Consider the following 129,159-nt stretch of genomic DNA (forward strand, 5'->3'; position numbering starts at 1 on the left):
AGCTGGCCACTGACCTCGCAATTCTTGATATTGGCAATTCCTGAAATTTAAGTTCCTGAGTACATTATACACCCATCACTATCATCACTTCTCTATGCAAATACTCGTTGGATACAGTTGGAAGATAGGCTCACTATTTCCACCAAAGTGAAATCTAAGTCCTAATATATTCATCACAACTTTTACAGCCCCAATCCATTGAATGTTACGGGCTACACGATGACTTGAGGGTGGAACTGATCAGCCAGGTCAATTTACCAGTTAGGCTGGTTAATTCAAATTCCTGAATAAAATCTGTTCTTTGCTAATGCTATATTTTCTAGTTTATTCCTTTGATTGTCTAATGCAGTCCACTTATAGCACACTTATATTTAAGAGAACAACTGACAACGGCCAGTGGAACAGAATGCATTTAGAATGAGAAATAGAAAGTTACGCAATAATCTAATTTTCTTCAAACTCATTTAAAGGAGCCAACACAACATTTCCATTTATAGACACTTTATATGAATCAAGTAAATTCAGTTCTGTAATTAAATTGGTAGGGAATTTTAAGTATCATGGAATTGCCCAGAATAATTTCAGCATTAAAGGTAAATTCCACAAATCAGCACAGAGAAAGACTAAGAATAAAGGAGAACAGGAATAACAAGCATGAGTCCAGTCAAACAAGATTGATGAAAACATACCCAAGATTACATACTCTTCATAATAGTTACAAATTCTTGTAGATCATCTAATTTCACATTTGAGAGCCCTGCAAAAAGGAATGATCAACTTAGAAATATGGAGTTCAACCCACTTAAGTTAATGCAAGTTGCAGTGCAATGAATGATATTTTGGTTACCTTTGGCAGGATTTATAGCAGATAGATCCGTTTCAGGGCTGTAAGTCCTATTTGTTTTCATTTGTTCAGCCTCTTCAATCATTCTGGTTTTTAGGTTTCCCATCTTCATTCCAAGTTCTGAGGCGGTTGTCACAATCTCTATAGGAAACAATAATATATTTAAAGATCTGTCAACTTAGAAACTTCAATATATAATGTCCGCTAACACTTTGACAATAATTTAAACCAGAGAATAAAAATTTATTCCATCCTACTTTCATTAAAAAAATAATGCAGGACACCCGGAAAGTAATGTTGGCGTTATTTGATTAATGTCTCCCTTAAGATTCATGGACTTAACATTTTGACCCATGACACTTAATGGTGGCCCCTAAATGTTTGATGTGGTTATAAGAAACTATAAGAAGTTGCACCTTTGCCTACAAAGGCTTATCTTCTACATGTAAAACTCCACTATGCAAGACATGTGATACTACACCAAAGGGAAGGGTGACTCAACAACATTGGGGAATATTTCAAATAACAGCACTTACGTAAAGGGTGCAATTCTGTTAGAAGGGAGAAAATAATTATTGCTAAGGTGGCAAGGTGGTTACAAGAGTTTGTTAAACAGAGCTAGAGGCATGTGGAGAGGTAGGAATTGGACAAGGCTTGTCCGCTTGGGCTGGGAAACCAGAATTGGGAGAGACCTCAGGAGCAACTGCTCCAGAAACCTATATATTATTTCTTGTATTTTTCCCAGTTTTTACAACATAAGTTGTACTGCTGCTGCTGAATTACCAGCCTTGATCAATACGCACGCTTCAGTTTTTCTTCCATTTCTTACTTCTACATTCTGGTTCCTATCAAAATGATAAAAAGTATAGAAAACAGAGGATAAAAAACAAAAAATAAACGTCGAGATACTAGTTACTTATTTGACTGGTTATGTAAATGGAAAACTAAAAACTAAAAATAAAAATAAAAAGGAAAAAGAAAAAGAAATGCCCTTTCTGAATTTTTACTTTGAAAAGAATTTCCAAATAAATTACATCAAATGCTAAGTAAACTGTTAGTATCCTAAGAATTTAATGTTCTTTTGCATCATCAAACTTCATAAGAAAAGCAATATACAGGTGTTAGTACATAGTACATACAGATACAGGTATAAAAATGGAGTATCCTCTGCTTAATTAAAATGGAAAGCATACATTCTGTAAGAGAATTAGTCTTCAGTAGTACAGGGGTACTTGCTAAAGGTCAAAACATGAATATAAAGATGACGGGAAGTTCTTTAATTACCCTGAAACAACTCATGCAAAGAGTTCTGCTCATATAATTGTACTGCCTCATTGATATACCCAGCACTGAGAGTAGACTGCCTTTCTAATGTGTGAATTTCATGATTCAGCATTTCAGACTCCTTCCCCACCTGACAGCATAATTAGTATCATGATAAACCAAGTGAGAAACCAAAGAAGTAAAAATTCTGCAAAAGAAAAAATTTAGCAATCAGCAATTCAGCATTATTATCACCTCAGTTAGTTTTTCTCTCAAGGAATCCAACTGAGCATCTATATCTGGATCAAAAGGAGCATCTAGATTGAGGCCATTCTCACATGATTTCTCCTGGAAATACATTTTCTTCCAAGGTTAAAATTAAACCAAAAACTAAAATCTATGCTAAGGAAGCAATATTTCTCAACTAGTACATATACTTGAGGTATTAAAATACATATTCATAGCAGGAGAAAAAAATTAATAAACTGTTGCAAAGGTCGCATGAAATAATACAGAACAAGCTTCGTTGGAGGCATTTGTTTCAAGGTATATGATCACCTTAACAGGAATTAATGGACAGCCTGGTGATATAATGTTCCCGCTATGCACAGCATCCACAAAAAGGTCAAAATCATTGTGTGTCTATATTAGGCAGTCTTACCCTGCATTTGAAAGATGATGATTACATGATTCGAACCTATGACCTCTGAAAAACATGGTAACAATATCAACCGTTGTACGAAGATTCCCCTCCCACCTTCCTAGGAATTGCATTCCCAATAACACTATGACCATGAAAAAGATTGAAGCGTTTTTACAGTGGCCTGTGCCTAAATCTGTTAATTCTTTCCGTCAGTATTTTGGGCTTGAAAGGTTACCATAGTCATTTTGTCAGGGATTATGTTAAGCTTAAGTGACCTTTCTCTGATTTGCCCAACAAGGGGAATTTTGTGTAGTGCTATGAGGCTGAACAAGCCTATAGTAAGCTGCAGCAGTGCATAACCACAGCAACAGTTCTCTCCCCTAGGTAGCTAGATTTTCCACCTTTTCCGTCAGATGGCCACTCTAAGCCTCTATAATTTGTCCCATAAAATGTTCAACTATAGGTTCACTGCGTCAAGTTATGTTGCAGCATATTAAGAGAAAAGTACTGACATAAACTGTTAATAAGTAAAACCTTCAAACAAATCAGTACATATTTCGAATTAGCAACAGTGACATGTAGGGTAAAGCAGATGAATTATCAACATAACACGCCAAAACCATAGTTAAGAACCAATTCAAGCAAGTAAGAGAGAACGTACAGAGTTTGGCATACGAAAACCTTGCGGAACAGCAAAACAGTGATGAAGGCAGTACTTTTCCCAAACAACCAGCTGTTTGTCCAAAACAGATTGAACCCTCTGGCGAACGCAATCAACGCCCTTTCACAAACAACCAATTATATAGAGCAGTTAACACAAATTATCAACTTCAATTATTACAAGTAATCGCTCTAACCCTAATTATTTAGTTGAGAAAAGTTGTGTTGAGTACAAAAAAAAAAGAAAAAGAGATTAACCTTTCTTAGATCTAGGGACCTTTGTGTGCCTTCCGAGTTCACCTTGGTCGATGCTTCCCTGCAAAACACGAACACTAAGTTATAGGATTTGAAAAGATGAAGAAGAAGAAGAAGAAGCGAAAGGTAGTGTTAGTGTTACTGGTAGAAGAAATCGAAAGCTTCGTTGACAACATCATCGACGGTGTTGAGAACTTCGTTAAGGAAGAGTTGCGGATTCAGATTATGCGAATCGAAAACTGCTTCACTCTCACTCCCTTTCATTCCCGCCAAATTCCACTCTGCATTCGCCTTTCAACTCTTTTCAAAAAACACCAAAAAGCGCTTTATTATGGTGTGAATGTGACACTGACGTGCCTTACCACTAGAAAAAATAAATAAATAACCGAGAAATTCTTGCATAGCAACACAAAGTTAATGAGTTTTATATACATCACAAAAATAAATAAATAAATTAATAACACATTAACAATTTAATCATGGTTTCATCCTTGGCTTTCACGGCCGTATAGATAAAAGCAAAACACAACCTCATGTTTATTGTTTAAGCCCAAATTATCATCTTACTACATAATAAAGGAAAAAAAATACAGAATTGGTTGAACTGAATAGCTATTATCGGTGTACATTGCTTTATAAAAACTCCATGCTTGTATAAAACTCACACAACAATATGTCTATCCATATGTACTTGAAGTTTAATAGAGAAGACAATCATATTTGGACTTTGAACCTTCTTTATATAGTGATGACATGACCTACTTATGCTGCCTTAGTATGGCGATATTTGATTCTGAGTGGATTTGAGTAACTTCAACAATCTATCTCGTGTACGGAATGTCTATTTATGGCCTATGCTCTATAGGTTTAAATCATGTGTTTGTGCTTAAACTATTAGTTGTTGAGGAGGTTTAGAAACTCTGAGATATTATGTCATAGTTGTATGTATGCAGGATGATGTATACGCGAAATGAACACGTTTCCTTATTCTTTAATTCTTTTTTTATTGAGCCTTTTAGGCAACAAATGAGTTGGACCCTTTATCTTGTTTAATATATATCGAGATCAATTAATAAGGATGCTAAATCTCAATATCTATTCTCTACCGACACTTTCTGAAGCACAACATAAGAGCCATTTTTTGAGTTAATTCTCAAAACTTTATCATGGAAGGAAAATTGAGCGTTCATTTGAAAACAAGATCATTTTGAAAAATGCTTTAGTTTATAAATTTATATTTAGAATTTATTTGTAAGTGGTTGTCAATAATTGGATGACTTAATCTGTGAGAAGATAAGTAATATAATAGAATAGACTTCAGATGATTACAATTGAATTACAAACTCATTGACGGGGTTATGAAATTTTATTCCCTCAATGCACTACTTTGATCAAATATAATAAAAAAAAGGCCAACCAAAATTAAGTACAGAAAACAATAAAATTTATACAAACAAGGAGCTTGCTAACTATATGACAAACTAATCCGTGATTATAGAATGGCATTCAGCTAGAAACCGAAGTAACAAAAAGCATGTAGCCTATAATAAATGGCAACAAACACCATAGCTTTCTCAGAGGTTGTCGATCTGAAAATTATATCCAGCTTCAGCAAAATGAGATTTCACCAGTGCAAGAGATTTGGAGCGGTGTGAAATTTTGTTCTTTTTCTTCTTTGGGCATCTCTGCATAACTACAATGAGAGCAAATGAAATAAATAGCTTTTGCAAATTACAAATAAATACGAAACACTTCAATAGAACATGACATGAAAGAAGGGGTGAAAATACGTTTGCTCATAGCCATCAGGTTGAAAACACTTCAATATATGGACTTCAAGCCTTTTTTGTATAGTGTTTACGTGACCTATTTATACTACCTTAGTATAAGGATATTTAATCTTATGAGTGGATTGGAGTGATTTCAACAATTTATCTCGTGTGCAGAATGTCTATTTTATGGCCTATGTTCTACAAGTCTAAATCATGTGTATGTCCTTCAACCATTAATTGTTGAGGAGATTTAAGAACTCTGAGATGTTATTGTTATAATTGTATGTATGCAAGATGATGTATATGCAAAATGAACACGTTTCCTTATTCTTTAAATCTTTTTTATTGGGCCTTTTAGGCCACAAATGAGTTAGACCCTTTATCCCGTTTAATATGGGTGCAGATCAATTAATAAGGAAACTGATGAATAGAAAATCTCAATATCTATTCTTCTTGGCCCCACCATTCTCTGGATCATTCTCTACCAACACTTTCTGAAGCATAACATATGAGCCATTTTTTGAGTTAATTGTCAAAACTTTATCATGGAAGGAAAATTGGATGTTCATTTGAAAACAAGATCATTTTGGACAATGCTTTACTTTATAAATTTATATTTAGAATTTATTTGTAAGTGGTTGTCATTAAATGACTTAATTTATGAGAAGATAAATAATATAATAGAATAGACTTCGGATGATTACAATTGAATTACAAACTCATTGACGGGGTTATGAAATTTTATTCCATCAATGCGTTACTTTTATCAAATATAATAACAAAAAGGCCAACCAAAATTAAGTACAGAAAACAATAAAATTTATACAAAAAAGGAGCTTGTTAACTATATCACAAACTAATCAGTGATTATAGAACATGTAACCATTTATTTATTTAATCTTATTTTGGCTAATCACAACTTGGTAAACAACAACTTCTATAAACTTTTAAGGTTAGCCTCTTTTTTTATTAGAGGGGGAGTGTGTTTATATCTGCCTATATGTTTTATATGACTTCTACATTGCTAAAAACAGTTTCCTTTTAAGTTCAGAGAATATTAAATCTACCACCAAACAAGTCGATAAACAGATAAAAGATTGTTCTAACTTAACTAATAGTTTCAAGTTCGAATCCCTCATAACACAAATGCATTGAAACTTGATAAGGAAAGTTTTATCACCTATATGATCCTATTCAGCTCAAATCAAACTAATCGAATAGTTGACGAACCAATGAATAATATAAAAAAGAACGGATAATATAAAAAAGAGAATGTTAAATCTTCTATTTTCAAATCAAACCTTTTCAATTTGGAAGACTACGAAACAAAATAAAAAAGAGAATGTTAAATCTTCTATTTTCAAATCAAATATTTTCCATTTGGAAGACTGAAACAATGGCATTCAGCCAGAAACCGAAGTAACAAAAAGCATGTAGCCTATAACAAATGGCAACAAACACCAGCTTTCTCAGAGGTTGTCGATCTGAAAAGTATATCCAACTTCAGCAAAATGAGATTTCACCAGTGCAAGAGATTTGGAGCGGTGTGAAATTTTGTTCTTTTCTTCTTTGGGCATCTCTGCATAACTACAATGAGAGTAAATGAAATAAATATTTTTTGCAAATTACAAATAACTATTAAACACTTGAGTAGAACATGTCATGAAAGGAGGGGTGAAAATACGTTTGCTCATAGCCATCAGGTTGAAAAATCGGATCCCATCCAAAATCATTGGGTCCTCTTGGAGGAACAATCTTTCCCTAACATAGAAAATGTGTTAGTCATACACATTAACTGCTTTCTATTACATCAAGTGCATATTAGGTGTGTGAATTGATCAAAACACTTCAAATTTTCAACATATTATAAACACGTTTTTATAAGTGGAACCACATAATTATTATATTATTATAGACAATCTCTTAAAATTTACTCATGTATGTAACTTCATGAAATATGGAGATTCATATAATTTCACACTCAATTTCAATAGGCAATTCAAAGAACATATATGCACACATAATTATGTTTGGCAAACAGCATACAGGGGTTTAAAGAGATACCAGTGTTTTTCCAGAAAATGTGATAGGTTCACTATCCGCACCAAGTGCAAAGGAAAATACACATAAGGCATACGCTGATTTATCATCATATGCCATCAATAAATTGTTGAGACCTGGAAAATGAATCAGAGGAATGAGTAAATGAAATTCTGAGAGATATCCTGAAACCATAGTACTAAAAAAATTCAAAAGTAATCCAAAATTATGCAGTTAAGGTACAACCTTCATGACCAATCTTCTGTAGAAACCATTTGCTGCATGATTTATCAAAACAATTAGACAATTAACATCAGGAGTACGTACAAAATCATGTTGCACCCTAATACTAATAAGGAATTTAAAAAAATCTCACGTGCTGATGCATCAGAAACTAGTATTTGTATTAACATATATGCATTTAGCTAGAAAGAATTCAGATGGAGATGAAAAATATACTGATAACTGAAAAAAAAAAAAAAAAAAAAAAGGAGAGAATATATCATGTCTAGCTCATAAAAAATAAGATATTTATAAGAATTTAATTTATAATAATTGTAGAAACTTCAGAATACCGTGAGGAACATAAATAAAAAGGGATCATGAAACAAACTAATTTTTAAGCTTGTATAAATTATGATATTGTAGAAACAAAAAATTGTGATAAATCTTTCCCAGAAAACTATGATTAAAATAGTAAATATCCTACTACATTGAAAAATTACTTCGAAGAAATCTCAAACCCAAAATAAAGGCCTAAAATAATTGAAGAAAACTGCAAACCACAGTGATTATATAACTAAAACCAGCTGGTTTGGAAATAAACTTAGAAGTGGATGATTCAAAGCCATGCTACAAGCCTCTCTTTGTACGCTTGTTACTGCTTTTGCATGAAATAAAACCTCCTGCATGCAGCAATTAATACCTTGTGATACAGGCCCTCCCACGAAGGTGTATGATAAGACCCAGATCGACACGGGGAAAATAATACAGAAACGGGTATTAATCTTCTCCAAAACAGTAATATCCAAATCTAATTACATGTTGAAGGATACAGATGAAAGAGGAATACACTGGACAGATTACAGAATTACAGACTTAGACTCGACTAAAAGTAACAACACAAAGGAAATGACTACAACTCTGATTATTTCTCGGGACAATTCGAGAAGTCCTGATTTTTCCCAAATTCCCAATCTATTTCATAGTTCCAACCCCCTAATCTTGCTTTCCTCCTCTTTATTTATATGACTTTGCTATTGACATCACGCTTTTGGTCATTCCCCCAAACAGATTTCTCTTACCGTTTTGCAGCTGAGTCAGCATTGGTGATTTGTCCAACTTAACCCTAAACTTCTTTCGAGAATAAACTTTAAGGGGTGGAGATGTATCAATGCTTCTGGTCCATATTTGTGAAGAAATGGCAGCCATGAGAGGAATCAGCAATTCAAAGCTCAATGAAATGTTGATAAAATTAGTGAAGGTTTTAGATGAGGCAATCAAGAAGATGGAGACATCGAGATTTGAAATCAAGAAGCACAATGCTAATAATCAGTCAAAGAAGAATCAAGAAGAGGCAGAGGCAGGGATGAGATTAAAAATCCTGAAGAAGATGAAGAAGGTATTCGGTCAAAAAAACAAATTGAAGAAGAAAAAAAGGAAACAAAGAAAAAGAAACAGAAAGAAGTGCAGAAGACGAAGGAGAAGGAGGAAGAAACAAGGAAGAAGCAGAAGAAATTGGAGAAGAAGAAAAAAGAAGGAAAAGTGCAAGAAGAAGGAGAAGACAACGATGACGAAGAAGGAGCAGAAGAAATTGAAGAAGAAGAAGATAGGTGATCAAAAGTCCAAGGTGAAACGGGGTAGCCACATGCTACCATGTGCCACCACAAAAACAAAGACGATGTGGCTGTGAACGCTGGGTCTTAGACAAAAAGGACCGTTGTGGGGAGGCGATTCGAACAGTGGGAGTATCGATCGAAAAGTTGCCAAAAAATTCTCCGGCACAGTGGTCAAAAGCGAACAGCAGCAGTGACTCACCGGAGACGTGGCTGAAGATGATCTTGGACGGTTGCCGAAGGTTGGGACGGTGTCCGGGGACAAAGACTAGTGTCGGAGGGACATCCCAGACAGAGATATTGTAAACTGAAAGGATGACATGGTTTCCAAAAAAAAAAGTTGTCATTGATAGGTAGTGGGCCACCGAGTAAGCACAAATTAGGGTTGTTTCTCGTCAGGCTCTTGATACCATGTTAAGACAGACGAAAACGAAGACATATAATGTAATCCGCGTAATAAAGATACATAGCGATGACACTAATATATAAGGGTTTTATTAGTCTCATTTAACATAAGATATATATCTTATGTTGTAGAGAGAAAGTAGGTGGGTCCCACCATTACAAGAAAAAAGAAAAAGGTGGGATACGGAAATCGAAGTGAGAGAAAATAAGAGATGATATCTCATGTGAAAGGTGAGTAATATTTCCCAATATATAAGTGAATAAAGAGTTATAGTTTTCTCATGTAGTAGGAGATAACTATTATCTCCTACAGACTCATTTATGCAGGTGGGGTCCACTTTCAGAGGGAGAGAAAAAAAAAGTAGAGTGGAACCCATCTTGAATTTGTGTGTGTTGGAGATAAATTCTTTCTTATGTAACATAAGAATAATAAATCCCTTGAATAAAAGAGGTTACATAGGAATAATACGTGATGTGGGACTTCATCCTTCACACTAAACTATTTTATTACAACACTTTCAACAGTTTATAATTGCACATACACTTCGCATATGTTTCACAATACAAAGAGACGATGTCCACTTAAATGAATTCATATTTTGGATCTTTAGACCCAACTTTGCACCTTTGTGTTGTTACCAAAGAGACGATGTCCACTTAAAATTGTCCAAATCCTTCCAAACAATATGCACTTGAATCACTACAACCACTAAACTTTTTCATTCTCCATTCTCTCTCTTCTATATGTTTTACGAACATGACCTTTCCTTCTCTCTATATTATTGTATTTACTCAAAATCTATTAGATGCAAACAATATCTTTCATCCTCCACTTTGTCGTTTGTTCATTTTACTGTGAGAAATCCTTACAAGTCAAGCCAAGCAAATATTCTTGGACCTAGAGGGAACTGATCATAACAAACCAAGATGCTAGGCCTAAAGGCAACTAGTGAATGGTTAACCAGATATATGAATTGATGGAGGAGCAAGCATACCAGTATGGATAATATATTAAAAAGGTTGGAGTGCTGGCTCCAATTGAGGGAAAACTGATGGAAAATTGCTTAAGGTGGTTTGGGAATATAAATTGATGGCTTATATGTGTCTTGGAAATAAGTAGGATTACAGCCAATATCCCTTTAGAGTACAGGGTAGAGGTAAATCCACAAAAAAAAGGTGGGAAGCTACTAAGAAGGATTTAGAGTGCATGGGGTTCCATGAATCTATAATTAAGGATCAGGCACAACGGCAATCTAGAATCCATGTAGTGAACCTACTTATTGGAAACAAGGATTTGGTTTTGAAATTATGTTCTTGTACATAGCCCTTATTTGTATTTATTTTTTTTTTATATTCCCAATTTTCTACAACACAAATAAAAAAAGAGCATAGTATGAATTGTTTTTAACTCTTCAAGTTCAATGTCAGATAAAAAATATTCAATAGCTCCATTGAAAGACACTATCGAACACATGAGAAAGACCACTTAGAATCAGAAGGAAGAAGACAATTGAAAGAAAACTGAGTTAGAAAGGGAAAAGGGATCAGGAGAAACAAGATTAGTCCTACCAAACAACAATCACACAAATATTGTACTACTGTAAATAAGAAGATTTCAAATAATGCCAAAGGAAAAATTCAACTTGCCAATACGTTCAGCCATTTTTGAGTTTGTTCGTAAAAACCACTTCCTCAACATTGAATTTAGACCTGTCTTGAGGACTAAAGTTCTAAGGGCCAGACGTATCATTTCCTAAGTTCCTAACTATCAAGAGGATCTATAAGGTCATGATCAAATCAGAATAAATGAGTCCTACACTACCAAGAGATATAAAGATGAATGAGCCAAACATCAATCTGTAATGTACAAAGATTTCCCTCACCTTGACAAAGCATTGGTATGACCAAGACACAAATTTGTTATTATTAAATATTAAAAAAATTAGTCAAATTTTTTACATGAACAGAGCTAGATTTCCCAGTCTGCATCATTTCTGATGGAGAGAAAACCCCATCAAAAAGTTATTAATTGACCTACTTCTACCCTCTGTTAGAGAAAAACGAGATGAATACAAATAGGAATGACTAACACAACGTTGTTACTTGTTAGTCTCCGTGTATATATTTATACTGAAAAATAAGAACCGCTACAAGAAAGATGGGAACAGCCTAATAATTCAAAATAAGCTATTAAATACATATATAAGTAACTATTCTCTAACACCATCAATTTCCTACCATATTTTCAACCAGTTTTGAGAAATCATATGTTTCTTGTTCTTTTCTTTACCATAGTATTATGCTCATAAACTACAATATAAAATGAATAACACTTTCATGAGGCCTTAAACTATTATGATAAAACGGGAAATGAATTCATAAAGTTCACCTGAGTCCGATGATTAAGGGTGAAAGAGAACTTACATATAAGGCCCTGTAAAATTTTGAAACATTCAATCAAAACCAGTGTCAAAGCTTTATAATGGCATCTTTCCTGGCATGAACAATAAGAAAATTATATCTACCCGGAAGACCCTTCAAGGCATTGAAACAGAGGCAAGTGTCTTCAACCAACACAGGTCCATGAACCTTGCCAAACATAAAAAGTATCATAAAGGTTAAAAAAGAGAAAAACAGTAAACCAACCTAATATCATACAAGCCTAGGCATATATGAGAAAAAGAGAGTAATTAAGTACCTGAGCAGCAGCCAACCGAGCCTTCTCTTTGGAGATATCTTCAGGCTCTCCTTGCAACTCTGGCACTGCAAAAAAAAATAAAAAATAAAAAGGAAGAATGAGGCAAGTAATAATTTCCAAAAATTGAAATTCTTGATCAATGGAGGACCAATATCACCATTTTTGTTCAATAACGAAGTAAATGATTGACTCATTCCATACTATCAAAAGAATCGCACCAAGTCTCTTAATAACACGAATTCCTATTTCTCAATTATATCCCACGACCAAGACAATTGGTCGAATCCAGTGAAACCATTTCATAGAAGTTCATTAATATCATCTTTTTATAAAAGCAAATCGATATCACTCCTGCTTCTATTATAACAAAAGATTACCTTTTATGTGGAAAAGGCATGTATCAATACTTATGAATTTACAAATGGACAATTCCTTGATATCGTGTTAACTATTCAAGTGGAAGAAAACATACAAAAAGTAAACAAATTAAAAAAAAAAAAAAAAAGATGGAAGGAAAAGGTGATATTACAGTCAAGTTTGAGGGACTGAAAAGGGATAGAGTGGCCCAAAATGGCACGAACTTCTTCAAGCTTTTTGGCATTGCCAGTGACAAAAGTAACTGGACGTGACAGTACCAACCCTGAAGCAGTGACTCTTGCACCAGCCATTTACCAATTCTTCTTTGGTTTTTCTGAAGTAAATAAAACCTATCAGTGACAAAATCAGAGACCCATTAAAAATAAATAAATATTTTTATTTTTATTTCTAGGCATGTCAAACATGAACTTGAATTCAACCCTATCAGTGGATACAAACACAATATAATCACTCACACACACACACAAGAAAAAAACATTGGAGAAAATCAACTTGCACAACAACACATAGGTACCCTTTAGAGAACAAAGGAGTGAATAGAGAACCACATACGATAAAACCCAATGAAACGAGCGCTTACTTCTATGGCGGCAGTGCTGCGTGTGATGTGAACAACTAAAGAACGCTCTCACTACAGTCTCAAATTTCTCATTAAATTTCTCTTTCTATGGCGGCAGTGCTGCGTGTGATGTGGTTTTTGTGTTGAGCAGAGCTTGTTTCGTGATACGCGCTGTAAAGTTGGAACCTTTACCTTGTCCCTAACCACCTGTATTCATGGTCACTCTCCTTCATGCCTCCATAACATGTTTTAATATTAAATAATATATAATATATATTTTATTTAATATTTAATAATTTTAATAAAAATAAACTAAACTAGTAATGGCAAAAAAAATTAATTTATTACTTTTTTAATAAAAAATTACGAAAATGTAGTTATTTTAAAATTATTTACAAAAATATAGTACTCAAACACGTCCACATGGGGCGTGTTATAATGGAGAGAGACACGCTCATGTGGGGCGTGATCTACAAAGCAAACACGCTCTAGATGAGCGTGACCAGGAGAGAGACATGCCCAACAGGGGCGTGACCTCCGTGGTCTATATATACTCCATTTTTCACATTTTCCTCGTTTCATCCCTCACTTCCTCTTTCTAAATCACTCCTTCAACTTCTCTCTCCATTTCTTCTGGAGCGTTTTGCGCAGCGAAGCTCTATCTCGTAAGTCCTTATTTATTGTTTTTATTTTTTATTATTTCAATAAATATATGATAGTTATTAATGACTTAAATAATTGTTAGTACCTTAGAAAAATATTAGTTACCTATGTAAGATAATGATTAGTGACTTAGGAATTAGACAGGGACTTAGAAATTAGTTAGTTACTTATAATTTGGTATATGCTGGTAATAGGAATTAGTTACAGACTTAGAAATTAGTTAGAGACTTACAGATTAGTTAGAGACAATTAATAATTTTATAGGAATGACAAGTATGAAGATATTGACCTTTGAAATAACTACATTGTAATTAAAGTTTGTAAAAAAATAATAGAGTACGCAATATTAATTTAAATTGATTTTAAATTATTTAATGTATTTAAATATAATTTAGAATAATGTAATGTTCTTTAATTTAGTTTTATTGACGTTATTTTAATTGAAATTAATTCTATTCTATTCTATTTAATAAAGTGCAATTAAATTTCATTTAGTGTAATTTAATATAATATCAGTAGTAATTTGTGTTTAATTTTGTCATATGTACTAGTATTCTATTATGGCCCATTCGTCTTCGTCAGAGTCGCCGCGCTCTGGATCCGATGGTGATGCCGAGCCTTCCGATCCTTGTACGCATGTACTTCCTAGACCGTGTAGATAGGAGATACTTCGTAAGAGGACACAGCGCACTCACGTTTCACAGCTTGTGTGAACGAGGATAAGGTAAGGGGGTTAAAGACTCGACGCGGGAAACTACAGGATGGACCCCGTCATGATGATGTTCCAAACATCGTGTCTGACTATCTGACACAGGCTGGTTTCATACATGTGGCACGTATGAGTCATATTCAGGTATGTTATTTATAAATTACTTAATGAAATTACCATTAATAGACTTTCTATAATTGTTGTTTGTCTTTCAGATCGATATCGCCCTGATCAGTGCTTTGGTTGAGCGGTGGAGACCAGAGACACATACGTTTCACATGACGCAGGGAAAGATGACAATCACATTACAGGATGTGGCTGGTATACTTGGTTTGCCTACTGACGAGCAGGCAGTTACGGACCTACAACGTTGGATTGGACCGCAGTGTGTCAGCATGTTTTTGGGACTGCACCTGTTGCAGGCACAGACATTCACGGTGGCGATTTACGTATTTCATACGTAGATAAATTATATCCTGATTGGGGCCTAGTTGCACACGATCCTGATGAGGTGAGGCGTTACACCCGGGCACACATTTTTCGGCATTAGGCTCATGGCTACTGTGTGACAGATCGGGTGGAAGCAAAATTGCGTGTCGTTACGTTCCACTGCTAGGAGGGGACTTTCAGGACATTGGCAGATACAATTGGGGGTTTGCGGTTCTCGCCCATCTGTTTAGACAGTTATGCATGTCCACAAACCCGCAGATTAGTACTATAGGCGGTTGCCACGTATTACTCCAGATATGGGCTTGGATTAGATTCCCCCTCATTGCTCCACCTCTTCCGCAGCCTACCCACCCCGACTGGCATTTCGGTCACAGGTATATCTTCTTTGTAATTGTTAAATTTGCTTTCACCGATATATGATTCATTACATGTTCATTTGCTGCATGAGTAACGAAATTTCTTAAATTTTTCTTACAGGTTTAATTCTCTAGCTCCCTTCCGGCCACATGAGCAGTCTTGGTATCGGGCAAACCTTGACATGCTTTATAGAGACGAGGTTTGTTAAATATTTAGTAATGGCAAATTATATTGTTACATCTTTTAGTTTTTACTAATTGTGTACCTGTTTATCTTTTTTTTGTATGTAGGTTGTGTGGCAGCCATACGGAGAGTACCATACAACATTGTCAGTGTCTGATCATGAGCTGTACTTATGGTTGGCCATTATTCCTATTATTTGCTTCCACACAGTTGAGTACTGTCAGCCAGATAGATGTATGCGACAGTTTGGTTTCGATCAGCCCATACCACGCAGACCAAGAAAGCTGAAGGGTGTTCATGATACAACTCTTCGAGGAAAGAAATATGATAATTGGGAACGTAAATTGCTGCCCTTCATACATCGATGGACGATCAGGGATACCTCCATACGTGTTCCCCTTGTATTGGTCGGGTTGATGTCCTCAAACCATGAGTACCTCCACTAGTACAGGCAGCGAGGGAAACGGTTCATCGCGAGGAGGGCTGCGAGGGTTAGATGAGCAGTAAGTATTTAAACGCAAATTTTGAATGTTATTATCATTGCTAAATTACTCACTAACAAATGTCGTATTGTGACTTTTTAGATCGATGGGTTGGAGATGCTTTATTTTGCGACTACTGTGGATCAGTTTCCCAGCTTCGGCTTACAGTGGGTCCATGAGGAGATTGGACGCATTATTTCCATCTTCAGAGAGTCAACACGTGTAGAGGAGCGAGGTCCAGAGGCTCCACCTACGCAGACCGTTGAGGAGCCGATGTTGACCATTGAGGTCCCTAGTGGCAGGCAGGAAGGACGCGGTTTAGGACGACAACGGGAACCTGTGCGAGCTATACCCGAGCCTATTATTGCTCCTAGACCGTGCACAGATATGCAGAGATGGTTTAGACCGCCAGTGTTGAGCCAAGCAGGTGGCCCGCAGCCTATATACCATGATCTTCCTTCGCATCAGTATTATACTAGCCAGCCAGGTACATCGTATGCATCGAGCTACACACAGAGTGAGCATGTCTATCAGGCTAGCCCCATGGCATGCGCATCAGGTGGGGTCCCGGTCACTCATCCATCGACCAGCAGTACAGAGTACCAGGAGTGGACCGACGCAGACGTAGAGGCATGGTGCCGGGAGATTGATTTGAGCACAGATGGTTGTGGCAATTGGCCTGCACACATGTCTGAGGCTCCTCCACCTTCACACCATGTTTCTGATGCCCCTGTGTCATCGACTTCGTTTCACATGCAGCTAGTTACTGCACAACATGATTTTATACCATCCTCGAGCAGTGACTTTATTCAGTCAGGCCCTGGCATGTCTTACACTACTCCACCAGCTCATGTTCCCGAGGTGGTTGATGACCCAGACCCCGCTCCAGACGGATTTGCACAAGCTGTAGAGGCTCGGAGTAGACGTCGATTACCCCCACGTCAGGCACGTGATAGGCCATGGCCTCGATGGTCGTAGTTACTTTGACACATGTTTTTTTGGGTTTCACTGTTTATGGACTATTTTTTTTTTGGACTTTTGTATTATGGACTGTATTTTGGGACTATTGTATTATGGACTGTATTTTGGGTTTATCGTATTATGTACTGTATTTTTTGGACTGTCCATTATTATGGCCAGTTATTGTTAGTACTATCTTTATGTCCAGTTAGTATGTCGTTTGCATTCTGATTGTGATGTTAGTGCAAGAATACATAACAAGTTACAATTACGCTTAGGTTAAAAAACACGAATGAAACATTTTAATTCGCATAGTAATAGATCATAAGTGATAAAGACATACATTGTGTATCACGCATTATTTCCACGATTAGGACACGACCTACGATTAGAGGTGGCAAAGTGGGTAGCCCGCCCCGCCCCGCTTTTGAAAGTGGGCTGAAAAACTCAGCCTGCCCCGCCCCGTTTGGCGGGTTGGCCCGCCAACCCGAGCCTATTTTACACTGACCCGCCTATGCCCGCCATCAACCCGCCAAAAAATGAGCCCCCCCCGCTTTTGAGATGGGTTGAAAAACTCAGCCCGCCCCGTTTGGCGGGTTGGCCCGCCGAGCCGAGCCCGTTTTTCCGGCTCTACCTACGATTGTGCCCATTTTGCTTACAAAGACCACATAACCTGCATGATGGAATCGTTTCAACCTCATCCATCTCGTTCCGTATTATTGTAGACTTTGGACAGCCTTTTGCACGTAACATATTTGTATCTGGTATGACCACAGGAACTGCATTGGGTGGAATTGCTTGCTCATTGCCAATTGGCTCCCATGGAAATGAGTACGCGCTGACCAATTTTGAAGTCTTGAAAACATCATATATATATATATATATATATATATATATATATATATTGCCGGGACGAATGTATAAAGTTGTAGCAACGACGTGACTATATGGATATTTAAATGCTTTAAATTGTCCACATTGGCATGTCCGAGTAGTAAGGTTATCAGAATACGACTTTTCCCACCCTGCATCAACCTCAAATACAGTTTCATCAACATTATATGTACGCACATTATGCATTGTTTCCACGGATTCATTATGTGTCAATGATTCAATCACATTTTTGCAATAAGTATGACCAGATAAAACTTGTCTAGAAGCCGATTGACCTCTTTCCACGCAATATTGGACCAATCTACTATATGTAAATTTTACTAGTCCAGTAATGGGCATGTTTCTTGCCCCCTTTAACACCCTGTTTATGGATTCTGATAGGTTTGTTGTCATATGCCCATATCTTCGTCCCTCAATGTCATGTGCGCGCGACCACTTTTCCTTTGGGATGACATCAATCCAATCCACAACCTGAGTGCTTGTGTCACGAAATCGTGCAAGCGCTCTCTCAAAATCCACCATGCAAGGAGTATATCCTGCCAACAATAAAACCAATAACACAATTGTCGATTAACCGAAAAATACATGTCGAAAATGATGAATCTGGTTGTGCAACATACCTATATTCATCAGGGCCGCCTTCAGCTTTTCATTTCTAAACCGTTGATTAAAATTTGATGCAATATGTCGAATGCAATACACATGAAACACATGCGGAGGCAGCCAAGCAGGATTATTCTCTACAGCCGATAATATGCTAGCATGCCTATATGAAAGTAGACATATATTTTGCGCTTGTGTAACGTGCAGACGAAGATTGGCAAGGGAGTATGACCAAGCCTCCAATGTCTCACCCTCGACAATGGCAAATGCAAGTGGCAGACATTCATTATTACCATCCTGAGCCATGACAATCAACAACTTTCCCTTGTATTTTTTGTATAGATGAGTGCCATCAATTTGTATCATTGGTTTGCAAAAATTAAATGCCTCACAACATTGTCTGAAAGTCCAGAAACAACAAAGAAATACACGTCTTCCCGGGACCATGTTGCCCCCCAACAAAACAATCCTTTGTTTGAATATTATAAAAGGAACCTAGTGAAAAACGAAGCATATATTCACACCACCTGGGTAAATATGCATATGATTCCTCCCAATCACCATACAACATTGTCATTGCTTTCTGCTTCGCATACCATGCCTTTCTATATGAAACTTTGAAACCATAAGAATGAGTTATCCTCTCCTGGACCAACGCAATTGACACTGATGGTTCCTTTTTTATCATCTCTGACAAACAAAAGCCAGATATATACATTAACAGAACTACAGGTATGTCAAACAATTTTTAAATATAGCATAATACTTTGAAATAACGTACCTACTACAAGTGATGCAATCACGTCAGAATCAAGTTGTCTATGATCTTGAGAAATATGGTCATTCAAGCAATTGTGATCCCCACCCCATTTCGTTACCTTCCAATTTTCAACATACGTTGGTTTAATTACCCTGATCCTCCATGGGCAACCTTGGACATGCGCACAACATTTCATGCTTAACTTTGTGGGCGTGCTCTCAACCACAATTGCTTCTTGATGCTCCTTCATGAGGTTGCGCTTGATTGCCATCTGAGCCTCTTTTTTGGATGTAAATTGCTGGTTAACAAACAACTTTTCCCCCAATTGCCATGGACCTTGGATTGAACCCGAACTCTGCGTACATGATTGTGCCTCACTCGGATGATCCCAATCAATATATGTGTAATGTGGAATTTCAGACCAAAAGGAGCAATAGGTACATCGCCTGCATGTACTACGTAATAATAATAATAAATTGGAATTAATTACATCAACAAAATCGCACCACACAAACATGAATAGTTTTTACATAGCATACCTTCAGGATGTTCTGGTACTTGACTCGATGTTGAGTTATGATGTACAACGATACGAGACTCCCCCAAATCATGCCATGGCTGAATTTGAGTACCCGACCTGCCACATTCTTCGTCATTGTCCGATGCACTCGCATCCTCTGCAAGAAGACAATCCTCCATTTCGATATTTTCCTCATCATCATCCTCATAGTCCTCATCCATAACCCAGGTAGGGTCATGTTCATCTTCCTCAGACATGTTAACAGTTGGAGCAGCAGATGAGGATGCATTAAAAGGAGAATTAGAAGTAACTGACCTCATTGGTATCACAACATCCTCTGCGGTGCAGTATCCACATACAACTCTAAGAAATCCTTTCTAGACTGGTTCAAGAACTCTTCCATTACCATATCGATGTCTTCGTCATCGACCACTTGCAAACTAATGTATTGTTCACATTGTCATAATCTTGTCGTGACTAGAGTGATCGATTGGTTGTCTTTAAGACATAATTCTTGGCGTATTTTCTGATGCAGCTCCGCAACCGTTGAGTTCCGCTTAATACGTGATGACCTTTTCTCCCCTACAAAAACAACACCACGACGACCTTCCTCTTTCCTACCGTTATAATATAGAACAACACGAATAGATTCAGAATTCGAACTCATTCTTAAAAATAAAAAAGAATAACATAAAATGAAATATGAGTAAACAAGTGCAAAATATGAATAGACACGAGCAAATGAATGTGGGAGTTTAAGAATAATGAGAGAGAAGAGTTGTGAAGAGTGTATAGAGGGTGGGTGTATAAATAGGCTGCAGTTGGGTCACTCACGCCCTGATTGGGCATAAGCTTATGCTGGAACACGCCCAATGTAGGCGTGTCTCCCTCATAGGTCACGCCCTACATGGGCGTGTCTCTCTCCTCTTGGTCATGCCCAACATAGGCGTGTTTGCCCTGTAGGTCACGCCCCACATGGGCGTGTCTCTCTCCATTGGAACACGCCCCATGTGGGCGTGTTTGAGTGTTATATTTGCGTAAATAATTTCAAAACGACTATATTTTCGTAATTTTTTATTAAAAAAAGCAATAAATTAATTTTTTTGCCAACTAGTAATACCTATCAAGTGTTTTGAAAAAAAAAATTTATTATTGTATGGTCAGTCACCAGACAAATCCAATTCCGAAAATTATAATAATAATGAAAATGAAGTAAATTCCAATTGCTAAATATTGATGAGAAAGTATAAAGCTGTAACCTTTGACACGCTTAAGCACTTTTGTGATAGAATTCTCCTGCTAACCCTTTTGCCAAGGTGGTACAATAATACAATTAATCCAAGTGCAGCTGTAAATCAAGTTTCTATATTTAAAAATGTCTTTCACAATTGAATTTTTTGATTGATGTTGTTGGCAGGTGACTAAGAGAGTGGAAACAGCTGAAACCGAGTGGAAGGGTTGGAATTGGAGATCAGAGGGAGATTTATGAATGAAACATCAGGTGCTGGAGCTTCAGCAAGATATGCCAGAGCCTCTAGCTTAGGAGCTAAATCTTCTTCCATGGTTGGTTCCATGACTTGTAAAGCATAGCATAGCATATGATCAATGAAACAACCATCTTTTTTCTTCTTTTTGTGTTTGATTTTCAGTTTTACCATATTATAGTAGCATCTAAGTATCATATCCATTGGTTTCCTCACACATCACCATCATGCATTCTTGACAAGTGTACATTAATTACACATGTCAATATGTTATATGTTACCCATTTTCCCATCCACATTGTGTGTTATTTTTGTTGGTCAACCTCAGTTGCTCGACTGCTCCAGCTGAAACAAAACAATACCATTGTAGGAGCAGGTGCTTGTTTTCATTTCTCTTCTTTGGTCCTTTCCAGCTCATTTCATCAACCTTACCCACCAATTCTCATATATATTTTTCCCAATGTCAAATCATGTCTCCTTACGTACTGTTCAGTCTTTCGCAGTTTTATAGGATTTGAATGAGCTGAGATATATATTTATAAATTTTCTCTTACTTCACTTTTGCTATTTTTTTACTCTTTGTTTTGTTGAGTTAATTATACAAGCAAAAGCATGATTGTCAAAGTTGAGTTATGGAAACACTTTATCAATAGCAGTGGTATTCCTTTTTAACTTTCTCACCTTTCAGCCTTTTTCTTTGTCAATGGACGTAATCTTTGCTTTTAATCTTTTGTTATGCAATTATGGTTGTATATCATTAAACATATCTGCCAGTGTTCGTTTCTCTACCAACATGTGTGATTACTCCGTCATTCTCTTCCCTTTTAAAAAAAATGATGTAGTGCTAACCAGTGATTAATTTGAGATTTCCCCGGCTTTTATTTGATCATGGTTGAAAATTATGGACAAGACGTGATGATTTCAAGTATCTTTTTGCAGTAACATTTGTATCCGAACTTTTCAAAACTGCACTTCACAAAAGCGTGTCCTCTAAAGGGCATGCCTGTGTAACAATTAAAGTCTCCAAGGTTACGGGTCTCCAAGAAAGTAGTATTAATTGGCAAGGTACCCTCTAAAGGGCATGCTTTTGTAACAATTAAGGTGAATCTTTTAAAGGTCGAGCGTTTTTATAATAAGATTACAAGAAAGTAGAACTAATGAACATTGAACAACTCGTAAAAATATTTTAACTCGTGATCCCATCTTAATATTCGCACAAGTCAATTTCATCTACTAACAACCATCGACCTTTCTTCACAGTCCACCCCTGCATTTGCTCTTCCATTGGCATAAAGGCATTTGATTGGGACCAGCTTTCTATTATTTATCGACATATATATTCTATCAATTGTTTCACCTTGTTCCTGCTTCTTACAATATATTTGGACTAAATTTCTCAAAAAAAGCATATACTCAAGTCCTTCTTTTCTCAATTCATCATCTTGGGAGCATAAAATAAGATCATACCATACACATATTTTGCTTACTTGTGACCCTTTTCATGAGCAGCAATCTTTAGGCTTCCAAGACCACTCTCATTGGCATAACTAAAATATTCTTGCAATCCTTCTGTATATAAGCTCTCCACGTTTTCACATTCCCTGCAGTGTCTCAAGAAAGACAATGCTTTCTCATTAGGACGCCACTGGATTATAACGGAAACTTGTCCAAAGTAACTCGATTCCAAACATAGTTATCTTCTGCAGCATCAAGAAAATGTCTACAACACATTTTCATATTATGAAGTTCGGTGAAAGAAAATGAGATGCTACACTTGCAACCACCTCTATTAACAAGTCTTTGGGAAGTGATTTTATGGATACAGTAGAAGAGGATCACTTTTGTTGCTTGCTCTCTTCATTATAAACCCATCACCTTTTCTACTGCATCCATAACATCACTTCCCAAAGACTTGTTAATAGAGGTGGTTGCAAGGGTAGCGTCTCATTCTTTTACCGACCTTCACAACATGAAAATGTGTTGTAGAGATTTTCTTGATGCTGCATAAGATAACTACTTTTGGAAACAAAGTTTCTTTGGACGTGCTTACGTTAATCCAATGGCGTCCTAATGGGAAAGCATTGTCCTTTTTGAAGGGCTGCAGGGAATGTGAAAATATAGAGCAGGATTGCAAGAATATTTTAGTTTGCTAATGGATCAAATGGTTTTGGAAGCTTAAAGATTGCTGCTCAAAAAGGTTATAAGGAAGCAAGATATGTGTACGGTATGAGCGTATTTTACTCCTAAGACTGATGAGTGAGAAAAGAATGACTCGGGCATATGTTATAAATAAGGGTTATATTTATATTGTAGGAAAATAGTTGTCTCATTATAAAAATGCAATATAAGATAAATACAACCCTATAAATAATATGTCCAAAGGCACATAGTATTTAATAAACCGTGATTTTAATAAATAGTGTATATTTAATATTGATAACACACGTCTGTATTAATTCAATAAATAATAAATTAGAAAATAAGCAAAAAAAATTAATGCTTGATATTTATTTTAAAAATTCTTTCTTAGCACATAAATAAAAAAAGTATTTATTTCAAGAAATAACGTGAAAGAATACAATTATTATCATGCACATCCTAATCTCTCGTCTAGCACCTTTTCTTCCTCTATGTTCACACCATTCCTGAAACCATATTGATCTACTACGTGAATATTCTATTGACAAGGGATGCCGTGGTGTTCATCAACCGAATCAAACCGATTCAAACCGCAATAACCGAATCGAAAAACCGATAACCGAATAACTCGAAAACCGAAAAATTGAAAATCGAAAAAAAACCGTAAATTTTAATTGGATTGGATCATTTTTCGGATTGAGTGATGAAAACCGATCCAATCCAAACTGATCCAATATATTAATTCTCCTCTACCTACTTGGGCCTTTCCATATCCTACAAATTTTTAAACTCAAGACCCATTAACCCATCAACTGAATCCAAGAAAAAATCTAGTCACATCTTATCAACAAAGTTTTATCTGTGTAGAGCTTCATATCTCATTGCCGAAAAAATTATATATATATATATATTATTGTTTACTAATGCTTTTATATTTCAAAAGAAAAAAAATTACAAAGTCAATATATACAAAAGATGTTATTTGCACAATAATTATGAAACAAATTTAGGAATTTCAAAAAACCGAAAACCGATCCAATCCAAACCAAAAAAAATTGGATTGGATCGGATCGGATTTGAAAAAAAATAAAACTGAATCGATGATTACATGATCAAACCGAAGGGATTGGATCGGATGATTTTTGCTCCCAAAACCGATCCAATCCAGATCGCGAACACCCCTATGCCGTATTGCAATTTCTCAAGTTGAACCGAATTTTTATAGGTATGTAATTAAAATGAAATATTTCAGAATAAAATCAATTATTATTTTATAAATTTCTAAATAAAAAGTTTTATTTAAGAATTAACTTAGTACTGATTTTATAATATTTTAAATGAAAAATTTACTTAATAATCAAAATAATTACAATTTTATAATTTTCAGACAAATAATTTTATTTATAAAATTTACTTAATAATCAAAATAATTACAATTTTATAATTTTCAGACAAATAATTTTATTTATAAAATTTACTTAATAATCAAAATAATTACAATTTTATAATTTTCAGACAAATAATTTTATTTATAAAATTTACTTAATAATCAAAATAATTACAATTTTATAATTTTCAGACAAATAATTTTATTTATAAATTAAATCAATATTTTGTTCTAAACATAGTAGATAGATTCTGCTACGTGCTTTCATGCAAGCGCATGGAACGAAGCAGAGTTTGTGTCAAGACACGAGAGAAAGCTAGTTGAGGAGCAAGTTTCAAACATGTACGGTTCTGCAATAAAACTGCCAAAGCGACTATCTACATCCTATAATTATAGCAACATCACATTTTCATTATGCAGGTTGCACAATTGTTCATTGTTCATATATATCAATCCAAAATTGTAACAAACTATGAACGTTTCTGACTGGTGGGTCTTGCTTAGCTGTGTGCTCTTTTCACGAGTTTGTTGGCCCCATAAACTTCCCCTGGCTCTCTCACGTTTCCACCTAGTAAACGAGGAAACCGAGTGAGCATAGGAGATTCCAAAAAAGAAAAAATGTTGCATTGCAATTTGCATGTCATCTCATGTCTATAAATATTACTTAGTTCTAAGGCTTTGTGTGCCTTACATCGAATTCGAACGTTAATATTGGCAATCATGTTGAAAATTACTATGTCGACGATGGCTATCTTTGCATTAACTCTTATGTTCCTCTTGTGTTCCCCATCAGTAGCTATATTACTCAGCAGGTTACAGCTACCGTCACCACTTACAGGCCCTGAGTCCCTAGCATTTGACCGAAACGGTGGAGGGCCTTATGTAGGTGCTTCTGATGGAAGAATTTTTAAATATGTAGGTCCCGATGAAGGTTTCAAGGAATATGCTTATACTTCGCCAAACAGGTAAATGAAGAGAATGATCTATGTTTATCTATTTGTGTTTAGTCAATAAGGTGAGAAACACACATGAAAGAATCTATTCATTCTCGTGCCAGACAGGTTTATCTATTTGTGTTTAGTCTCACACACACACACTCAAAATTTTAAACCAATTACTGAGCCTTAGTTATTCGTTGGTCCAGGAACAACACAACCTGTGATGGCCTTGCTGACTTCTCAACACTCCAAGCAACATGTGGGAGGCCTTTAGGATTGGGTTTCAATCATCAGACAGGGGAACTGTATGTAGCTGATGCTTATTTTGGGCTCGTTAAGGTTGGTTCCAATGGAGGGCCTCCAACCCAAGTTGGAGTTACACAAGACAACCCTTTTCATTTTGTTGCTGGGTTGGATGTAGACCCTGACACCGGAATCGTTTATTTCACGGAAGCTAGCGCTAATTATCAGATCAAGTAATTTGTTCCTTCTTTCTTACATTGTTTTTTTCCACGTAAATGTTAGCTCTTGTAAAAACTAAAAAGATTTGCTTTCTAATGATTTCACGAGGAAAGATAAGTGTAATGTGGTACTTAATTTTTGTAGAGATATCCAGACACTGCTAAGCAGCAGAGATAGTTCAGGAAGCCTTTTCAAATATGATCCAAGCACAAACCAAACCACAGTGTTACTCAGGGGTCTTGCTCTACCATCTGGGGTGGCAGTAAGCAGAGATGGCTCATTTGTCCTTGTTAGTGAATTCTTGGCAAACAGAATTCAGAGATTCTGGGTCAAAGGGCCGAGAGCAAATTCATCAGAATTGTTCTTGCTACTTGCGGGAAGACCAGATAACATCAAGAGGAATTCCTTAGGTCAGTTTTGGGTAGCTGTGAACAGTTACTTAGGACCATCTCCACCTCCAAGACCTTCTATTTTACCTGTAGGAGTCAGAGTCAATGAGTATGGTTTGGTTTTACAGGTTGTGTCTCTGACTGAGGAGTATGGTACTGACGCAGCCAGTGAAGTTCAAGAGTTTAATGGGACACTCTACTCTGGGTCCCTGCATGCTTCCTATGCTAGCGTTTTTACGCCCTAGTTTTTCCCTCACTGCTGCCTTTGTATGGCTATGAAAAATATGAGGGGAACTCCTAAATAAATAAAGAAATTATTGATCTATACTTGGAAAACAATACTCGTGTCTATGATTGGATAGTTTCAAGAAGATAGCATAAAGCTATTTTTTTTTTTTGAACAAATGCGACCCAATTTAAAATTGAAATCCTTATGCTCTGTTCTTGTGTTTCACTAATTAAAATTATCTTTTAGATTATGTCATCAGTCAAGTGGGCAAAAGAGCCAAGTCAGGTTGCATTATTCATTGGGATTAATCTAGCAAATATGATTTATCTACTTTTTAGTGGATAGCAAATATGATTTTAGCCATGCTGCAACAAGAAATAATATAATTACGTTCTCAATTAATGGAGTAAAGACGAATTAAAGAATTAATTCCCCCGCCCCCCTAATTAGTAATGCTCACATATCCAAATATTTTACTGCAAACGTTAGACGATGACTCTGAATGATGGAACTGATCAGCAGGGTCAATTTATCAGTTAGGCAGGTTAATTCAAATTCATGAATAAAAATCCGCTCCTTAGTAATGTTATATGATAAAACTGGTGTTAAAGGAGAAATGGAAATAATAGCACACTAGTCTTTTTGCTCTGAAGCAATGGATTTTTACCAACAAGATGAAGAAGTAGTACAAACTAAAAAGGAACAACTAACTTGGCAGAAATCTAATGACAGGGACTTGTACTCTACTGACAAAAGAGAAAATTGCTCAGAGAAAACTAAAGTGCTCAGTACTATTTCGATTCCTACTGATTTCTCTCTCAATATTCAATCTCAATTCCAGCCTACGTCTATCCCACGCCAATTCAAGTGGGGTGTTTCGTTAAAGTTTTTGGAGAGGATTACTGGTAATCCTTCTTTGGTAAATGTAATTACCACATTTGGTAGAAGGAATAAATTACGATTCCCGGATATCCAAGGATTACCGGTAATTTGATTTATAAAGAAAAGTCACTATTCAGATTATCAAAAATAATATGGTAATTCGGAATACCAATCAGAATACCAAGTAAAGGGAATGCACAACAATAAATTTTGAGACAAAAATACTCCAATACACATAAAAATCTAGACCCAATCTATCAACTACAAAAGTAAAAATAGTTTGGGGTTATTTTTGTAAAATAACCTCATATTCCAAGTCATATTTCATTCTAAACCAAATATGGAATCAGTAATTTTTACCCAATATTTCCGGTAATATTTTGGCGAACCAAACACATCTTTCGTAAGATTCCAAGTAAACTCAATTTCTACTGAATTCCCATTAATCATGATTCCCGGTCACCAAAAAATTTCTCCTGTACCAAACACACCCTGTATGACTTTCAACTGACTCCCCTAGCCACCTCAGCCTGAGTTTGTCTCTCAAAAATTCCACATTATGTGTAACGGACCCAAGTGCTATAATAAGCCCAATGAAGACATCAAAGTTAAAAGGGGAAAGGGCCCGTAAGCAGCCCAAGTATCTATAGGAACTCTCAGACTAATTAAGAGCTATAATAGAACAAATGTTTTTATTATTCAGTATAGTTTGTAATGGATTAATAGGCCCAATATGTTTCGGGCATACATAGTGGTTAGGGAGAAGGAATAGATTAAGTAGAAATTGAATCATCTTCTTTCTAACTTCTTCTTCTCTCTTTACCTCTCTCCATTCTCTCACTTCTAATCCTTTTATTTATGAGATTATGGAATTTACTGCTACATTTTAGTTTTCTCGTTGCTTATTCTACCTCCCTTGCCATGGCGGAAAATATCGGTATGAGAGATGTCACCCAGCGCTTGGAGACTCTGGAACATCAAACCCAACGCCCGGATCTACTGGAGCAAAAATTACGCTCCGCTGAACTTGTTCGCGAACAACAGTTTTTGGGACTCTAAGAGTCTAATGCTCAGCTCCAAGAGTCACATGCTCAAATTCAGCAAGCCATTCAACGTCTAGTAGACGAGCACATCCACAGTGGTCACTCCCGCTTCGGTATCTTAGGTTCTGGACCAGGTTCCGCTTCAAAGTCAAATACCTCTAACCTAGACCTAGGTAAATCTCATTCCATTAAACTCCTCTTTCCACGATTTGCTACTGGTGACCCAACTTCTTGGTAATTTGCTGTAAACAAATACTATCAATATTATAACATTGGAAATGAAGACCGTTTACTTATTGTCTCCTTCCATTTGGATGACCCCGCAACTTGTTGGTTTAGGGGTCTTAGTGATGATGGTTTGCTTCCAACCTGGTCTATTTTTGTCACTATAGTACACAGAAGGTTTGGACCCTCTGAATTTGATGATCCAATTGGAGCATTGGCTAAGTTACAACAGCATGGTTCTGTAGCTGATTATCAATCCACCTTTGAGGTTGCTGCCAGCAAGGTCCCTGGGTTGTTAGCCACTATGAAACATAGTTTCGCAGACGTTGTTCAGAACTAACTCAACTCCCTACTGACTGGCATGAAGCTTTGGCTTTAGCTAAAGTCTTTGAAGATCAACATTCCGAGGAAAAACCCATACGTCTTTGGCTTGTCAAACCAGCTTTTTCCCCCAACACCGCCCCCTAACACCAGTTTGCATCACCACTTAAACCTCCCAATCCCTTAGCCCTCACTACCACCCCTCATAACAAACCAATTCCAGCTATTCCCATTCGTCGTTTATCTTAGGCTGAAATACAGGTAAAACGGGACAAAGGACTTTGTTTCAACTGTGATGAAAAGTTCACTTATGGCCACAAATGCAAAGCATGAGCTTCCCTTCTGTACTTAAAGGGCTTAGACGAGGATGTGCCTCCTGATGCCATGGATCAGCCAGTTAAACATGAGGAAACACCAGAGATAAAATTCAACGCTTTATTTGATACTTATTCCTCCAAATCATTCCCTTTAATGGGAACTATCTTGGGTCGATCCGTACAAATCCTAATTGATAGGGGGTACTCATAATTTCATTACTCGCATTTAACCTTGTTAGTTATTTCCTCGTTTAAGGTGCAAGTAGGGAAATTTGATTCCCTCACTTGCTCGGTTGTATGTCAATTCGTTCCATTAGACATTCAATGTCACAGTTTCACTATGGCTTTGTTTGTGTTGGAGTTACAAGGAGCTGATATGGTGCTAGGGGTATAATGGTTGGCCACTTTACGGCTGATTTAAACGAATTATGACAAAATGACAATAAGACTTCGACATCAAGGGGAGAAAATGTTGTTTTAAATGGTAATCAATATATTGCAACACAATCTCCTTCACAGTTTTTAGTCAACATGCCTCTTCCTCCAGCTGTCCAAAACTTACTCGATCAGTATCCAGATGTATTTGCAATCCTATACTCCTTGCCACCTGATAGACCCACAAATAAATGCCTCCTATTGTTCCCTGATACAAAGCATGTGCAAGTTCACCCATACAGGTACCCTCATTTATAGAAAAATAAAATTGAAAATTTATTTTCTAAGATGTTACATAACGGGTTGATTCAACCGAGCTTGTCATCTTTCAGTTCCCCTGTATTATTAGTAAAGAAGAAGAATGAGACATGGAATTTCTGCGTCAATTACCGCACTATAAATGCGGTCATGGTGCGAGATAAAATCCCAATTCTAACAATAGATGAATTGATGGATGAGTTACACGGTGCTACCATTTTTTTCAAGTTGGACCTCCGATCTGTTTCTTCACCCATACTGACGTTAAAAACTCACTGTTTCTTCACCAAGTTATCCAAATGCCTATTTTCCCAACCATCGATTTAGTTCTTGGGCCACACTATTTCTGGCGAAATCCCAACAAGACACATGCTATTTTGGAAAGGCCCATCCCAACATCAGCAACCCATGTCCGTGACTTCTTGGGCCTCTCAAGCTATTATTGCCCCTTCATATGCCATTATGCTTCTATTGCATCCCCTCAAACAGATCTACTGACAAAAGATGGGTTTGTGTGGTCTTTCACAGCAGAAGATGCCTTCCTCAATCTCAAGTCATCCTTGACAGAGGCCCCTATCTTAGCATCATCGAACTTCAAAGAACTCTTTGTTATACAAATTGACACTTCTGGCATTGGGGAGAGGGCGGTCTTAATGTAAAACAACCATCCCATTGTATTTTATAGTAGGAAATTTCACCTACTATGCGCACAAAATCCACATACATATGCGAAATATTCGCGATTATAGTTGCAGTGGCCAAATGGAGACAGTACCTCTTGGGGGTACCTTCACCATTAACACGGATAACAAGATTTTGCACAACCTCATGAATCAAGTTGTCCAAACCTATGAGAAACAAACCTTCTAATCGAAGCTACTGGCTTCGATTACACCATTACATACAAATCCGATAAAGCCAATGCGGTGGCTGATACCTTATCCATGAATCCAAAAGGGGTTTCCGAGTTTATGAAACCTCCATTTTTGCAGTTCTTAGCGGTCTGATTAGTGATTACAATTCCATACTACTACAAGAATTACAACAAGACATATCATATGCTACCATTTTACAAGATTTAGCCAATGAACCAGCACAGTGGCCTAAGTGGAAATGTATAGAAGGGTTGTTGTTCTTTCGCAACTGAATTGTCCTTCTCGTTGCTTCTTCAATCATCCCGCACTTGTTACACGATCTCCACACTTCAGTGCAAGGGGGTCATTATGGCTTTCAAGGTACTCTGCACTGAATTTCCCTTAACTTCACTAGAAGGGAATTAGAAAAATCGTTCATGAATACGTGGCCAAATGTGAAATTTGTCAAAAGATCAAACGCCCAAACCATTCCTCTTTCAGATTATTAACCCTAATTAAACCACCAGATGAGACATGGACAGATCTGAGTATGGATTTCATTACTCACCTGCCACCTTCACATGGCTTCACAGAAATTCTTGTTATTGTGGACCGCTTTTCCAAAGAACCTCATTTTGTGTCGTTACCTCCTCGTTATACAGCAACAAGGATAATCGAAGTGTTTTGGGACTCAATGGGAAAATTGCACGGCCCTTGGTCCATCATATCTGATCGTGACCCTCTGTTTCTGAGTAACTTTTTGACAACCCTCTTCCACCAGCAAGGCAGAACACTTCGTTATAGTTCGACCTATAACCCTTAGTCTGATGGCCAGCAAGGCACAACAAGGATAATAGGTGCATGGAACAATTTCTGAGAGCTTTTACCTGTCATCACCATTCCACTTGGTCTTGGTATCTAACTTGGGCAGAGTATCACCAAAACACCTCATTCAATAGTTCCACAGGTTTGACTCCATATCATATCACCTTCGGCAGACCACCCCTAAACCTCTTATCATACACCCTGGGTTCTTCAACCAACAATATCGTAGATGATGCTCTCTCAGATGAAGAATCAAGCTGATAAGAAAAGAAAAGACAAGAGCTTTACAGTCGGGGAGCACGTTCTACTCAGACTACAGCCTTACCGTCAGCTTCTGTTGCATCGCATATCTTCTCAAAAACTTGCCTTGTGATTCTTTGGACCGTTTGAAATCATGGAACGCATTGGTCTAATAGCATATAGTTTAAAGTTGCCACCTTTGGCTCGCATCCATCCAGTTTTCCACGTCTCGCTCTTGCATCCATTCAAATCAGATCGTAATTACCAGATCCATGATCTGCCAGAGCACCTCACGATAACCCAATGGCACATACCCCTGCAGCCATCATGGGAAAACGTGACATCTGGCGGAAGGGAACACGAGTCATCTAAGTTCTAGTTCAATGGAGTGGGTTGCCACCAAAGGATAATACTTGGGAGGATGAAGATTTAACTTTTACAGAAGGAGAGGGTTGTGACATGCAAGCAACCCAAGAAATCAGTACACAGCTCCCAAAAAATAAGGAGACGAACAACTAACTCTCTGGGCAGAAAGAAGGACTCATCAGAGACAAGGGGCTTACCAGTGATTCCAACCTCAACTTCTCCTCTTGGAAGATAGAAAATAGAGGTATATCAACAGGAAAAAAGGAATGAAAAAGAAAACTTTCAAAATGCTTCAGTTTAAGGGACTTCATTCATTGTGCCACCTAACACGTATTGGGATACTGCTGTTATAAAGGATTTGCTACCCCAAACCTCTATGCGCGTCCCAATACGCACCCCACCAGCTGGAATCCACTCCCTCTAATCTCATTGGACCGCTCCTCCAATCCTTGCATCTGATTAGACCGCCACAAAATCTTATCCTTGAGGACGAGGATCCTTTTGAAGTGGAAGGGGATGTAACAAAACCAAGTGCTACAATTAGCCCAATAGAGACATCGGAGTTAAGAGGGAAAATGGCCCGTAAGCAGCCCAAGTATCTACAGGACTATGAGACTAGTAAATAGCTATAGTAGAACAAATGCTTTTATTATTCAGTACAGTTTGTAATGGATTAATAGTCCCAATATGTTTAGGGCATACATAGTGGCTAGGGAGAAGGAATATGTTAAGCAGAAATTGAATCATTTTCTCTCTATTTTCTGCTTCTCTCTACCTTTCTTCATTATCTCACTTCTAATCCTTCTATTTCTTAGATTCTGAAATTTACTAATACATCATGCCTATGCAAATCGGGTTGAGCTTTCATTCAATTCCGGACCACTGTCAAGTGATGTTGCAAGTCACGTAAAATGGAGTCTCTTTCTTGGGGCAGTTGTGTCACCTCATCAATTAGGGAAGCAGAAAAATGACAAGTGTCCAAGACACTATGTTTTTATTATTAAAAATAGTTCAAATAATAATTAAAATAATTAAAAATATAGTGTTAATTAATAAAATATTAAAAGATAGTAAATTGCCAACAAATAGATAAGATCCTAATCCTTTTTATTGTTTCAGGTTGTTTCATACTAGGAATAACAAATTACTAACAGGATAAGGATAAGAAGGCAGTTGGCATCGGCTGAATATCAAGGAAAAGTACAAAATTAAATAAATATAAAAATATTCGGTCAAGCTCGCTCCACTGCTCGCTTCAGCGTGAAAGTGAGCGAGAAGTATAAGTGAGCTCGCTTTGTTGCTCGCTCCAGCGAGCACAACAGCGAGGAGGAGAAAATTGCTCGCTGAGCAGCTCACTTCAGCGAGCTGGTCTAGAATCATAGGCCCAAATTTTACTCTTTAAATACAACGCGGGTTAAGCCGAGAATTCAATTCTGGAGACGCGAAGAAAAAGCGGCAGAGGAACGCATACAGAAAGCAGAGGAGCGGAGGAACGGTCAAAGCTTCACCGTGGAGACCGGGTTTTATTTCCATTGTTATGAATTTTAGTTTCTTTTCATCTATTGTTCCTGTTTCCTGACTATGTCAGGCTAATTTTCTTTAAGTAGTTAGGGCAAGACAGAATCAATGAGTTCTTAAATGATATTTGCTTCTCTTATGATTTATATTCTTGATTTAAGTTATGCAATTAATCAGTTTAAAATTCCTAGTCTTGTTTATGATCTGGGCAATCTTGAATGAGTATTAGAGTCGTGCATGACAATAGGGATGTTGGTGTACCGATTCCGATTGATTGATTGCTGGAATTTGTATGATCTAGTGATAGACTTATGAATTCTATAATCGTAGGTTCTTTGTTAATGCTTCTCTTATGAAAAAGTACTAAGGGATTAGGCTTTGGAGTGAAATAAGGGATTAGATTACCAAGGGATTGTGATTTGATCAAATATAGAAAGAACTGTTAATAACTTGATCTTGAATATAATCATAAGAATAGGTAGATTTGTTAGGAAACCATTGGCAAAGTCGAGTCCTAGCTACGTCTTTTTATTAAAAACTTAAAACCAATTTCTAGCTTTATTAATTCTGAATTTATTTTCTAAATTATTGAAAACTAAAAATAAGTTTAAAAATTCTGTTTTAATTTAATTAAAATATTCTCAAGAAATCCTTTCACGATCAATCCAACTTTAGTTAAATAGATATATTATTGCTTGGTCATCAGTCCTCGTGGGATCGACAACTTATCTTATCACTTTATTACTTGTACGACCAGTGCACTTGCCGAAGTTCGCAACAAAAAACCAAAGCAAAATAAAAACAGGTGGATCACGAAAATGGAAAAAAAAAATGACATGGTCATGTGGAAAGATCACAATCATACAAAAGTAAATTAACGGTTATGATTTTGTAACTACCTATTTCATCCGTAAATCAAAGGTAAGATCACATATCCTACACCTATGCAAAGCCTTAAAAAGGGTAGTACTAGTGGAACTTTTGTATGATGTATTGTACAAAACTCAGCCCAATGCAATCAAGAGGTGTTGTGCTTTTCCTCCTCAATGTTGCACAAGGCCCAATGTTACTTTTGTGAAAAATCCTAGTTTTCACTATATTCTAGAATTTTCCCTCTTTCCCTATATATATACTTGTGGTGTATGAAGGTGAGGAGGTTGGACTTTTTAATGATTTTGAGAAAAGCTTAGAGTTTTGTATTAGAGAGCACTTCTATAGGAAGTTTTAGTGAGACCTCTCTAGGGAAGTTTGAATACCACTATTGTAGGTGAGTTTTGAGTGTACCACCATTATTAGTGAAGGTTGATATCTTGTACCTATTATTTATAGTGGAAGTTTGATTATGAACTAGTATTTCGTGAGTTTTTACTTCTTCTTATTGGAGAAAGTTTTCTCACGTTAAATATCGACATTGTTCTTCTCTGTCTCTCTCCTGTGCATTTTTTTGTTTCTGCTGCGCATTGGCTGACCTAGTGATTTAGGCCAACTTCTGCTTTTGACTGCCAAGCTTCGAGCTTGACGTTTAACTCTCGATATGCTTCGGCGCCGACCTTGAGGGAAACGAGTTCCCAACGAGAGGACCAAGTTTTGGGTTTTGGGCTGCAAAAACATGTATGATAGTTTCCCAAACACTTATTCACAACTTTTGTCAACCATTACGTTGTGAATGATATATGGTGTTATAACACAATTTATTACCACTACACTTGAACAATTCTGACCATAGTTATATACGATATTCACAAGCTCAGTGATACGTATCGAGGGGTGTATTGAAAAATGGGTTGTATCGGATGATATGATACTGTATTATATACTATACGATACAAAAATAAATAAAAATTTATAATTTTTAATATAAAAAAGGAAATAAAGATTTAGTTTGATATTTAAATCAAAATTGTTCACTCCCGAAATTGCATAATTTTTAAAATCTGCATGATCATTTAAAACAATATCATTAAATCCAAATTTAATATGATTTCTTTAATGTTTCTTATTATTATTTATTTATGAGATTTATTTTTCTCCTATGCTTTATTTAAAAAAAATAAAATAAAGAATAACAAAATTTTCAAAACAGGAAACTAGTACTATTGAGTTGTTGATATCTTTATAAAATCTTACTAATTTTTTTTATCTATTACAAAAATTCGATTAAATTTTTTCAAATAAGATATTTACTAATAACATCACAAATTTATTACAATTAACATGCATGTGTTAAAATATAACAATATCTATTTATATATGAAATATATATATATATATATTCTGATGGACCAAGCATGAGAAAACATGGACATGGTGGTTTTCAAGGTAAGCATTATGTTTTGATCCAATGGAGAATTAGCAGCTACGTGACTTTGCCAACGAAGCACAACAGCGACCAAGCATATGCTAAAAACATCTATCTTAAACCCTGCCTAGTGAATTTTTTTTCTCTCGGTGAAAGCCTAGTGAAAACTTTTACATCTACTTATAAACCGTCAATATCAACATTAATTTAAAAATTAGTTTCAGAAATTAGAGATTAACCTGGACAATATCCTAATAATAACATGAGTGCAAATACTGTACAGAAAAGAAAATTGTACGGATAACCATCAATTTCATACACAAAAAGAGAAAGCTCTATCTTAAGGATGCTAAACAACATAAGATATCATGTTCCCATTTAAACCATTATTTCGTTGACTGAAAAAAAAATCATATATCCACCCTCAAATTTAAAGAAATTAACTAGAACTAATGAATATTGAACAAATCATAGAAGAACCGCAACTCAAGATCCCATCTACAATATTCACATAACTCAATATCATCATCTTCATCATCTAGTAATTGCCATCGACCTTTCTTCACAGCCCAACCCTTGCATGTGCTCTTCCATTGGCATAGAGGGTTGCGATTGCGCGCTGACATTCTATTATTTTTCCACATAGTTTTTATTAATCGTTTCACATTCTTCCTGCATCTTATAATGCATTTGGACTTTCTTAGAAAACGCATGTGCTCGATTCCTTCTTTTCTCAACTCATCATCTTTGGAACATAATAAGATCATACCATACACATACTTTGCTTCCTTGTGACCCTTTTGAGCAGCATTCTTCAAGCTTCCAAGACCATCTCCATTCGAACAACTAAAGTATTCTCGTAACCCTTCTCTATACAAGCTCTCCATATTTTCACTTTCCCTGCAGCGCTTCAAGAATGACAATTCTTTTTCTTTAGGATTCCACTGAATTAGTGGAAACTTATCCAAAGAAACATGTTTACAAACATATTTATCTTCTGCAGCATCAAGAAAACCTCTGCAACACAATTTCATGTTGTGAAGATCGATGAAAGAATGAGAAGCCACGCTCGCAACCACCTCTACTAACAAGTCTTTGGGAAGTGATGCTATGGACGATCTGTGTCGTCTCTTGTTGCATGCCCTCTTCATTGGTAATCTTGAAAGATTCATAGTTGGACAGTATGGAGTTGGAGATTTCAAAAAAAAAAAAACTCAGGATTCAGAACTGTGTAGAGGAAAGGGTTTGATGTGTTAATATATAGAAATTTTACAATGATCTATATCTAGGATAGATTTATAGTGATCTAAATCTAAATGACTCTTACATAATTAAATCTTGTCATTGCATAATTATATCTTATAAATAAATTACCGTTAGATTTGAAATTTCTATTACATACATCATATTAATACTTCATTAATACATGTCAAGAATAATGTAATATATATTTTAAAAATATATAAATTTAGTATAATTTGTTATATAATTATTTTTATTCACGAAACTCTTACAATATTTGACATAAATACTTAAAAGTACTGAATATTTATAGTTTAATAATTTAATTAAAAAAACTATCTATAAAATTCTTAGGTGATATATAATTATGTGAATCGTTCCCTCTCCTTCATGTAAACATAAACAAGGCTGGGAGATGGTTTTTGGAGGGGAAGGGAGGGTTTTAGAAAGCTCTTCCCTTATTTGTGAGTTAAAAAAAAAATGAGGGAAAGGAGTTGGAGGTTTTTGCTAAACCCTCCAAAATCCTCATTCTTCTTAAAATTTAAGTTCCCCCAATTTCGGGAGTTTGAGGGGAATTTTTTAAAAAAATTACTTATCTACCCTTAGCATTAAAATGTAAAAACTACATAATGTGAATCATTTTTAAATATGACATTATTAGAAAAATCTTAAATACAGACAGAATTTATCGACGAAAAATATTTCGTCAAAAATAGTGATGAAAATTTTGATGAAAATCATATACGTCAAAAAACTTCCCTCAAATCTAAAGACAAAATTAGAGACGGAACAAATTTTCCCATAATTACTGACATAAAATTTTTACGAAAAAAAATTCAACCAAAATTATAAATAAAATCTAAATTCCGTCAAATCTTTCCACGAAAATATTTTCGTCCAAAATTTTGAAGAAACACATTTCCATCGAAAAGTTTCGACGTAAAACAATTACGTCAAGATATTTTACAATAAACATTTCCATCAAAATTTGAGACTAAAAACATTTTTGAAAAACAATTTGACACAAATTTTTTTTTGTCAGAATTCTTTACCGAATCTAAATTTCGTTAAAACATTTCCCACAACATTTTTCACAAAAACACATATTCATCGACCATCAAAATTTTCAATGGAACACATTTCTATCGAAATTTTTTGATAGAAAAAAATTTCATCAAAATTCTTTACAGAATTTAAATTCCGTCGAAAGTTTTGGACGGAAATATTTTTGTTAAACTCTTTGAGAAAAAAATTCCTGTCACAATTTTTAACGAAACACATTTGAATCGAAAATTTTCGACGAAAAATATTTCCGTCAAGTTATTCGATAAAAAAAATTTCCTTCAAAATTTTCAACGGAACACATTTCTGTCAAAAATGTTTGACAGAAAATATTTCTGTAAAAATTTTGACAGAAAAAATATTCTGTCAAAAATTTTAACAAAACATATTTCCTTTGAAAAAATTTTCGTAAAAAGTTTTGACGGAAAATATTTCTGTAAAAATTTTGACGAAAAAAAATTCGTCAAACTTCTTAACAGAATCCAAATTCCGTCAAAAGTTTTCGACGAAAATATTTTCATCATACTTTTTGACAAAAAAAATTTCGTCAAAATTTTTGACGAAACACATTTTTATCAAAATTTCAAAAAAAAATTTTGATATAAAACATTTCTATCGAAACATTCAATGGAACACATTTTCGTCCAAAAATTTCATCGGAAATTATTTCCGTAAAAAAATTCGACCAAAAACATTTCTGTAAAAAATTTCGAATAAAAAATATTCTGTCAAAATCTATCTAAAGTTTCACAGAAACATTTCCCTCAAAATTTTTGAAAAAATATTTCCGTTGAAATTTTCATTGAGACACATTTTCATCGAAGATTTTTGACGGAAAATTTTTCTTCAAAATTTTTGAAGGAATTCTTTTTTCCATCAAAACTTTTGATGGAATTTTTTTTGTCGAAAATATGTAACAAATCATTTTTGTCAAAACTTTTGACGAAAACTAAATTTCGTGGAAAATTTTGACTAAAATTTTATTTTTGTAAAATATTTCATCGGATAAAAATTCCATCTTCTTCAATGAAAAGTATTCCGACGAAAAAATATTTTTTTAACAGAATTTTTGTCGTTTTCAACATAGGATTTTTGTTGAAAATATGATCTTTTTTAGTAGTCTGAAAAATACATAAATAATTTTGTTTAGCAATTTTAAATTTTATTTTATTTATGAAATATAATAATTATATGTATTTTAAAAAAAGGGTAAAATTGTAAAAATTTCTTATTGAACTTCCAATTTTCCCCTTACTATTTTTTTAACTCCCAAACAAGGGAAGAGAATACCCTCTAATTTCCTCCCCTCCCCTTAAAACTCCTAAACAAAGCCTAAGGAAACTCAATTTGCCACTTTTAAGTATAAATAATTATGTGAATTAAAATAAAATAAAAAAGCAAATTTAGTGGTACTTTACTGCTAGTGGTATAAATAGGCTAGAATAGGTTAAGCTTTGACTTAAATAGATCAGACCTGAGTAAAAAAATATTGGGCCTGGCTGGAACAGTTAGCCTATATAAGCCCCAAATTACAAGTCTGGTCTGACCTATATTTAAAAAATAAAAGGGTTGACCTAGGCATGTTAATCTGCTTAAGCCTATTAAACATCCAACAATTAAAAGAATAACTAAAAAAATATTACTTTATTATTCAAAATTATTAAAATAATAATTTTATTTAAAAATAATAATATGATATAGGCCAACCTGTAGACTTATAAGCCCGACATGTACAAAAATGTCTATGGCCTATTTTCTAAATAGGTTTTTTTTAAAGTCTAGGCTTGTTCTATTTTACTATTTGTAATAGGTCAAATTTGGCCTAATATAAGCTAGGTCGTAGGCCCATGTAGACCGATCTAGCCCATTTACACCCCTACTTACTGCGGTTCTTTCACCAAATGAGAATTTTTTACCACTTTAATTCCCTACGTGATATTTGATATTTATCAATTGGGGTCGCCCAGTGGGTTTGAGTCCCGCCCCCTTCCCATACGGAACACTATTTTTTTTTTCTGGTGCTGGTTTCGCCCCCTTCCCCCTTGGAACTGAATTTATTTATCTTTTGTAAATTTCAATTCCCGCATTGTAGGGAACTTCGGATGGTGTGCCAAGTGGCACAATCCCAGCCGTCCAAGTCTTCTATATGTACCAAAATTTTTAAACCCATACCCCATTTATTTATGAGAAAAGTGTGTGTCATTTTAAAGGATATAAAACTGTGTCATTTTAAGAGAGATAAAGAGATAAATAAAGTAGGAGAAAGAGAGTTGACAAAAAAAACAAAGGTGTGGGTCCCACCTCTTTGTGAGAGTGAAAGGATTTAAGTTGTGTCATTTAAAAGAATAAACATTTTTCCCTTTATATATTTGCATTCACGTTTCACTTTTTCAAAATTATTCGAAACCTCTCTATTTTCATTCACCTTTTTGATTGATTACACCAAGAGTAGCATCTAGGGTTGTCAAAAACGAGCCAACCCGTCGGGTTTGCTTGTAACCCGCCAAAAAATAGCCGGGATGGATTGGCATAAATGAGCTACCAACCTGAGTCAACCCGACCCGAGTCAACCCGGACAAAAACGAGCCAGCTTGCGGGTTGGGGTTTTTTTAATTAAAAATAATAATATCACAAACTACCCTATTCTCACTTTCTTTCATCGTCTTCTCTCTTCAACAATTTCTCGGATTCTCTTTTTTTTCTTCGCTCGTCTTCACTGCTACCCAGTTTCCTACCCATTCTTTCTTTTCTTTATATTTTGGTTTTCTTTCTGCAGAAGTATGATGCTTACTGTTTTATGGTTGGTGTTTGGGAATACCAATGCAATTTTTATTTTTTCCCGTAATCATATGTTGCTTCAGCATATGGATCTAGAATTCTAGATACCTGGTTTTTCTTCCCTAAAACATTACAATTTGCTTACGTTGCCTCTACGTCTGGAATGGCGGTCTGTTGGCAGGTTGCATGTGCCTTCTTTCAATAAAATGCACTTAATGATTCACACACTGGTTGGCTTTGTCTTAATGCAATTTTTTTGCTTTGGAGTTTGGACAGTTCTCAGATTCAAGTTCTTAGATTCAACCCACTGGCAATATTTTGAACTAACCCGCGAGTTTTTTGTGAGCCAACCTAACCTGGCTCGGGCTGGATTGAATTTTCTGTCTCATTTTTTTTTTGAGCCAACCTTAACCCCGCTTGTTTTTTCCGGGTCGAGCCGAGTTGACCCGTTTTGCCAACACTACTAGCACCTAATAAAAACACTAAAGTAAGTTAACCATTTCTCAGTTTTACATTGCATTTCTAAACTTGGTCCTTTTTAAATTTATTTATTTTAATTATATAGTTATTATTTCTTAGTTATTGTTTTAACTAGTTATTAGATGCAATAATTTTTTACGTTATTGTTTTTATGTAAATAATTATATTTAGATATTTGATATAATAATTAGTCATTGATGAGTAATATATACTTGTTTAATAAGCAATTTAGAATAATTGATTTTTGATTAATATTTAGGATTAATTTTTTTTATAAATAGGATTTATTTTAATTAGTGTCTACCATAACCTCTCACGTGAACAACTACTGACAACTCAATCCTACATGGCATTCACTGTTAAACCAACTATACAATATTTCCCAGTCACTATCAAGTGGTGTAGTCTTCTAACCACACTGTTTTCTTATGCATGCGAACAGACCTCGTATTCAACCCAACACAAATTCTCCAAGGGAACGGCACTTGCAAAAAAAAAAAAAAAAAAAGTACCGTAAGGTTGTGGAAGGGGGGCGGGGGTTCAAAATTTAACTAGTACCGCAAGGAGGTAGTGTTGGACTAGGTGACCTGAAAAAAATAAAAAATAAAAGTTTCATTGTTCCGCAAGTAGTTTGGGCGAGATTTAGACCCGATCGGACCCCACAAGACTTGAAGACCCCCAATTGTAATATATATCAACCTGATACCAAATTGGTAGATTAAGAGCTCGTTTGCTGATCAAGATAAGATAGGGGTAAGATATGATAAGGAATTGAGTAGGATATGAAACAAGTAGCTGGTAAATTAAAATTAGAATTGGCACAATTCGCAGCATTAGAAGCTATATGAGTAAGAAATCATGTATTAGATAGGCTAAAATGAGACAATAGGATAAGCTAATCATATCCTACTGATCCATCAAACAAGAGATAAAAGTAAGATATGATAAGTTATCATATTTTATCTTCTTTATCAGGTGCTCCAAACAGGCCCTAAAAGATTAAAGACCCTCGTTTGATCAAAAGAGCCACCTTATTGCTGCCACGCGTATATAGAAACCCTAACCAAATTAGTTATTTGCCTCCAAAAAATAGTCCTGCTTTAAGTTGCAGTCTGGAAAATCTTAAAAGAAAATTGAGAATAACAAAAATAAACTATTACCATTGAGTTGTTGATATCTTTATAAAATCTTACTAAATTTTTTTAAATATAACAATTTACAACAATTCGATAAAAAAAATTTCAAATAAGATATTTACTGATTAATAACATCACAAATTTATTCCAATAAACATGCATGTGTTAAAATATAACAATATCTATTTATATATGAAAAGAAAATATATTCTCATATCATCGCTCCTAAATACTTGGAAGAAAACATGAACATAATGGATTTCATGGTGAGCATTATGTTTTGATCCAGTGGAGAGTTAGTAGCTACGTGACTTTGCTAACGAAGCACAACAGCGACCAAGCATGTGCTAAAAACATCTATCTTAAACCCCGCCTAGTGAAAACAATTTTTTTCTCTCGGTGAAAGCCTAGTGAAAACTTTTACATCTACTTATAAACCGTCAATATCAACATTAATTTAAAAATTAGTTTCAGAAATTAGAGATTAACCTGGACAATATCCTAATAATAACATGAGTGCAAATACTGTACAGAAAAGAAAATTGTACGGATAACCATCAATTTCATACACAAAAAGAGAAAGCTCTATCTTAAGGATGCTAAACAACATAAGATATCATGTTCCCATTTAAACCATTATTTCGTTGACTGAAAAAAAAATCATATATCCACCCTCAAATTTAAAGAAATTAACTAGAACTAATGAATATTGAACAAATCATAGAAGAACCGCAACTCAAGATCCCATCTACAATATTCACATAACTCAATATCATCATCTTCATCATCTAGTAATTGCCATCGACCTTTCTTCACAGCCCAACCCTTGCATGTGCTCTTCCATTGGCATAGAGGGTTGCGATTGCGCGCTGACATTCTATTATTTTTCCACATAGTTTTTATTAATCGTTTCACATTCTTCCTGCATCTTATAATGCATTTGGACTTTCTTAGAAAACGCATGTGCTCGATTCCTTCTTTTCTCAACTCATCATCTTTGGAACATAATAAGATCATACCATACACATACTTTGCTTCCTTGTGACCCTTTTGAGCAGCATTCTTCAAGCTTCCAAGACCATCTCCATTCGAACAACTAAAGTATTCTCGTAACCCTTCTCTATACAAGCTCTCCATATTTTCACTTTCCCTGCAGCGCTTCAAGAATGACAATTCTTTTTCTTTAGGATTCCACTGAATTAGTGGAAACTTATCCAAAGAAACATGTTTACAAACATATTTATCTTCTGCAGCATCAAGAAAACCTCTGCAACACAATTTCATGTTGTGAAGATCGATGAAAGAATGAGAAGCCACGCTCGCAACCACCTCTACTAACAAGTCTTTGGGAAGTGAAGCTATGGACGATCTGTGTCGTCTCTTGTTGCATGCCCTCCTCATCGGTAATCTTGAAAGATTCATAGTTGGACAGTATGGAGTTGGAGATTTCAAAAAAAGAAAAAAGAAAAAAAACCTTTGAATTCGGAACTATGTGTAGAGAAAAGGGTTAATTTGATGTGTTTATATATGGAAGTTTGTTAAATCCTATTTTTGTTAACAAGAAGTTGTTGTTTTTAAAAGAAGGCTGATATATTTTATTTTTGTAATTAATGGCCCTATATATAAAAGGAAAGAGATATAGAAATCGAAATCCCAGATTCCTAATCTTTTGAGGGAATCAAAACCCAACTTACCAGCTGTTAGGTAATTAAGGCAATCCTATTTTCACCCAAACTTTGACTGTATATTATTACCCCTCTTCATTGAATTCTAATTAAAGCTGGATTTCAATAATATCGAAAGTTTTGGAGAACTGATTGAGTGTCTAACGACCAATCTGATTTGGATTGAGAAACAAATCAAGAAAATCCTCATCTTATATATGAACAGATTTATTTAGTCTTTTTTTTCCGGCAATGAGATAGATTACTCAATAAGTAAATTTTATTGATGGTAGCAAAAATAATATAATCCTAATTTAGGCGTGAATCATCTGGTGTTGGCACGTGACAAAAAAAGTCAACTTACGAACTGTAAAACTTTGAAAAGCCATAACTTTTGACTCGGGTATCCGAATGAGGTAATTCTTTTTTTGATTCCACATAACTTTTCAAGATCTACGCAATGACATTTCATTTGATATATTTTATCTCTCAAAAACACAATTCAAATTTGCAATTCAAATTCAAATCTTTATTTTGTTTTTCTTATTAATAATTATTTTTTAAATTTTTTTGATAGTACACTATATAATACAATTATTGCAAATTTGAATTATGTTTGTGAGAGATAAAATATATCAAATGAGAAGTCATTGCGTAGATCTCGAAAAGTTATGTGAAATCAAAAAAAGAATTACCTCATTCGAATACCCGAGTCAAAAGTTATGGCCTTATAAAATTTTACGGTTAAACTATTAATTTTTTGTACCACGTGTTAGCACCAGACGAGTCACGCTTAATTTAGGCGTGAATGCCTTAGGAGTCACGTTTAATTTGGACGTGAATGAGTGCAATAAATTCGTATATAGGTTCAAAACAGCAATTTATTCGTAATTATTTATTAAAATAATAATATTTTAATTTTTTTTTTGTCAAAAAAACAGTCCTAGTTCCAGTCCGGAAAATCATATAAGAAAATTGCGTCTCCCTTGCATGTAGTGTTACAAAACAAAAAGTAACAAACTATTTTTTTAATTTTTAAGTCTAATATATAAAAAAGAAGAAAAAAAAAAGGAAAGAGAAGAATGGAAGCCAGTTGTTTATTAATTGTGGGGTAACTGTCCCACTGTAGTAGTGGACCAGGAAGAGCCCCAAACTGTAACCGGTCATCAATGACGTGGCTTTCTTACAATTTGCCAACTTGACAATCATCATCACCATGGATGGCATATCTGTAAATAACTCTAACTCGACATGCAATCGCTTCAAACATTCAAACTCCTACACTAACCGTTTTTGTTCCCACCTCCACTTATAAGACAGTTACGTACAATTCCAACCCACAACACAACCTCCTCTTCAACTTTCATTTTAATGTAACACATAACATTTCACCCTCTTTCTCACAAAAACAGCTACGTTCTTCAACTACGTACGTAGATATCAAAAGTACTCTTGAACACCAACACCGTTCGTTATGTTCCGCGTAAGCAACACCGTGGTTGGTGCACTTAACATAGTGTCCTTACTCCTCGGAATCTCAGCCGTCGGTCTCTCTGCCTACATACACATCCACGGTGGCAACGCCACTGACTGCCAGAAGGTGCTGCAGTACCCGCTCCTCATCGGCGGCGTCTTCGTGATCCTTGTCTCCATACTTGGAATCGTGGGGTCGCTGTGCCGTGTCAACGTGGCACTCTACAGTTACCTGCTCGTGACGTTCTTGCTGATCTTGGGGCTCGCCTTGTTCACTATCTTCGCGTTGTTCGTCACCAACAAGAAGGTGGGGCAACAGATATCAGGCAAAGGCTACGGCGAGTACAGGGTCACCGATTTCTCTCACTGGTTGCAGCGTTACGTGGTCAATGACAAGAACTGGGATGAGGTCAAGAGTTGTTTGATGGATGCACATGTTTGTCAGAACCTCGACGTCAGTGGTGGTCGGAACAACGACTCTCTTATTTTCAAACACTTGTCCACCACCCAGGTTATGTGTTAATAACTAACTAACTTCTCATAATCTTTCTCTCTTGATGGGAGTGCATCTTCTCACATGTGAAAAAATAATTATGTGGTCATATTATTTCATCACAATTATTTATTGATTTTATTGATGATGAGATAAGAGAGAGAAAAATATACAATTTTTAAATGAGTGGTTGTGATCAAATAGCATAACCACATAATCACTTTTTCACATATGAGAGGGTCCACTCCCCTAGCCCAAACAGTGAGAGGATTCGAAGCATCCGTGGATAAATTAGTAGCGATGATTTTGTCATTTCTAATTTTAATATTTTTTCTCTTTAACTCCGTATCGCCGTTGATTTACCCATCAATAATTAGGACATGGTCAATTCACCTTATTGTCAATGGGTTGTTAATTTTGGATTTTGATTTTTTTCAGTTTGGGTGCTGTAAGCCTCCGGTGCACTGTGGATTCATAATGAAGAACGCTACGTTCTGGGAAGTGCCAAAGAAAGGTGCAGCGGCGAATAATTCAGACTGCAACACATGGAATAATAGGGAGGATAAACTGTGCTACGATTGTAATTCATGCAAAGGAGGAGTGCTGGCCAATATCAGGAACCAGTGGAGACATCTCACCGTATTCAACGCATGTGCGCTTTTACTCGTCACTGTCATATATGCGTTGGGATGCTATGCTATCAAGAATAACCGATCGGACTCGCGTTGCAAGCACAACAGAGCATGCCCTTGATACATATATATTTAATAGCATGGAAAACTAGCTTGTCTTAAATTTGTTAGGTACTGTTATGTTTCAAGTTTAGGCTTCATGTTTAGAGTTATGTATGGTCGTGTGTTTTCGTATGTTGGATCTTGTCATTTAATTTCTCTAATCCTTATTTAGTACTGGTAGGCGGTAGCATTTAGCATTTAGATTTGTAAAATTTTTACGTGTTGTGTTTCTTAAATTTATTGGGCAGGCTCCTATCAACCCTTGATAATGTTAATGTTGGTGTTAGTTTTTTAAGTTTCAAATCACGTCCTGACTCCTGACTACGTTAACTTCCTATCATAATCATCTTTCATTTATAAATACATAAATATAATGTCAAGTTTATGTTATTAAATTAATCATTACAGTGTAAAGGAATCAAATTGGACAAATTAATTAATTATTATTGAATAATAATCTGATATTGCATTAACACCAACAAAAATTTATATACTCACTCTAAGTATCTTTTTGAACATCCAAGACAAGTTACACTTGATACAGTGTTTTTGGAAATAGATATGTGAAAAAAAAAACATGACATAATGATATAAGAAAATCACATTCATACAAAGATGAATTAACGGTTATGATTTTGATTTCTTATATGACCATGCTATGTTTTTTTTAACACGAGAAAATCCATATATGATATTTTTATAGCCATAGCTATACATCAAAAAACTGAACCAATTAAACTTAAACAGAAATTATATAAAGGTATTTACCCAAAAAAAAAAAATGAATCAAAATAATGATATTTCAGTGATGGGGAATAAATCCTATCATGTAACATAAAATCATTTGAGAGGATCGATCATTCAAGTATAAATCAACAATAATGAATTTCTCACACTTTATTTTAATACATTCTCTCATCACCATTAATTTATATTTGAATGGTTAAAATCATTTCACCTCAAATCACATGAGAAAATTCACTCGGAGGACTCATGAATCACTAAATAACAACTAACATTGCCTCCCTCGTTAATAAATAGGTTATGATTGGTTATTCTTGTTTGGGATTTTTTTTTTGGCCCACATCTGTCACATATTTTAAGCATGGCCACAAATCTAGAGTATAATTGGTAATATTGCCGAAGTTGTTCCTAAAAAATGAGATCCACAAGATAATACCATTTTATTATAAAAGAAAAACAAACAATTAAAGCAAAACTTACCATTATTTTTGTAAAATTCATTAGTATTATTTCTATACTTTTTCTCCGATAACATGACACTGTCATATAAATAAGAGGATCCAAATCCCTCAAACAAGCAAAGATTATCTTTTAATTCACCAAAAAGCTTAGAATATGCAATGCTCTTAAAATTAATACTTAAAGAATTTGCTTCTAAAACAAGTTACACACCCAATAAATCTTTCATATCACGAAGAACTACGACTTGACAAATGACAAACCTAGTTAATAATCCTAGTAATTATTTCAATGCACTTCTATATTAGTACCTTGTATTAGAAACATTGGGACAAATTCCATTCGAAGTTAAGTTTTTTTTATTAAATTTTGTAAATCAAATTTCACTAATTTGTGGCAGAGAGAGAGAGAGATGATTGGTGAGGTTAGGAGCTCGTTGCTCGCCTCAGCCTGAATCCAAGATTAGAGCAGTTAGTCACGAGATGAGTTCGATGACAGATGCAAAGATTTCCGCCAAGGTGGAACTTGCCAATAGCCAACCCGAAATTTAGGCAAGGATTCAAGGCTTGGTAATATCTATACCAACCATTGCCTACTCAAACAGGAGTATTCATAGCAAGCACACTCAAAAAATAAAAAGTTGAGTTTGGGCAACTAGTAACTCAATAAGAGTACAGGACAGTGGACACTGAAAAACTATGAAAGAATAGTTGCCACTTCACTTGAGAAAAGTACAAGCAATGAACAAGAACAAATAAACTACCAATGATGTTAAGAGTTCAAGAGTCCAAGTTGGGCGCAGCAACATAGATGGAATATTGGGTACCAGCAATGAACCAGAAACCCATCCAGCCACTAGAGCTCCAAACCTATAATTGCGCAATAAAACAATGTAGATGGTGAATAAACAAAAATCAAAGGAAAAACATAAGTTGAAGCAAATTGTGCCACTTACCCAATAATGAACGCTCTGGTCAAGCTCTTTGTCTTTTCGTTAAGAAAATATATGCAAGCAGCCAAAGAGATTGCGACCTGTAGCAAAAGAAAGAGTTCTAATTCATGCACACGAAGAAGCAGGAAGTGGAGAATGGAGAGTGGAGAGAGAGCATATGCAACTATTTCAATAATGTCCCCAGATGTAACTCCAACAATACATGAATCTTACGGGGCATTTGTTTCCGGAGTTGATTTTTCATTCCTGGGAGTAAGATTCCCAAGAATGATATTCCAAGGAATAGTACTCCTAAAAACCTATCATGCCCACATTTGGTATTCCTATGTAGATTTAGAAACCTACTCCCAATAATGTTCGATTACATGACAAAAATATCCCTGAAAATAAACAAAATTTCCTTCTTCCTTTGCAACAAGCCAAAGAGGACAACCCCTTACTGCATTCCTGTTTATTCTTCTTTGACATTGGAAATGAATTGGATTGGAGAGTGGCGAGAAGGGTGTGACCCAAGTCCCCAACTTGCTGGGTGGTGGTGGAGACAGTGCCGCTCAGGAATGGCTGGGAGCACAGGTGGCTGAGTCAGAGGATGCTGGCATGGTTTGAAGAGGAATATGACATAACCATCTAGAAGGGAAACTGGTTCAGAGTCGGTTGAAAGTGTTTATCAACATCCATGAAGGATGATTGGTGTCCATGGTGAACAGCAGAGAGGATGAAGTGGCAGCAGCAAAGATGGGCAGGATGGAGGCAGAAATAATGGGGATGAAGGAAAGGTTGGGTAAGCAGGTCATTTTGTATGACATGAATCATTTCCCTGTCATGGGAATGAATGATACCCACCTCCATGGGCATGATATTGTGGGAACGATCCTAAAACATTTTCTAAATCATGTAACAAACATCTTTCATGCCCATCTCAACATTTCCCATAATATAGAACTAACTCCTAAACAAACACCACCTTAGATTAAGAGCTTGTTTGGATCTTCTCTTTTTTAAGCTAGAAGCTACTTATAAGTTAAAGCTAAAAAAAAAGAGCTCAAAAAAAGAAGCTAAAAGTTGTTTGGTAATTACATAAAAAATTTAACTTAAAAGCACATATTTCAATAAAATTATCGCTCCCTCTCTCTATCTTTATAGCTCTTTATTTTTAAAAAAAGCACAAAATTCAAGAAAAACAGATAAGAGCTTAAAAAAAGTGTGTAATAAATTATCTCTCCCTCTCTTTTAGCTTTTAGCTTTTTTCTTCATTATAAAAAAAAAGAGTTTTCCATTATAAGAGCTTTTCTCAAAAACAAGCTTTCTCCCTCACTTGTTTAGCCTAGCTTATGCTTATAAGTAGCTTCTAACTTAAACAAAAAAGGATCCAAACAGGCACTAAATAGTGTTATTAAACTCAAACTGGTCATTAACTCAGCCAGGTAACAGGTGGATCATGGGTTGAACCAATTAAATTGAATTTATGTAAGTGTGTAATAAATATAATAAAGTGGTAACAGCTACTTGTCTCAATCTTCAAGTCTAGGGTTCAATCCCCAACAATCACATTTTCCACCATTCTACACAACATTTAAGAACATCGGTTTAATTAAAAAATGGGTACCAATTTAACACCGGTTTATAGCCGATTCACTGGTTTAACACCAGTTCGAATGCATGATCAATCCAATGGCAAGACCGGACTGGTTGGTGGTTCTGTTTCTGCTTGAACCAGTTCGACCGACCGTTCCGGTTTTAATTACATTGAATTAAATAGTTAGAACACATTCACCTTAATATGCCTTCACACACAGGTGAACAAATAAAAGGATAAGCAGACATGTATTAACAAAGGCAATATCAAAATTTTATTGGAAAGACAGAAAGCCTTAAAAATGTGCATGATCATGTTGCAAATCAAGATTAAAATTATGCTTGATGGTTAAAGTATTAAACATCATGAACTGAAAGTCAGGTAGTCAGAAGACATGATCCGCACAATGGCTGATCTGAAAATCTATACAGCCTTCGACAATAGTCAAAGACAGTAAACAGGGATAGGAATCTTCCTCATAGTGAAGAGGTTATGGGCCAATAGATAGATATGTTCATTATGGGCCTAAAACTTGGAAGGTTTAGGTTACGAAGAGAAAAGGAACACAAGAAGGAGGGAATGAGGGACGTTGTTATGGGAAGGGGAGAGAGAGAAGGGGGTGAGTTGGTAAAGATAGTTATAGAGGGATGGGAAGAGAGAGGAGGAGGTCAGAACAGAAATTTGGGGAAATTTCAGCCAAGTGTGGCCTGGGCTCTCAGTTCTGGGAATTGAGAGAGTTTTCTTATACTTTCTTTCATTTTCTTCTACTTGTACTATTTCCTACTTTCATCCAAGAGATATCTACTGTTTTTGTGGAATTTCTTGTACATGTATAAATAATAAAAGAAGCATTTCAGTAGTATTGTGCGTCTGTTTCTATCAAACAGTCACTGAAATCGCATCAAGTAAACCAGGCATCCTACAGCCCATAGGAAGCAAGAGTATATGTATATCTAGAGATTGGTAGTTGGCTTAACCATGGATTATGGAGAACAACTCTGACACACATGGATTAGAAGGTAAGGACTAGATGAATATATTATTTTGTTTTCTTTTTTAAAATTTTGCATGTCACAGTCCAAATACTTTTCTTATAGGAAGTGGCATAATTTTGATTTCCTTTATTATTATTTTCTTTTAGAAAAATGAAATATAGTTTTATTTTAAAAAAGTATGCACTTGATTATACACCACACGAAGATTAATAATATAAGAAATTCAAAGCAAACCTGAAAAGCAGGTCCAGTTTCAGCAGAATTCATAATACTCCAGCCACCCATGAAGGCAAAGAGAAACAATCTTCTGAGAATAACTTCAGTTGGTGGAAGTTCAACAAAGTTGAGCAAGTTCTTGAACCATGGTGGAGACTCCTCTACTTTTTTTTTCAACCTGCTTTTCAAATTAATTTTTGTTTTCTTCCTGTTTATGAAACTAGCCATCAATATTTTTTCAAAAGCAGCTTCTATCGATTCTTCACTCCTCTCATGTCCAGCATATTGTTGCAACAGAAAATTTCTTGATCCCCAAATTTCTTCTTCAGAAGCATCACTGCTAACACCAAGGCGTCGGTAAGGATCCCAAACACTGATTCGAGGGAATTTTTGGATATTACCTGTAGAGAAGAAGTATATATAAGTTCATTTATCAAATTGTCTAATCCATAAGGTGGAAAATAAAAGACAGATAAATGTAGCTAAGTAGCAGAAATGTAGACTTTATGAGCTAATATTACATTGGATCAAAAACTGGAGTTGAAGTTTTGATAATTGGTGCAAAAGATTATCTCTCAAGAAAGGAAGATTATCAAGAAGATAAAGCCGCTCTTCAACAGAGTGGCAGTTGGCTCCCACCCAAACTCCAGAGAATGAAGCTGCAATGGCTGATAATGAGCACAGTCTCCCTCTCAGGTTAAACATTTTTAATTTCCCTTCTTGTCTTTTGCTCAACAAATGATGTTGCTGGAGTTTGATTCTTGAAGTGCTGTCCTGCTTAGTCTGGGAATTCACCACATCAAGTACCCCCCTCCCCCAAGAAAACTGTCTTATGTCTACTAATCCATATTATACGTAAAGGTTTAAAGATAACAGTTATATATAAAGAGGGAGAGGGAGAGGGGGAAAGCAGAGGGTGAATTTTCATTGGAGGTATACAATCCATCTAAAATTCCCAAGTCCCAATCAAAGGCAAGCCAAGCTTACCCAGGGCTTTTCCTTTACTTATCTAGAAAAGGGAATTTGGCTTGAGCAAAAAAATCAGAAGCTGAAGAATGGACTAGAAAATTAAGCTTGAACAACTGAGTTCAAGCTTAAATAAGCTAACTAATAAACAAGTATTATGATATATAGTAGGGAAAATAGAAATTGCGATCCTTGTTCACCAGGTAGACTAACAAAATAGATGTTTTAGATCAAAGGCATTGGTGTGCCACGTGATATAATGGAAACTGACTATAAGGAAACATGGAATTAATCATATCCAAACCATATAGCATGGAGGTCGCATATTTGCATCCTCAGTAAATCTTACCAAGATACCAACTTCACCCTATGACTATCTTAATAATGAAATATTTTGAAGAAAAAAAAAAAAGAATATAAAAAACAAAGTATATAAAGCTCTGGCTTGGCTCATTTAAGTAATCAAGTCCAGCTCTAGGTTTGGGCTTGTTTGTTTAATTAAATGAATGAACTTGACTGGCTTTCAGTGAGCTAGACCCAAGTAGCTCATTAACAACACAGCTCATTTCCACCTTTATCCATAAGTACCATGGCAAGAGCTGAGACAAGGCTCATTGGCTGCAGATAAGCATACATGTGTATCTATATACATAGAGTAATACTAACAAATAATAATTGTCATTTAGATAACATATTTACCAATAATGTCCAATTGTTGACATAATTAACATGCAAAAATAGGAATATGCTCAATTAGTACTAAGTCTTCATTGTTTTCTCAGCCAAATACATATCCACATGAATTCAATGCTTAAAAAAAACACACACATACACACAAGGTGATACCTTCATAGGGCGTATCCACCGCGCATCTCGTGCGAAATGAAACACCGGAGAAGGTTGTCAGCTTCCCGGTATTCTCTCGGAGGGGCCTGACAAAAGCCAAATTCAGGAGCATAAATGATAGAAAAAAAAAATGGTTGATAAATCCGAAATCATTAAAATAAAATAAAATGATTAATCTGGCCATACAATGATTTTAAAAAAAGAGCACGCATCAAGAAATAGAAAGAGAGGGTACAATTTCTTGCCGAGGAAAGCGGTGGCGAAATGAGGAGCTGAAAGCGAAAGAGCGACCATGTTGACTGTTGTTTAATTAAAGGAACGAATGATGCCCTAACCCTAATTGAATAGGATGGTTTACTCCATGGAAATTTAGAAAAAAGTAGTCGGAAAATGGAACGTCTTCGTTTGGGTTCGGTGGAGCAAGACGAAGAGAAATGGCCAAAGTGGATGACTTATGTACTGTAGCGCAATCCACTTCCTGATTATCAATATCTCAATTTCACCATTACATCGATCAATAATATTGTTTCAACAAGTATATTTATTTTTATTTTTGTATTATTATGATTCTTGATATTTAATATTTTATATTTATTTTTACCTTTATATGGTTATATTTTTTAATATTTAATGTTTTCACATTAAATAAAAGAAATCATAACTATACAAAGCTAAAAATAAATACAAACTTTAGACCAACATAATTGATCTAACAATAAAATTTATTGGTAGTAACCCTAATTAATTGTTATAGTATCCTATTTTTTTTAATATGTAAATAAATTTTTATTTATAACATAAAAAAAAATATTTACAAAAAATAATTCTACATACTCTTAATAATGCTCCTATTCAATAACGCTATTTTTTCCTGCCAAATCTCGAATACCCTCACAGTTATTTAATGCTCCGATATTCTTCAACATTTATAATATTTAAAATTTTATTATATACAATAAAAAATTAAACGATATTTTATTCTAATAAAAAGGGGTTCGTTTTTTCTGCAGTAGTTACTGCAGATAAGTTATCTGCAGTAAACTTAATACGATGTCGTTTTGTGACAGAAATCATAGTGTATTTGCAATTTTAATTTATTTCAGGGTTATAATAGTCTTTATATTTATAATTTTTTAAAATTTCAATATCAAAACGACGTTGTTTCGAGAATAAAGCAGATAACTTATCTCATTAACTGCAGAAATATTTTTTTCTAATAAAAATTAAAAATGAATATGAAATAAATTTCACTAGAGTGTATAAGAAATTTTCAATTTGAAAATATAATAATAAACATGGATTCGCTTTTTCTGCAGTTACTGCAGATAAGTTATATGCAGAAAGCCCAATACGACGTCATTTTGTGGCAAAAATTATGGTATTTTTGTAATTTTAATTTATTTCAGGATTATAATAGTCTTTATATTTATAATTTTTTAAGATTTCAATACTAAAACAATGTCATTTTAGAAATAAATGCAAATAATTTATCTGCAAAAATTTGCATTGTCTCCGCATGCTTAGAAAATTTATAATTTGAAAGAAAAAAATTGTAATAATAAAAGAGAAATGAACATGCAAGAATAAAGTTATTGGCTTGTCACATATTTTAAACTTATTATATCTTGCTGAGCTTATGTACAAGGTAACTATTAATTTAAATCTCGATTTTAGTATTCTTTGAGGATGCACCATGCATTCTTTGAGGAAGCAAATGAGACAAGGAATCTAATAGTTTAACAAGAAAATCAAACTAAACTTATAATACTCATTAATTTTGTAAAAAAATTAAAATATTTCAAATATCTATATTAAACTCAATAAAATGGTAATCGTAATCCAACGAATCTAGTAGTTGGAACTAAAAATGCAAAACAACACAATCTTTGAACCTTTCTTGAGTCTGTGTAGCGTGTTGAAGTGTCGGTGCATCATAACAAGCAAATACTACATTTTTTGTCTTCTTATTTTTGCATTCTCCTCGGTTATTGCAAGTTAAGGGAAATACTACTCAAAACATGCACAAAGGCAGGAGGTAGAAAGGATTTTACATTGATGAAATAATAATGGGAAAACAATCAAATAAATAATTTGGAGGACTCAAGCATTCAAAAGAGGGATTTCTATTTGCAGGAGTTAAGTGCAGAAAAAGAGTCAATCAGCCCCAGGAAGAAGTTTCGGGCTAGATTGGCTAGATGTACCAAAACCTCTGACAGCTGCAGGGATGACTCTGGATGGTGACAGCACCTCTGCAAACGAAAACTTATAAGAATCTGTTCCTAATCTACTCTGTAACCACCCTTTGTTTCCAGAAAATCCATCAGCAACAATGCTGGTGTTCTTAAAACCAAGGCTAGTTAGTGTTCTTGCAACTATTTTTGCCGAGTCCGAGTACCTAATAATATTATCCAAAAACCAATAATTAATATAAAAAATAGAATCCACCACAAACTGAATATGATAAAATTAGACCTAAATGGGTAAAATAAGTTAGACTCTCACGAATCCAAGATCACAACATTAGTGCCTTTGTTGATTTTCTTGAGATATGAAATCTTCAAAGCTGCTATTTCAGCTTCCACTTTCTTCACATTCCTGACTAGACCTCTGAGTTTGCTTGGCAGTTCTTCCAAACTGAATTAAAGGCCACATCAACAAGTGATAGTAGGTACATGTCCAGTTGACAAAATTTAATCATGATAAGAATTTTGATTCTTTTTATTTCATTTTTATTTTTCCAAGTAAGTGGTAGATCAGAAAATAAGTGTATAAAGCTCAAAAGTTGAAGTTCTAGTTTAAGCATCACTTACGGAATGGCAACCATCCTGTTTTTAGCACTAGAGGGAAGGCGAGGGATACCAGCTTTGTCCTTATCCTTCTCTGACCTAATATCAATCAAAATGTGGTTTTGTGTACATATCAGATCAAGGGTTTGAGCAGGAGTTAGCTCTCCTACAAAGTAATAGAAGCGGAAGTATTAGCCTTAAAAGAAAAGTGATGTTTAACATAAATTACTCAATGATGTGTTTGTGGAGCTTGAAAATCCATTAATGCAATGGTGTAACCAAATAAATAGTAAAGTAGTTTGCATCAGAACATGTCAAAGGTACCTTTGTAACCACGAAGATTAAAGGAGATGGCAGACCAGAGAGGAGGAAACAGGAGGTATGCAATAAATAGTGCTCCAGCTGTTCCAGCAATCACAGTAGGATCTGAAGAAGATATGGTTTCAACTGTTGACGAGGCTATTGGCTTGGCACCTTCAATCACCTTGGTCGTTTGCTGTGCAGCATCTGCCACTGTCTGAAATCAAAGAGCATCCGGATTAGGTTGATAAACTCGGTACTTCTAATATCAAGAAAATTAACAAACCGGTGAAAACTTCACCTTTAAAGCTGAGATAGAAATTCTTTCAGGTACTGATAAACTATGCTCAAGCTGTTAAGTAAAAGTCACAATAATGGTTTTATATATCTCTCTAACACGTCCTCGTACACAAGAGCCCAAGCATGGACATTGCACATGTTTATTTATTTATTTTGTTCTAACTTTTGCTAACTTAATTCCACTAGAAAATAGGAGGCGGTGAGGATCAAACTCGTGAGCCAATCTTTCTGACAGGTACTTAGGCTAAGCAAGTTCAATATGTTCTATAGAGCTTCGATTCTCCATTAGGGGGCAGCATACCATCATCTAGTTGAAAATTTGAAAAGAAAAATAGGAAATTCGAAAGAACTTGTCCAGTTCAAAGGAAAATATACCAATTCAAATATCTCCAAAGACATTTGGTAGTCTAAAGTTTTAAAGGTTAAACAATGGCTTAATAAAATGTTAAATATCATTTATCCACACTTAAGGTGTGGTTGCTAAGTAGAACAAAAGAAAATGTATCATTTGAAAACAAAGCTTTTCCAATTTCATCCCCTGTTGGGATCAAACAAAAACACACGCGATCACAAAATAGTAAAGAGAGAAGGAAAGAAAACGAAAACACAGAATTTATCCTAGTTAACCGAATGTGGGCTATGTCCAGCAATATTCACTATATTCTCTTCACCGCACTCTCACAGCACACTAATTACAAGGGGAATATAAATAAGCTTAGAGACCTTAAACAACACTAGTTATTCATGGATTCAAATCCAAATTACTAAAAAAAGAAAAAAAAAAAAAAAGTAAGCTAGAGGCCCACAACAATATCAGGCCTCCGCAGTCCCGAGAGCGCGGCCCCCACACCCCAGGCGAGGTGGCTCTCCCGACCCAGATGAGCGGGACCCATTGGCTTTCTCTCTGTCCCGCCAATAAAAGTTGTTATCTGAATACGAAGTACGAAGCCATAGTTTTCCAACTAAGCACACCCTTAACCTGAAGTCCCAGTAAACTGAGAAACTAACAAATGAAGTTTATGCTGAAACTCAGCAAAGACGTCAAACCCCATGATTGGTTTCTATCCACCAACGATCACATGCCAAAGCCAGAGACACAAAAGGGAATGTTATTGCATGCCCAAGAATTTATTTAGCACATTATTGCTAAAACAGGAACCACAATCAACATTGCAAAAATTTATATCCAGCAAAATGTTAACCAACATTGCTATAGCAAATGTCACTATCAAATAGAGCTAACCAACAGAAAATTGGCCTCAAATAAGATAGAAAAGCCCAACGAAGCAAACCTTAGCAACAGAGAGAACAGGTTCGGTATCAACACCGGAGCTTTGTAGTGCTTCTTGGGCCTTCTTGGAAGCCTCAGAGAATGCTGGGGAAGCAATTTTCAAGGCCTCTTCCCCAGCTTGCTGCACAATTGGCAACGCCGTTTCGATGCCAGGCTTCAAAGCATTCCCTACAACTTCAGCAACACGCTGTGCCGTGTCCAGGAAACTCGAACCCACCTCCTGAACTTGATCGATGGTTTTCTCCACCTATAAATGAATTCAGAAATTAAAAAAAAAAAAAAAAAAAAGCAATTGAAGGTACTGGGCATGCGTGCAAATTGAGGGAACTTGTTGAAAGTCTTGAACTTTATAATCTGAATTTGCAATGCAAAGTGGGAATTTACTTGGGTGAGAGAAGAGACAATCTGGTCCTTGGAGATGCTGAGAGCGGCTTTGGCTTCGTTGGGAGGTGTGAAGAGAGCGAGTAGAGAAATGGTGGTTGAGGTTGGTAGTGATATATGGGGGCGTCTCAGTTGAGGCTTGCAGAAGGTGGTGACTGTGTGAGAAGGAGAAGTAGAAGGAGTTGGAAGAGAAGGTCTTGGAGTTGCTGAAGCCATGGCAGTAATCTCCATAGCTACTCTCACTTGAGAGAGAGAGAGACTGGTTGGTTGATGATAAATGCACTTATTGTGGACTTGTGATGGGTCATGTGTGGCCGAAATCCGAAGAGCTTCTTCACCTTTTGGCACTTTATGTCCACCTATGCACCATCCATATTTGAAGCTCGAATACTATCACCAATCCACGTGGCATCTCTCTCTTTGGTGGAGAAGACATATTCTAACATCAACTTGGTATATACACTATGCCAACATATTCTATCTCACTTGTGCAAAGACATGAAGTCACTGAATTTTAATCATTCTCCCTCCTCGAGTTCTAATTCTATGAGTGCATAAAACAAAACAGTTCTTCCAAAAAGTGATGTGGTGTGTGTGATACTGAAATCCAACTATAACTGTATCCAAAATAAAAAATAAAAAAAATCTAACTATAACACAAAAGAATCTGGACCTCAAGAGTTTAAGTCCATTTGGGCAATGACGGGGTAGCTACATATTGGGCCATTCCGTTTTTTGTTTTTAGTAGTACAACGAGCTGATGCCCAAGACTGCAAGCAAACTCTTTGCTTGTAGTCCATGGCCAGCGAAAACTCAGGGTGCAAAACCAGTAATTTTTTAAATATTTTTTTGTATATATTTAATGAGGAAAGTTATAATCACAATTTTTTTTTACAACCTCTTACAACACTCACTGTTGATTTCCGTCAATCAACAGTTATCATTTATTATGAATTAATAATTAATTAATGAGTTTAATTTGCGAAAATAATGACCGTTGATTAGCGGAAATCAACGGTGATAAGATATGGTTGTAAGAGGTTGTAAAAAAAAAGTTGTAAATATAACCTTCATCACATTTAATTTGTAAAGTTTTGTATATATAATATAATTTTTATTATTATATATGATTTACCTTTAAAAATAAAATAAAAAATGAAGAAAGTAAGAAAAGAAAACGGCTTTTCTATTTTGGTTTTTATGTTAAATCTAGTCTCTTCATATTAAATTTTTAGCTATGTCCTACTTGAGATCACGTATAAGTTTTTATGCCATTGGATAGTGAATTGTTTGTGTGATGAGATTAGGTTTATTTTCTCAAAGGATAAAATCTCTTGATATAGCAATGCTCAAAGAGACAAAAATATATACCAAAGATCTATGAAAGGAGTCACTCTAAGTAATCTCAGGTGAAGGCTGTGAGCAAGGGAAAAAAATGTTTAAGGGCACGATGACTTTGAGAATATTTTAGCATATGCCTTTTAAATTACGGAAGAAGGAAATTTATAAGTGGGGAATATTCCCTAATCGTAAGTGAGTCATAACTATTTCTATTCCAAGTGGGCTCCATTGTGTGTAAGGCAAACACACTCACATTTATAAGAGGTGTTAATTATGTTTAGTGTGAAAGTTTTCCTCTACTATAAATTTAAAAATCTCACTTTAAAGATATAGAAAAATAACCCCTAAATGAGTCAATATGACTCATCAAAACAGCAAGCCTTTTCTTTCCACAAGCTTACATAATTTATGCCACGCCGTGTTGTCGGTAGGAAATGCTATTTTTCGAGTTTAAAGTTTATTCTCTTTTTCCTTTTTTGTTTTTTTAATCTTTGCCCAAATTTTTCTTTTCTTTTTTCTCAATCATAAAAAAAAATTATATATTTTGAAAATGGAAAATTAAAAGATAGAGGAAAAAAGCATAGGAATCATATGCATTCATCTCCCATGCCCTCACAATGTATATCAATTTTTATTTTTTTTTGGTAGATTTAATGTTATATCATTTTACATACTGAGTAACTTAGGTTTGTGTGTCCAATCATGAAACAAACACGAGAAATGATATGTCATTAGTTCCCTGATGGATTTCTAGCGGTTCAGCGATATCACTAGAATAGCCCCATAAACGTCCGCCAATTCTTGACATAAACAAACAATACAAATAAAAAACAAAATTTCTGCAGGTAAGTTATCTTAAGTAAGTTCAATATGACATTATTTTGGGACAGAAATTATGATGTTTTTGTAATTTTAATTTATTTCAGGGTTAATATAGTCTTTATAATTATAATTTTTTAATCTTTCAATCCTAAAACGACTTCGTTTTGGGAATAAATGCAGATAACTTATCCGTAATTGTAGAAATATTTTCTTCTGAAAAAAAATCTTCAATATAAATCCGTAATTGCAGAAATATTTTTTTCTGAAAAAAAATGCTTAAATATAAAACAACTACAATATAGTGTTTAACCTAATACTTGAATATATCTTTGTCTCTTTGAGCCGGCTATAAGATTAATTCAAAATGCGAGACGGGTCAAGGATTAAAATTTTATGCCCCTCCCCAAAGTGGCATCGGTGGAAATTGAACCAACATCTTTCCCCATCCATTAAATTCCTTTTCACCAACTCAGCTATCGGATATATAAGCAGCGTGTAGCTTTAGGAAATTTGAGGTTTTGATATTAGCCACTTTGGATTGTGCATAAAGCTATGCACTTGTAATCTCCTTTTATGTCGTGGTGTTTGTACCATCTTTTAGCCCTGCATACGTAGTTCTGGTATATATTAGAAGGGTGATCCACATATATCTTGTGTTTTTATTATTGTTATCCCTTCATAATAAGGAAACAAAACAAAGCAGCTTTGCTTATAACAGCAAATTTGGATTGAAGCTTGGCACCAACCTATATCATTTCTGTCCCCATTGGTATCCTTTCTCTCGTCTGTATTATTAGGTTTGTTTATTAGATTGTAATATTCCATAAGATATATACCTCATATAAGGTTCAGCATATATGCTTTGTCTTCGGGATATGGCTGTGATTGCAATAGAATTCTTGTCTGTTATTTAACAAGAGTCTAAACATAAGGTTACAATTTTCACCTAGTAAAACTTTTTAAAAGAATATAAAAAAGAACTTAAGATAATCCAACAAGAAAGCTACCCACTGATTCATCTGAGAATTTTGCAGTGCTCCAGAATTGAGAGGTTATTTTTTATTTTATTTTTATAATTTGAGAAGAGCATACTTGGAGGAACTAACAATGACAACAAAGACAGCCATTATATGACAAATGTTCAATATTAGTTTTTAATTTGGTATCAAGTTAAAAAAAAACATGTGGGTTCTGTTTGTTTTCGGGCTTTTGAGGTGTGAAATTTTGTTTGTTGGTTGTTGGAGTTTTGCCTCTAGGGGTACTAGTTAAGCAAACAGTTTATTTTCAAATATATATTAATCAGAATAAAAACGGCTTACATCATCACATTCCCTTGGAATTTTCTCATTCACTTCAAGTGACAAGTGTCAAAAGTACCATTTTGCCCTGCTTTTGGTATGCACGTAATCCATAAAGAAATGCGTTAATTTTCATCAAGTGTTAAGATTTTTAAAAGAATTCACAGCTAAACCAGTAAGTTGCCAATTTTTGTCTCTTCTAATGTTTGTCTTCAATGTTGACTCTTGAGCCAAACAAGGACCATTGATAGCCATACTCCATAAGCCTCGTTCCATCTGATAAATTGATAGAATAGATAATAATTATCCATGCTACTTAAAATTTTAAAAACCACATTTTAGATATGTTTGTCACAATTTAAAAAGACTAGTACTGTAGTAGTGTTTATCAACATCTCTCACACTCTTACATGTTTCCAATCTGAATCAGATGCCTTTTAAAAAAAAAATTCTTTCTGATAAGATTCTACAATTCTTCTCTTTTATGCATAAGATAATATATAATTTGAAGAAGGAAACAAACCCGAAATCTGACAAAAAGCATGTCATCACCTCATCATCAACCTCATTATTGCATTTATTAGAGATCAGTGATCACCTCCTTTTCATTTATGGTAAAAACCAACCCTTTCTCCTACTCTCATGGAAAAAGTAGTCACATCAAAATTTCCAAACCAATCTCAAAACCAAAACAAGAATCTTTCTTTGGTGCCTCTTGAAATAGATAAGTCCTATGAGAAGAGAGAAGAGAGTATTATGAAGATTCCAAAAATAACAACCAAGAATGAGAAAAAATTTCTTGGGGTGAGACATAGGCCTTCAGGAAGATGGATTGCTGAGATCAAGGACTCATCACAGAAACTGAGGCTTTGGTTAGGAACTTTTGACAGAGCAGAAGATGCTGCCATGGCTTATGATTGTGCTGCAAGGCTTCTTAGAGGAAGAAATGCCAAAACAAACTTTCCAAACCCGGGAATCATGAACACTCATGAGGAAAGCTACACCATTTTGGGAAAGAATCCTAGGGCTTACAAGCTTCTTATGCATGCAGTCAAGAAGAACCATGCACTTTCCTCATCTGTTTATTCCACAGTCATGCCTTGGAAAAATCAGATCATGAGAGACGAATTTGACACTCTTGTTGAGGAAACAATAGTTTGCTCCATTCCTGAAGAAGGTTCTGGGTGTTGTGAAATTTCATTTGGAAGTTCTAAGGTTTATTCTTCTGTTGTTGTAGCTCCTTCTTTCAGTTCTTCTCATTGTCAAACAGGTGAAGATCATTAAGAAAACCCCTAGCCCCTAGGCATGTATGTGTTAAGTGTAGTTTTTACCATGTTATGTCTTAATTCCTTCAAACCTATATTGCTTCACAAATAGTTGTTTGCAAGATTGACAAACAGATATCAAACTCCACTCATCTTCACTATATATCTAATATGCCGTTACATGCATGTCATCTTTTTGGAAAAGATGTAGTATTCTTATATTGTTTTCCTTTACATATTAATATGTATATAACTCTTCTTTTCTAGATTAGCTAAAACCAGATAGGGAAATGATGGGTGCATTATGCTATCAGTGTTTCTCATTCAAAATTGAGGGAGTGAGATACAGATTAAAAATAAAAAGTATGTGAGGACATAAATCATGTGCAGTAGAACTTGCAGTTAGAGGCATTCCTATCCACCTTAGAGTTGGTTATAAGATGAAATTGTTAAAGAAAGATTAATTGTCTTCATACGATCTTGTACTTTAATCTAAATTATGAATGAGTACTTTATTAGTTTGAATGCTTCTTTTTTGGATATTTCAATAAAGGCAACTTAATTAGCCCTAAGTAATGGACATATTTAGGATTTGAAATTCTCATCATATGTGTACTCAAATAAAATAAAATAATTCCATGAACCACTTATAAATTAGCTGAGATAGTACTATTTTTAATAAATTAACATGAAATTAATTTATTACACTAGTTAAAGTAAATTGTTACGTTGAAACCACACATTTTATGATAGACTCACCAAATTAGATAAGACTATTAAGTTGACTGGGATGTCACTACAAACCAATGATATTAAACATGAACCATTCATCGACTCAGTCTTTATATTATTAGGTGAATGGGTTGTTCATTGAACCGCATGACTCGGATAGATTTATATTTTATATTTAAAATTCATTTGTAGTAACTTTTATTTTGTCTAGCGAAATCTATAATTATATCTATTCAGAATTATTCAAAATTATGTCTAGCAACAAATGCAAAAAAAAGTTTGCAAAACAAGGTCTTTACATGAAAGAGGATATTATCATCTTCAATCAATCTCCTCAAATGATTAGTTTATTGGATGGGCATTTACTTATTTTTCATAACTTCAAAACTCTTGCATCTTTGTAATTCATTTTTTCGGGCTTAGGCCCTCCTCCCTAATTATGGAAATAAAAAAATTATCCATAAAATCATTATTAAAAAATAAAATTAATATCAAATTTCAAATTAGCTTTCCGTGTCTTCTATGTCTTTATGCTTTCAAATTCAATCCAACTTACATAAGGTTTTCACTTTTCATTTCATTTTCATTTTTCTTAACTCTAAATGTTTAATCGTGTTTAGCTTTTTGAGTGATTGGTATCTATATCTGTAAATTGAAAATGATGCATGGGAACTTAGAGATTTTGCATTTGGTCGTTGCTTAAAAAAATGATGTTTCACTTTAATTTTTTATATAAAAAAATATGCATGGACTGAGTTCACAAAAATCGACCGAGTCATCGATTTTGACAAAATTCTACCGAGTCAACCCGGTTCTCAACAATCTAACGTATTATCGATCCGTTGATTAACTCGAACCTGTTAGGTCACCGGTTCACTAGTTTTGGATCAACCCGGCCGGATCGAATCAGGTTTAAATTAACACTGCTACTTACTTCTCTCCTTCACAAATTTATTTATATATAAATTATTGGCATTCAAATTTTCTCTGCATTATAATATATTAGCATTGACATTTTCTTTGCATTATAATAAATATAGAATTATTCGCATTGATTTTTATTTTATTCCTTCAAGCAAATTTTCTTTTTTTTTGGTTTTCCAAGGTATCCTCCGACCGACAGTCGAAGACTAATCCTTTCGAGGTGGGAGATCACATTAAGTGGATAAACCTCTCCCAACAAAGCCTTCTCCATACACATCCTTCAAGCAATTTAATCATTGGGAAAAACATTGCTTTTTTTATTTAGTATAACCTAAACAACTTTGACAACTTGTGTGATATATATGGGGATATTGTGATACTGTGACAACCAATTTTTATGTCTATTCTACCTACTCTTTTCTTACAAGCAAGATCAGAATCTTAACTAATCTTCGCATTTTCTCACTCATCTAAAGATTTTAATCTAATGGTGTTAGAAAAGAATAGATAGAGTCGACATGAAAATATGTAGACACGATATCATATCTCATATATATATATATATATATATATATTCACATGTGCAATGGCAAAGCCACGTTGGGGTAAGGGGCCTTGGCCCAGGCTAAATTTCAAAAATTAGCCACGGTTTCAACATGGCTAATTTGCAAGCTTATTTTCAAAACATTAGCTACGTTTAGTGTGGCTAAATAATCGTGGCCCTGACCAAATTTTTTTGGCCCGGGCTGGGTTGCTACGTTGGCTCCGCCATTGCACATGGGTCTCACATATTTTTATATATGTGTAAGAAATAATTTTATCTTATATAATATAACAAACATTATATTTTATATATATGTTTTTTTTTAAAAAAAAAAACTTAAATTTCATGAAAGTTGATCAGAGGAGTCCGGCCCTAAGAAAACACGCCAATTTGTTCCATCATAAATTCATAATTCTAGATCCCCTAGATTATCAAGAACACTAATGCTCCATAAAAACCCGTAATCAGCACGCTTCACTAATCACTTAAACATTCTGATGCATTTAATTGTTTGGTTGGTGGACAAGATAGGCATAAATTAGCTGTGAAGGCAGTTTAGTCCAAATGTCATTCATATTTTCTTTTTATGCATGCTTTGTTTTTATTCCCACTAAAAACGGAAAAGACATATATAGAGAAGCTGTTTACTACACTTACTGACATAATGAATCTATTAAAAAACTTCTTTGGATACCACTGTGCGTCAGTTTCAAGTTCCCCTCATTATCGCCATCTTATAAACAACAAAAGGCCATTGTCATGCAATTTGGCATCTTATAATGGTCATTTTCTTTGGTAGCCACGCTATGACTAGAGCAGCCACCACAACCACAAATCCATATATCCTTAAAAAAATTGAGTCCTTGTTATTTTCATCCTCACAATGATCACTGCCTTGGACTTATTGCCATAGCAGACACGAATAGCGTGCGCCAAGTCATGTCCATCATAATATATTTACGGAAATATAAAGGCCTAAAGTCCTAAACCACTACTTTTTTTTTCTCAATAAATTAAGTAGATGGGTTATGATGTAGTAAAAGTGATTGTGTAATGTTAAAGAGATTCGTTTTGCCTGCCGTAATTTTTTTTCTTCCTTTTTTCTTTTTTCTTCAAAAAGTGTGGGCCCCACAAAATATTGTGTGTGTAGGAAAGTTTGTTGTGTGATGTTAAATGACAAATGCAAACCCCTAAGAAATAAATGGAAGTGAAATTCGAATAGTTTAAATGAGATTATACATTTAAATTTTAGTATTATCATTTTAAAAAGGGAAAAGTATTTGTCCTTTTAAATGACACAACTTTACATCCTTTAAAATGACACCCACTTTTTCCTTAAAAATAATATAGGAAAGACTTCAAACACTCATTTCTTTCTTCGTCAATACGCCAGGAGTTAAAAGATCCGAGTTCAAAGGCATCTATAAATTCCTTGTCTTAGCAACTTAAAAGTTACCTTCATCATGAATTTTTGCGTGTCTTTACCCTTGTAACTCAATTAGCAACACAAGACGAGTAGAATGAGAAACGAACATTGGTTAGAAAAAAATAGTTAAAAGTGAGATTTTATGTAAAAATGAAAAGAAAATAAAGAATCTTATAACGTAAAATCATAAGGTAAAAAAAATTATAAAGACATTGATAAAAACATTTTGATAAAAAAAATCATTAAAACGTAAAAATGCAATAATAAATCAAGATTTTAATTATTATGGGTTTGAATCCTGTCAAATATATCTTTGGATTGATACGAGAAACTTTAACTATGACTAAATAGTTGGCTCAAGTAGTTAAAGCTTATTAAAATATCTGGGAGCCGACTCTACTCAAAAAGATAGTTAGAGTCAGTTTAAAAGAAAAAAAAAGAAAAATTTCTTACATTTTGCGATAATAGCAGATATACTAGAAAACGAATTCCCGTTCGAATTGTGGTTTAAATTTAATCAATTATAGTACAATTATATACATTTGTTTTTATTTGAATGTTATGGTAATTGTCCTATATGCATGAGGAATGAAAAGAATCAAATTATACCAGTAGGCAGTAGGTCTAAAAATTCTTATATTCATTACTAATAATGATGCCACATGCATCTAATACAAAAAACATCCCATACCCGTTGTTAGTCGTTATCTAATTGTTGTAAATATAAATAACTAATTTCAATAAATTATATCCGTTAAATATAAAAAAATTCAACCACTAATAATAAGTCTAAAACTATTTAGGCTTATACTGCATAAGTTAATCCCTCTCCAAAAAGAATCTATACCACTACCACCCTATATTCAAAATATTATTAGATGCAAAACATTAAACAAATAATTTTATTTTATTTTTTTGCCAAAATAAATTAACATTGTCATCTCCGTATACGAGTGATTCCTGTAACTTTTAATTACCCTTGAATCTTAAAAAACATGGCATGAATTGTCAAATGTTTCTAACTCCGTAGCACTACCATGATGGAATGAAAGTGGGACACTACACAATACTATTCAGTACATGGCAACATAGTTACTAGAGAGAAGAGAATATGAGCATGGAATATTAAGTAGAGCGTGAGAAAATTTCGGATCAGGGAATACGAAACAAGGAATGAAACGTCCGAATATCCAGGGATTGATGACGCTTCCCTAGATTATTATTCTACTTGCTCAATATGTACACACAGAATCCAAATTTGTGCTAACATCATAAACCAAATTGCCTTATCCGATCCTGCTTTACTTCGATTTCGTTCGACATATATAAAGGAATTATATACCAGATTCCCTTAAAACATCAGATAGATGATTCTCCTGCAAGTTGGACTCCCTTTAAGAGTACCTTTATTGACTTTCACGCAGCCAAGACCTAGGATACAGTAGTAAAATTAGATAGCGTGCAGCCTACCACTTGAAAAAAACCTACATTCCAAATATCCTTTTTCCATTACAGGAAAGAAACAGGAAGAAATTTCTTGAGCAAAATGACATAATTAGAGTAATGCAGTCCCTTAAGCTTCTTCAGAAAGCTCCACAACAAAGTAAAGAATCTACGAAATTTCTAAAATGAATGTTACATAACATGTGAAACCAGTATTTAGGGCATCAGAGTAATGGAAAGAAACATAATAACCATTTTAAGTATCTCATCCACACACTCCAATCAACCAATACAGAAGTTCTTTCAAGAGTGAACAGTCCAGTCATGTCAATTAGTGACAATCACAACAAACTAGTGTTACAGTTTATCACCATAAATTATGCCATGAACACTTAAGTCACTGGGGACTAAAATTTCACAAGAGTGCATTAAAATCCACCCCTTCAATTGTAATGCCACCAAAATGATGTATTAACAACACAAGAAAAATTATATTACTTCTTCACAAAAACAAAATGAAAAACATGTAATAAACCAAATTAGCTGTTATAAAAAGAAAGACATCATCAACGAGCAAGAATATCATTTCTGAAAACAAAGGTGGAAGATTTAAGGCTTGACGGGAGCATTCCTATTTGGAGCAAACAGGGTTGGTACAGCATAAAAAAGGAACAGCCATGAAAGAATAAGCTTGCATGCAAAGACACTTCAATCTCGTAAAGACTTTGTTTAGACTGGTTAATCTTAAGAAGACAAAAAACGCCATCGCAAAATATCCCTAAAAAAATTCCATAATTGCAGTAATAGACAATGAAGCATTCTGTTTAATATAATTAATGTTCCCTTCATAACAGCATCATCGCAAATTGGAACATTGGAAGCTGAACACTAAAGGCATTCTTATTAGCAAATTAGCAATACCATAACATATCTACTATGAAAAAGAGCAACAGAAGAGATGGAAAATTATAACCCAATCACAAGTAAGCTATATAACAAACAGAAGCACCTAGGTTTAAATATTAGCTAGAAAAAAAAAATTCAAGAAATGCTGATACAGAGAATTCCTGGATGCTATGCAGACACAAAAACAAGAGGAAACATATAACCACTATTAAAATTTAAAATTAAAATTATGTTGATTCTGAATAATTTGTGGGGAAACAGAAGAGAAAAAGAGGCAAAGTGAGCGCTGGATGCAGAGGTTTATCGATCGATTCTTGCTTTGTGTTCTTCCACAACCAAATTCAGGAAGAGATCGATGAACCGCTGCCTCCAGTGACTCCACACCCCTCCCCTCAAAATAAATAAATAAATAAATAAAACACAGCCTTGTAATCTTTTCTTTTTCTTGTTCTTGCTTTCGATTGAGAAATTGGAGACAGAAAAAATGCAAAAGGCGGATACTAAAAGCAGGAAACACGATTCAATGATAAAGAAAAATATAGATCTGAACAAAAAAAGAAAGCAGAGGCAGTTTCTCTTTCATCACAATCCACGCATACAAGAACGAAAAAAAAAACTGAAAATATTAACCTAAGCAATAAGTAGAAATAATAAAACAATAATCTGATGAAGGGAAAAGAGAGAGAAGGGGGTTGAATATATGTGATATGAACAAGGAATCTATGGAATCACCATTGCTGCAAGTGGGTATCGTTCTCTCTCTCTCTCTCTCTCTATTTGTTGTGAGTCATGGATCCACAGTGGCTTTTCAACTATCAAGGCCAATCATTTTGGATTTTCTGTTTGTTTTTATCGTAGCAAGCTAGCACTTCATTTACTATTTCGCCCCTGCTTTCCAGACTCAAATAATGCCCTTTGTTTCGGACCTATCAAAAACGAAAACAATAAATTCAGAAAAATTAAAAAAATATAATTATCGAATAAATCGAGTGAAAAATGCTAACGTGTCTTCCGGAAAAGGTTGTAAATTGACCGGTCCCTTTTTTTTTTTTTTAATTCTCGCTTTTCTTTATTTTTCGATTTTTGAATGTAACTTGAGTTTAATTGATTGGTGATAAATATGAGAATCATCGTTTCATATTTTATTTTATTTTAATAAAATAAAACACATATATCTTTTACTAGAGGTAATTTTGTTTAAGTTGGAAATAATCCTATTAGGATTGGGTCAGCTTTCCAAAAAAAAAAATAGACTTGAACCTAAAATTTTATTTAAAAAAATCAAGTATGTAACGTTTGAATCAATTTCTTTTGCCCTTTCATATTTTATTTAACTTGATTAATTTATTCATTCGAGACAATTTCAACAATTAACAAAATAGATTAAAGATGAATAAAAATAAGAAAGAGAAATAATTAGCTGTAAATTTATTTGTGAATGAAAAATAATTATATCAATAAAAAATATATTCTAATTAATTATTAAAATTTTAAAAATTAATAATTAAACATAGAAATATTGTAAACAAATCTTTGTTTTTAACTTGGGCCTTTTTTATTAAAAAGCATTTTTCAAGTATTAATAAATAAACCGGACTCAAAGTTTTATATTGCTAGTAAAAACATTTTTGGAGAGATATTTTAGGATCTGTTTGTTGCACTTAATAAGAAAGATAAGATATAGGGGAATCTTCTTTAATTTGAAGCCAAGAAATTTGAGACACCCATCAATTAATCAAACATGAAACCCTGTTGGGTGTTACACAACGAAACCACTGAGGCATAGAGGCTACCGAAAAGCTTTGTTGAGTGAGGAAGAGCTGTTTCCAGTTAAGAGCTCGTCTTCGTCGTTGTCGTCACCCAATTCTTCTTGATGCCCTTTCGCAGACCTAGCCATCTTCTTCTCCGGATGCAAAATTTTTCTCGAGAGTATCCAAACAGAAAAGAAACGCGAAAGGAAAAAATAGATTGGACTCAATAATATATATGGCCCGAATATAAATTGAACTGACTCAATTTATTTTTGAAGATTTCACAATTCACTACTCGCTCAAGCTAACTCCAAAAAAAAAAAAAATAGAAAATAGAAAGTGACCACATATCCATTTTATGTGGGTAATTAACCTCGGGACAACTATCAAATTACCACATCTTTCGCAAAAATATTAATTGAATATCATGTTCTGTAAAAAATATTTCAAAATAGTATGTCACATAACTTGCTAGAACACCTGGCAAGTAGGTGTGGACACGTGATGCGGTTACATGTGTGTATAAAATAATTTAAATTAATATAGACTGAATTAAACTAAAATTATTAACAAACATAATTACATTTAATTCATTAATCCTCCTAAATTAAATTACATTACTTAACGGTTCAAAAAAAAATTAACATAACTTAAATTAAATTAATTAACACTCTTAAAATAATTAATTAGTAATTATAAAATAATTTAAATTAATATAGACTGACTTAAACTAAATTTTTTTAACAAACAAAAATTTCATTTAATTCATTAACACTCCTTAATTAAATTAAATTACTTAATAGTTCAAAAAAATATCATAACTTAAACTAAATTAAATTAAATTAATTAACACTCCTAAAAATAATAAATTAACAGTTATAAAATAATTTAAATTAATATAGACTGAAATAAACTAAAATAATTAATTTAAATTATTTTATAACTATTAATTAATTATTTTTAGGAGAGTTAATTAATTTTCTTTAATTTAGTTTAAGTTATGTTAAAATTTTTTGAACCATTAAGTAATTTATTTAATTAAGGAGTGTTAATAAATTAAACCTAATTTATGTTTGTTAATAATTTTTGTTTAATTCAATCTATATTAATTTAAATTATTTTATGACACACACGTAACATGTTATGCTGCATAGCGCATTTGTTACGTGTCAGAAAAGCTGACTAAATATACTATGTTGTATAGCATGTTTGCCACGCATCAAAAAATTGACTAAATATACTATGCTACGTAATATGTTTGACGCCACATAATCTCACAACATGCCATTTTTTTGAGAAAAAAATTGGATAGGATTGGTATTCACGTATTTTTTTGCGAAAAGTGTGTCACTTTGGTCTTATCCCATTAACTTCCATCTGTAAACAATTTTACATTATAATTTGGGTGAAAATTACAACCTATTTTCGTTTACAACATCTTACAATCATATCTTAACCGTTAATTTCCGTCAATCGACGGTTAAGATTTTCGCAAATCAAATTTAATAATTAAATTCACAATAAATGATAACTGTTGATTGGCAGAAATCAACGGTTAAGATATGGTGGTAAGAGATTGTAAACGAAAATAGGTCGTAAGTATAACCTTCTCCCATAATTTATAACAGTTTTAGCCCTTTATGATTAACCAAAATCTCCCAGACAAACACAACTACATGCGATGTTCTGTTTCATGGATAAAGTTAACAGCTCACTTGTCGGTTGTCACTGCAGAAGGGGTTACTCATTCTAGACAATATAAATATAATGATGTGTGTGTGTGTTGGGGGGTTTACATTTTTGAGTCTTGGTTAAGGAATCTGATAATCAAAGTCCAAAGATAACGACAGGGTTAGCTTCAGAGTTTAGAGTATTCCATGTAGTAAAAAAAAAGGATAAAGAAAAAAGATCAAATCACGTTCAAATGCAGTGAATGTGTGAGTGACTCACTTTGAAGTTTTTAACCGAGGTATCAAAGCCTTTTTATGATAAAAGGAGAACTCTACTTTCCGCTAAGCCAATTCACAATGCACAATGAAGTAAGACATGCATGCATGTAAAACTGCAAAGTAGACCAATATAAAAGTGGAGTCTCTGCTTCCTTTTATCACTTTCCACGTTGTTTTCCACTCATTTCAAGCTTTCACACCCCGCTAAGGAAGCTAATTAAACATGTTATCTTAACCACCATGTCCCTTTATATATGCTATCTAACATCGATGTTTATAATAGATTGATAATAATAACATGCCATTATGAGTAACCCAGAAGCTGTTCCAAGCTCTAGTTCATGGCAATCCTCTGGATCTATTGGTCCATTCTTTGCTGTGATGTCAGTGCTTATGGTTCTCTCTGTCCTTTCTTGCTATTTGGGTCGCAGGTGGAATCGAAAGGCAACAACTCCATTGGAGATTATCAAAGGCAGGGGCTACTTTGGGTGGATAAAGCGCATGTGTAGTACTGAGTGTATTGCCAAAGATGTTGAAGTTGGGGGCGTTGGAGCGAAGGTAATGGTTTGTGACCAATTAGAGATAAATGATTGTAATGTCAAAGATGGTGAGATTGGTCAACAAAACCCAACCCAGGTTTGATGTGGGAATCTATATAGCTAGCTAGTCCACACATTCTAGGCAATTTAATTTTAACCATATATCTATATGTCAGCTATATTAATTATTGTATACTGTAAGATAACGGTTCAAATAAATATGGATTTTTGTGGGATGGTATTAGGGATAGATTATTCTACCTATTATTTTTTTTCTGTCTACCTTTGCTTACCACTCTCCCGTACCTTTAGATCAGAATCTTAATTAATATTTATCTTTCTCTCTCTTCTTTAGATTCTGATTTAACGGTATCGGAGAGTGATAGACAAAGATCTAACGATATCGGAGAGTGGTAAGCAAAGATCTAACGGCATTGAAGAGTAAGATAAACAGAAAAAAATGATAAGAAAAATAACCTATGACATGTTATTATCACTTAGGTGGATATATCTAACTTTGCTAACTCCAGTTGCATTTGTACGCTTCTTTTACTGAATAAGTTTAAATAGAAAATGGTCTCATCGGTAAGAATAGGTGAGTCATTTAGGAGAATAACTTATCATGTTGTATGATAAGTTTTCTCTCTTCCTCCGTAGAAAAGAAAATGGAGAGAGAAAGTAAAATGAGAAAAGAGAAAATAAAATATGCAGACTCCACTTCTCATATGTGTCTGTAGGAAAGTTAAACTTTTTTCCTATAACATGATACATATATAATCCCATTTAGATATATACCAACAATAACAATAATGCCTTTAAATGCTTCCAATAAGTAGTCCGAAAATTTGTCTTTTCTTATTTCTTCCCTGTCTCGTGAATAGGGGTATGCAAAAAAACTAGTGCACTTATCTTATCCTTGATCCGACCTTGATCTGACCCATTATTAGCTATATTTTTTGAACTGGTTCAAATACTGACCCACTTTTATTTGGGCCAGTTTTAGACCTGACTTGTTTTAATATTGACTCATTGACCCAAAACATGACACATACCCATTATGTGAAAAAAATAAAAAAATCACAACTACATTAAAAGAAAAGTTTTAACGTAAAATAATTACGTTAAAATTTTTTACGAAAAATATTTCCATAAAATATTTTCGCAAACATTTTTTACGAAAAATATTTTCATCAAAAATTTTTGTAAAAAAATTTGACGGAATATTTTTTTTGTCAAATTTTTTTACAGAATCTAAATTTCGTCAAAATATTTCACAAAAATTCTTTACACATTTCAAATTTCGGCGGAAGTTTTCGACAAAAAATTTTTTGTTAAACTTTTTGACAAAAAAAAATTTCGTTGAAATTTTTACCGAAACACATTTCTATCGAAAATTTTCGACTAAATATTTTCGTCAAGTTTTTTGATAAAAAATATTTCCATCAAAAAAATTTACGGAACACATTTCAATAAAAAATTTTCGTAAAATTTTTTGACAAAAATATTATGTCAAAATTCTTTAGAGAATCTAAATTTCGTCGAAATTTTCGAATGAAACATTTCCTTCAAAACAATTTCCATCGAAAATTTCGACGAAACACATTTTCCTCAAAAAATTTCATCAAAATTCGTTACAGATTTCAAATTTCGGCGAAAGTTTTTAACGAAAAAACTTTTGTTAAATTTTTCGACAAAAAAAAATAATTCGTCGAAATTTTTAGCGAAACACATTTCCATAAAAAAATTTCAACTAAATATTTCCGTCAAATTTTTTGATAAAAAATATTTCCATCAAAATTTTCAACGGAATACATCTCTGTAAAAAAATTTCGTAAATTTTTTTGACAAAAAGTATTTCGATAAAAAATTTTGACGGAAAAAATATTCTGTCAAAATTCTTTAGAAAATCTAAATTTCGTCGAAAGTTTCGAATGAAACATTTCTCTCGAAACAATTTCCGCTGAAATTTTCGTCAGAACACATTCCCATCTAAATTTTGAACGAAAAACATTCCATCAAAATTTTTGACAGAATTCTTTTTTCGGTTAAAACATTTGATGGAAGAAATCATTTTCGTCAAAACTTTTAACGGAAACTAAATTTTGATAGAAAATTTATTTTTGTAAAAATTTTCTTTAGAGAAAAAATTTCGTTGCTTTTCGACAAAAAGTATTCCGACAAAAAAATAATTTTGTGACGAAATTTTTCTTCTCATGCAACGTAGATATTTCGACGAAATTTTGTGAGGAAACCAAGTCAAAAACGGGTTAGGTCAAATTTGACCCAGATCAGAAATCAAGTCAGACCCAGATCAGAAACCAAGTCAGGTCAGATCCGACTCGATTCTGAATTAGTTCAACAAAATTCAAACCAAGTCAAACCTGACTTGGATCAAATTAAAGCGAGTCGAGTGATCAAAATACCTGATCTATAAAAAACAAGTTGGATCGAGTCGGACAAAAACCTAACCCTACCTGACCCGTTCACAGCCCTACCCGTGAAGGTGATGGCTGAGAACAAGATATAACCATCGCTTTCTCACAAAAAAAGAAGAAGATGAAATTAAGAATAGCAATTTCACTACAAGAAAAAAATTTATTTGTGAAATTTTTTTATGAAATTTCGTCACAAATTTCTAATTCGCAAGTTTATTTGTGACGAAATTTAATTAGTTGTGTCAAAAATTATCATTTGTGACAAAATTTATGACAAAATTTTTCGTCACAAATAAACTTTTTTCTTGTAGTGTTTGTTTCGTTGTATCTGGAGTCTGGACTCTGAACTACTTGGTGTTTTGTGAAAGAACATTAGTATTATCTTATCTCTGTCTTCGTACATGATGTACCTTCCTTCCTACAATAATTGTGGAGATTTCAATGAATGATCCGTTACTAACAAAAAATCGAGTATGAAGACAAAGCCACCTTGATTTAGCTGTAGCCTATGGCCGATAGGGAGAGAGCATCACATGGTTGATGACTGATGAAGTGTCATGAGTTGTGTCGCTTTCATACAATATTGTAGTACAACTATTTAATATTCATTACTCGGTCAACCCCGAAACTAAATTACAGAAGACCTAATTAACAGGAACTTCTAGCACACTCTTCTTACGGTTTGAAATCTTCTTACCATTTTATGTGATACTTAATATCAATTCTATATTATGATACAATTTGTTTCATGTAACACATAAAAAAAATTTAATGAGTGTGACCCGTTAAGACAAAGAGAGAAACATATTTTATTTTATTTTTTTGATAACATTAAGGGCGAAACCCCAAACATATTTCTTTTTAATACTACATAAACGTTTTTGTTAGTCATTAATTTGAATTTTTTTTTCCTCCATCTATATATATACAAGCTAAGCCCAAGGCCCAAAAAACGGAAACGCTACTGGCAATCAAGCACATTTTTTCGTAAAACAAAATTGTCAATAATCCCTTGAAGATTAAATGACGATATATTAGACGACCATTACGATTTGATTAGCATATTATAACGGTTCATCTGATCATATCAATTGAAATGGATTAGCAAATTAAAACTGCCAACTCATGACGTTTGTTGGCTAATACAATCCAATATGAATTTCAGTAAGCCAATTTAATAAAGTTGACCTCTGTGTACATTCTTCCAAATTGTCTACAATGGAATTTGAAAATCTCCAATATACATTGTCAAAACTTACATTTTTTACTCTCTTTTTTTTAATGGGTTTAATGTTTCTAAGTTATTTACATTCGTTCCCAAAACGATAAAATGATTATTACTAATGTTAATCATTACCCTTTTAAAATCGTAAAATGATCCCAAAATCACGAGGATACCAATTACCATGATTAAATTAGTACTAAGAATCTAAGACGACAATGCCTGTGAGTTTCCTAGAAGGCACACACACAAAAAAACCTCTTCAGTGTAACCCTATGCATATTATATAATCTTATTACCTGTCTTTATACGCGCTTTCAGTTCCCACACACTACCCCTAAAATAAGCCACACCTCCTCCTCCCTCTCCTCCTTCTCTTCCCAGCACATTAGTAATTCCTTTCTTTGCATTGCAAATTTGCTAATTACAAGTACATTTTCTTTTTGGTGTGTGCATATTGTGCTCATACATTGTTGCTCATTATTATTTTGTACATTATATTGATACCACAATATGTCAAAGCTTCAAGTTCAACAACTGAATCAATTAAGGGAGATCTTTGCTCGATTTGACATGGACTCAGATGGTAGCCTAACCATGTTAGAGCTAGCAGCACTTCTTCGGTCACTGGGACTAAAACCCTCAGGTGACCAAATCCAAGTGCTATTAGCCAACATGGACTCAAATGGCAATGGCACTGTGGAGTTTGATGAATTGGTTAAGACCATATTGCCTGAAATGAATTCTCAGGTATTGGTGAATCAAGAACAGCTCCTAGGTGTCTTCAAGTGCTTTGATCGTGATGGTAATGGTTATATATCAGCAGCAGAGTTGGCTGGTGCAATGGCTAAAATGGGTCAACCCCTCACATATAAAGAGCTCACTGAGATGATCAAAGAGGCTGATACAGATGGTGATGGTGTTATTAGTTTCAATGAGTTTGCCACCATAATGGCTCGCTCTGCCACTGATTTCTTAGGCCTTGATTTATGATGACAGGAAATTAGAGTGCAGAAAACATATTCATTTTAGTAACTTGTAGATTCTTTTGTTTTTCCTTGTTTAGTTGGATATGTAGCATGTACTAGAATGATTTGGTTTTATATTGAATTGTTAGAAGAGTAAATTAGCTATTAATGTGCACATATCCTATTGAGTTACAGTTTTAGGTTACATGTCCCTGTATTTTTCTTTTCAATATAAAACTTGATTGCATTTGAATCCTTTCCTACATGATGGTCGATCCTTGATGTTACCCATTCCTGATAGGAAATTTAAAACTAATAGTCCCACTTTTCATAATACACGAGAAGAAGTTGAATTATTTGATGTAATTATATACAAGCATATTCCAATAAAGCAGTTTTTCTTTTAGGGGGGGGGGGGGGGGGGGGGCAACATGTTAAGTAAGCCTTGTTTCAATTCAGATTGGTTGTGTACAAAAGATCTCCAGAAGAAAGATAAAAAGAGCCTATTCTGCATTTGACATCAGTGTCACAATTTATCAGCTTATGTTAATAGAACTATTCCTACTGTTTATTCTTCTTCTTATCTGGTCACGGCCTGTTAGGAATATTTGAAGTCCTTATTAATAGAAGTTTGTTTTGCTTTTACTTTAGTACATAGAAATTATCAGAAGTTGAATATTAACAAACTTTTGCATGTGGGGCACTTTGTCAAATGCAGAAAAAAGATCTCCAGAAGAAAGGGGGAAAAAAAAGAGAGCCTATTTTGCATTTGACATCAGTGTCACAATTTAACAGCTTATTTTAATAGAACTAATCCTACTGTATCTAGTGGTTGGAGTATTAGCTCTATAAAAAAGGAGCATATTATTGAGTAAATGTACCGATTTGAAAATAAATAAAAGTATTCTATTTCTCATCCTTCTCTTCCTTTATCTAAGAGCCTTAATGTATGACAAAGCTTACCTCGTTTCAAATTCTTACCTCGATTTTGGCCCTTTATAAAGCCAGAAGATCCTCTGTGCCTTAGAACTTATAAGATTTTCTGTAATAGTACTTGGCCAATGATGGCAAGGCAAACATAAGCAGAAGATTACGAAGTAAGCAGGAACTGAGATAAGAGCCGATTAGGAATTATTGATTTTTAACTAGCAAAGTTCTCACAAAGACAAGCTAGGATCAAATGCCACTAGACTTGTACCATGAAAGAATGAATCAAAATAAACAGATTATTCTTCTATCCTACAATGAATCATATAGTAACATACATTGTTGACCATAACCTTCTCTCTGATCTTGAAGCAGCCAGATTTTATCATTAGTATGTACAAACAGAAGAAGGTTGTAACCTATGAAAAAATTAGAACCTATGTTTTGACAAATGAATTTTACATCCAATAGGGGAAAAGAACACAAAATCAAAAAAACCTTTCTGGTTATCGGTTCCTAGATATCCCATCAAAAGCTACGGATGCTTCAGAACGTTTGGATGCTTCAAATCTTTTGGATGCCTCGAAACGTTTGGATGCTTCCAAACGAGCTGTGAATCCAACTGTTGTGTGTCTTATTGATCTTTGCCTTACCACATTGCAGTATTCTGGATCACTTGTGCTCCCCTCGTTTCTTATCCACTGTATCATCTGATGATACATAGGGAAGAAACGCATTTGGATGGAAGCATAGGTGAAATATGGAAGGAGGGAAGCAATAAGAACAAGCAAAGTGATGAACCAGTAAGATGGGGCTGGTGCACAAGCTTCAATGAAGACCTTATATGCAGTTGTTGAGAAGCTGGAGCTCATGGCTCCATATGCTAGGAGGAATATATACCAGAATAGAATGCTTCCCCATATGAATATATGTTGTATATAAGTGAAGTAACTTATAGATAATGCCATTTGACAATTCACCACCCACACAACACAAGTGTACATGGTAGCACCAAAAACTTCCAACTCAACAGCTTGCCCACCTTCACGAAATGCTTGATGCTCCATAGCACGAATGCAAAAGAAGAATATAATGGCAGAAGTCAAAACCCCATTGAACGCCCAACCAAGGATTCTTTTCCAGCTAAATAGGATATTTTGCACACCTTCTTGATATAATAATGGAAACTGAAAAAAATGAACAGAAATGAAAGATTTCATGAGAAGAAAACAATCAGGTGGTCTATATTCTCTCGAGGAAACTAAATTTCAAACTGTTTTTCATCACAAAGCTACTGAGTTTGAAGGCCTACCTTGAGACATAATTTAGAAGAGACATCCTGGTCAAACACTCCCAAAGCAATTACAGGAAGCGAAGTGAAGAATACATTATATAAAGACATGAACCAATCATTGTATGCAGGTTGCCCTGAGAATGAGGCATACATCTCAAAGAAGAATAGAGTGAAGCCGAAGGCAATATTCTTGTAAAAGAAGTAGCAGATCTGCCAAACAAAAAGTGAAGTTTGTTACAAACTAAGAATAGTTTTATTTTTAATCTTAGTTGCACTTAAACTTTGCAATAAGTCACAGATAAGTATAAATATATGTAAAATGGAAAATCTTATAATATTATCTATAACATGTGAAGAGAAGACAAGATTATTACCATTGAAGAGATCCTTCTGTAACACCAATGTCCATGCACAAGAAGTAAGCGCTCTAGAAACCGAAATTGGGCAATTGCGATATCACTCGACATAACTGCCTGAAAGTTTTAATGAAGAAAAGAAGTAAGAAATCAAGACACAAAAAAAAATAAAAACAAAACAAATTCAAGATCATAATTACAGAAAGACTAGAGAGCAAAAAAAAGAAAAAAGAAAGAAACTATAGGCAGGATAATGTAGATTTACCTGCATTCCTTCGACACCACTGATACCAATCCCAATGTCTGCTTCTTGGAGCATTCCAACATCATTTGCCCCATCTCCAATAGCTAGAGTTGTACTACCAGTTCTTGACTTAACCAGTCTTGTAACCTGCATTATTATGATAGAAGTCCTTTAGAGACTGAGCATGTGGAAATCACCAAAGGAGGAGACTATGATTTTCTCTTTAGCATATTAATTTTGCAGTAAACGTCTCTTTGCCACATTGGCCATCATAAAATTCAAGAAAAAAAAGAATTTACTTTCATTTAATTTCAAGTAAGACACTAAGTCTAGCTGTAACATAATAATAATAAAAGAAAATTTTGTGCAATCTGAACTTTTATATATAAAGAAAGAAAGGACGAATACATAGATGGATAACAAAGTAACAAGGAAAACTTACAAGTGCCTTCTGCTTGGGAGATGAACGACAGCATATAACAGATGCACAGCCAATGGCAAGTTCAAGAAACAAGTCCTTTACATCATCTTCTAGTGCATAAGTAAGAGACTTCCCATCAATGATCAGAGCTAACGCCTCAAAGTTTTCATCTGATGTAGAAAGTAAAGCCTTTGCCTCCCTTATTTGACGAAGAACACTAGCCTTAATTGCCTGAAGAATGAGAAAGATTCCATCAAAATCAAGTTAATTCGAAGCAAGACTATCAACACATATTAAGCAATAAAAACACCAAGAGAACCTCTCTCGTGCAACATGCTATCTAATTGATACGTGTTGTACATGGGCTAGAACTGCTATATATTCAGTTTTGTTAGTCCCTCTCCCTAATGCAGTTTAATTCATATATGTGGTACATGGGCTACAAGTTCTGTTTTGCAAGTCCTTGCTGTAACTCTGTAAAATCTTAATCTCATGACATCCAAAAAGGCCACTAATATCAATTTTAATGCCTCTTGACAGAAATTAAGGGTCAAAGTTAAGGTTTACCGCTTCCGCAGCAGACTTGTCCTCCATTTTCTCTAGTGATTTATTTTCTGGAGTATCCGAGTTAATTATAATTTGTTTCATTCCCTGTCTGAGTAAACTACAAGCAAATCTGCAGCCAAAGAGAAATTACCAAATCAGTGACATCATATTATGACTACATACAATTTAAAAATTTATAGATAATCTTTGAACTTACCCAATATTAATTGCTGTCTCCATTTTATCCCCAGTCAAAACCCATAGCTTGATCCCAGCCTGTGCTAGCTTGTCAATGCATTCAGGAACCTGTACAACACGAACTGATTCATAAGAACACAAGATATAGAACTGTTGTCATAAGTTCTTATGATAGAATAAGGCAATGCTAATTTCCAAATACACAAATAATTACTTGAAAAAGTGAAAAGGTACTAGCTCTGCTGATTAGTATAGTATTTTCAAGTATCGGATCACATAATTGTAATAGGTAGTAAGGTACCATGAACACTCTAGCATAAAAAGAGAGCAAGCCCTTGTTTCCCTTTGCTTTCAGAAAGAAAAACAGTATTTATAACATACCCCATCTTGTAGTTTGTCTTCAACGGCAGTAGCACCTAGAAGAATTAAATCCTTCTCAATATTTTCTAGTATTTCCTCTACAATCTGCTCCTGGTCTGCACTCACTAAGTTCTTGGCCTCTGTTAACTCTTTATTAAATTTATTGTACTCTTCCTCCTGAAGTTCACGATATGCAAGTATCAAGGTCCTCAGACCAGAATCAGCATATTCACTAATGTGCTGCTTAGTCTTCTCTTCAAACTCCCTTCCATTCTTTGCAACTCGTTCAAACATGACACTGATTGCGAAAGCCAAAAAGAAACACAATTTAATATTTTGAACTTCTAAAACAAATCGAATGATGCTCAACAGGTCAAGGGACTTAGTAGAACATAGTCAGAAATTGAGATGTACTGACAATACTTAATTATGATTGGAAAGGCATCTCAAAAGGCAATGTGAAAAAAACATGGGTTGTTTGCTTCACAAAGGAAACTAGTATTGCCCTTATCAAATATAGGATCATAGGATATTGGCAAGGAACTAATTAGGGAGAATTAGAATGTTCAAATTGCCGCCTTAAAACTTAATACAACTCTTTTGAACAAAAAAGTTTGCAACTAAATATTGAGAATAGACTTCTCTAGAGAAAAATATGCGTACAAGGTACCACATTTAATCCTTAATATGTAAGATTTAAGAGTAAAGCACAATATTACAGACCTGTCAGCGCCTTTGCTTAGTAGTAGTAGTTTCCCCTCCTCATCTCTTACAATTACAGACATCCTCTTTCTTGCACTACTAAACTCTAATATATTTAAAAGTTTGTAGGACCTGCAAAAGTGAAATTATATGCTGCTTTTAATACATAACACAAGTTTAAGTTGCAGATATCTATACAAGACAGTAGATAATTAAGCCTTCATATACAAGAACGATAAACTGACCTTTTGGTTTTGTTGCCTGTTCTGGGGTCTAATTCATGCAGTGAAATAGTTGTATGTGTCCGTTCATAAAATTCAAACCCAAGTTCTCTGGCTGCAATCACAAAAGCTGCCTCATCTGGTGATTCAGCTTCATATGAAACCTTACCAGTTTCCTCATCAACTTCAGGCACTGCAGTATGGCATACAGCCAGCAACCTTAGGGAGTTTTGGATTACATTGGCATTGGGTTGTCTGACCCAATTTCCGTTCATGATCCTTTCGTCCATAAAGTTAAACCCTTTAATGGATGACTTTGGTTGAACAAACTTTGCTTTGTTGAATTCAACTTTTCTCCCAGATAGAGCTCTCTCAACTTCTGTAACTCCTCGTCCATAAGCAGTCCCAGCAATAGAACATTTGATAAATTCCATAGAATTGCAAGTCAAAGTTCCTGTTTTATCTGAAAGTATGGTATCAACTTGGCCAAGTTCTTCATTCAAATTTGATGTACGAGCACGTGCTGGCTTGTCAGTTTCCTCATAATACATTTGCACATCCTGGTTGATGAAAATGCTTTGAAGAACTTTCACAATTTCAATGGAGACATACAAGGAAATTGGAATCAAGTAACCATACAACATAAGTGCCGTCAAGAAATGCAGGATTGCTGCAACTGCTGCTTTATTTGGGTCATAGTAAATTGTGGTATCATCAGGTCTAAGGTACCATCTCTTCATTCTTCCATTTTTAATGTCCTTCTTTGTTGAAATTCCAAATAATATGGACCCAATGAAAGAAATCAAAATAAGGACAAAGAACAGACAGTAGATAATCTTATCCATTCGTTTCTCAATTTTGCTTCTCTTGGATGGAGGATCTGTTGAATTCTGCATAACCTTTGTATCATGACCAGTAAAGATTACCACACCATAGATAAAATCTGTGTTCCTCAGCTTAGAGTCCCTAAGCAGTAGCTGCTGAGGTGCAAGAGGATACTGTTGATCCTCAAGCTCAAGACTTCCTTTAAAGGTGTACAAATTTGCATTTGGATCTTCACATATAATAACAGCCTTGAAATTTTGAAAGCTTGAGTCTTCTTGCAACTTTGAAGTTCCTTCCAGCGCTTGTTTTAGTTTAAGATTTGTTTCTCCATCAAGGTTCATGGTCTCAACATAGCAAATAGCATCGTCATAGTTTGATGAAAGTAAGATGAGATCAGCAGGAAAAAATTCATCTTTTTCCACCTTCACTATGTCTCCAACTTTCAAATCCCTCCATTTAGAATTGTCAAAAACACCACCTCCACGATGTACTTTAACTTTTCTGTTATTCATCTCTATATCCTGTTGAAATTATAAAACAATATCATTGACCTAGGAATAATCAAGAGTAACAGAATAAGTAATCAAGTAAGGGGGTTTACTTTTAAGGAAAGAACTAAGTTTACTAACACCAACACAACACTATTAACTATTTTTCTAAGAATTTTCTGCACATGCTAAGATGAAAAAAGACATCTAAACAATACACTCCTAATATTCCTAAAATGAGTTTAGTGAAGAAACCACTTTGCCCCTCAAAGTTTCCTTACCCTTATCAGAGATTTCCAAACCAATTATTAAAGGTTATATTCAATACATCTGTAAAGCAATACTTTAGCAATGTTCTAGTCTGGTGATAATGCAATGAAAATATGGAGCAAAAATGCTTATATTTCATAACTTTTTCTATCACAATTTACATAAGAGAAAACCATAACAACACATTACCTGTTTTTTGCGCCTAAAATCCTCAATGAACTCTTTGGCCATAGTAGCAGCAATAACAACCACTAGAGGAAAAACATTGCTGACAGCTGAGTAAGGAGAGACCGGAAGGAAAGACAAAACTCCAACCACTAGGAAGTAAAAATTGGCAACCCTCCTGAATTGCTCAAACAAGGACTTGGGGAGGAACGTGGCCCATGTATACTTAGTAGTTCTGACATAATTGTCACCATAATTCAGAAGACTCGTCATAGCACGTTCTGGGTCATTGCAATAGACTTTCCTTGAGAATCCAGGGCCTCCTATAAGTGAATGTTCATCTTTCATGGAAGCTTTCCCACACGAGAATGCATGGATTCTGCCAAAGTGGTGCTTCCTCCTTCTTCCCCCAGCCATTTCTCCAATATACAGAAAGCTTACAAACTTATATGATTCACTTTAATGATCCTCAAAAACCAGATTCAGCCCAAAACTTCTCACACAAAGAAAACCAATGGAATGGAACCAACCCAAAAACCAACTTCTGCTATACAAAAAGAAAGAGATTTATGCACAGTGAGAAATATTGAACTCTTAAACCATAAAATATATGCTTTTTTTTTTTTTAGTTTTTCTGTTCTGTACAAGAAAGATGTATAGACCCAGAAATGAAAAAAAGACACATTCCCTTCCTAGAGCTGAAAGGTATAACTTTTATATGAAACTGTGGAGAAACAAGGCAACCTTTGATTGAGTTAGAAGCTGAAATCTGACTGCCACCCCAGTTTGACTCTTCTTGGTTAACAAGACTTTTCAACGTGCATATGGGAATGGATCTTTCTCTTTCCCTTCAGTACTCCTTTTTGAAGTTTCCACTAATCTAACAAAGTAATATTTTTCTGATATTATTATTATTTTCTTGAGGAATATTATACATAATAAGTATGAAACATTGAAAATGTTGTAGAAAATTAAAAAAGGACCATTTCATTACATGACAAAACATGTTCATAATTTCGAATGTCGTTTTCAACTAAAACAGCTTCCTAGCAATTTAATGAAACTCAATCTAAATGCCAACTGTAAAATAAAATACTGAGGCGCAAGCCACGGCCTCTAGAAAGTCCGTTTTCTAGAAAACAAGGCATAGAATAGTTCTTTAGATTTGGAATGAAATATTTTAAGAATTAATTTAATTAACAAATAAAATAAATTGTAATAAAAATTTATTTGATTTTAATTGTTTTTTAATTTTAGCTGTATATACATAGAATTGGATCAAATACAGTAAATTAATTTTATAGTTTGAGTTAATATTTTCCCCTTAATGATTGATTTATTAAGTCACTTAACATATTTAAATCGAGGTAATAAAATAAGTTACTAATACATAATTAATTCAATTCATCTTTAATTAACATGCTTAAAAAGTGAAAATTTAATTTATAAATCAATTCAAAACATCATCAGAAACATATTTATGCAGTTACTACAGATAAATTATTTGCATTTACTCCAAAAACAATATCGTTTTAGTATTGAAATATTAAAAAATCATAATTATAAAGACTATATAACTCTGAAATAAATTAAAATTACAAAAAAATGACGTTATTTTGAGTTAAATGTAAATAACTTATCTGTATTAATTACAGAAAAAATGAACCCATAAAACATTCTAAAATATATATATATATATATATATATATATATATATATATATATAGGATTTAGTGTGTATTTTTATAAAAGATATAAAGTTGTATTCTTTTAGCAGTTGTAATTATATACAATAGATAATATATAATTATAATATTAAAATTATTATTTTTTATGTTAGCAAATAATTTTTGAAAAGAGAAAAAAAAAATTGATATTATAATTATGTATTAAAAAAATTAACCTTCGGCAAAACTTTTTCCTACATATCTATAATGAAAAATATTGTTTTCATGTTGTATGAGATAATTTGTAATTGTCAACACACAAAAAAGTATTGTTTGAAACAAATTATCTCATGCAATATCAAAAAAAAAATTCCCATCTATTATGTGATGATTAGAATCAGAGTTGAACAAACACAAGTAAATGAAAGGTAGGGGGAAAATTAAAAAGTGATATTAATTTAGAGACAATAATTATCTCATGCAACAGAGACAAAGTAGTGAAATCCACATTACTTTTTCTTTTTTGTTTTTTTAAAAATGTGAACCCCATTATCTTGTCTCATAATTATCCCAGGTATCATGAGATTAATAAATCTCTTAATTTAGATGGTGGCTGCTGATAAAAGAATAGAAGAAAATGATGCAGTAGGTAAGATGCTGAGAGAGAAAAGGTAGATGTAAATCCAAAGATAACAAAAGTCTATGATGTGATTTAGGTACAGAAATAGGTTGAGGCTGCGTAGCGAAGATGCTCTTCATGTGCTCTTACCTCTTATTATTATTCAAATTAACAACGTGGAACTTTTTTTGTTTGAATAACAATGGATTTATCTGCTTTAGCCATTTGGATCATGATTGGCGTCATTTGAGGCCTTATCCCGGAAGTTCATTTAAAATTGACAGGATTTTAAATAAAATTAAATCCTCCTTAAAAAAAATCAGTTTATACGACAAATTAGCTGTCAGTTAATTCTTATAAAATCCTTTGTAGACAAACATAAAGACTCAGAGATAAGATTTTATTTTCACCCTTCCACTCCTTGAAATCTAAAAGTAATATTTATATAGGTCTAATGTTTTTAATTATTGGAGACAATTTATTTCTTGGAATTGGAAGAAAGATATTCTTGTAATTCTAATTTATCTTGAACTTATATTAGTTTTTGTTATTTTATTTTTTTCAAGAAATAAAATTATTTTCAATAACTTTAAAATGATATTATTTTGGGAATTTTGATTCTCTCCCGCAATATGAATTTTCTAAAAATATTTTGCTTTTTCTTCTCAAAATCCTAAATAAAATAATATCATTTTGAAATTGTACTAGATAACTTTATGGAAGAACACTAAATAATATATATATATATATATATATATATATATGGCTTTATTTTTCTCTTAACGTCAGCAAATAAATTCAAAGAATCATACAAAAGGTGGATAAAAATATTAAATACGAAAAATCATAATCAATTAACAATGTAAGATTTATTATTAAACATCCAGCAGCCAGAGAAATAATTTTACCATATATATACATATATATATATATACATATATATATATATATATATATAATGTAGGATTCTTTTACACTGGTGATAAAAAAAATTAACATCTCATCTGAGACAGTTAGATCAAGACATATCAACGGTATCACATGCTTAAAACCAAAGTCGTTGGATCAAAGCAATATTCAAATAAGGTGTTAAATTTTTTATTTGATATCAGTATCAAAAGATCCTCTATATATATATATTAATTTTTCCTAAGTTATTAAAAGAACAAAAATGCTTTCTTAATGATCCTCTAAACAAACAAAAGAGGATACATGATACATACATCATTATGGTCTTTTAAAGTATTGATGCTCCAACTGATATTGAATGTGGGAATAAAATTATAGTGAGTTTTATACAAATTTTTGCATAATTGTGAATATGAGTACGTCAATTACAACTTTTGTCTTTACATACAAAAATTCATTTATTTATTTAGATTAAAATGGGCAAACCACACCTGGTCCATGCAACAAGTTTATGACATATTTAGGGAAAAATTATAAAAAGAAGAAAGAGAGAGTACGACGTATTTTAAATAGAATGGCATTATCTACGATTCTTTAAAAAAATGCTTGGAACTACTTGATTGGGTGAATGAAATATAAAATATTAAGCTTATGTCAGCTATGACTTCACCTTTACATTAATTGTGGCAATGTCAATTGTCAACTCTCATTAGAGGATGATAAATTATCCTCGTCACACATCGACCATACAGTCCTTTTATATATATACTATATATATACATTGGGAGTAATATTTTTTTATGTTGTAAAAAATAATTTTATTTCTTATATACATATAAAAAATGTGTGTAGTCTATGTGAGGTTATGTAAAGAGAAGAGAGGAAAAAAATGGATTCCATGTATTTATATATATATATATAAGAAATAAAATTATATCTTACAATATAAAAAGGGGAATGATAGTCTCATGCTACTAAGATATCTATCTCATGTCATACATCCATATAATTTTGTGCCAATTTTTTTTTTCTTTTTAAATTGTGGATCCCACATATTTGTATCATCTATATAAGAGTACTATCTCATGTAACATGAGATTAGTAAACCTCGTATAAAAAATATTAATCTCATAATCTATATGTTATTATATAATATAAGATGAAGATAAGAAGAATGTCAGTTTTGCTTGCAAAAGAAAGTTCAGAGGATCATGGACACCCATCGAGTTTCATGAAAGAACTGAACAGAAGAATTATATGGATTCGTATTATATTGACAGCTGACCATGACACTTTCAACATTTGGAAAAAAAAGAAAAAGGAAAAAAGAGTAGATCCATTTTACGCGGGAGACTAAGGATTAAAAAAAGTGTATTATCTTTGAAAGGAGCGCATTTATTGTGGACCGGGGGCAAGATGGTCCCTTCAAAAAATAAAAAATAAAAGGGAATAAGGGAGAAAATATAAGAAAAGAGAGAGGTATAAGAGTATTTTTTTTACTCAAAAAGAAAAAGGACTACAAATTTTTTTTATACTCCTGAATTATGTTAAAAAAATCCCTTTGAAAGCAAGCCTTTGACTCTGAGGCTATCTTCTTCTTTAGTTATTTTAGTGTTATATATAATCTTATTAAAAGAATTTAACTAACTCAGTAAATCTTTTGTAAGTGAATATAAGAACTTGAAATTTAACCACTGAAATTTAACCACGGTTCCGATATGATAAATTGAGATGTCTAATATAATAGTTGATATACTTATGTTGGATCTGTATGTTCTCTCTTAAGTATCTATAGAAAAGATATCTTAGAGATCAGCGGATCACTGTGCATTATATTAAATGGCATAACCAAAGGGTGAGATATGTGTACACAAATAATTAAGAGAGAGAATTTAGAATATATGTATCTTATTGGCTCAACCCCTTATTTATAAATGAGTTACATGACAGGGGTAAATTTTGGGCCTATTAAGAATATTTGAGGTCTAGTTGTTAATCTATTATTGTTGTCTGTCATAATAAGATTAATATAATTAAGGAATATTTTTTTAATTTCCTCTTAGTCGTTAGCCTTTTTTGGGCCTTCTAGATGTGGGCCTTTGTCAGGTCCATAACAGTTGCCCCCAGTCCGGTAATCTCATTGTTCAGGCTAGCGGGTTGTAATAGTTTTCTTGCATCTCGGACGCTTCTAGGTTCATCCTTAATTGGCATCTTCTTGGCTTTCTTAAGTCGCTCTACATGCCTTCCTTTTGTGGGGGGCTTGAGCCCCTTTTGTGTTGTGAAGTATGTTGTTGAGTTTGTTCCCGTCCTTTTTTGATCTGGTAGTTTGAATTCCGCTTTCTTTCTCTTGTTTACGGAGTTGAATTCTTTCGCGCTAAAATTAGTCTGGTTTTATTGTCGTGACTTTGATTTCAGAATGGCTTCCTTCGCCAAAAAACTTAAGTTTGGCGAAGAGGTGTTCACTTTTTTAATTTTGAGCCTGACTTCTCTTACCGTGGCCTTTTAATTTGAGCCTCGCTTCTTTTGCGATGGCTTTTTTTAGGCTAGCTTTTTTCGCCGTGGCCTTTTTTATTTGAGGTCAGTTTCTTTCGTCGTGGCCTTTTAATTTGGACCGCCTTTTTGCCAGTTGGCGAAGACGATTTTTGTCTTCTTCATTTTGAGTCTGGCTTCCCATACCGTGGCTCTTGTATTTCGACTTGGCGAAAATCACTTTAAATTTTTGAAATCTACTTTTGTCTTATTTTGCTTAAGCCTGACTTCGCATATCGAGGCTCTTTAATATAACTCGGCTTTGTTGTCGTAGTCTTAAATTCACGGGCAATTTTTCGTTATTTTGATTTGTGAGTCCAGCTTCACATACCGCAGCTTTCTTTTTGGACTTGGCTTTTCTGTCAATCTTCCATTTATGGAGGTGGATTCCATCTCTTTGAATCGAAGCTCGACTTCTTTCGCGGTGTACTTTCTATCTAAGTCTGGCTTCATTCGCTGTGAATTTTCACTCGACTTTGTTTCTTTCTCCTAACTCTTTGAGTTAAGCCAAGCTTCTCTTGCCGCGACTTTATCATTCGGCATTGTTGCCAAAATCTTGAATAATAGTCTGACTTTGTTTTTCGTGACTTTATATTGACTTTGTTGCCGCAGTCTTAAGTTTACCGGGGCAATTTATTGTTGTTTTAATTTGTGAGCCATTTTTATCTCGGATGGCCGGTCTTTATTCAATCAACCAATTTTATCCCCGAGGGTCGGTCTTTATTTCTTTGTTGACTTGGCTTTAGCCTAAGTCTTAATGTCACAAATGCGTTAGTACTTTGTGTATATCTAGCCTGGTTCATTATACCGTGGCTCTTTGGTTTGTCTTAACTTTTATGCCAAGGTCTTCATGTATATAAAGATGGCACGCGCCTTCTTGATTTTATCATGGCTTTTTATTCCGACTTGGCTTCTTTCACCTAAGTCTTAAGTTTGGTTTCATCCCTATCTCGGATTGGAGTGTGATCATTTTGCTAGGATCACATCTCTCCAAATCTTGCTTCATCTTTATCTCGAATTTGGGTGTGATCTTTTTGCTAGGATCATATCTCTCCAATTTCATCTTCATCTTTATCTCGGATTGGGGTGTGATCTTTTGCTAGGATCATATCTCTCAAAATCCTTTTTCATCTTTATCTCGATTTAGGGTGTGCTCTTTTTACTAGGATCACATCTCTCCAATTTCGTCTTCATCTATCTCGGATTGGGGTGGATCATTTTACTAGGATCACATCTCTCCAATTATGTCTTCATCTTTATCTCGGATTGGGGTATGATCCTTTTTGCTAGGATCACATCTCTCCAATTTTGTCTTCAACTTTATCTCGGATTGATTTCTAAGTTTCTGAATTTGGAACCTGAAGCTTTAGCTGGGTTATTTTAGAGCTCGGCTCTATGTCTGAATTGCTTCACTAGCGCGGGCGATTGCTTTTTTGCCATTTTGGATATTGAGCAAATCAAATTAAAAGGAAGTAATTAAAAACGAATAAAGGAGTTATTTCTTTATCTGAGTGGATCTTTTTCCTTTTTTGAATAGGTCTCATGTCCTTTCTTTATTTGAACTGTATCATATGAATTGAAAGGAAAGAAATAAATCAAATTAAAGTATGAAATCAAATTAAGTAATTATTTCCTTAGTTGAGTGGATCTCCTGTCCTTTCCTTATTTGAGTCGTATCATATGAAGTGAAAAGAAGAAAATAGATCAAATTAAAGAATGAAACCAAATTAAGGAATTATTTCCTTATCTCAATGAATCTCCTTCCTTTTTATGAGTGGACCCTCGGTCCTTTCCTTATTTGCTTTTGCCATTATGATCATCCTCATGTGACCCATCACGATGGCAGTCCCAATCACGGTCATGATCTCGTTCCAGTACCAATCTCGATCTCTATCATAATCATGATCCATTATATCGATTTTGTCATGCTTGTTGAGACAGTTGCGAATTTCGGTCAGCCTTGAACGGTTGCTGACTTTGGATGTGGTGGCGGCTGCTGCACTTTCACCATCATTGGATGGGAATCGAAGTTTATTAAATACCCATAGACAGCGCCAATGTTCCGATCTGATAAATTGGGATGTCCAACCTAATGGTTGGTATGTTTCTGTTGGATTTGTGTGCCTTCTCTCAAGTATCTATAGGAGAGACACCTTAGAGATCAATGAATCTCTGTGCATTGTAATAAAAGGCATAACCAAAGGATGAAGTGTGTGTACAATGACAACTAAGAGAGAGGGATTAGAATCTATATACCTTTTGGCTTAAACCCTTATTTATAGATAAGTTACCTGACAATAGTGGATTTTTGGGTCTCTTAAGAATATTGGGGTCCAGTTATTGATTTATTTCTACCGTAATAAGATTGGTATAATAATGAATATTTCTTTAATTCTCTCTTAGCCGTTACCCCTTTTGGACCTTCTAGAATGTGGGCCTTTGTCAGGTCCATAACAACCACCAAAAACACGGATCAACTAGTAAGCAGTTTGTTCTGGTTATTTTTATTATTTTATTATTTTTTAAATTATTTAGCTATTTAAGTAATGGGTGCATGGTTGTTAAAGAGATACAAAAGATACAAAATAATATAAACCATTAAAAAATGCCCTCACTTAAACCGCTTAAGCTTTTGGGTTGAAATGATTCTTATTATGGGTGTGCAAAATAACCAAAAAATTAAAATGAACCATGAACCGAACCAAACCGCCCTTAAAACAAACGATTTTTAAAATCAGTTCATGAACCGGACCGATTTTTAAAGAATCAGTTCATGAACCGAACCGGTTTTTAGAACTAGTTTAAGAACCGAACCGAACCGAACCATTTTCAAACCGAACCAAATTGATTTTTATAACTTCATTTTTTAAAAAAATTTTCTTTTCAAAATAGGTCCGAACCGTACCATTTAAACCAATTCGGTTCGTTTTTTCAAAAAATTTGGTTCGGTTCGACCCATGCACATCCCTAGTTCTTATCATGCTACCAGAGCTAGAGTGACTAGAAGGTTATTAGTAAGGGTGTTCATCAACCGATCCAAATTGATTCAAACCGGGGTAATCGAACCGAAAAACCGATAACCGAATAAACCGAAAATCGAAAAATTGAAAACCGAAAAAAAAAACTGCAACTTTTAATTGGATTGGATTGGTTTTTGGATGGATTGATGAAAACCGATCCAATATATTAATTCCCTTCTACCTACTTGGGTTTTTCCCCAATCATAGCTCAAAAATTTCTAAACTAAAGACTCATTAACCCATCAACTAAACCCAAAAAAAAATCTAGTCACATCTCATCAACAAAAGTTTTTCTTTGTAGAGCTTCATATCTCATTGCCCAAAAAAAAACTATATTATAGTTTACTAATGCTTTTGTATTTTAAAAAAATAAAAAATTACAAAGTCAATATATACAAAAGATGTTATGTGCACAATAATCATGAAATAAATTTTAGGATTTTCAAAAAATCGAAAACCGATCCAATCCAAACCGAAAAAAAATTGGATTGGATCGGATCGGATTTGAAAAAAAATTCAAACCGAAGGAATTGGATCGGATGATTTTTGCTTCCAAAACTGATCTAATTCAGACTGCGAACACCCCTAGTTATTAGTTCATTAATCGCCTCTTACTTTTAGGTGGAATTAAGAAAAGCACAAAGTAAACCAAAAAATAGGCATGTGCAACACAAGGTAGACACAAAAAAAAGTCTGAGTCATATCCACGTTTCAAGCCCAAATAGCTCTTGAGTGAAGAGGTATGTTAAAGAGATACAAAATAATTAATTAAGTCACATTTAATGCCATAAGATTTTGGTTTGAAGTGATGTTTATCAGTGGTTATTTTGTTAGTGGAGCCTATCTAGTGTTAGTGTGTAGTTATTTTTATTATTGACTTATTTTATCTATTTAAACCATGAAATATTGGAATACAGATGATCAAATAGAAGAAATATTTTGTGCACTTGTTTTTGTGCTTGAGACAGGATTCCCTCAGTTGAACTCACATCCCCTATTTTCTTCCAAAATAGGTGTACGTAATAGCCATTGATATAAACTTTGGAAGAGTCTCACTCCAAAAGCTAGCTCATAAGGTAAGAAAGTCCAAAGTCCATCTAAACCTTATGTTTCCGGTGTGGGACTCCAAATCTCATACTTTGAAGTAGGATCATAACAGAGTTATTCGAGTTTAATTAGTGCTCTCGAGTTCAAGTGCCTGCGAATGCAATTGTATTAGATTTGATAAGAAGAGTTTGCCGCTCATGTAATCTTACCTTACAACTCCAATTAAACTAGTCGAATAATCGATGAAACAATATAAATAATATTAAAAAAAAAAACTTGAAATTAAATTTCATCTTCATCCTTTTTTTTCGGACAGTGATCATTTACAACAAGTTAGAACTGGCCCCCTAAGCAAAGTAGCTGGATTTCTGGCAATATTTAAGGGGGTTGCAATGTTGTCTTATGGGTACCAGATGAGTAATCAAATATTTCTGGACAGTATAATAAATATTTAAAAGTTCATTAAATATTACCAATTGTTTGAAATATTTAACAATATATTTGCTTTAAAATAATGGATTTAGGTACGACTGGTTTATGTAATGTATAAGTTATATATATAGGTGATGCACCAAGTGGCGAAGTATGATTTAAAATGATTTTATACTGGTTTGCAGTTCTAGAAAAACTATTAATTTTCTGAAGCTGCTCCAAACACGCAGCATCGCAATTTTGACTGCTCCTTAATTGAAAGGGTATTTTTATAAACAAAAATAATCATATTTTCTTTAACATTTCTTAAACATTAATTCAGGAGCATATAATTTATTCAAAATGTTGAACAGAAGTTTATTAATTAATCAAAATTATCATCTAGAGTTGCAACGCATTTGGCATGAATATTCAAACAATTAATGATTGACTTTCATTACAGCCTGAGAGTTGAGATACCTGGTTAACGGCAAGACACATGTCACGTACGAGAATCCTATATTAGTGAAAACAAATATCTGTGATTTGGACCCCGTACAATTATTGCACGCATAATTAGATATAATAGGAGAATTTAGGTGAGAAAATAATAAAGTACTGAATTTTGAATATAAGTATTTTTCCTGTATGAGAGGCCCTTGAACCATTAATTTGCCCTTATAAATACATAACACTTATTTTTTAGGCAGGCTTTATAAATCCTGAGCTCAACCATTTGTCAATTATAAAATTTGATCAGTTCTTAATTAAGCATTAACCGATCAAATCTCAAATTTGAGGTAGGCTTTAACTCTACAATCACACGTGTCACATATTTTTAAGAAAAAAATTAATATGGGAGGATATTTTCTCATTTTAAGGCCAAGTTACATAATTAATTTTAATGAAAATTTATGATAGCTATCTATAAGAGATATATACATTTGAAATCAAGTCACACAATTATTATGAGTAAGAAATTAATCAAATAAGTTAAACTCCCATCAATCACATTTGTCACTTTAGCCGGTTTATTTGACCCTTTCTCTTGGAAACTACTTTGGTATCCGTGTTTTTATTTTTATTTTTTTATCATCGGTATTCGGTATTGATATATTAACGGTGGGAGTGGATCCTCTTATGTGAAAAAGTGGTCATGTGGTCATGCTATTTAATCTCAACCACTTATTTAAAAATTATATATTTTTCTCTCTCTTATTTCATCCTCAATAAGTGGTTGTGATTAAATAACATGATCACATGACTATTTTTTCACATGAGAAGATCCACTCTGTATATGCCTACTATTCTTTGGCCAAGCTTTAATAAAAAAAATTATTGTATAGTCATCTTAAAATGTTGAGTTAATTATTTATAAATAATTGAATTGGTGGAAGCACGTAGGACGATTGTGGTTTGAAATGTTAAGGGATCATCATTCATCAACACAAATCTCTTTAATCATTCAGAACTTTCTTTTTTAGTGTTGAATCTCCTTGCTTTGAATGGTTATGGATGATCTTTTCCTAAAATACTGAGTTACTGATTGTTAATAGATTGGATCTCAGTGGTTGGTAATTCAAAGAATAAAAATTATTCAATTAATTATTTATAATACACTCAAGATTAAGAGCAATCACATTACTATTCTTTGACCAAGCTTTAATTAAAAAGAAATTATTGTATAGTCAGCGTAAAATGTTGAGTTAATTAAACTGTAACAACTTTTAAATTTGAATTGAGATTTCTGTAGTTCTATAAATAGAAATAAGCTTAACACAAAAAAAGAAGAAGGAAATTTTGATGTGATTTTCTCTATATTATTTACAAAGAACTATTAATAATTTTTCATATTTTATTGGAATTTAAGTTTTTACTGAATTCAAATATAGACATAGCAATGATTTTAGGCTTACATAATTTATGAAGAAAAGTGTTTGTAAATTAATGGCTGTCTGCCATTTCAAACTGAAGTTAGAAACCATGAAAAGCCGTGTTCGGTATATTTGGAATCGGAATATGAGGTATCTTGTGCTCGCATAGTCTAATTTAATATCTGTTTTGCAATTTCTTTTTAATTTGATAAAAATAGAAATTTAGTCAAATATAATTTTATAAAAAAATTTATAATAAAAAAAAATTTAAACATTCAGGAAAAAAAAAATGTGTATATAATTTTTTTGAAGATTTTATATTTATTTTATAATTCTATCTTTATTCTAAATTTGTATTTATAATTAAATTTTACCATTCACTATAAATCTATAATGATTTATTCAAATATCATTTACATAGTTCAGCAAATTGAACTGTGTTTAACACGATGTTGAGTTGTTGACATTGACACCCTCTGATGTATCATGTTTGTTCGGTTTGATAATTGGCCATTGAAACTGGTGGCAGAGAGATAGGCACACATAACTCGTAACAGTTACCAGCAGAATTTGTAATTGAATTCCAAGGCATGATCATAACGTCAGAGAAATGAGAATTCTAGGAATAAGGCCAACCTTCATTAATTTTATGTGGTACCACATGCAATGGTAATCCCACTCCAATATTGATTATACCTATTTTCCTCGTTTATTTTAAGCATGACTGAACTTTATGATCCTTTCAAGATGACACTGTCTTCTTTTCTCCCACATGCAATGTCGTGCAGTTCTGATTCACACACTTTATTCGATACGTTAATTTTTATAAAAAATGCTTATCGGACACCGCATTTGATATACGGTTAATATTTTGATACACAGTAAATATTTTCTGATATGTGTCAATATTTTTTTATACGCTGTTAATGTTCGTGCAGATTCAATTTTTATTTTATTTTATCTTTTTTTATAAACTTATTTTATCTTTTTAACTAAAAATAAAAAATTAATTTATAAATCAAATATTTTTTTTTTGTATAACCTGGAAGGTATTTCCATTCAACCTCCTCCGGTCACCTTGTCCTTGGAGTACGGCTCGAAGGCTAGCTCCTTATTGGAACAGCGAATGCATTAAGCTTCGCTACCGGAAGAAGGATAAAACTAATCCTCCGTTCAAGGACAGAGGCACGTCCTCTGCCACCCAAAGATTTTTCAAAAATTTGCTTGAGATTGAACCCTTGACCCAAACAAATCCTTGAAAGCTCAGTTGCCAACTGAGCTACCCTTAGTGTTATAAATCAAATATTTTCTATTATGGAATTTGATATAAAAAAAATAAGACATTAAAAATTATTTTTATTTTATATATATGTTATAAAATTTAAATATTTAATTGATATATGACTTATTATGAACTACTATATGTATTGAATGTAAATTATATTATATATATTAAAAATAGGGGAAAATATTTATCATTTTAAATGATATAAAGTTATGTCATTTTAGGAGAGAGATAGATACAAGAAATTATTTTTTATTTAAAATTTAAACTAAAAAAACCACTCACTTTCTCTCCCATCATTTCTATCATTTTCTCTCCCATGATTTCTATTTCTTGTTTCTATCTCTCTCCTAAAATGACATAATTTATGTTATTTAAAATGACAAACATCAAACCCTTAAAAATAATATTTAATATCAAAATTTAATAATTTTTAAAATTAATATATTAGAATATCGTGTTATATATTATCCCTATCAGGTGTCAATGCCGTTTAGGTGCAACATAACTTTATGCTAACCAATAAATTTGAGAAGACCCGACAATCGTTGAGGAAAGTCACCACTTACCACTCGTAAAATGTGACCTTGCATTGAGATTTCTTAGCTTCATGAGCAGCAAGTCAGAACAAATTGGTTCGATCTGGTTGACCACTTGATGAAGTATCTAAATTTTTACTAAATTTTCTACGAAAAGTTTTATTTAAAAAAAATTCAAAACTAAAATTAATTAACCCACAAATATTTATTTTAAATAATAATACGGCTTTGAGTTTTTTCTGCACATGTTGAAGCTGGAATCCTCCCATCAAGTCAAATAAAATTGTTATAAATACATTTTTTATGATTTAATTTTTCTTTGTAAATAATTATTTTATTTATTTCATTTTATTTTTATTTTTAGGGTAAATAAACATTTTTAAAGTATATCAATAATTTGCACAATAACTTAAGGAAATCATTTTAAAATTAATGTATCAAGGGTAAAATGAAATTAAATCTATTGTGCATAATCAAACTCTAGAGCCTGATCTTGAATTTTTAAAATTAGCTCTACAAAATAAAAGAATATTTTAATGACAAGAAATAGATATAAGATAAGGCTAAAAGAAATTTTTTATGGCGATTTGTTTGTATTTATTTTAAAAATGTTTCTTAGTTAAAAACACATGTTTATATAATAATAAGATAAGTTAAAAAGAAAACTTAAAAATTATCTTAATGTTTTTTATAAAAAAAATTAAAAAAAAAATAACTTAGCTAATACTCAACCTTAGCTAATAATGATCCAAAAGATTTTTTAGTAGTCAATGATCCAAAAGATTTTGAGTGTGGCTATTGGCTATACGAAGATAAGATTTATAAGATTTTTTTTATGTCTTGTTTTTTTAATTCCAATCTTCACGGGGCACGGAGGAGCCATAGCCAAAAAGCGACCCAAAAAATTTCGAAAATTTCATTGAAGTATTTAAAAAAGTTTTACATACTTTTTCATAAACATCATCATGAATCATCATATGGCCACTCCGAATTCTTGGGTCTCAACATAAGCTTCGAACACTTTCTAGAATTAAAAGCAAAGAATTTAATTTTTACAAATGAAATATGGTTCATAGAAAATATCTGCCTCAAAACTTGAGAATCAGAGTGAAAAATTTTAGATTTTTATTATGAAGACACTGTCGTTTCCTACTTCGCAACATAAGACAGCATGGAGAATATTGCGCGTTTATCTGAATTCTTTTCTTGTGCATTTTCCTATTCAAGCTTTCATAACATTTCTTTCAAGAAAGAGGGAACACATATTAAACTTCTTTGCGGTGCATACCCCGTGGCAAGAGGGTAAAAATCATTAGCTGCGACAGAAGATTTTACATTATATATTTCTGGAAATGTATAATATAAAGTAGAGTACAGTTCATTTTGGGTTCCTAACAGAAAAATACGATTCTCATTTTCGTCCCTTACAAAAAAAAAAATCAACTTTTGGTTCCTTTACAATTTCAGTTCTTTGAAAATGTGATCCCTCGTAAATTCAATAAATACACAATTTAGTCTTTAAAAAAGGACTAATATAGGTATTTTTTTTATGAGGGACGAAAGTGGAGAATATGATTTTTTTGTTAGAGACCCAAAATGAACTTCATTCTATAAAGTATAAAATTATTTTATTTTTTTCAGAAAAATATCAACTGAAATTGCGCACTCCCATTGATCCATTATATCTACTGCTATAGTACTATAAATTTTTCACCCTGGGCATGTAATGTCATTTGCTACATTGAACAAAGATTGGACAACATACGTCACAAAACCACAGATTAGCTATTGCCTCACTAATGAACGTGTTTATCTTTACTCCACTCTTATGCGTTTTGCACATTTTTGCTTGGTTTTCTTTCAGAAAACTGTTGAGAACACCCTTAGACACATCACACATGATATCCACCTCTTTACATATTTTGAAGACGCTTATTTCATTAACTGTTGTAAGAATAATGCACAAGTACATTACTTATGATAAAAAAATAAAATAAAATCATCCACTTATGTATTTTTAAGAAAAATACCCATTGAATTATAACGCACAATGTAACATCAATTTCTCATTAAATTCAATGTTTAGCTCATAGAACATAATAAAGCAAACAGGCTATAGAACATAATAAAGTCCTATAGCCGCTAGAATTTTGCGAATTGGCATATATGAACACTACAATTATTAACAGCATCCCATAAGACTACATTGGTAGAGTATTTCTCCCGCCACAAGACAATATCTTTTTTTCAATTCAAGAATTTTGCTTACCTCGCTCAAGAAGCCTTTATGTTCGAAAAGAAAAATGGTATCTGGAATCACCAGTAATGTTCAAGTAAATAAAATAAATGACATTTACTAATTAATAATTGGGGTTATGCCGATTCCCAATCCTCTAACAAGGTGTTGATCCTATAGGATTCTGCAGTGTTCGAATTCCATCTGATCTCTTATACTTCTAGATATGACGTTTTAATTAATCACAAACATTACTCTAGCCTTAGAACTAAGAACTACCTAAACTCCCTTATTACCGGGGTTTCTTTTTTTTTTGTGGGGGTTTAAAACTTCCTAATTAAGTTATATTCCAGATAATCAGGTAACAATTCCATTTCCTTACATCTCTGAAAGAAAAGGGTAAGGGAAATGAATTACGCAGCATTCCTTCAAACCAATGAAGAAAGCAACCTATTACAACAGGAGGCTTGAGTTTAGCTCAAAGCAAATGAAATTCATAGCCTGCACCACAGCATCACAACCCCAAAACCTAGAAAACCTTTTCATACAGCAATGATCCTCCAACATAATTCAAAGAAGTTCTTGAAAACAAAGGAAACAGGTCTCTCAGCTCATTCCCTCCGTTCTCTCTCTCTTTTAGAATGTGCATTGTCCTTCTCCATGCTATAATGAGACGATCTACTCGGAGATTCATGCCTTCTGTGCTTGTGATGTTTCGAGTGTTTTTTTCTTCCGCTGCTTTTTTCTCGAGAAGACCCTTTTTTTCTCTCTTTTGACCTTGAACTGTGTCGATCTCTTTCATCATCACTGGATGAATTATGCCTCCTATGTCGATGATGCCTGGAGCGTTTTCTGCTCCTTTCCTCTTCTGAACTGCTGTTATAGTCTTGGCTTCGGATTAAAGGTGATTTAATTTTCCTGTCATCTCCACAATTCTCCCCATTAGACTTACTCGATTTACTGTCAGTAATACTAGTTCCCTTGGTTTTGATACTACTACCACTATTATCCAGCACATTTCCATAAATGGTGTCACCTTTCGAGGGTCCACCTTCATGAGCAATGAACTGATCATATGGCAAATCATGATTTAATGACATCCCACTGTTATTTTCACCCTTCATGTTGTCAGTTCTTGTATTTTCATTAATTTCTTTCTGAGGAGCAGCACTCCTGGACTTTTGTGTAGGGTAAGGTGCATCAGGAGGAACCTCAAGCCCTAGTTCCCTGCCCAATGATTCCAGAAAGTCACCAGCAATCAAACGGCTCAATGCTGTATTAGCTACTTCAGCTTTCTTTTCTTGATTCTCCACTCTCTTAAAATTAGGGTCTTCCCCTTCATCTTCTGAATCATCAGAGAAAATAGCCTGCAGATGTATGAATTTGTCATAGGTATCCATCGTATAAGATGTGCATGTGATAAATAAGCGTAAGAATTAACTAAAATAGATTTCCGTGTATCAATACGTGCTCAGTTATGAGATTAACCAAAATAAATGTTATGTCAAAATGCACCCCCAAGTATTTACGGTCAGAGACAAAAATGGCATAAAAAAAATGTATAAGATAAGCTTTGGCAAGGACAAAAGCAAGAAATGGTTTCACATGAAAGTATTAACCATAAGTAAGATCATTGGAGAAGGTTAGAAATAGGGTGTTACCTTGTATAGGTCAACCGGTCTTTCAATATTTTCAACTTCCACATCCCCTTCAGTTTCATTTTCAGCAATACTTTTGGTTATGTCTTTATTAGCAGATTGTTGCAAAGGTAATATGTCTTTCTTCGCGTTAACAAGCTCTTCCACTTTGGCACCTTTGACTGAATCTGATGTAAAAATTAATGAATCCATCTTACTCCTAATCCGTGGAGCAGGCGCAGGCTACAAAGAGCAAGAATATGTCTAATCTTTAAACGTTCTTTGGAAGTTCAGAACATAATTAAAATACTGAACATAAAAATTGAAAAATGTTCCCCAAAGCAAACAAGAAAATCAATATAAGAATGACTTCAAATGTAGCAGGCTACTTGAAGTACCTTCCCCATATAAGGATCGGTGAGATCAAAGCGTTTGCAGAGAAGAGGTGAAGGACGCCATTGAAACTCTTCCCTCTTAGGAAACATTTTCTTCACCATGAAATCTTCAGTTTGCAGGTCCTTCTTTGGCTGTTTGCAAAGGATACGTCAAATAACTTAAGCCAAAGCTACAGGGAATGAAACAAAAGGAACATCACCTTAGGCATACCTCTACTGAACCAGAAGTAAACTGCATAACACCACCTGTGGTGAAATCCATGGAAGATGGAATCAAAGGCTTGCTTCCACTGCCCTGTTTTCTCTTTTGTATTGCCTCAGCTGCAGCCTCAAAATATAGTCTCTCCCGAGCACGAGCAGCTTCTGACATATCACTAGCTAAACTAGAAATTGTAGTGCGTAATCCCCCTTCATACTTCTCCTTGAGAAACTGCTCAAATCTTGCTTGCTTTGCAGGATCATCTTTGAAAGGCTTTTCAACATCTGGCAACTCACTCTGGGTCAAAAATAAGGAAATAAAGATGAGCAAATAAGCAAGTTTTTTTGGGTTATAATAGAAGATTTACAGCCTGGGGAAGGAAGAGGGGTCTCTCCACGAGGGAAAGGACAAAACCACATGATATGTTCTGGTGGGATTCATAGTTCATACACAACCCAGCATAACCCCAATCCTAACGGAATGAGCAGCGACCATTGTGCCAAAAGCGAGGCCAATAAAGGTTCAGTTGTATCCTTATTGTTAAAATTCCATGGAAAGTAATCCAAAAATCACGTCAAAGGAATTGTTTGAGTTGAAGCCACAGTATGGTCGGCCAACCAAACTACTAGAAGCAAAATAGAGATATTCTCAAATAATCTAATTAGGAATTTAAAGCAGAAAGATTATGCTACTTACAAATGATGCAGACATAGTAAATGTATCTGTGAGATTATACTGAAGATGAACATCTGTAGAAACAACCAATGAGGATGGATCTTGGGAGCTTCTTTCTAGAGGATTTTCCCCTAGGATCTGGCCTCGGCTTTCAGCTGTCAGCTTCTGCACACCTGGAGGCATTTTTCCATCCAACTGTCGCCTAGTTTGATCATTGCATTTCTGTTGTGCCTCCCACAGTTTCCTTGCATAATAATCGTGGCCAGTTCCTCCAGAAAGAAAATTAAACAACGGATTCGATTTATTCTTTTCTCGAGATAGATCCTCGTATACTTTACCACATTTAGCTACCAGATTTGCAACCCCCTCAATTAATAGTTTTAAGTTGCTATCCTCAGGAGGATGAACATCCGGTGGAGGGACCTCATAGTTCTTGCGGCTAATCTCAAGAGGTCCAGAAAATGCATGGCGGGGCACAAAATCATTGGGAATCAGAGGAGGCTCAAATCTGATAATCAATTTATACAATTATTGTTAAAAAAATGATCATATTAAGTACAAAATAAGCAAAGGAATAAAAAAGAAAAATAGGCATATATAGACCACATAGGCCAAAAAAGTGTTAAAAATATTATCCAGATATTAGATTCTAGATGCCCCAAGCATTATTATCAACTCAAATCACAGCCATTACATTAGAAATGTGAAACAGTAAAAGATATAATAATTTTTTTTTAAAAAGAACAAACCATATCAGTATAATATTTTGGCAATAAACTACTTCAGTAACCTTTCCATTTTATAGTCAGAATTGGATGCAACTCTAAAACCAGGCAGATTACCCTGGTCCTTCTGATCTTTCTTTTTCGGATATTCCAAGCTCAACGTTGAAGGTTCCTCAACTTCTTGAACGTAGGCATCTTCGAATTCGTAACCTAAAAAAAAAAATTAAGCTATAAGAATTTTACCTTGTGCCTGTGTTTTTTTTTCACATTTTTACAGGAGGATATTGTTGTAAATATAGAATGAATAATTGTGTAATTATAATAGATTTGTTTTTCCCTTCTATTAGACAGATTATGATAGGACAGGTTATAGGAAAGATAACAGATCTGATTTGCTTATTTGTTTCCCTAGAATCAGCTCTTTATTAAGAAAATAATTATTCATATTAGTCTATATATTGTGAACATTTGTACACGAAAATTGAAATAAATAATATTCAGATTCAGATTTCCAAATTTCAACTTAATATCAGAGCTCCTGATATGGGAGACTCTTGCTTCCGGAAAACCCTAGACTGCTTTCATTGTGGCCTCCAAATTTTATCAGCCTTATTCCATCAGATCTTATATCCTATCATGCATAAATGAGTCCTAAGTTAAACCATTTTCAATCTTAATATAAAAGAGTGAACTACTAACCAGTGGCATAGACATCCTCATCCTCAGTATCAAGTTCCTCAAGTGCTCCAATGCCGAAACCAGGGGTAGCCTTTCCTGCTGATGAATTGAAGCTGAGAGTTAAATCAACTTGGGGTAGGATATTGTGATAACAGATTACAGAAATCAGCTAACGGCAAATCGGATCACGGATTATCATATATTCAGTTTTAAGTATCTTACACTTCAAACCAAAAAGACTATCTCTTGAAGAAAAGTTTTTGCTATACCCAGGTCCCATCTTGCTGGATAAACGTGATCTTTTTTTCTCTGTAAAAAAAGGGAGAATACAGTTAAATGTCAATTTCCAGCAACCACAACTGCAGGTGCCACATGCATAAAACATACCTCTAAACTCAGGAGCATGCTTATAAGGATCAAAACCTAATCCATACAGGTCTTGCTTTGGGTTGAGTACATAAACCTGAAGCAAAGATATATGTGAGACATATGCCCGTTATCTATACAGATATATTAAGTAACAGCTAAAACATGAAACAATTTCTAAATTGGGTTACAATAATTAAGACAAAGTTTGTGTGTTGTGTTGAGAAATGAGAGATATAGATAAACTCACAAAACCCACTGTTGGACTGAAAATTTGTATAATGCATATCATGCTAATAGCACTCACATTAATTCAAGATTGTGTTGTATCCATGCTCATAGCACTCACATTAATTCAAGATTGTGTTGTATACCAACCAAAAATCTTAAAATTAACATTAATTTAGTTTTCAAAAAGATATTGAAATATCAACCATTTGATCATGTACTTATTCTGTTTAAGTTTTCCAAAATTTGGCATGCAGAACCAATATTATAAGTGCTTGCCATTAAAGGGTAGGACTAATAGAAATTATTTTCTATCATAGATATTGAGTAGTGTAAGAGTCAAAATGATCCCCACCAAACTTTCAAAGCAATAAAGGAAAAGTACTCATGCCAAAATACATGTTGAAATTCAATGATATGATTATATGAATAAATACCCCACCTTTACTCTAAGGAATGATTTAAATCATTCGACAGAGTTAAGTCTAAGGACTAAGCAAATTTTTGGGTGTGCTTTTGGACAGGTATAAATCACATCACAAATCACAATCCCCAAGAATCACATTGGGAAGGGACAAAACATTCAAACATACTATAAGAAGATTATCATATAAGAAATCTATAACATTTATATAGGAAATAGGAATAATAGGGTAATTTCTCACCGGTGTGCTCTTAGAAGATGGAACATCATCATTCAAAGGCTGCTGAGTAAAATTTTCAATATCACCCTTGATAGGCTCAGACTCGGTAATTTTCGTTTTTGGATCATCTGAAGAAAATGCTAAGAAAGCTCTCCGAGCCTGTCTTCTGGCATCTGTACCGACAGTAAAATTACATGAACTGAGATATCATTGCATGGAAGCCTAGTAAATTACACAGCAATCTGACAATAACATAGACAGAAGAAAATTTTATATTAGCTTCATTAAAATACTTTCTGGGTATGAAAAAAATAAAAGAAAACAAATAGCTTATATAATCTTTACCAAAAAATCTCAATTGGCAAAGCCTGACTGAAGTATTACAAAAGGGTGTACTGTAGGGAGGGGAAAAAAAGAATGTCGAGCTCTTAAACATGCACAGCTAGCAACTCTAAAAACTCTGCCAAAAAGCCCATAATATCAAATGAGGAAAGTACCAGGCCCATTCCCAATCATAAAAAGGTAAAATCACTAATACTAGACAGAAGAAAGAGGATATAGTAAAGAGGACAAGATGTATGGTAAAAGAATAAAATATAAATTAAAAGATCATCATTCAAAGTGCATTTGCATCCCATAGAAAATCAGTGTATGTAGTTACTTAGATTATATATATATATATATATATATATAAAATTCTCCATTAAACCCCGACTAACAAGGGCAGAGTGAGGGCAATTCTTGTACGCAGTGTTACCCTTGCATAATTGCAAAGAGGTTGTTTTCTAGATTAATACACTAATATCATTATAAATTTAAACTAAACTTCTTTCCTCTTGTATATGTGCTGAAAGCATATACATAACCAAAATCACAAATACTTATTGAATCTCAGAAAATTATAAATATATCAAAATTATTATCAAATGCAATAAGAGAGAGGAGGGAAAAGGAATCTGGACCCAAGTCCAGCAACAAACTGACTTGAAACAACCATGTGATCCTGTAATTTTACTCAGAAGAAGGATAAACAGAAACCTGATTTCTACAACCCAAGTTGATAATTAAAAAGGGCGTAAAACTTAAGAGTACCCTTCCTTACAAATCAATTTATGTTTGATGAATTTGTATCAGAAGGCTAACTAGGAATAAAATGGAATGCAAGAAAATAAATCACAAAATAGGCAATAGGATGCCATACCATAGAGTGCATCAGCATGAGAATCCTTGATTGAGCGACCACGACTCCACCCCATCTTCAAGAGCAATTTTACCCCTTAAAAACAACACGAAGGAGGTAAGAGATAAAGTATTCTTAGGGCAGATGCTATTCGAATTTAGTGGAACATACCAACAGACTCTGTGGCTGGAATAACTATTTCATCAGGAGCAGGTCCAGGAATTATGGATGGCCTACAATGAGAAAGAAAAACACAAACAAGCTATGAAGTTCATCACGGTTACAAAAACAAAAAGAACAAAGAAAAAAAGGCAAAATACAGAGAATAAAAAAAGGCTATGAAATTGTCTTTTGCTTTATTGAAAGAAAAAAAAAAGAACCATAACAAAATTTGATTCACATAAATAAGATCAGTAATTACCAAAAGTGTAGAATGATAGCTCGGTTAAAATAAGCATCCATGCTAACATATCCAGATTGATAAAAATAGAGAATAAAGACACATGAAGAGGGAGTATTTTCATTAAAGGAAGGAAAATGTTAAATCAGGCTACATCATGGAAACAAGTCACAAGGACAAATACATGAAAATTTCAAGCTTCTACATTCTTTTAATTCAGAAGATAAGCCACCCCATCAAATTTCAAGGAAACAGAAGTTCAAACATTATACTCTCACTATTTCCACAAAGAGAGAAAAGAATTTCGAAAAGTTAAGCTTTTGTTTAATTTTTCGGTAACCATGATAAATGATAAGTAACCCTACCATTTTATTACAATCATAGCAACTGTTTGGATTAAAATCCAAAAACGCATCCACAGATAACTAACATGTGTTATTTCCTTTTCCTCATTTTTTTCCCTTTGACTGAAGAAGGAAGAATATTATAGAAAGAGAAAATATCCTTTAACAAAATAGAGTTTAAAATAAAAAAGAAGCACAGAGAAGAAATCAATATGCAGAGCTCTCCAATTCCTTGAATATTTATGAGAGAAATTCCCCCCAAAAAAATTACCATGGATCAAGCGCCAAAAAGATACTGAATGGTAGACCATGGCCCACACATAAAAAATGCCATCATTAAGTTTTATGAATTGTGATAATTTGCATGTAAAAACCTCACATCATAATGTACAGACTAGAATTCCAAAAAGAAGCATGAATATTTTAAATTTCATTTGTTTTGTATGATATTACTATGGGCAATGAAGTCTTTAAAAAAAAGCACCATGATCATAAGAAAATTTATGTATTTTTCTTTAAATACAAAATTTAGCTGACATGGGCACATCATAGGACCATAATAAACAATTACAGAAACAAAATGCACCTTTGTTTCTGTTCCTTCTCAGCTTGTTTGCGAGCAATTTCAGCAGCTGTAAAACCAAATGTGTCAAACTGAGAAGATGTCCCCAAAAACTGACCTTCCAATTCCTACAGCACATGCAAAGGGTTGGTTAAAACACAAGGAATAAAAAAACTAGATCTACTAACAAATACTGAAGCCCCAGCCACCAATTGAGTAAGCAAGCTATGAACTTGACTTCATCCACATCATTGAAATGTTATGGTTGGGTTAATGATAGTATCACCATTTTTTGCAACATGGTTTTTTTAAGACTCCTTTAGACAAGCATAGAAGAGTATAGCCCTATCCCAAAAGTATGATAATATAAAATGTGAAATACATAAAGCTCCCCTTGAAGTATTACAAATATCACCCCCTCTCCCCCATTCCCTATAGAAAAAGAAAAATTACAAGAAACTTCCATGTTTAGATTCTAACAGAACAAACTTTCCCTTACTTGAGAATTTTAATATAACAAACACTCCTTTATGTTCTTCTCCAAGGATATGCTTCTTACTTTATCCATTTCTACCGGTTATTTGTAATATTTCAAAATCTCAAGGAGGTATGTGTATCTTGCTCTAATATTAGTATTAATAAAGTTTCACACCAAAAGACATTGAAAATGGCATACAATACAGAAGCATAAAATGAATTAGAAAATCTTGTTTAAAAAAGGGCTTCTAAATAGTATTTACAGATAGATTCTGTTTGAAATGGTTCTAGAGTACAAATTGGAATCTACTTAGTATCACTTCTCTACATACATCTATTATGCCTTAGAAATGAGCATATAATGGGAGGAATCTCAGCATATAATAGTGCCTTAGAAATGAGCATATATGTATAAATATGTTGAAAATCATGAACACACACTTATACTGTTACAGACTACAGTATTATTAAACATACAGCTTTCTCATCTTCGTCTAGAAAATTCAAAATGTTCTGCTCTTTGAATTCAGCTCTGCTCTTCCTGGATGATTTAAAAGACTGAGGTGCCCACCCTGCACATTCATTCATAAAGTTAACACCCACCAACTACAAAAAATCCAATCTATATCAGGAGCATTATAATTCCCTAATGAACTTATACCTTCCTTTGTGCCCACAGTATTATAATAACCAGCAGAAAAACCTCCAGTAAATGCTCCATGGAATCTTCTCCGCCCTTCATCATCTCTAACCTGGAGATGGTGAAATGAAAATTGTTGTGAAGTTAAGACACAGGAGGCATTAGTTAAGGCATGCCAAAATATTCTCTTTTTTTAATAGGGTCTTTGACAACAAATTCAATCATCAAGGCCAATGACCAACATTTATAATTTATTGTCAACCGCATATACCAGACTGGTTAACATATACAGAAGTAGCCACTGACATTTCCTTGAATAGTGTCAAAAACAGATCCGAAGTCGAAATTTTAATTTAAAACATAAATGCACTATACAACCACAAGTAACATTCACAAAAGAACTACTATGGCGCAGAAAAATAAAAAGTAATAAGGTGGGAGCAGATCCTCTCATGTCTAATTTTCACATGACCATGTCATATGATGAATGATGAACCTCAGCCGTTCAATGATATAATAAGCTACACTTCGATGTTCAAACTAATACCCCAGTAGTTTTTTTTTTTTCAATTCTTTTTTATATATAAATTACAAATAGTAAACATTAAATACTCCTAGAGTTGATCGCAGAAACAGTACGCACCTCCTCAATGAACCCGCAACAGAATTTACTCAATACAGTACAATTAACTTTAATTGCGAATTCACATTAAACAAAACAAACACTTTCTTATTTCCATATGCATTCAAAATTTCTGGAAACTCTACAACCAAAATTAAGATGGATACTGAGCGCCACGTACAGTTTCATGCGTGTATAACAAAATTTCTAAAAAACGGTGGAAAGAGTAAACGCTAACCTCTTGCTTCCAAGCAGGGAGGGTTCGGAGGTTACCGGAGGACTCGGCAATAGCCTTCTTTTTGCGGCTGGTTAACTCTTCCTCGCGCTCTATCGGCGTTCCGAAGAAAACAAAATCGTCTTCGTCTGACTCCATTTATCTCCACTGATTGGTGAAATTAGAAGATTGTTATGGCCCAATCCGAACCGTATCAATCAAAGAAGAAATTAGGGTTTTCAGAAGCTGGCCTTCAGTGTGCAAAATCCATTGATTTGCAGAGCGAGAGCGACGATGGTTGAAGAAGATTTTGCACGTGTTGGGGACGTAGATGAAATATGACGTAGCACGTGTTGGGAACCTAATAAGGTCGAGATTTGATCAACCCCGATGTTAAGACACAGCTTATACTTTTATTTTATTTTTTATATACTATGTAATAAGATTTTAAGAATAATAAACTAAATGTGGATCTTTTAAAATATATTTTTCTCAACCAAAATAAATAAATATACATATATAAAGGAGAAGAATTCATTTACAAATTTTTTTTATAATTTTTTATAAATTACACTATGTATTTCCATAAATATGTACTTTCAGGAGTACATATTATAGTTTGTAAACAAAGAATTTGTAAATATAACTCTCTCTATGTATATTTGTAATTAAATAATATGATATAAATTTTATTTATTTTATTTGCCAAAAAAAACTAAATTTTTTATAATTTATCTTTAATCTTAAAAAAATAAGTCTTAACCTAATCCCAAATACATATGTAGTTTAAATTTAAGAACTGAAATTTGATACATTAACTTCAAAATAGGTTTTGAACGTGCATAATATAAACATTTTGGGAAATAACTATAAAGAAATATATGATCTATGCCTTTTCATAAAAAGAAAATCATTTGATTGGTTGCATCTAATGGAACATGCCATTTCTCTTATATTATTTAGTTTTTTGCATTTGTACCGTCATTGTTCCGTATTTACATTTTAGACCAATTTGCATTTTCAAATTTTTTTTGAAGATAGTCAAAATACTATTGTTCTTCCTAAAATTTGTTATTAAGAGATCAAATTCTTCTCAACCCTTATGAAAGGGATTGTCAACTCTAGAATTACGATCAAACATATCTTGATCTTGAGTATGAATCATATTTCACATTCAGATGATATTTTTTGTTGGTGGAACCACATATAAAGCCAACAGGGTTCTAGGATCGCAAAGGCCTGATACTTTTATGGGCTTCTAACTTACTTTATTTTATTTTTTCTTAATATTTTTGAGTTTAGATTCTTGAATAATTGCCGTTGTTAAAATTTCTAATCATATTTATATTCTCCTTTAAATTGAGTGTTGTAACGAGTGCACTAAAGGAAATATAGTGCATATTGCTGAACGTAATCCACGTTAGATGAAACGATAAATTTGTATATCCATTTTTCTTCCCTTACTCTCTTTTTTAATTTCAATAGTATGTGTATGATTGTTTCAGTTCCAACGATATATAGTTAAGTTTAAATCCTTATTTGCATTATCTTTTCTGTAATATATTTGCTTTATATATCACATTTCACTTGTTAAAGTACTATTTTTTTTTTTTGAGATACAAAGGAAAACTAAAAAAAAAAAATTAAAAAGACCTGGAGGTCATGACCCCCATTTGATTATTATAGATCAAAGACTCACACTCTAGTGATGGACTAAAGAAAATCTTGACGTTCGCATCAGGACTCAAGTGATGCTTTGTAATCCAGTCTGCTATTTTACACCCCTAATACTTTTGCCATTAATTTGCAATGAAATGTTATACAAGACGGAAGCGATAGTTCTTAATTTTTAAAATCCTTACATAGATATGATAAGCATATTAACAGTTTTTTTTTTCTATTTTACATTGCCAAGTTACATGTAAGAAAAAAGTTTATACTTTTGTTATCAAAAAAAAAAAAAGTTTATACTTTATAGAGTAAAAAAAAAAAGGTAGAACAGGAATGTTAATTCTATTTATATAACCTTCTATTAAGTTGTAAAATCAGCACACAACGCGCTCCATGACAGCGCATGGTTGAAGCGAATTCATTGATGCACTTCAAGTAGTGTGGGACCCTGTCGGTTGCCGTAACTGCATGTCAGCAAGAAATATTTCTCTTACTTTGTGAAATCAGGTTTAAAGTTTCTAATGAGATAAAATCCTATACATACAGGCGAGAAAGAGATTAAAAAAAGATAACGAAAGTGTTTCTTTTGGTTCTCAACCAAAAATAGAGAATCCATTTTAATTCTTTATAAACAAAAAAATAATCACATTAGTTCTTTTTAAGGACTAACGTGAGTTTTTTTTGAATTTCAGAGTAATTATAATTTTAAAAAACTAAAATTTCAAAAGAATCATAAGTCAATTTTTTTCTAAGGGATTAAAATAAATTCTGTATTTTTTGTTGAGGATCCGAAATAATATTTATTCAAAAAATTAGATATCTTACATTTTTATATGAGTTCGTTTTTTCTGCAGTCAATGTAAATAAGTTATCTACTTTGAGCTTAAAACGATGTTTGGGCTGAAATCAAAGTATTTTTCTAATTATAATTTATTTTTTCTAATTATAATTTATTTCAGGATTATAATAGTCTTTCTCATCATAATTTTTTAATTTTTCAATACAAACAACGTCGTTTTAATAATGAATGTAGATAACTTATCTACATTCACTTAGAAACATTAAATCTTTTTTATATGGGTCTGCTTTTTCTACGGTCAATGTAGATAACTTATCTACATTGAGCCCAAAACGACGTCGTTTTGATGCGGAAATCAATGTATTTTTGTAAGTATAATTTATTTTAGGGTTATAATAGTCTTTTTCATTATAATTTTTTAATGTTTTAACTCAAAACGACGTCGTTTTGAAAGCGAACGTAGACAACTTATATACATTCACTTTAGAAACATTAAGTGTCTGTTTGGATCCCCTCTTTTTTAAGCCAGGAGCTACTTATAAGCATAAGCTAGGCAAAACAGGTTTTGGGAAAAGCTCTTATAACGAAAAGCTCTTTTTTGGGAAAAACATTAAGTGTCTGTTTGGATCCTCTTATTTTTAAGCTAGAAGCTACTTATAAGCTAAAGCTAAAAAAAAGAGCTTAAAAAAATAAGCTAAAAGCTGTTTGGAAATTACATAAAAGTTTTAGCTTAAAAATTACTTAAAAGCACATATTTCAAGAAAATTATCTTTCTCTCTATCTTTATCACTCTTCATTTAAAAAAAAGCACACAATTCAAGAAAAACAGATAAGAGCTTAAAAAAAAAGCTCCTCCTAGGAGCTTTTAATTTTCAGCTTTTTTCTTCATTATAAAAAAAAGAGCTTTTCGTTGTAAGAGTTTTTCCCAAAATCTGTTTGGCCTAGCTTATGCTTATAAGTAGCTTCTAGCTTAAAAATAAGAGGATCCAAACAGGCACTAAAAAAACTGAAAACTAAAAGCTCCTAGGATGAGCTTTTTTTTTTAGCTCTTATCTGTTTTTCTTGAATTGTGTATTTTTTTAAGATGAAGAGTGATAAAGATTGAGAGAGAGATAATTTTCTTGAAATATGTGCTTTTAAGTAATTTTTAAGCTAAAATTTTTATGTAATTTTCAAACAGCTTTTAGCTTCTTTTTTTAAGCTCTCTTTTTTAGCTTTAGCTTATAAGTAGCTTCTAGCTTAAAAATAAGAGTATCCAAACAGGCTCTAAAGCCTTTTTATATATGTGTAAAAGATAATTTTAACACTTAAACTTTAAACTCATTTATAAATGAGTCATATTTTCGCTCCTTCTCCTTTTCCAACTTGGATATTTAGCTTCTCGGTAAATATATGAATTTGCTCTTTCCTTCTTCCTTCTACATCTCTTCTGGATCTAAATTTTCCTTGTGTTAATTCATGCATGTGTTTGCTTGTTCATTTGCTCTTTATTTTTACCGATTAGTAATAGAAGTTTTATATTAGATTTATAAAGTTAATAAGAGTTTTACATATGATTATCATTTCTTGGTTAGTAGTTATTTATTTCTATTGAGTGGTCAAAAATCGTTAGTTAAGTTTTAAGATGTTATTAATCTTAGGGCATGTTTGGTGCATAGTATAGGATAAGGCCTGATAGTATAAGACCTAATAATATAAGGCCTGATTGTATAAGACCTGATTGAATTTTAATACTATCAAGCGTTTGGCACGGTATTGTATAAAATAATATATTGTATAAGAAAATATCATCTAGTATTTGGTAATGCACTGTATAATACTATATATGATAAAAACAAATATTTTTAATAAAAATATCCTTTAATAAAGAATTTATATAATTCTTCAAAAAATGTCATATGATATTAATTTTTATAAAAATTTATTGATCAGTGTGTCCAAATATATAAATTAATTTTTATAAAAATAAAAATATTCAATATTTTAAAAATTAATATATTGAAAAATAAATTTTATTTTAATAGATTAATATTAAAATAATATATTAATTTTTGAGAATTACATTGGTCAACGATGCTAATACATCAATCTCTTATCAGGTCTTATCCCTCACCCTTAGGCCGGATTAAGTTATACATCGTTTTGATGTATTAAGGGATTATGCTGTATAAGCTTATACTCTACGGTGGTCACACCAAACAACTAAAAATGTCATAACGTATAGTATAAGCTTATACTATCATGCCTTATACGTCACACCAAACAGGCCCTTATGTTAAAGGAGATAGGTTATCTTATGTCATAGAGACAAATATATGGGTCCCACCCCCTGAAAAAATAAAGAAAAAGAAAAAGGTTGCATAATTATCAAAGAGTGTGCAGGAGAAAAAATTAGTCTCATGTAACATGAGAATAATTTGTCCCTAAGTTTTATATTAGATACATAAAATTAAAAAGAAAATGACAAATGATTATTTTTTTGTCTTTGATTATTTGTTTCTAGTAAGGATTTAATATTTATAAATGAGAAATTTTATGATATTCATGAAGTTAAAAAAAATATTACAAATGATTATTTGTTTATATTAAGTGCATGTTTGGGAGCTCTTATTTTTAGTTTTATTCTCCTTATAAATAGAAATTTAGTCAAACGTAATTTTATTTTTTTTTGGTAAAAACCAAACATAATTCTACAAAAGCTCACATTACAAAAAAGAATTTTTTTTATAATAAAGAAAAAATTTAATAGCTAAAAGCTCTCAAGATGAGCTTTTTTAATATGCACGTCAGCATTTTTTAGTTCTCATATTTATTTTCAATTATACCCTTATTTTGAATTTTTATTTATAAAATTTATCATTTATCCTAATAGTTTACCTTAATAACATAGGGGTAGGATATTGTAACAATCAATTAGTGTTACTACCAATCAATTTTACCGTTAGATCGATTATGTGGATCCAACGGTTATATTTATTTCCATCTTTGTATGGTTATGATTCCCCATATTTAATTTGAAAGCATTAAATATGTGAAATTATAACCATACAAAGGTAAAAATAAATATAGATATTAGATATGGGGAATCATTACCATATAAATATAACCGTTGGATCAACATAATCGATCTAACGGTGAAATTGATTGGTAGTAACACTAATTGGTTGTTACAATATCCTTTCCCAATAACATAAATCATTTCATTTTTCTCCTTTCAAAACTTTAAGAACAATTTTATACAATTACCAGATAATTTTAACTTTACTTTTTCAGTTTTTTTGTGTGGATTGATCTGGATAAATTACATAGGCCCATGAGATTCAAGGCCTAGACAGGGCCCAAGAGGCTAGGAGTGTCAATATAGGTTTTGACACGCGGGTTGTAACATTCGGGCGCTGACGAAGGCGATGAGTGATTGCCGGTGCGAAAGGGCATGGACAAGGAGCGGCTCCGGCAGGCTTCTAGGGACGGGGGTAAATGAATGAATCGAATCAACACCCGAAAGAGATGGATTCCAGAGACTGTGTTGGTATGGGACAGTACAGTTTGGGATAGCTTATAAGAATTAATTAGTATTACCTATACTAACAAAATGCATCTGCTTTTCGGTAGCCCGGAACAGAAGAACTCCATAGTTAAGCGTGCTTGACTTAGAGCAATTCTGGGATGGGAGACCTCCTGGGAAGTTTTCCCGGGAAGTGTGCGAGTGAGGACAAAGCACGCTGAAAAATCTTGTGTTAGTGTGTGAGGACAGTCGTTGATTCTTGCAAGTTGTCAGGCGTTACACGGGTCGACCCGCAAAAAAATTTGTGTCGTGTTCGTGTTGGGAAAAATGACACGTAAAAAATCTGTGTCGTGTTCGTGTTGATGTATTTGTGTTCGTGTCACCTGTATTTTTTTAAAATTATTTTTTTTAATTTTTTATTATTATTATTTTTTAATTTTTTTAATATCGATCCATTAAAAAAAAATTGTCAATTACCATTTTGACCCCTATTTTGCGTGTTATTCGTGTCGTGTCGTGTCAACCCGCAAAAAATTCCTGTCGTGTCAGTGTTGAAGATTTTGACACGAATAAAAATTCGTGTCGTGTTACTGTTGATGTATTCGTGTCGTGTCGAATTCGTGTCGTGTCGACCCGTTCTGACATCCCTACAAGAGGCACAATGGCCTCATAAAGCGAGATGCAGGCATTGCGTAGATTATCCTGAGTCGCCTTATATAACTTAAAAGCTAAGGAAAGACTCTGTAACAGGCTGAGACCCACCGCGCATAAAGACCAACGCAAGTAAGACAGCTCCAGCTTGCCACCACTCTAAGAAGACAAACAAATATATAGACTTATAGCCATAAAGGCACCAGCTGAGACAGACAAATCTACAGCCCATAACAAACCAATAAAAATGCTTGTCGCTTACCAAAGGTGGCATAAAGTTTGCTATAAATATAAAGGGTACGAGCCCAGGTATGATCATCTGATTCCCACTAAATATAACATAAATCTAGCATTGACTTGAGCGTCGAAGTGTCTTTGCAGGTACCCCATCATTTGTTCCCATCATGCCAGCAATATTCTTCAACATTGACATACATAGTAAGCGTCTTAAGCCCACGAAGTACCATTTACAGCCCAAAGACTTCATCTTTCAACCGTGTATGATTTAGGCCAATCCATATTGGACTGGTCTGATAATGGATTAAGCTCTCTTTTTTAACTGTAACTTAAAAGTAGATTTTAACTTAAAAAAAAAAATGTCTAACAAGCTATAACTAGTTAACAATTATAAATGACATTTCATATATATATATATATGGATACGTTAGTCTATCAACTTTTTTTTTCGTCTACCTTTACCTACCACTCTCCAACACTGTTATATCAGAATTTCAAGGGGAGAGAGAAAAATAAAAGTTAGTTGAGATTTTGATCTAACAATATTTTAAAATAATAGACAAAGATAGATAGAAAAAAAAGTAGACAGAACAACATATATATATATATATATATATATATATATATATATATATATAGAGAGAGAGAGGGGTAGGATATTCATACTACCAATTTTTTCTACTACCACTCCACTACCACTTTAATCACCATTGGATTCAAAAGTTTTTTTTTTTTCTCTCTTTATTCAACTTTTCCTCTAATCCAATGATAATTAAAGTGGTAGTAGAAAAAATGGGGAGTAAGAATATCCTAACTCATATATATATATATATATATATATATATATATATATATATATATATATATATTCATGAATTTAAGAAGAATTTTAGGGATGACTATTACTTAATTGAGTCATTATTTGTCTTTATTGAGTGCCTAACAATATAAATTTATGAGTTTTTCTTCTCTCATGTCATATGAGATAGCATCTCTCATATTATAGACACAACAAGTGGTGGACCCACCACTTGTTAAGAATCTAAAAAATAAAAAAGGATAGCACAAATTTCAATGCTTTATAACGTGGGATAGCAATTTCCAACAATATGAAAAAATAATTTTTCTAAATTTATTCACGTTAAAATACGCGGAGTACAAAAAATCGTGAATAACTATTACTTGGATTATTTATTCTTAAAAAACATCTATTATTTTTATTAAAGAAATTTTTGTCCATTAAATAAAATGTAATGATTCACTTCTCTAAATATTGTTTCTTAATACTATGCATATTTTTATTTTTATTTTTTTGGTATCAGATCATCCTGAATTAATATAATTTGAGCATTATTTAATCCAAAATAGAGACTCAAACTCGAAACCTCTAATTAAGAAAACAAACTCCTTATTATTTAAACCAATGATTGTTGATATTCTTTCTTAACAAGCACTGATATTGATTATTTCAAATTTTTATGAATAAGAATTAAGTAATATAAAAAAAACAGATTATGCTTTTTTTTTTAAACCCTAGCACTAGGAAGTCACAGCCTCGACTAATAAAAATAAAGCCAAATTGACCTCTCTTTCACTTTACATTTTCTCTATTTACAATATCAGGTTTTGTGTATAAATACAAGTTCATAAAATAATAAACTAGAACGAGAATATTATTCCTATTTCATAGCTTGGTAGGACTAAAAATACAAGAACTTAAATAAATATTATATAATTTAGTATATCTTATACGAGAAAATTATTTCTCCTGTCATAGTAGGTAATTTTATCTTCACAACTTCAAAATTAAGTCATTTTAAGAGTTAAGTAAATTAATGAGAGGTGTTTTCATAATCTTTTTATTTCTTTATTATATAAATTTTATCAAAACACTACTCATTAATTTTTATATCCCTCAAAATTACGTAGTTTTAGAGTTAGAGGAGATAACTTTATCTCCTATTACAGGAGAAACGATAAACCCATCTTATATATTATAAAATGAAATTCAATTTGATATAAACTTCATAAATATTCCAAATAAGCAAATACAAAAATTTATCTTTTGTTCCCCTTTTAAATCGAATTTATATATATAGCATTTTTGGTAAGATAAACCAAGGCCAAAAAGATAAATCACCAATCGTACAAAAATTTGTATAACTTATATAAACTTCATAAATATCTCAAATAAGCAAATACAAAAATTTATTTTTTGTTCCTGATTTAAACCGTATCTAGCGATATTGACTGTACTATCCTTTTTAAAGAATAATATACTTGAATGTCACGGAGTGCAAATATTTTTCCAAACTGCCACACCACCAGCTACTATGAACGGAATACATGTCACTTTTTTAGTGGCTGAAAAAGCCTTACAGGCCTGGTTGGTGTTGATTTCCCATGTGTCAATAAAATGGCTATAATAGCAAATGTTCCAGCGACTAAGGACACCAAAGTACCTAAGATAGCTACTTTGGTGCAACAGGCCTTGCAAGGCTTTTTTAGTTACTAGAAGAGTGACACGTGTCTCGTCTATAATAGTTAAGAATCTCAACAACTACGGTGCCAAGACAATTTGTAAATTTTTTTGCATCTCGTACTTATATAGCTTTTTTGGTAAGAGAAATCGGAAAAAAATTTAGTACTCCTGCCCTCACATAGTCCTTCCATTGAATGAATAACACTTGTATATTTTTTTTTAATTCTTTTCTCTCTTCTCTTTCCTGAGTAATTATCATGTTTTCATTGGTTTGGATCACTAAAAGATTAATGCTGCAGGAGCACCAAAAGTCTTCTTAGAGAAACCAAGGCCGAAAAGACAAATCACCAATCATACGAGCCTAGCAGCATGTGGTTAACCGATCTTATGAAGCTCTTAGGTAACAGCTTCAACGTAGCATCTTCTGGAGCTGTAGTATTCGCTAAGACACAACACATGAAAAAATTGCACTTCACAATCTTTGTCAATAACACTCAAGATATCATATAGTATATTCTCATGATTTTGGAATCCTTCGAGCCACTTCTGGATCAAATGGACTGTTTAAAAGGAATTATTCTCATAACCAACATGACAAAATGTTCATCCCAAGCAAGCTAGAAAATAGAGACCCGCTACGTGACTTGTAAGACAGTCAGCAATACGCATCATCCTATAACGCCGTCGATCAGTATTTAGTTTGACTCTAAGTAGGGAAAGTATTTGTCATTTTAAATGACATAAAGTTATATCATTTTAAAAGAGATAGATACAAAATAATATTTAAAAAAAAAAACCACTACTTTCTCCTCCATGATTTTTATTTCTTGTGTCTATCTTTATCTTAAAATGACATAACTTATGTCATTTAAAATGACAAATACCAAACCCCAAAAACATATAGTACTTTTTCTTAGCTATTTTTTTTTTATTTCTTTTATAATTTTTGTTATGGTTATGACCCTGCGCTTTATGAAAATAATGGTGCTTATATTAGATTATGCAATATTTGAAAACTTTTCAGTTAAATAAACACCTATCAATACAAATATTAGAATTTATTATAAAAAATATAAAACATAATCGTATAGTTATTAGAAATACAATCCCATAAATTTGTAAAATGAGATTTTTAAAAAACAATTATCATTCCAACTTTTTAAACTATTAAATACAAAAAAAAAGGGGAGCATCTTTAACGTATGCCTTAAAAACTTGTTATTTTTATTCTTTAGTAACAAAACCCAAAAAATAAAAATAAAAAAACGTTTCTAATTCTATTCAGTTACGAATTCAGCCCACGACGCGCATCATGAGAGCGCGTGGCGGAAGCCCAACTCGTCAACGCGCTTTGGGCAGTGTGGGTTGCCCTAATCGCATACGAGCGAGAACTGGTTCTCTTATCCTGTGAAACCATCTTCATAAATTCATATATCATATCAGCCATGTCTTCGCTCCTTCTCTTCCTCATCGTCTTCCTGCAACTCGGATCTTCAATCGGTTGACTCGTCATCCGATCCGTGTTCACAGATTCGCCTTCATCTCTCTTCCCGGTAAATCGGTGAGTTCGCTCTTCTTTCTTCCTTTTTCTTCGTTCCCTTTCAGATCTGCGATTTCCTTCTCCCTATTCATGCATATATTTGTGCGTTAATTGTTCCTTTCATTCGATTTTAGGTTGAACCATGGAGCCCATGGACATCGTTGGCAAATCAAAGGAAGATGCTTCGCTTCCTAAAGGTTTTATTATTATTACTATTATTTATTTTTTCTCTGTTTGTGAATTTGATTGCATAGTTATTCAGTAGGATATTCATGTCGAGTTCTCTGGAATCAATTTGTTGCCCGCATATGTGAATTTTGTTTCTCTCTGGAAATTGCTTCTTAAATAGGACCAGAAGAATGAAAAATAAATAAAATAAATGTCTGAAATCCCTCTTGAATTTTCATTTGAAAATGCTGAATATGATTTTGAAGCAAGCTAAATGACTTGATATGCACTCCAAGTGAATTATAATCAATACAGAAGTTATGTTTATGGTTGATAACTAGACATTAGCAATTCGGCATAGCATATCATATATAGCAAGACATAGATGACCATTTCTCACTAGACAACCAAGAGGAAGAAGACATGTGCTTATTTAATTCCTCCCCTAGTGGTATTAGTTTACTTTCGTTTGCTGCTTTTTCAGCTGTTAGTTTCTTGCGTAGAACTGGTTTGTAGTTTAGTTTTTTGGCCGTATGGCCTTTAGTCTACCCAAAAAAAAAAGGAGGGACTTTGTCTATGTGTGTGCTAATAGTACAAAGTTCATGAAGTTAATTAAGACTTCTATATCTAGCTATATGGTTCAGATCAGTGCCTTACTAAAAATGGCACGAAGTCCCTTTTTTATTTTATACCCACGTTAAACTTTTAACATTCCATGAAAGGAGTATTTTAAAATCGTGAATTATGATTGGAAAACATACACTTTTGCCACTTTTTTAATTATTGTTCATTAGAAGACACTGACTGTCACTGTTCTTTTGAATAGGTTTAATTGATAAAATATTGCTAAATAATAGTCAAGAGTGGTATTTGATTCTTTTAATTTTGATGGCGCTTGAAACTCTGTTTTCTTTTTGTTGTTAATGCATCATTATTTTCATTGCTTACTGAAGCCCTGATTCTTTGGCAGCAACCATGACAAAAATTATTAAAGAGATGTTACCCCCAGATGTTCGTGTTGCAAGAGATGCTCAAGATCTATTGATTGAGTGTTGTGTAGGTCAGAATTTTACCTATGACGATTTTATTGCCAGTATATTGTGTTGGATTTATTGGCTTATTTCTTTTAGTTCAAGGTTTTATGTACAGTCTAAATTCTAGCGTGCATATCAGTTGCACAAAAATTGATGAACATGCTATTTCCATCCTGTTATGTCTGTTAACAGCCAAGCTTTTTCCGTAGATTATAATTAAAATGGTCATCATGATATTTGTTTACATTTTCTCCTTAGCTATATAATTTGTTATTGACACATGGTTCTTTTCTCTTCCTTATGGCTAGTTTAGGATCAAATACTAGGAATAATGACCCAACCCTAACATACCATATGGTCAATATATATATATATATATATATATATATATATATATGTATGTATATAAATACCATATGGTCTATAAATGACCAGAATCTACTGTTTAATAATATCTTCGTTTATAATCATTTTTTAACTCGCATCTATTTATTTTTAATATCTGAACGTGTCATAATTACATTGTTTTCTTTTGTATCTCTCTATATTATGGGCATGCAAAAATTGTGTTTCATTGCTTATATTCTTAGTTTAGTCCTGGTACTAAATAAGGTTTTGTTGGTTATTTGTCATTCTAGAGTTTATAAACCTTGTCTCGTCAGAGTCCAATGAAGTCTGTAACAGAGAGGACAAACGGACGATTGCACCTGAGCATGTATTGAAGGCTCTAGAGGTATTTGTCCACCCTTCATATCTAAGTTCTGCATGTGGATCGTGCCCAATTTATATTTGAGTGTTCATATGGCACCATACAATTATATTGAGCCGTGTTGGTGTTATATTTGGCTGTGAGATATTTCTTAATGATGCATTTTAAGGATGCTGCGTTGAAAGGATATGGATTAATTATTAAATAATTATTAATAGTTTTTTCCTCTCTCTACAAAAACTGATGTGCAAGGTATTTTTGCCGGTATAGTCAAAATCGAAACCACAATCAATTCATTGCGTTCTAATATGTAATGAGACTGGTGCACAACTTTCCAACACCTGAAATTGAAATACCAAGTACCTGATTAGGCTGTCCTTTGTTGATTACAGATTTATTACTTGTCCTTACTACATGTTGTCTCCTGCTTCCCAGTCAATAAAATGTGTGCACTCATAAGATATTACCTCATCGTGGAGCCAAAATAGTTGTTGCCATTTTTTTTATTTTATTAAGTAACTACATGGTTTCGTGCAAACTGCTGGTATTTGATCATAGCAGTATGTCTGTTTTCTATATATATATTGTGTGTATATTTTAGCCTTTAGAAATGGCTTAATTAAAGAAAATTCATTTCATTTAAAATGAATTCTCTTTAACCCTAAAGTTAAAGTATTCCAAACACAGCATAGGTTTGTTTTTTAAACATATGTATATGAGATTGTCAAGAACGGGTTAATTGGATTTTTTTAAACATGCTTAATATTGATTTTTGTTTATTGATTTAAACATTTTTCTCCCAGGTTCTTGGATTTGGTGAGTACATTGAAGAAGTTTATGCAGCGTATGAACAGCACAAGAATGAGACCATGGTAATTTTTAATATTAATGTTTCATATGCATGTTGAATACTTGAGAGGTATAATACAACTTAGCATAATCACTCTCTTTTAAACCTCACCCCTCGTCCCCCAAATTGTTTTTGTGGGTGAACTCTTACCAAAAAGTAAAAGTAAAATAACTATGAAAATGTGGAGTGCTCCCTCAGATGAACCATCTTTAGTTGTTTATCTGAGCATCTTGAACAATCTTAGTGGAAGCTGAATTTTTGTTTTCAAACTGGGGTCAGACAAAACATGTACTATCTTGGGGGAGCACCTGCAAGCCTCATTGATGGTCATCTCCCCAAATTAGTCAGGGTTCCTATCTAACCCCCTTGGTAGAGATACCTTGGGAAATGGTATCCTATATGTAAATACCCTGGACAGAGAGCTTAATCGGCTGGTAATCTGACTATGCTTTCCACTCCTTTTCTCTCCACCGGGTGTTTTCAGCATGCTGTTTGAGGGCATGGCCTGCGCTGAGTTTGGCTGTTAAAATTGAAATCTGTTGCAAGTCTACAAGCATAGAATGACAATAAAAATTACTAAGGAATTGTAAGAGATTTCAATTTAACAGCTAAACTCATCGCAGACCATGTTCTCAAACAGCATGCTGAAAACACACAGTGGAGAGGAAAGGAGTGGAAAGCATAGTCAGATTACCAGCCCATTAAGCTCTTTCCAGGGTATTTACCTATAGGATACCATTTCCAAAGGTCTATCTGGAAAAGAGAAACTATTTTCTGATTGAGTTTGTTATCTTCCAGCACGACACTCTAAAAAGTGGTAAATGGAGCAATGGAGCTGAGATGACCGAGGAAGAAGCATTAGCAGAGCAACAAAGGATGTTTGCAGAGGCACGTGCGAGGATGAACGGCGGGGCCATTTCTTCCAAGCAGCCAGATGCTGACCAAAGTTTAGATAGCTAACGTTAGGACCTTTACTATATACTGAAGCATAGGAAATCACCTCTGACTCCTGTCTGTGCTTCTAATGAGCTCGATTGTGTACAAAATCCATTCACTGGATCGCTGGCCTATGTGGATGTGCTCTCAATTTGTATTTTAGCAATGAATCCTTATATGTAAGTCAATGTAATTAGTGAGAGTTCATGAAAACCCTCCTTTGCTTAGAATTACTTGTAATTAGTTCATTTACATTCTGTATCTTCTACATAGTATCAGCTCCTAGCTTGATTCTGACTGTAGCGACTATATTAGATTGTAACAAGTTATGAAATATTTAGAAACAACGGTGTTCTGTTTGTTTCTGTTCCATTGGTGAATATGGGAAATCTTTAAAAACAGCTCGAAAAGCAGTATACTGAGGCATGTCATTTCAACCTCGCTCAGCCGCCCTTATGCAAGATGAATCTTAACTAGAGGACTGGCTTTACATGGAAATTATTTCCGCAGATAACTTATTCACGGATATATCCCTTTCAAGTTCTCATGTGAATAAAGGGAGAGAATATAGTTACTACCTTTTTTTCTTACTACTTGTCACTACCAAATTTTAACTGTTGATTTTCGTCAATCTAACGGTTATAATTTATTAGAATTAATAATTAATTAATAAATGTGACTCAAAAAATTATAACCGTTAAGTTTACGGAAATCAACGGTTAAGATTTAGTAATAACAAGTAGTAAGAATAAAAGGTAGTAACTATAACATTTCCCGTGAATAAATTCTAAAAGATGTATAAATTTTTTTGAAAAATTCTGTTAAGATTATTTTGGGTTAAATTTCAATTTCCTTAATAGCTTAATAGGATTGAGTGTGTTGGGTCTTACTCCTTGCCTAGTTTTGATAATAATGAATAAGAGAAGTCAAATTGTCTAACAATTTGTTTAGCTTTTGAAAGTTTGTTGCAGGATTTAATTTGTGATGAATTATAAAGAAGTGAATTAAATAAAATTGTTATGCGAAATTGTAAGATAAAATTTTAGATTTTGTATAATAGTTAGATGAGGTGAATTGTGATTATATCTTTGGTTATATTATCTTAAAACTAAAGAAAGTAGATAGGTTTTATTTTCGATCTAAATGGATTTTTAAGGTGGGAACAATATTTCTCTTGTCAGTTGTCACATGAGATAAATATACCGTTTAGAATTAAAAAAAAAAAACTAATTTACTTAGCGTTTTTTCTTGTTTCTCTCTTCATCTCCACCATCTTCCGCAATACAGTGCTATCTTACCATGTAAATAGCCTCAAATCTGCCTCGTCCGAGTTTATTAGAATCGGAGAAGTCATTTGCAGCATCTCGAATGGTGTTAAATTGAATTGCAATCTTGGTAATTTTAATTTCATCATCATCTTTTTCTTCCTGGGCTTCACTCGGGGAAGGAGTTAAACTAGTGAGTTTTTCGTATGTGATATAAGAGCAATACTTACAACGAAAGCCTTTTGCCATCATTTTAATGATTTTAATGTTTCCAGAGTGAATTTATCTATGTTCACTCCTAAAACGACGTCGTTTTGGGTTGAACAATTAAAAAACTATAATGAAAAATACTATTATAACTCTGAAATAAATTATAATTACAAAAATACTTTAATTTCAGTCTCACAACAACGTCATTTTGAATTCAATATAGAATTATATATAACTTATCTACATTGATTACTACAGAAAAAATGAAGCTTATTTTAATTCAGTAATTCCATGCAGTTTAAAACTAACATTGTTAGATATAGTTTCTTAAAGTAAACCCGGAACAAAATGGTTATTGACTTCCTCAGTTCTTTTTCCTTATTCGGTTATTCGCATTATTTGATAGAAAGAATTACTCTAACTTAACTAATCAAGATATATTAATTATATAGCTATTTAGAATTAATTCGTTTATGTTAGGCGGATATTTTCTCTTTAAATTTCATTACAACAGTGTAGAGCTGCGAAATGGAAAACAAGTCACAGTAAATCAGTACTTGGACTTATTTTTATATCTTTTTGGTTTCCTCATTCTTAAATAGATACGGATAAAAATGAGCACCATCACAACAATAACAATTGGTACTGTTATGGTGTTGGAAGTTGTGTTGTTCTTTCCTGCACAAATCAGAACCCTCGATCGGATATTCTATATAGATTAAGATAATAAAATATCAATAAGTCAAATAACTAATTACTGAGAGAAAACCATATCTTAAACACGAATTTTGGGACAGAATTTATGTTTTCCTCCATCAGATAAATAACGAAAACAAAACTGCACGAAGAAGAAAACGTTCAAAGTTCTGTAAAATAAGTAAAAAGTGGATCATGAGGTCAACTTGTAATTTTTTAACTATGGGCAATTAAGATAATTGTGAAAAGTACCTCCAGAGGAAGATTAAGTGTTAAGATAATTG

At 33.5% G+C, this 129,159-nt stretch overlaps 14 protein-coding genes across 16 annotated transcripts; 5 read left to right on the plus strand and 9 right to left on the minus strand.

Moving 5' to 3' along the window:
* Positions 1-574: 574 nt before the first annotated feature.
* On the minus strand, positions 575-3,929 carry LOC133308582 (protein MIS12 homolog). Its single transcript, XM_061509220.1, has 7 exons — positions 3,808-3,929; positions 3,669-3,726; positions 3,412-3,531; positions 2,363-2,455; positions 2,129-2,258; positions 848-985; positions 575-757 (listed from the first exon to the last, which is right to left on the minus strand). Exons 1-7 carry the CDS (start codon positions 3,927-3,929, stop codon positions 696-698), a joined length of 723 nt encoding a protein of 240 aa, XP_061365204.1. The 3' UTR covers positions 575-695.
* Positions 3,930-6,719: 2,790 nt separating this feature from the next.
* LOC133308574 (inosine triphosphate pyrophosphatase) lies at positions 6,720-13,564 on the minus strand. 2 transcript variants are annotated; one of them, XM_061509209.1, is made up of 9 exons: positions 13,374-13,564; positions 12,945-13,106; positions 12,416-12,480; positions 12,243-12,306; positions 12,142-12,151; positions 7,724-7,755; positions 7,502-7,614; positions 7,122-7,198; positions 6,720-7,024 (listed from the first exon to the last, which is right to left on the minus strand). In XM_061509209.1, exons 2-9 carry the CDS (start codon positions 13,081-13,083, stop codon positions 6,907-6,909), a joined length of 618 nt encoding a protein of 205 aa, XP_061365193.1. In that variant the 5' UTR covers positions 13,084-13,106; positions 13,374-13,564; the 3' UTR covers positions 6,720-6,906. The 2 variants fall into 2 exon arrangements, with proteins under 2 accessions (XP_061365193.1, XP_061365192.1); XM_061509208.1 differs by having other exon boundaries at positions 12,945-13,122.
* A 4,222-nt stretch (positions 13,565-17,786) lies between these two features.
* LOC133308585 (uncharacterized) lies at positions 17,787-20,253 on the minus strand. The gene is made up of 5 exons (XM_061509223.1): positions 19,953-20,253; positions 19,181-19,343; positions 18,671-19,053; positions 18,065-18,586; positions 17,787-17,935 (listed from the first exon to the last, which is right to left on the minus strand). Exons 1-5 carry the CDS (start codon positions 20,251-20,253, stop codon positions 17,787-17,789), a joined length of 1,518 nt encoding a protein of 505 aa, XP_061365207.1.
* A 5,434-nt stretch (positions 20,254-25,687) lies between these two features.
* LOC133308594 (protein STRICTOSIDINE SYNTHASE-LIKE 12-like) lies at positions 25,688-26,977 on the plus strand. Its single transcript, XM_061509233.1, has 3 exons — positions 25,688-25,908; positions 26,088-26,357; positions 26,488-26,977. The coding sequence occupies exons 1-3, from the start codon at positions 25,688-25,690 to the stop codon at positions 26,975-26,977; spliced, it is 981 nt and encodes a 326-aa protein (XP_061365217.1).
* A 10,016-nt stretch (positions 26,978-36,993) lies between these two features.
* LOC133308586 (F-box protein At2g35280-like) lies at positions 36,994-37,716 on the minus strand. The gene has a single exon (XM_061509224.1). It carries the CDS (start codon positions 37,714-37,716, stop codon positions 36,994-36,996), a length of 723 nt encoding a protein of 240 aa, XP_061365208.1.
* A 6,225-nt stretch (positions 37,717-43,941) lies between these two features.
* Positions 43,942-44,643, minus strand: LOC133308587 (F-box protein At2g35280-like). Its single transcript, XM_061509225.1, has one exon. The coding sequence runs from the start codon at positions 44,641-44,643 to the stop codon at positions 43,942-43,944; it is 702 nt and encodes a 233-aa protein (XP_061365209.1).
* A 1,737-nt stretch (positions 44,644-46,380) lies between these two features.
* LOC133308588 (tetraspanin-11) lies at positions 46,381-47,625 on the plus strand. The gene is made up of 2 exons (XM_061509226.1): positions 46,381-46,890; positions 47,311-47,625. The coding sequence occupies exons 1-2, from the start codon at positions 46,381-46,383 to the stop codon at positions 47,623-47,625; spliced, it is 825 nt and encodes a 274-aa protein (XP_061365210.1).
* Positions 47,626-49,086: 1,461 nt separating this feature from the next.
* Positions 49,087-54,857, minus strand: LOC133308568 (protein CHAPERONE-LIKE PROTEIN OF POR1, chloroplastic). Its single transcript, XM_061509201.1, has 5 exons — positions 54,596-54,857; positions 54,361-54,446; positions 52,567-52,949; positions 49,765-49,841; positions 49,087-49,678 (listed from the first exon to the last, which is right to left on the minus strand). The coding sequence occupies exons 1-5, from the start codon at positions 54,652-54,654 to the stop codon at positions 49,528-49,530; spliced, it is 756 nt and encodes a 251-aa protein (XP_061365185.1). The 5' UTR covers positions 54,655-54,857; the 3' UTR covers positions 49,087-49,527.
* Positions 54,858-56,391: 1,534 nt separating this feature from the next.
* On the minus strand, positions 56,392-59,931 carry LOC133308567 (calcium sensing receptor, chloroplastic). Its single transcript, XM_061509200.1, has 6 exons — positions 59,422-59,931; positions 59,039-59,284; positions 57,471-57,663; positions 57,171-57,312; positions 56,863-56,994; positions 56,392-56,755 (listed from the first exon to the last, which is right to left on the minus strand). The coding sequence occupies exons 1-6, from the start codon at positions 59,647-59,649 to the stop codon at positions 56,515-56,517; spliced, it is 1,182 nt and encodes a 393-aa protein (XP_061365184.1). The 5' UTR covers positions 59,650-59,931; the 3' UTR covers positions 56,392-56,514.
* A 3,505-nt stretch (positions 59,932-63,436) lies between these two features.
* Positions 63,437-64,435, plus strand: LOC133308581 (ethylene-responsive transcription factor SHINE 3-like). Its single transcript, XM_061509219.1, has one exon. It carries the CDS (start codon positions 63,522-63,524, stop codon positions 64,161-64,163), a length of 642 nt encoding a protein of 213 aa, XP_061365203.1. The 5' UTR covers positions 63,437-63,521; the 3' UTR covers positions 64,164-64,435.
* Positions 64,436-78,528: 14,093 nt separating this feature from the next.
* On the plus strand, positions 78,529-79,008 carry LOC133308589 (probable calcium-binding protein CML15). The gene has a single exon (XM_061509227.1). It carries the CDS (start codon positions 78,529-78,531, stop codon positions 79,006-79,008), a length of 480 nt encoding a protein of 159 aa, XP_061365211.1.
* A 1,102-nt stretch (positions 79,009-80,110) lies between these two features.
* LOC133308562 (putative phospholipid-transporting ATPase 9) lies at positions 80,111-86,819 on the minus strand. The gene is made up of 12 exons (XM_061509193.1): positions 86,745-86,819; positions 86,025-86,544; positions 84,277-85,598; positions 84,053-84,163; positions 83,351-83,627; positions 82,989-83,077; positions 82,793-82,901; positions 82,247-82,456; positions 81,826-81,951; positions 81,579-81,677; positions 81,223-81,414; positions 80,111-81,097 (listed from the first exon to the last, which is right to left on the minus strand). Exons 2-12 carry the CDS (start codon positions 86,415-86,417, stop codon positions 80,417-80,419), a joined length of 3,609 nt encoding a protein of 1,202 aa, XP_061365177.1. The 5' UTR covers positions 86,418-86,544; positions 86,745-86,819; the 3' UTR covers positions 80,111-80,416.
* Positions 86,820-102,114: 15,295 nt separating this feature from the next.
* LOC133308561 (G patch domain-containing protein TGH) lies at positions 102,115-112,428 on the minus strand. Of its 2 annotated transcripts, XM_061509191.1 has the most exons (16): positions 112,147-112,428; positions 111,308-111,398; positions 111,124-111,218; positions 110,194-110,297; positions 109,035-109,096; positions 108,885-108,959; positions 107,705-107,856; positions 106,833-106,908; positions 106,668-106,754; positions 106,467-106,544; positions 105,833-105,977; positions 105,064-105,550; positions 104,380-104,664; positions 104,172-104,300; positions 103,798-104,016; positions 102,115-103,503 (listed from the first exon to the last, which is right to left on the minus strand). In XM_061509191.1, exons 1-16 carry the CDS (start codon positions 112,279-112,281, stop codon positions 102,748-102,750), a joined length of 2,976 nt encoding a protein of 991 aa, XP_061365175.1. In that variant the 5' UTR covers positions 112,282-112,428; the 3' UTR covers positions 102,115-102,747. The 2 variants fall into 2 exon arrangements, with proteins under 2 accessions (XP_061365175.1, XP_061365176.1); XM_061509192.1 differs by lacking the exon at positions 106,668-106,754 and having other exon boundaries at positions 106,467-106,541.
* Positions 112,429-122,861: 10,433 nt separating this feature from the next.
* Positions 122,862-127,063, plus strand: LOC133308565 (protein Dr1 homolog). Its single transcript, XM_061509197.1, has 6 exons — positions 122,862-123,028; positions 123,142-123,204; positions 124,146-124,235; positions 124,848-124,942; positions 125,722-125,790; positions 126,567-127,063. The coding sequence occupies exons 2-6, from the start codon at positions 123,150-123,152 to the stop codon at positions 126,726-126,728; spliced, it is 471 nt and encodes a 156-aa protein (XP_061365181.1). The 5' UTR covers positions 122,862-123,028; positions 123,142-123,149; the 3' UTR covers positions 126,729-127,063.
* The last annotated feature ends 2,096 nt before the right edge of the window (positions 127,064-129,159 follow it).

Source organism: Gastrolobium bilobum, unplaced genomic scaffold, assembly GCF_033153095.1.
Source record: "Gastrolobium bilobum isolate Gb01-03AN ecotype WA unplaced genomic scaffold, APGP_CSIRO_Gbil_v1 utg18308, whole genome shotgun sequence".
Classification (NCBI taxonomy): domain Eukaryota; kingdom Viridiplantae; phylum Streptophyta; class Magnoliopsida; order Fabales; family Fabaceae; genus Gastrolobium; species Gastrolobium bilobum.

Bases quoted from the DNA above. Each gene is read 5' to 3' on its own strand.
- LOC133308582 (XM_061509220.1), bottom strand. From the start codon at position 3,929: ATGAAAGGGAGTGAGAGTGAAGCAGTTTTCGATTCGCATAATCTGAAT. The intron at 2,456-3,411 runs GTACGTTCTCTC...ATGTATTTCCAG, and splicing joins GTTTTCGTATGCCAAACTCT to GAGAAATCATGTGAGAATGG. The intron at 986-2,128 runs GTAATTAAAGAA...TGTTTCCTATAG, and splicing joins TTTGCATGAGTTGTTTCAGG to AGATTGTGACAACCGCCTCA.
- LOC133308574 (XM_061509209.1), bottom strand. From the start codon at position 13,083: ATGGCTGGTGCAAGAGTCACTGCTTCAGGGTTGGTACTGTCACGTCCA. The intron at 12,481-12,944 runs GTAATATCACCT...TTTTTTTTGCAG, and splicing joins TCAGTCCCTCAAACTTGACT to TGCCAGAGTTGCAAGGAGAG. The intron at 7,199-7,501 runs GTATCTCTTTAA...TTTCTATGTTAG, and splicing joins CATTTTCTGGAAAAACACTG to GGAAAGATTGTTCCTCCAAG.
- LOC133308585 (XM_061509223.1), bottom strand. From the start codon at position 20,253: ATGAGGTCAGTTACTTCTAATTCTCCTTTTAATGCATCCTCATCTGCT. The intron at 19,054-19,180 runs GTGGTGTGAATA...CTGGACTTTCAG, and splicing joins TCATATGCATATTTACCCAG to ACAATGTTGTGAGGCATTTA. The intron at 17,936-18,064 runs GCAATATATATA...CACCCAATGCAG, and splicing joins AACTTTATACATTCGTCCCG to TTCCTGTGGTCATACCAGAT.
- LOC133308594 (XM_061509233.1), top strand. From the start codon at position 25,688: ATGGCTATCTTTGCATTAACTCTTATGTTCCTCTTGTGTTCCCCATCA. The intron at 25,909-26,087 runs GTAAATGAAGAG...TCGTTGGTCCAG, and splicing joins GCTTATACTTCGCCAAACAG to GAACAACACAACCTGTGATG. The intron at 26,358-26,487 runs GTAATTTGTTCC...TAATTTTTGTAG, and splicing joins AGCGCTAATTATCAGATCAA to AGATATCCAGACACTGCTAA.
- LOC133308586 (XM_061509224.1), bottom strand. From the start codon at position 37,716: ATGAATCTTTCAAGATTACCAATGAAGAGGGCATGCAACAAGAGACGA.
- LOC133308587 (XM_061509225.1), bottom strand. From the start codon at position 44,643: ATGAGGAGGGCATGCAACAAGAGACGACACAGATCGTCCATAGCTTCA.
- LOC133308588 (XM_061509226.1), top strand. From the start codon at position 46,381: ATGTTCCGCGTAAGCAACACCGTGGTTGGTGCACTTAACATAGTGTCC. The intron at 46,891-47,310 runs GTTATGTGTTAA...GATTTTTTTCAG, and splicing joins AACACTTGTCCACCACCCAG to TTTGGGTGCTGTAAGCCTCC.
- LOC133308568 (XM_061509201.1), bottom strand. From the start codon at position 54,654: ATGGTCGCTCTTTCGCTTTCAGCTCCTCATTTCGCCACCGCTTTCCTC. The intron at 52,950-54,360 runs GTATCACCTTGT...TCTTCTCTACAG, and splicing joins GGTGGATACGCCCTATGAAG to GTAATATCCAAAAATTCCCT. The intron at 49,842-52,566 runs GTTTGCTTTGAA...CTTTTGCTACAG, and splicing joins AAACTGGACCTGCTTTTCAG to GTCGCAATCTCTTTGGCTGC.
- LOC133308567 (XM_061509200.1), bottom strand. From the start codon at position 59,649: ATGGAGATTACTGCCATGGCTTCAGCAACTCCAAGACCTTCTCTTCCA. The intron at 59,285-59,421 runs GTAAATTCCCAC...ATTCATTTATAG, and splicing joins TTGTCTCTTCTCTCACCCAA to GTGGAGAAAACCATCGATCA. The intron at 56,995-57,170 runs GTAAGTGATGCT...CCTTTAATTCAG, and splicing joins AACAGGATGGTTGCCATTCC to TTTGGAAGAACTGCCAAGCA.
- LOC133308581 (XM_061509219.1), top strand. From the start codon at position 63,522: ATGGAAAAAGTAGTCACATCAAAATTTCCAAACCAATCTCAAAACCAA.
- LOC133308589 (XM_061509227.1), top strand. From the start codon at position 78,529: ATGTCAAAGCTTCAAGTTCAACAACTGAATCAATTAAGGGAGATCTTT.
- LOC133308562 (XM_061509193.1), bottom strand. From the start codon at position 86,417: ATGGCTGGGGGAAGAAGGAGGAAGCACCACTTTGGCAGAATCCATGCA. The intron at 85,599-86,024 runs GTAATGTGTTGT...TAATTTCAACAG, and splicing joins ATTTTAGGCGCAAAAAACAG to GATATAGAGATGAATAACAG. The intron at 81,098-81,222 runs GTAGGCCTTCAA...CATTTTTTTCAG, and splicing joins CTTCTAAATTATGTCTCAAG to TTTCCATTATTATATCAAGA.
- LOC133308561 (XM_061509191.1), bottom strand. From the start codon at position 112,281: ATGGAGTCAGACGAAGACGATTTTGTTTTCTTCGGAACGCCGATAGAG. The intron at 108,960-109,034 runs GTATGTTCCACT...GTTGTTTTTAAG, and splicing joins TCCAGCCACAGAGTCTGTTG to GGGTAAAATTGCTCTTGAAG. The intron at 105,551-105,832 runs GTTACTGAAGTA...ATTGATTATCAG, and splicing joins TCTGACTATAAAATGGAAAG to ATTTGAGCCTCCTCTGATTC.
- LOC133308565 (XM_061509197.1), top strand. From the start codon at position 123,150: ATGGAGCCCATGGACATCGTTGGCAAATCAAAGGAAGATGCTTCGCTT. The intron at 124,943-125,721 runs GTATTTGTCCAC...TTTTTCTCCCAG, and splicing joins ATGTATTGAAGGCTCTAGAG to GTTCTTGGATTTGGTGAGTA. The intron at 125,791-126,566 runs GTAATTTTTAAT...GTTATCTTCCAG, and splicing joins AGCACAAGAATGAGACCATG to CACGACACTCTAAAAAGTGG.